General features: G+C 37.7%; 10 protein-coding genes and 1 non-coding gene across 19 annotated transcripts; 2 read left to right on the top strand and 9 right to left on the bottom strand.

Moving 5' to 3' along the window:
• Positions 1–2,198: 2,198 nt before the first annotated feature.
• LOC121236223 lies at positions 2,199–6,259 on the bottom strand. 2 transcript variants are annotated; one of them, XM_041132762.1, is made up of 2 exons: positions 6,115–6,259; positions 2,199–6,010 (listed from the first exon to the last, which is right to left on the bottom strand). In XM_041132762.1, the coding sequence occupies exon 2, from the start codon at positions 5,386–5,388 to the stop codon at positions 2,443–2,445; it is 2,946 nt and encodes a 981-aa protein (XP_040988696.1). In that variant the 5' UTR covers positions 5,389–6,010; positions 6,115–6,259; the 3' UTR covers positions 2,199–2,442. The 2 variants fall into 2 exon arrangements, with proteins under 2 accessions (XP_040988696.1, XP_040988697.1); XM_041132763.1 differs by having other exon boundaries at positions 2,199–5,942; positions 6,115–6,236.
• A 20,955-nt stretch (positions 6,260–27,214) lies between these two features.
• Positions 27,215–41,687, top strand: LOC121236055 (WPP domain-interacting protein 2). The gene is made up of 3 exons (XM_041132547.1): positions 27,215–27,373; positions 27,595–28,844; positions 40,784–41,687. The coding sequence occupies exons 2-3, from the start codon at positions 27,641–27,643 to the stop codon at positions 41,521–41,523; spliced, it is 1,944 nt and encodes a 647-aa protein (XP_040988481.1). The 5' UTR covers positions 27,215–27,373; positions 27,595–27,640; the 3' UTR covers positions 41,524–41,687.
• Positions 41,688–42,163: 476 nt separating this feature from the next.
• On the bottom strand, positions 42,164–45,130 carry LOC121236056. Its single transcript, XM_041132548.1, has one exon. The coding sequence runs from the start codon at positions 44,376–44,378 to the stop codon at positions 42,540–42,542; it is 1,839 nt and encodes a 612-aa protein (XP_040988482.1). The 5' UTR covers positions 44,379–45,130; the 3' UTR covers positions 42,164–42,539.
• Positions 45,131–47,649: 2,519 nt separating this feature from the next.
• LOC121235777 (high mobility group B protein 10) lies at positions 47,650–51,903 on the bottom strand. Of its 7 annotated transcripts, none has more exons than XR_005934599.1 (7): positions 51,577–51,903; positions 50,150–50,228; positions 49,561–49,726; positions 49,402–49,473; positions 48,291–48,681; positions 47,884–47,983; positions 47,650–47,767 (listed from the first exon to the last, which is right to left on the bottom strand). XR_005934599.1 is itself a non-coding variant. In XM_041132178.1 (7 exons), exons 1-6 carry the CDS (start codon positions 51,840–51,842, stop codon positions 47,894–47,896), a joined length of 1,032 nt encoding a protein of 343 aa, XP_040988112.1. In that variant the 5' UTR covers positions 51,843–51,903; the 3' UTR covers positions 47,650–47,767; positions 47,884–47,893. The 7 variants fall into 7 exon arrangements, 6 of the variants coding, with proteins under 6 accessions (XP_040988112.1, XP_040988114.1, XP_040988111.1 ...); XM_041132178.1 differs by having other exon boundaries at positions 48,323–48,681; XM_041132180.1 differs by having other exon boundaries at positions 47,650–47,983.
• Positions 51,904–56,872: 4,969 nt separating this feature from the next.
• Positions 56,873–57,689, bottom strand: LOC121268870 (photosystem I reaction center subunit V, chloroplastic). The gene has a single exon (XM_041173139.1). The coding sequence runs from the start codon at positions 57,616–57,618 to the stop codon at positions 57,127–57,129; it is 492 nt and encodes a 163-aa protein (XP_041029073.1). The 5' UTR covers positions 57,619–57,689; the 3' UTR covers positions 56,873–57,126.
• A 202-nt stretch (positions 57,690–57,891) lies between these two features.
• Positions 57,892–57,963, top strand: TRNAW-CCA. Its single transcript has one exon. It is a non-coding gene; the product is annotated as a tRNA-Trp (tRNA).
• Positions 57,964–58,738: 775 nt separating this feature from the next.
• On the bottom strand, positions 58,739–59,757 carry LOC121268871 (uncharacterized WD repeat-containing protein C2A9.03-like). Its single transcript, XM_041173140.1, has 2 exons — positions 59,636–59,757; positions 58,739–59,536 (listed from the first exon to the last, which is right to left on the bottom strand). The coding sequence occupies exons 1-2, from the start codon at positions 59,657–59,659 to the stop codon at positions 59,123–59,125; spliced, it is 438 nt and encodes a 145-aa protein (XP_041029074.1). The 5' UTR covers positions 59,660–59,757; the 3' UTR covers positions 58,739–59,122.
• A 540-nt stretch (positions 59,758–60,297) lies between these two features.
• On the bottom strand, positions 60,298–67,589 carry LOC121268869 (uncharacterized WD repeat-containing protein C2A9.03-like). Of its 2 annotated transcripts, none has more exons than XM_041173137.1 (10): positions 67,356–67,589; positions 64,063–64,232; positions 63,681–63,848; positions 63,469–63,555; positions 62,985–63,119; positions 62,742–62,852; positions 62,304–62,395; positions 62,115–62,220; positions 61,195–61,281; positions 60,298–61,095 (listed from the first exon to the last, which is right to left on the bottom strand). In XM_041173137.1, exons 2-10 carry the CDS (start codon positions 64,201–64,203, stop codon positions 60,682–60,684), a joined length of 1,341 nt encoding a protein of 446 aa, XP_041029071.1. In that variant the 5' UTR covers positions 64,204–64,232; positions 67,356–67,589; the 3' UTR covers positions 60,298–60,681. The 2 variants fall into 2 exon arrangements, with proteins under 2 accessions (XP_041029071.1, XP_041029072.1); XM_041173138.1 differs by having other exon boundaries at positions 64,063–64,227.
• A 12,031-nt stretch (positions 67,590–79,620) lies between these two features.
• Positions 79,621–81,686, bottom strand: LOC121234991 (pentatricopeptide repeat-containing protein At1g08070, chloroplastic). Its single transcript, XM_041131166.1, has one exon. It carries the CDS (start codon positions 81,539–81,541, stop codon positions 79,955–79,957), a length of 1,587 nt encoding a protein of 528 aa, XP_040987100.1. The 5' UTR covers positions 81,542–81,686; the 3' UTR covers positions 79,621–79,954.
• A 109-nt stretch (positions 81,687–81,795) lies between these two features.
• Positions 81,796–83,825, bottom strand: LOC121234992 (GPI-anchored protein LLG1). The gene is made up of 3 exons (XM_041131167.1): positions 83,461–83,825; positions 83,303–83,359; positions 81,796–82,496 (listed from the first exon to the last, which is right to left on the bottom strand). Exons 1-3 carry the CDS (start codon positions 83,561–83,563, stop codon positions 82,138–82,140), a joined length of 519 nt encoding a protein of 172 aa, XP_040987101.1. The 5' UTR covers positions 83,564–83,825; the 3' UTR covers positions 81,796–82,137.
• Positions 83,826–86,747: 2,922 nt separating this feature from the next.
• LOC121234786 (phosphatidylinositol/phosphatidylcholine transfer protein SFH13-like) lies at positions 86,748–93,215 on the bottom strand. The gene is given in 16 exon segments (XM_041130888.1): positions 86,748–86,944; positions 88,026–88,100; positions 88,187–88,572; positions 88,782–88,944; positions 89,040–89,153; positions 89,249–89,347; positions 89,584–89,683; positions 89,758–89,807; positions 89,894–89,998; positions 90,073–90,150; positions 90,575–90,789; positions 90,792–90,840; positions 91,099–91,198; positions 91,328–91,631; positions 91,843–91,948; positions 92,739–93,215. Coding segments are annotated over 15 exon segments (1,866 nt in total). The 5' UTR covers positions 91,850–91,948; positions 92,739–93,215; the 3' UTR covers positions 86,748–86,923.
• Positions 93,216–104,863: the final 11,648 nt, after the last annotated feature.

Here is a 104,863-nt window from a genome sequence, read left to right as displayed (position 1 = left end):
TGTGTTTTGAATTATCTGTATCATGATTTGATCATTAATGATACATATATAGAATTAAATATATTTAGTAATTCTTTTTTTTTTCTTTAAAAAAAGAGGAGGCGGGGGCAACCAGAGTAAAAACCCTTCTTGGGCTTGACCATTGGAGCCTCTCCTCGCTGCGGAATGTCCGGTTTGAGCCATAACTATTGCCCTAAAGGCGAGCCCGTTACCACAACACCCTTAAAGTATCCAGGTGGTCCAAAGCCCATCTCATGGCCCAAGGAACAGGCTTTACTATCACAAGTGATTTCAACTTATTTCCTGACTCGAACATTGACCTCGAAACCATGAAATAACACCTCGTACGAATTAAACTACCACCTTAGTGGTTAAATATATTTAATTATTCAATTGGACATGTTATATAGTATAAACACATCTTAGGAGTGGATGATGTTTTTTTTTTTTAGACTAGAAATTATTTAAATATTTACTATTAAGTAAAAAATAATATGAACCATTGTTATTGTTCAATATGTTGGTTTGGCTGTGCCCTTTAGTGAATTATAAACTTTGTATTTCTTTCTTTGGTCGTTGGTTATTTAATATTGGGTTTGATAATCTCCTTTTGTGTGCACCGACAAGAAGATTAACGGGAATCGACGTTGTTATATCTTAGGAGTAGACTGTCAAGAAACCTAACGCATGTTAAGATTTGGAGGTGGTGGAATCTACTCTAAGAATTGTGTCCATCACAACATGGCTCAACACTGAGTTTTCTCTTTCTAATTTATTCTTGTTATTTTTACATATTCTCTAGTTTACAAAACATTTACATATATATATATATACACACACATATATATTTTATTATCCAAGTTTTACCAACAGATGGTGTAGGTTTATAGCACTAATTACTATTTAATGTTGATATAGTGAGATAGTTGAATACGTTGCAAAAATCCATGCTTTGAATATTATTTATTGACATGGGTCATGGCTTTTTAAATTCTTTTAAATTTAAATGACAAAAACCATGATCTCCTAATGTAGGATTCGATGTGGGTCAATATGAATAACACTAAGCTTCGAAAATTATGCATGTTATAAATTAGCCTTGCGTTGTGCTCGATGCACAGAAGAAATTTTAGTTTTGTTTATAACTTGATTGTGAAGTTTTTTAAATGTAGTATTCTCCTAATGTAGTATTATCAAATGGAGTATTCTTTGAATTACTGACTATAGTAAATTAAATAGAGGGAAAATAAGATGCAGCGTTACAGAGAAGAACATGAAGTGTGATCTCAAACTTTTAAAATTTTAAATTGTTTAGCATTTATTAACACGTGCTTTCAAATTATTTGAAACTTAATTGAATAAATTCATGATCGTTTAATGCAAAACTCGGTAACGTTTTAAAAAAATTATATATGTTATAAACAATAATTTAGGATTAGTTTGTTTTTACAAACCATCTCATCTCATCTAATCTAATTATTACAATTTTCTTAAACTTCTATATAAAATACAATAAACAATTAAATTTTTTCAAATTCTAAAATAAAAATTATATTAAAAAATTATATTCTAACAATATTTTATTCAACTTTTAATTTTCATCTCATCTCATCTACATAAACAAACGAAGTCACATAGTAACTGAGTATTTTATTTATTTATTTATTAAACCACTAGCAAACCAAGATGAATTGACCCAAATTTTCCCCATCCGAGAATGTTAAAAAAAAGTTAGCTAGTACTCGTTTGTTTTCATAATTTTTTTCAACTCATCTCATCTAATTATTACAATTTTTTAAATTTTCACACAAAATAAAATAAACAATTTAACTTTTTCAAATCTTAAAACAAAAATAATATTAAAAATATATATTTTAATAATATTTTATTTAATTTTTAACTTTAATCTCAACTCATTTCATCCCATAACAAACTTTATTTTTTGTGATTCTAGATTTGGTGGGAATGTGTGGAATAGAACCGTGTAGGCAATTCCCAATTTACTTTTGTGCTTTACTTCTTTGCCAAGAATGGCTACCTGCTACGAAAATGTTATTCTCGACAAATTGACTTTCATCAACACGGGACCTGTGATCATTTGGAAAAGACGTAAAAGTAACCATTATCAACTCCCGTGCTCTTCGGTTGATCCGGATGAAATTTTTAGTTGAATTCGGTTGATAACATAGTCTGGTTGGTAAGTCATATGCAAGACCAGTCGTCTCTACATGGGAGTTTCTGCATGAAATTTAAGTCGATACATTCAGAGACATATGAGCATATTTTTGGTCTTTGATCAAACTATTTTAATAGGAAGTTTCATTTGAACGTGAAGTGCTAGTATTCTGAGAGACATTTATCAGCAAGTATGCTAATTATAACTGACACATGAGTTCTCCAAAACACGGGATGCATTGTTTTGATGTTAGGCAACTTCATAATTCATATCTTGCACCTCATCCTCACTAGCTTGGCCAATGTCTCTTGAGCAGCCAAGGTTTGGGCATGGTTATGTCCGAGCATCACCGTTCTGATACTAATACAAGTTCTGCAGAGGTCTTCTCCACTGTCAAAATGCCCACCTCTCAACAGCAACTTTGCTCTAGTCTCGAGTAACGTAGCTTTCAACAATGTCACATCCTGCCACACATACTCATCTACCCTTTGATTACCTTGAAATTTTTTCTTCCAACAAAGTGACCCATGACACCAATCTTGTATCTGAGAGACAAACGATTTCTCTACTTCTTCAAGTACATTTGTGCACACCTTTAATAGCTCCAATGCCGAGTTGCACCTTGAGAAGGTTTTGAAGGCTTGAATTGCAAGAGGGAGAGCTGTTCTTTTGATGTATAAAACCATCTCCATTGCCTTTAATTGGACGAGTGGGGGTTCGGATTTGAATCCAAAAACAAGGAAAGCGGAAGCCCATAGATGGTCTGAGTTGGCCAATGGATTTCCCGTTTTCCTCACACCTTGAACTGTGGCTTTGGCAGCTTGCAAACCTTCTTTTGTTCTTGCAAATACCTGCGTTATGGGATGCAACTGGATCCAACATCCTGTCTGTTTGTTGGCTCTTCGTGCTAGCCCCAATTTAACCAGAATTAGGGCCGAGTCTTCCTCGCTCTTGCAAGTTTGAGGTGCTAAACAACTAGCGCAGCACCCAAATGTGAGAGACAGGCATTTGGTCCACTTCTTGAAACGGTTTCCCATGGCAGGCATGTTCTTTGCTGCAGCGGCTAGCAAACTCGCTGAAATGGGTGTGGGGGCGAACCAACCACCAACTAGAAGCATTCTCGAGGCAAGAAGGTTCCTTCTGCCATTAGTTTGCTGTAAGACTGAGAAGCAAAATTGTAGCACTTTCATGAGGAAAGGATTGTTCTTCCAATACTGTTCTTCAGTGTTGCTCATAAGAGAACCTTCATTGAGTGGCACCTGGTTTATAGCTTCAAAGAGAGAAGCAGGGCCAATTGCAAGCTCAGACAGGAGTGATCCAATCAACCACAAACCATAGCTCAGCCTTCCCAGCTTCTCATCAAATTTCCCCAAAAATTCTAACTCACCAGCTGTATAGTCTTTCTTCCTTCTTCCTCTTATCAAAACCATTGCCTCAGACAATGGCAATGGAGGAAGCTGCACTGTATCAAAATTCATCACCTTGGATAGCCTAGTTGTAATAATCACATGAGACCCTCCAGTGTTCCTTGGGATCAAATCATGCAAATCCTTTCCTTCCCACCAGTCTTTCTCCGTCTCAAGATTATCAATAATCAGTAAGTGAGGCATGTCCCGGAATAGATCCCTTTTGATTCTCTTGAAAGCCTCAAATTCTTGTTCCTCAAAGCTCCGAATGCGCCCCCTTTCCTTTTCAGCATCAGCGGTTACATCCAATCCCAAATTGAGAGAGAGATTCAATATGTTTTGCCTTAAGTATCGAGCTTCCCCACCAACCCACAAAACCTTCTTATACCTCTGTGAAAACCTGTGAGCAAATTCCAGTGCAAGGTCCGTTTTACCAATGCCAGGAACCCCATTTATGCAAATCACACTGCTGCCCAAACTGTTGGGTTTCTTGTACTTGCACCTCTTAAATGAATTCCTTCCTAAAACTGGCTCTACCCAAGCCTCCAAAATTGGTTCTTTACTCTTACCCATCTCCAAACTGATGTATCTCCCCGCTCCTCTAGTCATAACGACGTCGTTTTCCTCATCTGCCAGGCCTTCGGATTGCCCAGTGGCTTCTCCCTTGATGGCATGCGCAGAACAAACTTGCTCTTGACAATCCCCACATCCAAATAAGAGAATTTCAACCTCCGAAATTTCCTTTTCTCTTCCAACAAAAAATCTGTTTCTCGGGAAGGGTATCCCCTCAAATCCTTCTACTACCCCATCTTTCTCGGCCACACTGTTTCGACCAAGCTTTGTTCGTAAAATACCAGCAGTTTTGGTTACACAGCTTCTCCAGTTACCCTCATTGGCTTCCAGCTTGAATTCATTGCACTTGATAAGTCCATCTATTGCCTCTTTACATTCTTTATCAATGGAATTACAGTTGAGAAGGCCCATGATCTGAGCCGGTCCCGTGTGGAAGAAGAGTGGGATCAGGTTCTTCTTCTGAGCAAAGAATCTTATCTCCTCTAAGCTGAGATGGTTCAGAAAACTGGAATTAGTCGCAACCACAACCCCATATGTGACGGAGCAGATAACCCGGTCAGCAATCTCGTGGCTCTGACTATCAGAGTACTTCGCTCTGTCCGCAACAAAACAAGCAATTCCCTGAAGCTCAAGCTCCGACTTAAGCCACTTACAAAAGCGCACCAGGTTGGGGTTTTGGCCATGGAAGCCAATGTAAACATCACAGTTCCTGAGTTTGGCACTGGAAGCAGGAGAGACGGGTCCTTTGGCGAAGGAGATTCGAGGGACTGGAAATGAGAAGGAGAGGCGAGGGGGAGCCGGGTCACAGGTGACAAATTTGAGCTTTGCATCAGCTGGGTCATCCGAATACTCATATTGGTCGGATGGGGGAGTGTACGAGCTGCTTGGGATGTCGTCGGACAGAGAGCCCCGGTATGAGACCGGCGGTGATGGAAGGGTAACGGGAGTCGGGTTTTCTTGTGCTTTTGGGGTCATGGCCCTCGGGGATATGTATGGTGACTGCAGGGCTGAAACAAATGCTGATGAAGGTGGCGACACAAGGGAGGGAGAGTTGTATGGGGATGATTCCATTGAGTTCTTTATGTTTGGAGATGGCAAATCTGAATTAGAACTACAGGGAACACCAGTCTCTACGCCTGCTCTTTTGCAACTGGGTGCTATCTTGATGGTGAGACCACTGGAAATCATGATTTGTTGAGGTAGTTCCGCAGATTTTGATGCTGCTTCTTCCATTGCCGCGGATGAGTCCCTGAGGCTGAAGCTTGACGGGTGCACTTGCGTTGTTGTGGTGGACGAGGATCTCGCTTTGGGAGCTAGGAAGTTTTGAACTGTTTACAATGTCTTTCACCACTACAAATTTCTACTGCTTGATTCCTGTACTTGAATATTGGCAGAGATTATTAAGCATCACTCTCCATTATGTGCATCGCCAGTTTTTTTATCACAAGATCCACTTTTGGCTTCCTGTGGATTCTTTTGCTCCAAATTATGCTGATTGATGCAATTATATGGGTCTCTGACGAACGACTACCAGAAGATGAATGCAACTGTACAAACTCAAACAGCAGAAACTTGCATGTGATGGAGTTCTCCTATATCACTGACTTCTTATTGTGGGCCTCTCTTTGTTCAGCACAAGAACCTATTATTATTTTCCCATCTGCGGCTGCAGTATATTTGACCAAGAGTAGCCATAACACAATAAGACGGGAGGGAAGTTGAAGTTCGTAATTTTCGATTCACATCTAATTACCAATGGTATAGACGGCAAAGCGTTCATGTTTGCCCTGATAAAATTGCGGCCGTAAACAGCATTAGACACCAAGAATACGGAAACCATATAACTGCTTTTTTTCTACCCATGATATTTATGACCAGAATACAAGTGTCAGAAAAATTTGGAAGAAAAAAACAACAAACGAAGAACATGAAGCTATATAGAATTGGCATTCAATTTACCTTTCTCAGTCTCATTTGAGGCTCAGAGGGAGGCCCAGTTCTCTGTCTCAACAACTGAGAACCCACGTCTCTCTCTCTCTCTCAAAAACAAGCTGTACTGAGGACAGGAATCTGATGAATGGGTTGGATCTGTGCGGTTTGAATATATAATATTGAAGGAGTGCTTAAAAAGAAGTCGCAAAGATGTAGTTTTTCAATAGTGATAATTAAATAATCTGCCTTGGGTTTGGGCAATTTCTTTTTGTTTTATGTGTTGTACTGATTAATCTCTCAATTCTACGTCTAACATGGGTTCTCACTTGACACAGAAGTCGAAGATTGGTCAGAAACGACTCAGAGAAAAGGCCATAGGGAGAGGAACCCATAACCGGATGCTTGTTGGTAGTGGGATGTAGTAGTCAGGCTTCAAATTTCACTAGGAATTTAAAAAGGGAGGATGTATTATATAATGTGCAAGTGAAGTTTTTTTTATCCCTTTCCTCTATGTGTAGTCAGTAATCATCTGACACGGTTTAAAACTATTTACACCGGAAATTGGACCAAAGACCAGTCCAACTGAAGACTGAACAATGGGCAGGCTAGTGATTTGATGATTAGTAAATAATAATATGTTTTTAATATAATTAATAATTTCTAAATTATTTCATTAAAAAAATGAAAAGAAAAAATAAAAAACTCTAAACTCAGGCATGAGTCGGGCCTGGCACATCCTACGTAGAAACAAACATTGTTTTGGAGTAAATAAAACAGTGCATTTAAAGTAGGGGTGGGCTTCGATTCCGACAGAGTCAGAGTTGTCATTTCTGACCTCCGACTCCGACAAAAGTCGGAGCCGAATTTCTCCTCCGACTCCGACTCCGACTCCGAACATAGTCGGAGTCCGATTCCGATCGGAGGTCCGATCGGAGCTCCGACCTCCGATCGGAACTCCGACTGAAGTTCGGAGGGAGTTCCGAACGGAGGTCGGAGCTCCGACTCCGAACAAAATTTCCAAACTCAATTTCGGAAATTTTGTTCTTTTTTTATTATTATTTAAATTTTATTGTTCAATTTCGATTTAGATAGTGAGCAACATATATATTTTTTTAAAAAATGAACGATCTACAAATATTTGGTTTATTCAAGAGTTTTCAATAATTTAAATATTCGTTCTAATTTTGTTACTGAATTTTGATTATATCTTTAATTTATTTTATGTCTGCCTGAAATTTAGCATTAAAAGTGCTCATGACTCATGAGTTGAAAATTACACAAATTTAAAATTTTATAAAAAAGAATGATGGTACGAATTTCTATAATTCGATTAATTTCAGTTGGATAATAAATTCTAAACGTTTGAGAGAGGATGAATAAATACTAATAGAAATTATAGAATAAAGAGTACTTATCTCACGTCTTTGCTCGGGATATAACTACATAAATATAACTATATAAATAGTTTAAAAAGTAAATAACATGTATGATGTAGCCATAAGTTATAACAGTCTCATTTATAACGTAATAACAATATGACTCAATCTTGAAATATAACTACATAAAAATTAAACACGGATTTCACTCAAATACTTTTTGTTCCATTGGTCATGCCTGAAATGAAGATAGAAAGTAGCAATCAATAGATGAAAAAAATTGATAATAAAAAATTGAATACGGTAAAAGAATAATTTGATTCTTACCAAGAAAGGAGGTTCTCTCAACTCCATCCCAACCCTCAAGTAGAGTCCGTTCCAGACTCTCAATCATCGATAATTATGTTAGGGTTCACAATTAGATCTATAAAATCATAAAAAGTAGAAGGTAGAAACATTAAAAATAATTAAATCATCATTTAAAAGCATATAAACTTACCCGATTCAAGCCTATAGCTCTCGGCATCAACACCAACGGTATCTAGTCCAATAGGCGTTTCACTTATCCAATTCTGTGTGCAAACGAGGGCCTCCACAGTTGACGGTGACAATGAACTCCGATAAGCATCCAACACGCGACCTCCAGTGCTAAATGCCGACTCTGAGGCAACCGTAGTGACAGGAATGGCTAGCACATCTCGGGCCACACGGGAAAGGACTGGATACTTGGTGGAATTAACTTTCCACCAAGTTAATAACTGAAATACATCACTAGGTGCCTCGACAACTTCCATAAAATATTGTTCAACCTCAGATATACAATGCATAATATTCCTTATTGACATGAGTTGATGATACTGCAGTATAATACGATTGCCTCTAACCCCTACAGATGGGTCAGTATCACCTGAGGAAACTGTCAATCCTGTCGGCCTCGAATGTGAGGAGCTACCAATTGCGGATGAAGGTTGAGCACTAGTATTGTAGTGATGATATAAGTCATCAACATCACTTTTTAGCAATCTAATAAACTCTGCAGCCTTCACTACCCCGAGGATGGAATTTACTCAAAATTCTAGAACGGCCAACTTAACTCGGGGGTCAAGGATCGCAGCCACAAATAGCAATCTATTTATCTTCTCAATATTCCCCTAATATTTATCATATTTGATCTTCATCCTCGTAGCCATAGCAGATAATAATCCAGCAGAGTTAGTACAACTATTTTCCAACTGGAAGTGAAGATCCGAGAGCTCGCTGAAAAATGAGTTCGCAATCGTATATTTGGATCCAGATAGCAGCATGGTTATCTCATAAAAAGTTCTTAAAAATTCAACAAAATAACTCACACTGGTCCAATCATGTGCGTCCGGCGCACCGAGTCCCTGTCCTGCTGGCTCCAACAAAGCATACCTCAGGCCCCCATCCTCGACCTCCATCCGCTCGAATGCTTTTTGGTACTTCTGTGCCACATCCAACATCATGTATGTAGAATTTCATCGAGTCGGAACGTCTAAGCACAGCATACTAGAACATTCAATCTTCAGATCTTCTGTTATTGCCTTAAACTTGGCAAGCCTTTGAGGAAAACCCCTCACATATCGTACAATATTGCGGACTCGGGTTATGGAATCATAAACCTCTTTTAATCCCTCAACAACTATGAGGTTAATGATATGAGCACAGCATCGAACGTGAATAAACTCGTGGGCCCGAATGACATCATCTCTCACCGTCGTGTTCCGCTTAAACCAATCAATTGCTGTTTCATTTGCACTGGCATTGTCAACTGTAATACACAGCACTTTTTGAATTCCCCAGTCCTTTAAACAATCATCCATCTTCGCCCCAACGGATGCACCTTTATGATCCACAATTTCTTTAAAACCAATAATTTTTTTATGCAAAATCCACTCACTGTCAATGTAGTGTGCTGTGATACACATGTAGCAGACGTTCTGTATGGAAGTCCATGTGTCAGTCGTAAAAGACACTCTCTGGCCAGTGGTAATAAACATCTTCCTCATCTCCTCATTGTCCTTCGCATGCCTCTTCATACAATCTCGCATCACTGTATACCGTGATGGAATGGGAAATCGTGGCTCAACAAAATTTAGAAACTTTCGAAAGCCTCTTTTCTCGACTGTGGTAAATGGCATCTCATCAGTAATTATCATCTCTGCAAGCATGTCCCTCAACATCTTCTCACTGTATTGAGGGATGACCAATTTCTTAATCTGTGTACCATCAGTGGCTGTAGAAGTTTGGTAACTGAGGTTGGTCTAATCAGTGGCTTGCAATACCTTCGCTATCTTATATCGTTGACAACCATTTAGATGTGCTATTAACACACTGGTACCTTGCTTCTTCGAATGGCATCCACAAAGTGATCCATAGTAATGGCATCTTGCTACTGGGTTCACAATTTCACCAGAAATTTTGGTGAAATGCTCCCATGTCCACGACCTCTTTTTAGAAGGTCGTGGTGGTTGATCTTGCTCAATGGGCATCTCCTCCTCTTCGTTGAACATATCCTCATCCTCTATATCAACTGGGAGTGGGAGTCGACTACTCGCACAAGATGTAGCTGCTTTAGATGTAGCTGCCCTAGATGTGGCTCTAGGGGTGGAAGTACCCACCGGTGTAGGAGTTATAGCATTGGCATCCGCCACATCCCCTTGTGGACGATCATCTCCACTATGTCTAGGATCCATTCACAATCAATGAAGCTGAAAAAATTAAATTAGAAGCAAAAAATTAGTTTAAAAATAAACTAGGCTATTGTATTATACAATAGGATATGTATTATTGTATCATAATATATTATTGTATCGATGTATTATTACATCGAAGTTCGGTTGACGTGCGCTCGACTCAGCGGAACCCATCCAGAAACGTTCGCTCGACTTGCGCTCGAAGTGGCGCTCAAGCAGAACCCATCCAGAGAGGTTCGCTCGACGTGCGCTCGACGTTCACTCGAGCAGAAACCATCCAGAGAGGTTCGCTCAACGTGCGCTCGACGTGCGCTCGAGCAGAAGCCATACAGAGAGGTTCACTCGACGTGCGCTCGACGTGGCGCTCGAGCAGAACTCATCCAGAAATGTTCGCTTGATGTGCGCTTGACGTGGCGCTCGAGCAGAATCCATCCAGAGAAGTTTGCTCGACGTGCGCTCGACGTGGCGCTCGAGCAGAATCCATCCAGAAAGGTTTGCTCGACCTGCGCTCGACGTGGCGCTCGAGCAGAACTCTTCCAGAGAGGTTCGCTCGACTTCCGCTCGACATATCGCTCGAGCCAATGTTCAATACAACGTGCGCTCGACTTGCGCTCGACACCTCGCTCGAGCGCAAGTCTGCAATACAATGTAAAATTCAGGATTTTGAGCATCGTGTTGGGACTATATTGAATATTCAATACAACCAATTCACAAGAATCACAACTGCTGGCTCCAATTCATAAGAGACATGCTTGAATTAAATTTAGGGCTCATAAATTTAGGGCTCACCGTAGGTGGAAGCTGAACAGAGGAGCAACGAGGAACGGCGGCACGGAGGAGCAACGACGAACGACGGCATGCTGGCAAGAAAGACACAAGACGTGAGGACGGCTTCACAGTTCACTGGTTCAGTCACTGGGACGGGAGACGCGAGAGAGAAGGGAGAAGGAAGAAGAACTGAAGAAGGAAGAAGAATGGGGGAACGTATGAAGAAGGAAGACATATGAAACGACGCCGTTCCATATTAAGTGGAACGGTGTCGTTCAATAATTTTTTTTTAAACCCAGCTGTAAAACGACGTCGTTTTACAGCTGGATTCAAAAAAAAAATTCGGAGTCGGAGTCGGAGCTACAAGGAGCTCCGACTCCGACTCCGACTCCGAATAACTATTCGGAGCTACTCCGAATTTCGACTCTGAATTCCAACAACTCCGACTCCGACTCCATAGGAGTCGGCGTCGGAGCGGAGGTCGGACGGAGTCGGAATTCTCGAAATTTTGCACACCCCTAATTTAAAATCCAGAGAAATGGGGTTTGGTGACACAAAGTGGTGCGTTTTACGCTTGTCACTGCTCGATCTCTCTCCCATGAACTCTCTCTGCTCTCTGTGCTACGATTGCTTCCTTCTTAACCTTTCTTCTTCTACGTTTCTCTCTCGTGCTCGATCTTCTTCGTTTCTTCTTCTTTGTTTCTCTTCGTTTTTGAATTGGTTTCTCTCAATCTCTCTCCCAACCCTAAACCTAATGTAGCTGTGTGACGCCGAGAATGTCATCGATTGGAGGCTGCTGCATCTGGTTTGGTGGGAGAGAATGACCTGCTAATTTTGGGATCGGGTGTTCTTGGTTGCTTAGTAGCAGAAAAATGGCGGGAGGTATTTCTCTAGTTCAATTTCAATTTTCATCGGCTTAAATCATTTTTTTTAATTTTTAAGAAAAATGAATATATCATTTCACAGTTCTCTTGTGCGAACCAAACCTCTGTGCAAGGGGCACCATGAGTACTAGAAGGACACTGCCATAGGATAAACTCTGAAGGACCAGTTAGTCTTGGCTCGATGTATCTCTACTTAGCCAAAGAGTTGATTCAATCATTATTTTCGTTTTGTAATTCTTTCCATACTCTTTTAAACTATGCGTGACTATCAAAAATTCTATTTGATTAGATGTTCATAGATCCTTCATATTGTGAATGGATTGGTTGTGTTTGTGCAATAGCTACTTTCATCTTCTACAATCAAAGGGAATCTTTGTACTAAGCCAACACTAGTGGACTATGGAAACCTTTTTTTTTTTTTTTGGGTGGGTTGTTGGGGGGTGAAAAACCGGGTCCATTTGGTTGCTGGAAAAATGTATAATTTTTAAGAAGTTAAAATTGATTTCTGTAATTTATCCTACCATGTACTCATCTAAGTTTTGCCTTGTTGGTTTGGGTCGTGTACTAAGCAGGCTGGCTGCATTAAACTGGAATGGTGAAGGTTCTTTCATATTTACATCAAGCTCTGCACCATATGATTGCAATGACAATGGACAGTGTGATGAGGTATTACATCTAACACAACACATTTTTCTGTTGTGATAATGAAGAAAGTTGTTTTTGTTATCTGCATCGACTTATGGGCTTGCCCTCTAAGAACCTATGGTCTGCCTTCTTATGCGATTTATTAAATGCATTGCCAGTGTTGCCTTCTGTGACCTTGGTGGTTTACAAACTTGTTGCATATAGAGTGTTGTCATGTTCTAATGGTCAATATTCTTCTTGTGCAGGACACCCAGTAGTACCTATTGGGAGGAGCCCTACGACAGATGTCCTTCTAAAAGCGGAAAAAATAGTGCTAGAATATGGTGGTTGTGTTCTTAGATTGGCAAGATTTGACATATCCTTTTTTATACTTGAATTGTGAGAATTTCACTTAGGTTTGTAGGAGAAACTCCAATGCTCTGTTCTACCCAGAATTAGACTTAACTATGAACACAAAGCAGATAGAGGTGCACATGCTTATTGGTTAGGGAAAGGAACTGTTGAAGCTCAACCATATCACATCCTGAATCTTATTCACTATGAGGTGACAAAGTCTTTATTCTATATCTTGGGTTCTTTGACTTCAATATATATATTTTTTTCTCAAATTATGATGAGTTTTTTTATTGCATCATAAACATTGCGATACTTCTCTAGTAGCTATTAACGTGCATGCATTTTATATCCTGGTAACTTTGCATACTCGGTGCTTGAAGATATTCTTTTTGTAGTCCAAGGTTTATTACTCTGACAAAACCTTGATACATACATTACAATTTTTTGGATGGCACGCTTTATGTATTTAATATCCCATGCAATAAAATACAATTACACATTAAGAAAAAGCTTTTTGATATTTCACAATCTTAAGCCAAGAGCCTGAGGTCATAAGCTTGTTTGTTTCTACATTCTAACAAGTTCAAACTCCCATCTGGTGCCAAGAAAATCATTCCGAGTGGCTGCAGAGCAATGATTGGTCAGGTTGTTGGAGGAGGGAGAACTGAGAAGCCACTTTTCAAGGTTGGCAATGCGTACCACAAATTCAGAGTGAAGAGAAACTACTGGCCCAAAGTACGTGGTGTGGCAATGAACCCAGTCGAGCATCCTCATGGAGGAGGTAACCACCAGCATATCGGCATGCGAGTACTGTCAGGCGTGATGCACATCCGCACTGAAGCTACTACAGTCTATCAGATTTGACTAGTTGATACGAGATTGTTGGAGGTGCTGTTGTATTTTGTTGACAGATTTAGAATGCCATTATCAGTTGCTTCAACTTCGTTGTTTAATCATACTATGACTAATATCCATAGTTATTTACTTGTATTTGATACGCTCAAAGTGATGACGACTTTGTATTTGTATTTTATACAAACTTAGCATTTGTAAGTTGAGAGTTTAAAATTACGGATTTGAGACTTTATTGTGATTTGTATTTGATCTTTAATCTCGAGACTTTATTGTGCTTTAACGTGTTGCTGCTTATTAACAAAGTATTTATCTGCATGAAAATAACTTATCAGCTTGATCATTTAGTCAGAATATTTGACAGGACTAAATTACAGGTTTATTGATTTACTTTTTTTCACTAGGACAGATGGAGCAGTATCAAATACAGTATCACATAAACTCATAAACTAATACTAATCACATTCAATCAAAACCACATAAAATGAGTACATGGATACAAAGTCAAATTTACATAAATAGAGTACTTGGATACAAAATGTGCAAAATATGGGCTCAAATACTAAGATACAAAACAACCCGCACAAAACGTACACTTTCACTATTAATACTAAACATACTTCAACATATTACCACCAACACGCAAATTCTTACAAATCACCCCTAACACAAATGCCAACAAACCACCTCCAACACAAATTTCAACAAATCACCACCATCAACACACAACATAATCCAATAATGGATCTCAAACACTTGCTACAAGAAGCTACTTGGCTGCGTTCCATCCATCCCTAGTTGCATCTATGAATATAATAGCAGACAAAGTAAGACTCACATAAAAAACAAACAAATGGAATAGAACGAATGAAAGTAGTAATTATACACTTTCTGGTGTCCCCATCACTGGGGTTTGCACACTTTCTGGTGTTCTCATCACTTTTTATTGTGCACTTTCTTGACCACCATTATGAGAGTTTGTACATTTTCTTGCGTCCTCATTCCCGATGGGCCAAGTTGGTTTCCACTATTTTCCAATAGTTCAGTGTCTAATTTACACCACTGACAATATAAAAAATAATTAGAGTTCACAAATAATTGGAAATATAGTATATTATCAAATACTCAAAAATGAACATCAGGTAATAATGACAATAACTATGCTTTCACCAGTCTGATTTTTCTCTTATATGTTTTTTTTTCGCAGCCTTAGTTTTAATTTTCTTCAATTGTTCCTTCATCATCGACATCCTCCATTACAGAAACAAACCAATAAACAAACTAGGAGAAAAAAATTTCAACTTTCTTTTCAATTTTTCATCTTAAGATTTTATGTCAAAATTTATAACCAAACCATGACACTTGAAAAAGTTATATTCTCATCCCATTTCACCAAAATGGACAAATTACACATGTATGACCATACAAATGCCACCCAACTGAAGAAAAATGGAACCAAATTTCGTTTTTCCTTTCAAGAAATTTCACAAACATCATGAGAGCACATTCATAGATCCCATAGTCCCAGTGTCATAGAAAAGTTAAACATAAATGGGGACCAACAAATGATGGGGGAGCTAATTTATGTATTCAACAACAACAAAAAATCCCATTTATCCTGGAAATCAGACAAAAAAAAAATTATGCATTACTCAAAAAAAAAAAATCTGACTCCAAACAATGAAACTCGGACAATGAGACACAGAGCTTTTTCAACCTTCACTAGCAACTAACAAGGAGCCAACATTAGGATAATCAAAATTTGACAACAAAACTACCCAACCAACCGTACCTTCTATTCTAGAACCAGACCTTGATCTGTTTTGGCTTGAATCACACCAGACCTTCACTAGCAACTAACAAAGAGCCTAACTGCAAATCGCACTTGCCGTTTTCTCCTTCCGCTTGAAAATGAACTAGGTTGCATTTTCACTCTTCCTGCTCAGTTCTTCATTCTTCTTCGATTTTTTTTTTTGTTTTTATTAAACATAATTGTGACATGGCAAATGGAGTTCGCAGATAGGCACAGATTTGTGCATGTCTGTAGCACTACTAGAAAAAAAAATATGGATGATGGGAGATTCAACAGTGGCATTTATGGGAGGCAGTCCAAATTTGGCCACCTGTAGCAGCCAGGCACTGGTTGCTATCAGCGGCCTGGCCAACCCTTGTTGATAGCAACCACTATATGATAGACCACGACGTTCGGAGAGGGGCCATAAACTGAATCCCAAATATTTGGAATAAGCGGGAACGTGAAGAGTTAATGCATGCAAACGTGACACGTGGGGAATAGAGAATCGCATGCAAACGTTACACGTAAGGAATAGAGAAGGGACTGAGTCTTCACAGATGAGAATCTTACATGAAAGTGGAGCTGCAGAAATTAAGGAGTTTTACCGAGTCTTACGTCTTTTTTCGTTAAGTTTGTTCTGTTTTACGAACGTGCTCTGTTTCTAAGGGCGTGCTCTGTTACATGCTTTGTTTTAGGTAAGTTGTTAGTAATTCAGTTTTTCTTCATATTTGTTTGTAAGGGCTTTTTTCCTATTTAAGCAGCAACGCGATTAATGAAACGGCAGAGAAAAGTTTTACGTTCAAAGGTGATATTATTCTCACTCGAAGAGAATTCAGTTTAATTCTTTAGTAATTTTTATTCTCTACATTTGTGACCTATCAATTGGCCTCAGAGCCAGGTTAATATGGGAACCAATAAAGAGAGAATTGAGCATCTGGAGGCTGGACTCGGTGAAGTTCAAGAGGGGCTACACCGGATGGAGCTGGGCATGGCAGATCGACTACGGCATGTTGAAGAGACTCTTAACCGTCTCTCTGATGTGCTCCTTGCAAACCAAGAACCTCCAAACCAAGGTATTCAATACCGTGAAGGTCACAATGGGGGACGACTTGTGGTATCCTCCAAAACGGCAAAGTTAGAATTTCCTCGATTTTCAGGAGATGATCCGACGGAGTGGTTCAACCGTGTGAACCAGTTTTTCGAGTTCCAAAACACTCCCGACAACCAAAAGGTTTCTTTAGCATCTTACCATTTGGAAGGAGAAGCCAACCAGTGGTGACAATGGATTCGCAGGACTTTTCAAGAGGAAGGTTGAGTTCTTTCATGGATCGATTTTGAAGAGGAACTATGGGCGCGCTTTGGGCCATCGGACTGCGAAGACTTTGACGAGGCTTTGTCCCGAATTCGACAGACGGGTTCCCTGCGGGATTACCAACGGGAATTCGAACAATTAGGTAATAGGGTCAAAGGTTGGACACAGAAGGCTCTGGTGGGCACCTTCATGGGTGGTTTGAAGACAGAAATTTCGGATGGAATCCGTATGTTTAAACCACAGACTTTGAAAGATGCTATACGTTTCGCAAGGATGAGAGATGACCAACTAACGAGACAAAGGAGGTTCTTACGACCTGCACCACCATTACGAGCTCCCCTAGCTCTTCCACCTGCAAATAAGACAGCACCTGTCGCTCCAGTTCGACGACTGAGTTGGGAGGAAATGCAGCGACGACGTCTCCAAGGCTTATGTTTCAATTGTAATGAACGTTTTACTGCAGGTCATAGATGTCAGGGGCCCCGGATACTCATGTTGAAGGGCTACGAGGACGATAACAACGTTATCTGTGATGACGTCAATGAAGAAAGAAATATGGGAAGACACCAGGAGGAGAATCTCGAACCAGAGATTACGTTGCATGCATTAACGGGTTGGTCAGCGCCCAAGACCATGCGAGTAGCGGCTAGAATCGGAGCCCACGACGTCATTATATTAATTGACAGCGGATCGACTCACAATTTCATTAGTGAGCGCTTAGCGAACTTGCTGCAATTACCGGTGGTACCAACAGAGACCTTCACCGTCCGAGTGGCCAATGGAGAAAAGCTTAAATGCCAAGGGAGGTTTGAGGAGGTACCAATCAATTTACATGACACCAAATTCTCATTAACACTTTATTCCTTACCACTCACAGGATTAGACATGGTTTTGGGAATTCAATGGCTTGAAACTCTTGGTTCTGTGGTGTGCGATTGGAGAAAATTAACTATGGAATTCACACGGAACAACCAGACCAAGAAGTTGGTAGGCATCGACGGGCAAAATATTCAAGTAGCATCCATTGAAGAGATAACTAAGGGAATTCGTCCTAGCCATGCTCTGTTCGCAGTGTGCCTCCAGGTTGCCCATAGGGAACTGCAACAGAACATTCATCCAAGTTTGCGTGAATTATTGCAGGAATTCTCAGACTTGTTCACTGAACCTTCAAGCTTACCACCAACAAGAGAGGTTGACCACATCATCACCCTCAAGGAAGGGGTCGAACCAATTAATGTGCGGCCTTACAGATATGCACATTATCAAAAAAAGGAGATTGAAAAACAGGTCCAAGACATGCTGCAAGTTGGGCTTGTGCGACCCAGCACTAGCCCCTTCTCCTCACCCGTATTACTGGTAAAGAAGAAAGACGGGAACTGGCAATTCTGCACAGATTATCGCGCGCTCAACGCCGCAACCATTAAAGACCGATTTCCGATTCCAACAGTGGACGATATGCTGGATGAACTCTACGGTGCTTCTTATTTTACCAAGCTTGATCTGCGGGCAGGATACCATCAAGTACGAGTTAAACCAGGTGATATACATAAAACTGCTTTCCGAACGCATAATGGACATTACGAATACTTGGTTTTGCCCTTTGGCTTATGTAATGCGCCTTCCACGTTTCAAGCTATCATGAATACCATCTTCCGAAAGCAACTCCGAAAATTCATATTAGTTTTCTTTGATGATATTCTGATATATAGTCCGGACTGGGATCAACATGTAGTGCATGTAAGGCAGGCCTTCGAAATACTGAGGCAGCACAAATTCTTTGTTAAAACAAGCAAATGTGCATTTGGGCAGCAAGAATTGGAGTACTTGGGTCATATCATCACTAACCAGGGAGTGAAAGTAGACAGACATAAAGTTTCTGCTATGGTAGATTGGCCTCGGCCTACTAACATTTCGGAATTACGTGGGTTTTTAGGCTTGACAGGTTATTACCGGAAGTTTGTCAAAGACTATGGCATTATAGCACAGCCTCTCACCAATCTTCTCAAAATAGGCCAGTTCGGATGGCATGCAGAAGCTGAAAACGCTTTCCGGGATCTCAAACAGGCCATGACAACCATGCCGATTTTAGCTATGCCAAACTTCAATGATGTTTTCACCATTGAAACAGATGCATCAGGAGAAGGGATTGGAGCGGTTCTATCTCAACAAGGCAAACCAATTGCTTACATGAGTCGAGCCCTCGGAATGACAAAAAAGTCCTGGTCGACGTACGCAAAAGAAATGTTGGCTATCGTCGAAGCCATACGCACCTGGCGGCCTTATCTTTTAGGCCATAAATTCTATATTCAGACAGACCAGCGCAGCCTCAAATATCTTCTGGAACAACGAATAGCAACACCGGAGCAACAAAAATGGGTTGCTAAGCTCTTGGGCTACGATTATGAAATTAAATACAAACCAGGCCGTGAGAATTCCGCAGCAGATGCCCTCTCCCGAAAACAGGGTAGTCCCACTCTTCTTAGAATTTTCTTTCCGCAGGTTAATTTATGGGAAGAGATTTAAAAAGCTGTAGAAAAAGACCAAGACATTCAGTCAAAGAATCGCGAGGTAACAGAGCAGCCAAAGGGATCATATATGTGGCGTCAGGGTCTATTACTATACAAAGGGAGGGTCATTGTTCCAAACAATGCGGCCTTAAGGGCAAACCTGTTACACGAAATGCACGACACAAAACAGGTGGTCATTCAGGCGTCCTACGAACATTCAAGAAGCTGGGACAACAATTTTATTGGCCAGGGATGCATAAGTCAGTGCAAGACTACATAAAAGGGTGCGAGGTATGCCAAAAAATAAAAACCGAGACATTAGCTCCAGCTGGTCTCCTTCAACCGCTGCCAATTCCGTGCCAAGTATGGGACGACATAACGTTGGACTTTATTGAAGACCTCCCAACGTCGCAAGGAAAGGACTCTATCATGGTAGTTGTCGATAGACTAAGTAAGTCCGCTCATTTCGTTACTTTGAGTCATCCCTTCACTGCAAAAATTGTAGCAGAAAAATTTGTGGAGGGCATCATCAAGCTTCACGGCATGCCCAAATCAATTGTTAGTGATCGGGACCCAATCTTCATCAGTAACTTCTGGAAAGAGTTTTTAAAACTATTAGGCACCAAATTACAACTCAGTTCCGCATACCACCCCCAGACGGATGGCCAAACGGAAGTCATCAACCGCTGCGTCGAACAATACCTTCGATGTTTTGTTCATCAATGGCCACGGAAGTGGAGCAGCTATTTATCTTGGGCAGAATACTGGTATAACACAACATATCATATTTCCACTGGGATGACCTCGTTTCAGGCACTGTATGGTAGATTGCCACCAACCATTCCAACGTATCAAGAAGGACTCTCATCGGTACAGGAAGTGGACCAGCAACTTATGACGCGAGATGAACTTCTACAGCAATTGAAAGCAAACTTAGCACGCTCAGTAAACAGAATGAAACAAATGGCGGATAAAAAAAGAATAGACATTTCGTTCAATATCGGAGAACGGGTTCTGTTGAAATTACACCCATACCGCCAGCAAACGGTCTTCAAGCGAGTTCATCAAAAAGTAACTAGCCGTTTTTATGGACCCTACCAGATTTTAGAGAAAATCGGGCCTGTCGCATACAAATTACAACTGCCGGAAGGGACTCGCATCCATCCAGTGTTTCATGTATCATTACTCAAACCGTATCAAGGCAATGGAAGGAACGCGGACCAGCCACAAATTGAGTTACCACCTTTCACAGATGAAGGAGTGGTTTTATTAGAGCCACAAGCTCTTTTAAACTTCCGTTGGGTCAAACAAGGAACTCAATTCATCGAAGAGAGCTTGGTGCACTGGAAACACCTTCCCCCAGAGGAAGCCACATGGGAGCCCATAACGAAGTTACGGCAAATGTTTCCGAATTTGGACCTTGAGGACAAGGATCCTCTTCCTGGGGGCGGTATTGATAGACCACGACGTTCGAAGAGGGGCCATAAACCGAATCCCAAATATTTGGAATAAGCGGGAACGTGAGGAGTTAATGCATGCAAACGTGACACGTGAGGAATAGAGAATCGCATGCAAACGTTACACGTAAGGAATAGAGAAGGGACTGAGTCTTCACAGATGAGAATCTTACATGAAAGTGCAGCTGCAGAAATTAAGGAGTTTTACCGAGTCTTACGTCTTTTTTCGTTAAGTTTGTTCTGTTTTACGAACGTGCTTTGTTTCTAAGGGCGTGCTCTGTTACATGCTTTGTTTTAGGTAAGTTGTTACTAATTCAGTTTTTCTTCATATTTGTTTGTAAGGGCTTTTTGCCTATTTAAGCAGCAACACGATTAATGAAAGGGCAGAGAAAAGTTTTACGTTCAAAGGTGGTATTATTCTCACTCGAAGAGAATTCAGTTTATTTCTTTAGTAATTTTTATTCTCTACATTTGGGACCTATCACTATATGGCTTCTCACTTATTTTTGTTTATCTTTTTTAAGATATTATTTTTGAAAAAAATATTTTTTAAATTTTTATATAAGAAATGCTATTTATTATTATTTTTTCATTATCTTTTGTTATAATATTAAATGATTGAAAAATTACTTATACATTAATTATCATTCAATCATTTTTTAAGCATTTATCATTTAATCATTAGATACCACGACAAAAAATGTATGATAATTAAGAGGATTATAAAAAGATGTATTTATATATATATAATTATGAAAATTTGAGTAAGATAGTCTTTATGTATGTATGTTTGGGAATAAGAATCTAAGATAGTATTTCAATGAGAAAAATCTTTAACTAAGATGACATCGTTGTTGTGATAAAACACACACACCACCGATGGCAACCAAAGTAAACAAGCACACGATCAAGCAAACACAATACATAATTTACGTGATTCAACAACTTGCCTACATCCACAATACTGTAGAAATTTTATTAATCAGAGGAGATTACAATCACTCAATCTCAACTCACTCTCTCTAGGGCTTTTACTCTCTCACACAATATGCATTCATTTGACTATTGTTCATTTAATAAATATGCTGGAAATCATCCACAATAAGTCAAATATTCCATATTTATAATAAACAACATTGGAAACCCTAATTGGTAAAATTTGGGTCATTCGCTCAAGCGGTATGTCAAGTGCGCCTTGAGCGAACAACCAATCAACATTGGCTCGAGTGGTGTGTCGAGCGCAGTTCGAGCGAATACTAGGGTCTGTGTCTCCCTCGAGACCACTATTGTGCGAGACTCGAGCAAACACACCGGTTGAGCTTCCCTTTAGCGACAATCAATTGAACTCTCTATCTCTCGATTTTGTTTTCACACACCAGGCTCCACATACAATCTAACAATCTCCCACTTGGAGATTAATTCTCCACACAAACATGTTCCACATACAACCCAACAATCTCACACTTGGAGACTAGTTCTCCACATGTTATCCACTGTTTCTAGCCCAAGCCCTACCACCTTTGCAACTCACAGATCCCGTCTTTAAGCCAGAAGACTCCTTGAAGTCGAGTCCGACTTCAATCTCTTACGTACATCGCCCTTAGTCAACATATCCACTAGGCGAATCACAACTCTCACTGCACTAGGAGTATCCAGTCTTTAACTGATCTTGGCAAACTCAGCCAACTTCCTTAAGTTTACATGAGGAACAACAAAACTGACTCCCTTTCGCTTCCTCATATGTTTTGCTCAATCAAGCCTGTCTTTTTGCACTGTTGTATTTCTCTGCACATCACTGGACCCTGATATTAAATACAAAGAATTCGATCTCTTACCATTTGCTAAGACTAGCGCACCCTTAGTGATCTTTCAAACTCCTCTAAAGAACGCTACTACATAATCGCTGTCATTAAGCTGTCCCACAAATATCAGGTTTTTCTTCAAGTTTGGAACGTATCTGACTTGTTATAAAGTCCACACGCCTCTATTTGGAAGTGTGATGTGCACATCATCCACTTTCACTACATCCAATGTCTATTCAGCAGCCGCTTACATCTTCCTAAGATCACCAACAACATAGTTTTGCATGATCTCTCGATGTGAGGTGCCTCTCCACCAACCGCGTATGTCGTCATAGTTTAGTTTCATCTTATTGGCTGAACTAGTCACGGACATCCTCATAGCCTCCCAACTATTTGGTAGCAATGCCAACAGAATCAACGTTCTAATCTCATCATCAATCTCAATCTCTATAGAAGACAGTTCATTTGTGATCGTATTGAATTCATTCAAGTGTTGGGCCACAAATATATCTTCTGGCATCCTTAGATTGAACAACTTCTTCATTAAGTGCACTTTGTTATTCGCCGACGGCTTTTTATGCATACTTGACAAAGCCACCATTAGATCCGTCGTGCTTCTCTCCTTATTGACATTGTGTGCCACTGTTCTGGACAAGGTCAACCGAACAATACTCAAAACTTGTCGATCTAACAGGGTTCACTCAACATCATCTATGCTCTCCGGCTTCTTTTCCAAAAGTGGAAGATAGAGTCTTTTCTCATAGAGATGGTCCCCGATCTACATCTTCTAATACTCAAAATCAGTGCCATCGAACTTCTCAATCCCGGGTGCTTTCACTTTATCTCCAGCCATCGTTCTTCTTCAGATCTGACATTGGCTCTTGATACCAATTGTTGTGATAAAATACGCACACCAACAATGATAATCAAAGTAAACAAGCACACGATCAAGCAAACACAACATACAATTTACGTAGTTCAACAACTTGTCTATATCCATAGAGCTGCATAAATCTTATTAATGAGAAGAGATTACAATCACTCAATCTTAACTCAGTCTCTCTAAGGCTTTTACTTTCACACAATATGCACTCACTTGACTATTGTTCTTTCTGATAAATATACTGAAAATCGTCCACAATAAGTCAAATATTACATATTTATAGTAAATGGCACTGGAAATGCTAATTGAAAAAAAAAAGCTTATTTGCTCGAGCGGCGTGACGAGCACGCCTTGAGTGAACATCCAGTTAACATTGGCTCGAGCGAACATTAGGGTTTGTGTCTCGCTTGAGCCCACTATTGCTTAAGACTTGAGCGAACTCACGGGTTAAGTTTCGCTCGAGCCCACTGTCAAGTGCACCTTGAGCAAACTCAAAAGCTCTGTTTCTCGATTTTTTTTACTCACAAATCAGACTCCACATACAACTCAACAATCGCTTCAATCACAAACATGGCCTTGTAACAAGGAGAATATCACAACTCTCTCTCTCTCTCTCTCTCTCCCTTTTCGATTTGGAATTCACTATGCTTGATCGTTGCAGTCATAGGAGCTAATTGACACTCCGACCTTTGTATCTTTCCATTGAAATACTTGATCAAAATTTATATTATCTAGATTTTAGTTAGTGATTTTTAAAACATTTACTGTGAGAAGCATCGGGAATACTCTAGGCTACATTTAGATGTTGAGATGAGATGAGTTAAGTTGTTAATAATAGTATTTTGTTAGTCCCATTGATATGAGTTTAATTTTTTAGGTTGAAATGTATGAAATAGGTTTAGATGAGTTTAACTTTTTTATAAGAAGTTGAAAAAGTTGTGGGAACCATCAATAATTGGTCTGAGATAAGTTGAGTTTGTTTCAACAACCAAACACAACCTGTTAAAAATTAGTGGAAGACCCGCGCAATGTGTGAGAGTAGTATGAGATATTTAAATACAAATTAAATTAGATTTTAGAATATTTTTTAAGATATTTTTAATATCTCAAGACTCAGAGAAATATTTAAATTTACACGTTTATATATCTTGATGTGATACATTATTATGTATAAAAATGTCATAGATTACTGTATGTTTATATTATATATCCCAAAGAAATTCAAGAAAATAGATTAAAAGTACATCTTTGTGATCCTATTTTTTCTACAATATCATCGGATAATTAAGTTGTGTTTCTATACTTTTTCTCAAATTTATTTTTCTCTTTACAACATGGCCAAGTTTAGCATTCAGATTATATCAAAATCACTAAAGGCTACTCTTCTTTGTGGGACATGGGTGGGACCAGATCATTCGTCCCAAATCTCTCTTTTTTTTTTTAATTGTATTTTATTGTTGTTGGCATCTTGCATTCATTTGGCTCTTATAACTGCTTTATATAACTATAATACGTTTGCTTAGAAAAATAAAGATACATTTTAATAGGGTGGGATTAGACGGCACGACACCCTCAATAACCTACCCATTTTATCATGGTAACACCTTGTATCATGGTGACACGCTGTATTTAGATATGAATCTTGATACAATCACGTGAAAATCATTGGAGAAATGCATCGGTAGATTTCCCCTTTTTTCTCTCTAGTTCAATCATTTTGTTTTGGATATAATGCATTTGTGGGCGTACTTAGTAGCAATTTGGTAAGTACTAAGCAAGCTTTCCATTTGCATTTGCTTATTGTATGATTATTAATTAATTAAGCACTAATTGTAAAATTAGTATTTAAACTTTCACATTTTATAAATTGAGGTCATAATTTTTAATTTTTGAGAAATTGATGTATGAATTTTAAGCCCCAAACATATTTATTGGAATGAATAATTAAGATGGGGTTGGCTTGGCTGTTTAATTTATTTCTAGAAAAAAATACACGTGCCCCTCAAACTATTAACAGATTTATAATCACCATAAACTATTAATTTTGATAATCACCTCTTAAACTGACAGAAAACTGTAATATAGATCTTTTCCCTTAGAAAGATAAAATTATCCTAAAACTATTTAGAAAATACCCCTATTATATTTTTTTTATTATTAATTGTATTTATGTCAGATTTTAATAGAAATACATATAGTAATTTTTTGATAAATTAAGAGGATGATTATAAAAATGAATAGTCTGAGAGAAGTGATTTTGATTCATATATATCTAATAAGGAAAATGCTAATTTGACACCTCTTATATTTTAATTTTTTTTTTACTTAATAGTTAAGAAAATAATTATTAGTGTATTGTTTTTTTTATATTTTTTTTAAAAATGTTTAAAAAGTAAAAAATTAAAAAAAATAAAAAGATGAATTTATAATAGCGGCACTTGAATTACCTGGCACTACTCTATCCAATAATGATATGTGTAAGGAAAAGTCTTTTTACAGGCGTTTTTGCGCACCGAAGTGCACAGATAAGCTGACATGGAGTTTTTCTTTCATAAAACGGTTCGTTTCATTTCACTTCTCCACGTTTCTTCTCCTCTCTCTCTCTCTCTCTCCATACTCTAATTTGAATGCCTTGATTAAAGAGCTGAGCTCGTATGCCATTGCTGGCGGTGAAGCTACCAAGAAGAACTAGTTTAGTTTTTCACTTTGTGCTTGTTGCAACTAAGACACTAACGAGAAGATCTAAGCGCCAGCTGATCTCCAATCCCAGCTCAAACTCCTTTCAGGCAGCCACTCAACCCAGTTGGTGTGAAGAAGACGAAAATGCTTTCCTTTCGCGAGACAGAGGTCCCTATCTTGCAAAAGTTCCTCATTTTTTGTCAAATCTTGACTCTTAAAGCCCAGAAATCAACCCCCAAGAGACCATCAAAGACCTTAGTATAATCCCCTTCCCAAGCTTACCAATCTGCTTGTCCTATTACAAATCCCTTCCCCAAGTAGACCATAAAAGACATGCATAATAATTCCTGGAAGCATTCCGATTTGAGAGAAAGAGTACGGCAGCGTTAACAGAACCTTGGGCCACTTGTAAAACCAAAACCAAAATCCAATATCAGTAAAATCTTTCCCAAATAAAATTGATTGAAAAAATATTTTTATGAATCCAACTTATGACTTGAATTTTTTTATTTTTTGCCTGGTTGGATGCAGTGTGGCTGAACCATGCATCATAGATAGACCCACCATGCTAGAGAAAAACCCCACTCATCTGCCTCATCTTCCTCTTTGTCATCACGTTAAGTCAAATTGAAGCTCAAGACCATAACCTCATCTGCTTGTTTATGAGGTAACATTTCTTACAGGTGAAAGTGGGAATCGATCACGCTTAGTCAACTTTTCATTTTTGTTTTCTTCGTTTTTCCAAGATAAGTGTGTCGGTAGCTTTTCTTTCGTGTATCGTGTATCGTGTATCGTGTGTTTTGCTTATTTTCTCTTTTTTTTTTTTTTTTTTATACAACTGATAACAGTTTTAAAATATTAATTGGTACGCGGGTTTGCGCTTGTTCCTAGCAGAATTGTGCATGTAATATATTATAAAAAATATTAATATATATTTTTGGCGCTTGAGAGTTTAATCAATTGCACGTGGTTTGTTCCAGATCGGATGGGCAGCCGGAGTCCTTTGCCCACCACTTTTTTTTTCCGTCTTTGCGTCCTTTGCCCACTAGGTAATCGGCGTGGCCCACTATCTCCATGTGGCCCTTCTTCTCTCCCCCACGTTTCTTTTCGCTCTCTTCTCTTTTTTTAGTTATAATTCCAATAAATATTATCGTTCTCAATATTTTCATGGCTATAAAAATGCAAATCCAACCAAACTTTAGGGTTTCCATGCCCTTCCGTTCATCTATCATCATCTTCAAAGCTTCATTTATTGTGGACAATCATAATATTAACGGTACATGCGCATAGGTCTCTCTCTATCTTTCACATACGCACGTTCTTTAATTCCACTATTTTCAATTCAGTTATCCATTTCCTTGATTTCAACTTTATTGCACTTTCGAATTCCGCCGTCTTTTTACCACAATTATTTGTGCTTGAATTAATAAATTCACAATACGAGATTGGTATTGGATTGGAATTTGATCCTTGTTCACCTTAAATTTGCTCAAACAGTGGTTGATCTTTCTGGGGCTTTGCTATATTGTGGCCATGAGCTGGAATGATACTTCTTGTTCTTGATCTTGATCTTGATCTGACTGAATTGTGGTGGGGGTGGGGTTGTGAGAGCCCCTGGGTGTTGCTTATGGATTCTAGGAGTGAATGTTCGGTTCTTGAATCGGTGGAAGACAATGAAGTAACCCAAGATAGAATGCCGCGTGATGATGACTGTGGTACAAATTCTAATGGGTCTTGTCCTAATGATATTGATAAATTGGTTTCTGTCCAAAATTCTAGTGCCAATACATCAGTGGTGGATACAAAAGGAGATGATCTTGAAAGTGCTCAAGAGTTGAATTCTCCACCACTGAATGCTGAATCTCCTGGTGGGAGTTCACCTGGGAGGACGAAGGGATATGGCTTGAAGAAATGGAAGAGAATTAAGAGAGAGTCTGTTAATTATGCTAGTGCAACTGTAGATACTAGTAAAATTTTGAAGCGGGGTTTGTCTGGTTCTGGGAATCCAACAAAAGCTCAGCATTTTCCTCTTGATATCAAGCAAAATAGTGAGGGTTCGGTAGGATCTGCAAATGTATTGACGACTCTGGAGATTGCTGATGGGTTTGCAATACGTGGTTCAAGTTCAGATTCTAGGTTCGCAGCTGGGTCTGCATTTGCTGCCGGTACAGATTCTGATAACAGTGAGGATCGGAGTAGCAAGTCTTCCACAGCAGCAAGTGCTCCAAAGGTGAGGTATGATCTGCCTGCAGTGTTGGGTCATTTGCGAGAGAAGAATAGGACAAAGAATTTTAGTGGGAAGAGTTCGGGTAATTCAGTGCAAAAGGGTCAGCAGGGAAAGGGACGGACTGAAGGCAGCAAGAAGCCTAGAGAAGAAAGGGTCAAAATTGAGAAGGAAAACTCTCATTCCAGCATGGAATCTGACTCAAGAAGCTCTGATTTTATCTTTGCGCAGGCTGGTTTTACTGCAAGTAATGGAAAGCAAACTGGGAGGCCAATGAATTATGATGGTGAGAATAATGATGAAGCTCATGCGAGTGAACAGCTGTTAAGTGATGAAGTTCAAACTGGTTACAGCAAAGAGAATGTGGTCGAGGTTGAAGATCTTTCACAAGATGATTCCGCTGCAGACTTGTCTTGGGAAGTCAAGGAAGAAAAAAGTGAGAACGATCAGCCCTCAACAGATCAGGATCCTTTGGTTGAGTCTATCTTTAGCCTCCAGTCTGTGCAAGAAGCACTGAAAAAAGGTTTGATTTAACCTCATCGGGACAACTCTGATAGTGTTATTATACTTTATATGCCTTGCTGATGCGCAGTCATTACTGTGCTGCTTTCTGGTCATATGCCGTTTCCTATAAATAAATGTTTTGTTTTTTCCTTATTTTGATGATCCCAGCTGAAAGAGCCCAAATATTGGTTGTATAAAAGTCTCTTTGTTTATTGATAAAAGGAAATATGAAAATCAGTGATGACAGTATAAAAAATTTTTAACAGATAATGCCAAGATATTTACTATATGTGATCGTGATTACACCTCTTACTACACCCGCAAAGAGTTACCCAATTGACCTTTCCTAACCTGTCAGATATCATGATTTGGTTTATAACTCATAGGTTTGGGAAATATTTGATTGAACGGATGCCCAAATTCTTTGTGTAGCATGAGAGAAGGGATTTAGTTTTTTTTAAATATGAGAGAGGCCCAGATTAGATGAACAATGGTAATCAGTTGGCTGGGAGGCAAAAATTTCTTTGGACTCCGTATATACTAGGCAGATCACATTAAGGCATTAGCACTAGAAAGTTAACTCAGATGGGTGGTAGACACTACGGTTGAATTATGACAAGTGAACTTCCATCATGCAATTTATAGTCACAATTTGACCTCCAATAGGGAACTTTGGTCTAGACCTCCTGGAAACTATCAAGAGGATTTTGATTTTTGACTGAGATTTATGAGTATTTGTAGTACGAAGTTGTGGCAGATGTTGGTTGGCATGGCTAGGTAGAGTGCTGTTGGTGTGCAATTCTAATTTCATTGATAAGGTGGGAACGACTTGTAGAACATTTATTGTATATAATCAAATTCAAATTCAGGTTACTAGGCGCTTGGTTCATGTATGGACCTATGAGGGCTATTCGATGTATATTGCTCAAATGATAAAAGGAATTAGACATCAAGTGGTGGTAAATTGTGTCAATTGTGGAATTTTGGCCAACACTTTGTTATGTGGAGAGAAATTGGGCAAGAAAATAAGAAAGACATCCCTGAGCATTTTTTTTTCATAGGTAAACGATTAAATTATTATTAATAAGAATAGGCATAACCCAAGTACAGAGGGGGTATACAAGAGATAACACCTATTTAGGAGGAAGAAAGAGAAACAAGAAACTCATGAATATCAAGACCATTAAAATTTACAGTTTTGGCCCAAAGAAAAAGTGTTCTAACAAATAATAATCTGATCTCCTCCATAGAACGCTCATTGTCTTCAAATGTCCTGTTATTTCGTTCCTTCCAAATGCACCACAGAAGACATATAGGAATCATTTTTCACATTGCTGAAATTTGTTAGATACTGCCAAGATTTATCCAACATGTCAAAAGCTCGACCACTATAGCAGGCATAACCTAGGCTAGTTCTACCCTATTGAATACATCGACCCAAAGTGTTCTAGCAATCTCGCAATGTAGTAGGAGATGGTCCATCGTCTCCCCACTTTGTTTACACATACAACATCATTCCACCACGATCACCCCACGTTTCCGTATCTGTTGTCAAAATCTTCCCCAAAGCCACTGTCCAGGCAAACTGAAAATGTACCTTTCCTAGTAGGTGTCCACCACAAAGTATCAGCTCCTTGAGTGCTCGGTCTCATGGAGTATAAAAGCTGGAAGAAATTCTCAAAGTTGCTAACTTCCCAATCTTAGGCTGCCCTAGTGAAGCTCACATTCCACTGGAATAAATCCCCAACCCTTTCCATGAGTTCGGCCACTGAAGCTTCTTTCTCTCGTGCAATCATGAACAGTTTATGGAATAAGTCCTTGAGAGCTCTGTCACCACACATATGTCGTGCCAGAACTTAATTCTTGAGCCATCTCCCATCACAATTCTAGTATGACGAGCAAAGGCCCCCCACCCTCGCCTGATATGCTTCCATAAACCCACACCATAAGTCCCGCTCACCTCCTTAGAACACCCCCCCCCCCCCCCCCCAAGAGGCCTTCGTATCTAGAATCAATCATCAACTTCCATAGAGCTTCAGGTTCGGTATTATAGCAGCAGAGCCCTTTCACAAGTAAAGCCTGGTTGAACAATCTCAGGTTTCTTACTCCCAAGCCACCATAAGAGATTGGGGAGCATATCGTGCCTCACTTTACCAAATGAAATTTAAATTCATCCCCAAGTCCGCTCTAAAGGAAGTCACGATACAATTTCTCAATGCGTGGTGCCACACTTGCAGGGATTGGGAACAATGATAAAAAATAGTTAGGTAGATTGGAGAGAGTGCTTTTGATTAGAGTAATCCTACTACCTTTTGACAAATACAATCGCTTGCAACCTGCCAGCCTTCGTTCAATCTTCTCAATCACTGCATCCCAAATAATTTTAGCTCGGGAGTTGGCCATCCCTGAGCATGAGGGATTCTTTTTATTTGTGAAGAGGTTATAAATAAGTGTGTTAAGTATGTTCGTATTCTATTTAGAGCTTTCTTTCCTATATATATATATATATTTAGAGCTTTCTTTACTAGGTTGATGTAACATCTGGTTCTAAAATTAATGTGATGTGCACTGTGATTCTTCAATCATATAGACAATTATCATTGCAGGAAGTTTGACGAAATATATTATACTGACCTTACACGAAATCTATAATACCCTTGATTGAGTATAGCTGGGAGGTGAATGTGATCCCATGTTGCATGGGAGGGAGTAGTTCTTGTGATTCATAATGATTTCAAGGGGGCTCTTAGTGTTAAATTGACTAGTCCTTTTGGAATATAAGACTAGATCTAGCTTAGGCTTTTTTTTGGTGTCTATTACAAATGGTATCAAAGTAAATTCTCAATCCTAACCATAAGTATAAACTTAGGGCATGTTTGGGTAATGAGATGAAAATTATATAAATAGTAATGAAATGGTTTGAGTTAAGATGTTTTATTGGGTTTTGAGAAAATGGTGAGAAAAAGTTGAATAAAAATATTATAAAGTTAAAATATTATTAGAATATAATCTTTTAAGATACTTATCAAAATTTTTAGTATAATTTTTGTTTTGAACTTTGAAATAGTATTATTTTTTGTGTTTTGTTTGGAAGTTTGAGAAAGTTGTAATGATTAGGTAATGACTAGATGAAAAAGTTAAAAATTTAAATTGAAAAGTGTTTGTGTTTGAATGATATCTGAGAGGGAAATTATGAGAAGTTTTGAGATAAGATCATCTCACTTCCCAAACAAGCCCTTAAGTCGTGCCACATTTAGAGAATGGCTTGGTGAGGACGTCAAGATTTTTAAGGGGAGATTGTAATGCTACAGATTGAGAATAAGAGAGTAGAGATAGGATCCCACATTGCTTGAGGGAAATTGTTTTACTGTTTATAGTGAATTTTAAGGAACTCCAATTATAAATTTAGTTAGTGCTTTTGGAGTATAAGTCAAGATGTGGTTTTGGTTTTCCTTTGGTCATTATGAATGGAATCCTACATTACAAATGTGAGTAGAGCAGATGGCAGTGGTCGAAGCTCAGCATCTTGCACTTCAGAATCACCACCTATAGCTATCATTTATTTTCACCATGGCTTATGGCTCATTAACCATGACCACTTGTTGCTTTGTTGAAGCCTCGCTTCTGGCTCTATAGTCACATTGATGAAGGAAGAGTGCCAAATGTCATGGAAGGATTAGAGGATTTTGACAAGGATTTTCTTTACAATGATATGGAGTCAAACAAATTGTTATCCACCATATAAAAGGATGGCTTTGGGCATAGGCCCATTCCAAGCTTAAAAGGCCTCCGTGAGAAAGTGGCAGCAAAGTGACTAGTGGTGCTAGGAAATGCTATACATTTGCTTGAAATTGTAGATTCACTTGGAGTAGAGGATCTGAGGAAGAGTAGACTAGAGGATGAAGTTTGCAGTTTATAATTACTCCAAGGATTCCAATTGCCGCATTGACTAGTCCTTTTGGGATATAAATCAAGATGTGGCTTATGCTTTCTTTGTGTTGTTAGGAATGGAATGCCTCATAATTTGGAGGTGGAAGTTCTTGTAGATTATATTTCTGAAGGGTTCTAATTGTGACATGGACTAGTCCTTTTGGAGCATAAACATAAATGTCGCTTGAACTTTGTTTGGGTTGTTATGAATGGCATCAAAGAAAGTCTCCAACCGATAGTGAGTGACTTAAGCCATGGCACCCATAGCAAAATGGTCTAACAAGGAAGATAGAGACTTAAGGGTGGTGAATGGAATTCAAAATTTCCTGGGAGGAAGAAGTTTTGCAGTTTACAATGATTCGAGGAGGCTCTAATTGTCACTTGCAATGCAGTGTATAAGCCTAGATGTGGCTTGGGCTTTTCTTGGATCGTTACAAAATCACTTGCTATGCAGCGTTTAATTGTAATATCCTGGATTTTGTATTAGAAGGTGGTGAATGGGGTCCCATATTGCCTGAAAATGAGACATTTAAGTCCTTTATGATGATTTCAATTGGCTCCAATTGTAAGTTTGACTATTCCTTTTGGAACATGGGCCCAAATGTGGCTTGTGCCCTCCTTGGGTCATTACATTAATGTACAAGGAGGTAGATACAAGAGGGAGAAGAAGCTTGGAGGAGAATATTTCTTAGTCTTTAATGTACAAGGAGGTAGATACAAGAGGAAGAAGATTGGAGGAGAATATCTATTTAGGAAAGAATGAAAGAAAGAGGAAGGGAATGATTAAAATAAGCAACTGAAGCTAGTCAAAGGTTGTATAAGCAAATAATGCACGTTTCTAAATAAGGAATGGTCATATCGTCTGGTCATAAGTTTGGTATATTAGCTTTTACTGCAGGTCTGACTCCATCTTAAGAGTTATCATGAATTTTATTTAGAGACACAGATAGTTTGTGTTCTATTATCACCCATCTTGTTGATTTTATGAAATAAGTTTTGAAGTGGGGAACCTAGATTATCAAGGTGTTGCTTATCCCCAAGGGTTTTTTAGGAGGGGAGTGGTGCCTCAAGAAGCACAGTTGAGGGAGTATCTAGGGCCCGTCTTCATTCCCTATGGGCTTCACCATTTTCTTTTTTCTGTGGAATCTAAGTCTTTAGCCCTTCATTATGTGATTTATATATGTTGTAATGCTGTCATAGTTTATTGTGGAATATAGAGGCCCTGACCTTGGAATAACTATATAAAGACTCTGTGCCTCTTTATTCTTTTGAAATATCATGTTTTATGCTGAAGTTTCTTGTGTCTTTTAATCTACAAAATGGTTGTTAATGAAAATTTAGGCTATGGTAGAGTTTGTGTCATTCTGATGCACATACCCCATCGTTGTGCTAATTGGTGCTGGCTTACTCTCACACATAAGAACAAGTGAAAAGGATCATGATAGTATTAAGGGCCCATTGGGGTACTATCGAAATCGGTTTTGACAATACGTACTCAATTCAATCTGTTGTAGAACTTCTCTCCTCTTAAGTGCTAAAAATAATGTTAAGATGAGATGAGATAAGATGGGTTGAGAAAATCTGTGAAACCAAATGGGACCAGTTCTATGAATTTGATTACTATTTTCTGATGAAGTCAATAAGGGGCAAGGTTTGAGGTGTCAAGCGTTCCAATGTGATGTTTCCACCTTTTTTGTTCAGGTTTAATAATAAATCTATGTTCTTGAATCACACAATTTAGTACAGCATGAAAAATTTGACAAAGACTAGATAGGTTTATATGTGTTCGTTTCATTTTATTCCAATTGCAATTGTATCAAACTGGTTTCTCTTCTTTTGATTCCGATGGTGGTTATAGGCATTTGACGGCATTCTCTCTGGCAACATTGGAAGGAAAATGCCTTCCACGAAATGTGTTATTATTGAATCTAATTTGTTTGAGGTGTTAAGGGATGGACGGTATGTGCATCTTATTGAGAAATGATGGAAAGTTGTAAAAAATATGAGCTTGGGGCTAGGGACACTACAATGGTTTTCTAAAGACTTGGAGGAGTGTCTGAAGGTTGAGGGAAAGGGTTTTTACACTACTCATCGGGATGGGGATAAGGCTTATATTGCACAACGCTGCACTAATTCCAGGGGAGTGTACATGGCTTTTGTGGAGTATGGTGGGGGGGAACGTTGGAGTTTCATATTTATACCAAGGGACAGGGATAGAATGGGCTGGAGAAAATTAGTGGTGGCGTTGAAGGAAGCTAGAAGTGTTGGAGGTTCTGAGCGGCTGTTACCACCAACGACGACATCGCAAACTTCAAATTTTCGATCATACAGGGAGGTTCTCCAAGGTAGCAAAGAGATGGAGAGGCCTTGAGACGTGAAGTGTGCAGCGACAATAGGTATGTCGAGGTCAAGTGGCGCCACTTTTATGGTTGGTGCTCAGTTAAGTGAAGGGGGTAGCAGAGAAGCTGCTGGCTTGAAAGAGGAAAATTTGTTGCAGATATTGTTTGAAATGGAGAGTCAACTGGGAGAGCTGACTAATAAAGTATCTTGGTTAAAACAGTGCGTTGAGGTGCAAGGAGAGGTGGGCTTGGGCCTGGGCCATGGAGTGAGTGCATAAGACTTAAGGGGCAGTGTTGTGGGCTTAAGAGACAGGGTGTTCTAGTCCAGTCCAACGAGCCCAATGGAAACACACAGCTGAAGGGCAAGGGCAAGGAACTGGGACAAGGAGATGGGCCTTAGCCCACGGGAAGGGTTTCTGCCCAAAAGAAATCAGGCCATGTCTGGAGGAGGACTCAGGTGGAAGCTGGCCCGTCGATGAGTGGGCCCAAGCCACCGTTCCCGGCGAGGACTTAGGCAACCTTGCCGAGGATTGTCGTACCACTAGCGGAGGCTACAAAGCTGGCGGTAACTTCAACAGTGCATGGCGCCATCAGTTTGTGCAACTACAACGTTCTATATTCCCCAAATGCATCGGAACCTGCACAGAAAGGTGCAACGGTGGTCGTTGGCACATCCATTACGTCAAAACAGTGGATTAGATCGCTGGGGATTGAAGATTCAGTAGAGGAGGTTGCGAACCCACTAGTTGGGTCCAATCCCCCGTGTGGGCAATTTCAAGATACAACATCGGTGGCTGCACAGACCTCTTTGCTTGTCGTCGGCTACCCCCCAGGCATGACTCAGGTAATGGTCCCAACGTTAGAGGTGGTAGATGGGGATATGGAGGCTCGGGAGGTTGAGAACGAGGTGTTTTTTGGGAAGGAACTAGAGGAAGAGGAGTTGGTAGAGAATCTATCAGGGGGGTGCCCCCGATGGAAATTTCTCCATTGTTAAGTGAGTTGACTACGCCAAAGGAGGGGATGTAGTTGCTGGAAATGGTTGGGGGGTTGATGGAAGTAGAGGAGTTTCAACAGAGGTATTGAAAGGTGCTGGGTAGATGGATTGTTCTTCAGAGATGGTGGTTAGCAAGGTAGAGGGTGACAAGGAAGCGATGGGCAGTCCCATCCCGTTATGCACTATCTCTTCAAAGCCTGCTTACAGATTCACGTCGGACTGGGTGCTAAAAAGTGGAGGAAGTTCAAGAGACTGTGGGGATATCTTGTGTTGGATTTGAAGAGCAGTTTAAGGCTTTTCTTATAGCGGTTGAAGCAGGAAGATTCACGGCACTGAAATCAGCAGTAAAATGGGACAGGGAGTTGAAACGTCTACAAAGTTCTATTAATTATGATAATAAGGAGGGAAGTGTGAGGAGGGACAGGTTGAAAGGGTGGGGGGCATGGTCATCTTATGAAGTCTAAAATCCTTTCTTGGAATGTAAGGGGGATCAACGACGTTAACAAACGTCTTCGCATTAGATCCCTTCTTCGTAGCTGGAAATTGACTTTGTGTGCCTTCAAGAGACTAAGTTGAGTTGTATTGATAGAAATATTATTCGTAGTTTGTGGGGTTGCTCTTTTGTGGTGTGGTGTTATCTAGCTCCATTAGGCGCTTCAGGAGGTGTGTTGTTGATGTGGGATAAGAGAGTGGTGGAGTTGGTAGAGGATTGTATTGGGTATTATTCAGTGGTTGTCTCTCTAAAAAAATTGAGGATGGGTGGAGGTGGGCTTTTGCGGGCGTGTATGGGCCTAATGTGGATAAAGATAGAAGTTTTTTGTGAGAGGAATTGGTGGGTTTATATTCTTTACGGGATTTACCTTGGTGTTTATGTGAAGATTTTAATATTGTTCGGTTCCCCAATGAGAGGGCGGGGGCATCTACGTTGACAGGGGCTATGGAAGATTTCTCGGAACTGATTTTTTATTTAAATCTTGTGGACCTCCCTTTGGTAGGGGGCTTATACTTGGTCCAATAGTATAGGGTGGTCAAGACTGGATAGATTTCTAGTCTCTTCTTCTTTGGAGACGCATTTCCTAATTTATGTCAGAAGAGGTTGCCGTGGAGAAGGTAAGGACTTGGTGGGCTGATTATTCTTTTGATGGTACCTCCAACTTTATTGTGGCGGGTAAACTTAAAACCCTTAAGACTGATTTAAAGAAATGGAATGATGAAGTTTTTAGACATACGGAAGTGCAGAAAAATCTTCTTTGGGACGAGTTGCATGCATTGGAGGAGGGGGAGGATAATGAGGAGTCTTTGTCAAGAAAGAATGTAGTTGTAGCTGAAATTGAGAAAGTTTTGTTGATGGAAGAAATATCTTGGAGGCAAAAATCTAGGACGCTTTGGTTGAAGGAGGGGGACAAATGCACTAAGTTTTTTCACTAGGTGGCTAATTCTCATAGGTGCAATAATGCCATTGAGGTTCTCCACTCTGGCTCAAATGTGTTTCATTCCCCTGAAGAGATTCAAGATCATATTGTGCAGTACTACGAAGACTTCCTTGCTGAAACTGCAGAATGGCGACCCAAACTTGATGGTTTGAACTTTGACCAGCTTGATTCGGGTGTAGCAAGCTGGTTGGAGAGGTTGTTTGATGAAGAGGAGGTGCATCTAGTGGTGAGAGGCATGTGCAAAGATAAAACCCCGGGCCCAGATGGGTTTTCTATGGTTTTCTTTCAAGAGTGTTGGGATATAGTGAAGGAAGAAGTGATGCAGGTTTTTCATGATTTCCATACTTTTCACAAGTCTGAGAAGTCACTAAATGCTACTTTCATTGCTCGTATCCCGAAGATAGCTGGAGCCTATGAATTGAAAGGCTTTCGTCCTATTAGTTTGGTAGGTGGGATCTATAAAATCATATCAAAGGTGTTAGCCAACCGAATGAGTATGGTGATGGATAGACTCATTTCTAAACCTCAAAATGCTTTTGTTCGGGGCCGGCAAATCTTGGATTTAGTTCTGATTGCTAATGAGAGTTTGGACAGCCGGATAGGGCTTACGACCACGTGTGTTGGGATTCTCTCTTTTATATGCTCAAGAGATGTGGCTTTGGGGACAGGTGGTTTGAATGGATCAAACATTGTGTTTCAACTGCTTCGTTTTTAGTATTAGTCAATGGTAAATCGTGTGGATTTTTTCAGACTTCGAGGGGTTTGAGACTAGGGGACCCGTTATCCCATTTTCTTTTTTCATTGTTATGGAGGCATTAAGTCTAATGGTGGAGGCTCCAGTAAGGGGGGCTTTATTGCTGGTTTTTCGGTGGGCAACAATAATAATGGTGTTAGTTCCATTTCCCACTTATTATTTGCGGACAATACTCTTATTTTTTGTGATGCAGATTGTGGTCAGATTCAAGCCTTAAGGGCTGTTTTGTTGTGTTTTGAAGTGGTTTCGGGACTCAAGGTGAATTTGGGGAAGTCAGAACTGGTACCGGTGGGGGACGTGAGGAATATTAACTTTCTTGCGGACTTGCTAGGCTGCAAAGTTGCCTCTCTTCATATGAAACATCTTGGGCTTCCTTTGGGGGCATCTTTCAAAGTAAAGAGTATTTGGGACGGTTTGGTAGAGAAGATTGAGAAAAGATTGTCGAGTTGGAAGCGGTTATATCTATCAAAATGGAGGAGATTAACACTTATCAAAAGCACCCTCTCCAATCTTCCTACTTACTATCTTTCTCTATTTCCATTGCTGGTGGGAGCAGCAAACTGGATGGAAAAATTGTTTAGAGCATTTTTGTGGGGTGGCATGGGGGAGGAGAACAAATTTCATCTTTTGAGTTGGCAAAGGGTGAGCTGTCCGCTTGTGAATGGTGGTTTGGGAATGCGAAATTTGAGTATTTTTAACAAGGCATTATTAGGAAAGTGGTTGTGGAGATATCAAATGGAAGGGAACTCGTTGTGGAGAGAGGTTATTGATGGGAAGTTTGAAAGTGAGTGGGGGGGATGGTGCTCTAAGGGGGGTAGGGGGCCGTACCTCAAGTTCAAGGTGGGTCAGGGAGCAAGAACCCGTTTTTGGTTCGATGTATGGTGTGGCAAGAGACCTCTTTACACTGTTTTTCCAGTCGTTTACAGCTTGGCTAGAAACTAGCAGGCAGCAGTTTCAGAGGTGTTGTCTCGTGTAAATGGAACTGTACTTTGGAATGTTACTTTCACTAGAAATGCTCAAGATTGGGAACTTGATGAGCTTGAAGGTTTTTTCAGCTACTTGTATTCAGTGAAGTTGGGAGGTAATAGGAGTGATCACATGCTGTGGAAACATACGGGGAGCAAGAAGTTTACTGTTATATCGTTTTACAAGGTTTTGACAATCCAACAGCCTAACTATTTTCCATGGAAGAGCATATGGAGGGTTTTTGTGCCGTCTAAAGTCGTTTTTTTTACATGGACAGCTGCGCTTGGGAAGATTTGACGGTGGACAATCTACGGAAGCGTGGTGTGGTTGTTTTGGAGTGGTGCTTCATGTGTAAGAGGAATGGGGAGTCGATTGATCATTTACTTTTACATTGCGACGTGGCTAGGGAGTTATGGGCTGGCATTCTTAGTAGAGCTGGGCTGTGTTGGGTTATGCCTAAGAGTGTGGCGGATCTACTAGCATGCTGAAATAGGCATCTTAATAGCTCTCAACTGGCAGCAGTGTGGCGGATGATACCTTTGTGCTTAATGTGGTGTTTATGGATGGAAATGAATGATAGGTGTTTCAACAACAAGGAGCGTACAGTGGGAGAAATCTGGAATTTATTTGTATTCTCTCTTTTATAGTGGTTTTTTGCTATTGTACTAAAGGGCAGGAATGTTCATGAGTTTTTGTCTACTTTTCAGCTTTCTAGAATGTAATTAGGTGCCTCATTTTGTATACTTCATGTGCACAGGCATTGCCAAGTTTCACTCGATTCAATAAAATTTCTTATAAAAAAAAAAAGAAAACTGCTGAAAATAAACCTGACAGTTATTGGCAAGGGGAATGAGGGTACAAGCTCAGAGTGTGCAAGCCTCATGTATGTACGTGTGTATGTGTATGTATGTGGGAATGCATGCTATCTAAATAAAGAATGTAAGTATACGTAGGAATGTATGCTATCTAAATAAAGAATGCTCAGATTGTCGTCATAGGTTCGGTGTATTAGTTTTTACTGCAGGCCTGATACCATCTTAAGAGGATTTTTTGGATTTTCTTTCTGGAGAATGTTTGTGTTCTATCATTGCCCATCTTGCTGATTTATTTAATAAGTTTGAAGTGGAGAATCCAAACTATCAGTGTGTTGCTTATCCCCAGGGAGTTTTGGAGAGGAGAGGGGAGGGGAGGGGAGTGGAGCAGAGCGGAGCCTCAAGAAGCACCGGTGAGAGGAGGATCCTGGGTCTCTCTTCATTCCCTATGGGGTTAACCATTTTCTTTTTTCTGTTGAGCCTAAATCTTTAACCCTTTGTTCTGTGCAATGATATTTGTTGTACTGTAGGCATAGTTATTTTGTATATAGATGACATGACCTTGGAATAACTCTATAAAACGTCCATGCCTCATTATTCGTTTGGAGCTGCATGTTTTATGCTCAAGTTGTGTCCTTCCACTTGAGAAAGGGTTCTTAATGAAATTTTAGGCTTTGGCCGTTTTTTGTTAACATTTCAAGGTATTAGAATTATTGCCACACTATTGCAGAAGTTCATAAACTAAGGGAGATCGGAAAGGAACCTACATCACTGCATGACAGTTCAACTACCGGTGGTGGTGTGCCAGCAGTTTTCACTACTACAGATCCAAAGAACCGCATGCCAAGCTCATCTGACCAACTGGGATTTGAAAAGATTAGACAAACTACTTTGTCATCCTTGGAAGTCGAAGTATTAAGCTTGACAAAGGTAAAATCTTTGGAGAGCAAATTGGAGGAGACAGGGGCTATACTTGAGGCGAAGGACTGCAGGATCGCTGAACTTGAAGCCACAATAAGCAGTAGCAAGTCTCCAAAGGAAGAATCCAGTAGCAACATAGGGTTACAGGAGGAAAAATATAGAGAGAGAGAGACTGAGCTTGAGGGTCTCGTCAAGCAAAAGATTGAAGCCGAGGTTAAGTACCTAGCATTGATGGGGACAATACAGATAATGAAGGCTGCTGCGGCTGATCAATTCTCAGAAGAACAAAATGCTCTGGCTGAGGGGCAAGCGCTGGTTGTGAACAAAAATGGAGACTTAGAAAGCAAGGCCAGGATGCTTAAAAAACAAGCAGAGGATTTAGATCAGTGTTGTGAAGATATAATAGAGGCTGGAGAGGTTTCGAAGATGCAGAAAGGGGTATGTAAGCTGACATTTCGCATTTCCATAAAGTTGATATTGCTTGTTATGGTGTTCCGGCTTTTCGTCTTGCAGTTATTGCCCCCACCTGGATCGGTGGTACCAACCTGAGTCTGAGAACAGTAGATCCTTTTTTGTGCAATGTCAAAGTATCTAGCCAAATACTTGAATGGTAAAGTTCAATGTTATTATGCAGAAGTTTTTCGTCTTCCTTGTCAGTTGGGGGTGATGGAGCTGTAATAACGGTTTTATTATGACAAATTGTGCATTTTTCATCTAGTGTTGCCACAAAGAAATTTGCGAACAAGAGTGTTTATTTTAAGGAAAATTTTATACATCACATTATTACAACTGACTATGAAACTTTTTACTATTATTCAATATTTTTTCATTATTTTTTCACAAAATATTTGAGATCACCTCAAATATTCTTGCAAGTTAAGTTATGGTTACATGAGGTTTTCTGGGTAGAGAATTGTCGAAAATGTCTCTCTCTCTCCATCCCAAAAAATTGGCTCCAGCTGTTCTGGACCTCCACTGCTTGGCGCTTTTTTCTTGGCCTCAAACGCACAAGCAAATATAATATTTCAGAGATCAAGTCAGAAGGCCTTTCGGCACTGATAAAAAATTTACACAACCAACTATTGAGACCCAGAAAGAGCATAACAAAATTAATAATCAACGAATTAAAAACAGTCCAAAATAATGAATACTAACTGATAATAACAACATTAATTAATGGAAAAAATGGAGTGTGAAATAAAAGAACCAAGAAGAACCGAACTAATGTAATGCGGATTTAAATTCCTTACAACTTCCTCATCCTAGAGGTCAAAGACACATGCAAAGCCCTTTCTGGATCTCTTCTTATCTCTTGAGAGCGAGCCTGCTGTCCATGACGAAAATAAGCAAAAAAGGAAAAGACTTCAAAGACCACTAGACAAAACATCGAAGAACCAAGAGGCCGGGTTCCACGGTAGCTGTTTTCATTACTGCTAATCAAATATCGTACAAAAAAAAAAAAAAAAAAATTGACTGAATATAAGAAGCCAAAATTATCAAAGACTGAACTTGAACTGACCGACTGAATTGTTAAGAGGAAGAATTATAAACTAGCTGCTGAAAGTTCAGTCAAACATATTAAAGATAGACTCAACGATACCTTCTTCAACCTCCATAGCAGGAAGGTCGTTAAGATCAAAACCCAAAATCCTTCGACCAGTCTGACTGGCTTCTCCAGGTGATGTTACTTGGCTAGATTGAGCTTTAGCTTCTCCAGTTGATGTTACTTGGCTAGATTGAGCTGTAGCTTCTTCAGGCGACGTTAATCGACTGGATATTTGAGCTTTAGCTTCTCCAGGCGACGTTAATTTACTGGAGTCAATTTCCACAGGGCCGGTCCAAGGACTTGATCCCTTGTGACCCCCGAGTGCCTGACCTGTTGGGAAGGCCTCGACGTTGCAAATCTTGCATTGGTGCGTGCTTCCTGCAAGCACAGTTTTTGTTCCATCCACTTGGGTAATTAGGTTGGCACAGTTTCCATAATATTCGGTAGCTGAGTCATTTGCAGATACATATTCATTCATATTCTGGATGTACTTCAATTTGTTATGGCTGGACATATGACCTCCCAAAGCTTGGTGTGTTGGGAATGATTTATTGCATAGACTGCACGTATATCTACTGGGTGCCAGCGGAAACTGATTGTGACTTCGATCGGCAGCATCTCCCAGTGCTTTCAAGCCTAACAGTTTAGTCTCTCTCTTCTTTCTATTTCTGATCATCATCTTCACCGAGATTTCGTCTTTGGGAAAGAGATCACCGTTACCAGAGTCGTTTCTATTCAAGTCTTTATGCGCAGTAGTTTCGTCCCTGTAATAGTAATTTCTAGGCCAGTCTTCATTAACCCATAATTTCGTTCTCATCTTCGGTGGAGCAGTTTCTAGCATAGCCTTTCCTTTCCCTTTGTCTTCATTAATACTTTTGTATAGAACTTCACGTCGGCTTCCAGCTTCATCAGTCCTAATTAGCTTATCGTTCCTCGATGGAAAATTCCATGCGTCGGTCAGGGCCGAATCGATGTTAGCGGCCTTAGGATCAAAGTTGTCCATTAATCTTTTCTCTGGATTAGCATTAGCCAGCATCATGAGATCATGGATAGCTTCTTCCATCCCCTCCTCCTCTAGACCCTGGGGAAGACCAGAAACGTAACCGCTGGTGGAGGCGGGGATGCTTTTCCGGCCTCTCTTGCCAGTGGACTTCCAGCAGAATAGAGAAGCTGACAAATCAACCAAGACGGGTGCCTCCGTAGTAGTAAAATTTGCAGCAGCAGTACCAATCTTATCATCCGATGGTGTTGAGGACGAAGAGCTTGCACTGTTTCTCTCCGTTGGAGGGGGTAGAACTCCCCTCCATTCCCTTCCAGGATGAGATCTCATGTGGCCAAACAAAGCTTTCATGGTCGGGAATTTTTTCCCGCAAACGTAGCATGTGGGTTCGCCCATGATCGCAACGCTAGCATTGGTTTTGGCTCTACTAGCGTTGGAAAGATCGCCAGCGGCGGTGGGGTGCTTCTTGAACTTTGGCTTCTGAATCTTGTCGAGAAGCTCCTTGTTTCTGGCTTGGACATGCATTCTTGTGTGACCGCCAAGGGCTTTACCAGAACCAAAAACTTTATTGCAAATGTTGCAGACGAGAGGGAATTCTTTTGCAAGTGCAAAAGCTTGTTCTTCTACTCGTTCATGATCGAAAGGGTCAGCCTTGATGCGAGGGAAACATTTTGCAGCTGCAGGAGGGTGTTGTTCACGTTCAAACTGGTCCGACTCGGCCTTGGAAATCTTCAGCTTGATGCAAAGCCTGCCATTCCCGCTGGTATTCTCGCCCAAAACCCTTGACCTTGAGTAGTCTGCGTTCTCCTCCTCGCATGGCATGTTAGGATGAATCTGACTCTCTTGATTTTCATCCATTACCTGAATATAATCATGTGAAGAAGAAGACCAGCAGATCTCTCGTGGGACGGTACGACAGAGCAGGAGACGAGGTATTAGTCCGAAAACAAACGACGACTAGAAGATTCAAATCAATAACGGTAGCTTAGCTAACAAGAAAACAGATCGACTTTGGTTTTTTTGGTTCCTCGAAGATTATGAGGAGTACGAAGATAAGAAAATACTGCTCCCGAATATACGAAGAAGATTGAGGTGAAAATGTTTAATTTTGGAAGCTAAAAGCAATCAAAGAGAAAAGAAGAATCAGGTAAATTAGTAAGGGAGAAGAAAAGGAAGGAAGGAGAAAAGAGAGGCGAAGAGAGAGTAGGAAGGGGTCGGGTCTCTCTGTATAGCTTGTTTGGAAAATTGAGAGAGAATGTCACGTTCGTAGTCCCTCTGCCTCTTCTTGGCCTGCTCCCACAAATATACCAACCCCTTTGGATTCTCCTTTGGATTATGGATGAGGCCATTTTAGAATTAATAGACGCAGGCGCGCCCACTGATATGGTACTACGTACTAGTACGCGCTATCTATCAGGCTCTATCTCACATTTTTATTCTCGATTTGTCTTTCGGAGCTCCGCGGAATTAGGAAACCCCGAGAATCTCTTCACTCTTGTTTGCAGTATATTGATGATTGCATTAATAGCTCCATGATTTTCCCAAAATCATAATTATATACATGTATATATATGCTTTTATTTCTTGGGATTTCTGCTTTACGCCCACCACAAATCTTCCGATTGGGAGATCATGCTTACACGCTTTCAATGAGATTTGCTTTTAAAACTCGAGCTTATTTCCATTCTAGCGTGCTTACACGCTTTCAATGAGATTTGCTTTTAAAACTCGAGCTTATTTCCATTCTAGCGTACGTCTGTCATCATCACTTTCCATCTTTAGTTAGCGTCTATTAACTGTTTTTTATATAAAAACAATTTATCTTTTCAACATTTTTTTGACCTATTATTAATTAATTGATACTCAGATAGAATATAATAAATAATCTAATAATTAAATCATAGGATCATGAAAATATGGTTAATAAAACAGATAAGATGATAGTATTACTATTTTATATATGCATATAAACTCCATGCACTAAAAAATGAGATAAGGGTATAGTATTCCGATATTGAATCCCCTTACCTCTAATTCCATTATTTTCTTTATGAAAAAAAAAAAAAGAAAAAAAAAAGAAATCTCGAATTTTCCTTATAATTTAGTTAACCATCACCATGACTATAATGCAAGATGCTAAAGGATTTAATTGTTAATCAGCTCATCGACTCAAGCTAGCGTTCTTGCTTGTATAGTTGTATTTATATCAGATATTGTATATCACCCTACGTTGAAAGTAGTTATGACATAATATTTAAATTACAAATGATATTCCTAGATTAGATGTGACTCATGCATGCTTATCATCTTTCACTCGAATTTCAGCTTGTTCCTTGGGATCAGGTACCAAGGCAGCTTCGCTAGCGCCACTACGCACGGCCCCTCCCACAATCCCGATGTTGAACGGACGTTGAGATTGGAAATAAGGTAGCGAAGTGAATGATGGTGCCATTGATCAACAGAAACGCGTTCCCCCAAGCAAAGCAGAAGGTGAATTGAGTGAAGAGGAAGATGAGGACAAGGATACTAGCGACTCTTAGTTGGGGTTGCAGCAGTAAAGGACAGATCCTTGACACATAAGAAGTAATATGGATGAAATTCAATAAAAACATTATTATCACCCATAAATTAATTGAAAGAGATTTAAGTTATTTTTTAAATTAAGGAACTTGATGTAAAAAACGAAAGAGAAAATGTTTATTGGTTATAGTTAAAAGAAGAGAGACAAGTGTGTAGAATTTGGAGACTTCGTCCATTTACAACATTACTTTGATCATTGCTTGTGTACTCCTCACCTCAGATGTTTAGGTTGGACAGACACAGGTTAAATGATATATAGATCTCGTAACAGGGTACCGACTCGGATGTGACAAGGAAAGTAGGAGGCAGAGAAGTTCCACCTTGATAGGAATCGTTGAGGAAATTGAGCTGATACAGTAAAATGACAATTAATGAGACTTTGAGGCATGTGGAAACACTATTTTTAAGGTGATAAATATCCTACGTTGGGGGCATGGTCCTCTTTGTAAAAAAAAATGTTGATTGATGACCCACCTTCAGAACATGTTCATTGAGTTAGTAGGTACTACAAAAGCCAATGCCCCCCAGCTCTCGTGTTAAGAATCAGAAAGACTTTATGGGGAGTGCAAGTGTCTATTGAAGGTTTACCTGCCCAATGATGCCGATAATGATCATGATGACCTACCCCACCACATAGATTTCAAGAGCAGTACAGTTAAAGGTCTCAGCTTAAATTGGAGAACTGATTTGGAAGAGAAGAGGAGGCTGCATAAAGAATGTGTAAAACTTAAGGGTTCAAATCGTGGTTCTGGTTGTACTGCCTCTTCCCTCAGCTCAGAGCCTTCATATTATTCTCTGTGGCTTGTTCACTTTGGACCTAGCTGGTTTACCGAACTTCAGGCATTTTAAATCGCACAACATTATTCTTAAGTTGCTTTTCCCCTGACTGGGTTTGGCTATACATTTTATTTGTAACTATCAAGGCATATTGATATTCTAACCCCAATTGCAAGTGTTCCTCCATCATAAATGGGGGTTTTTAATTGGGAAATGATTTATATAGTCTTATGGTATGCAAGCATCGTGCACTCCCCTTGTTTTCAAAGTGGCTAAATTAAAGACTCACATGAAAAAAACCTACCTTTTAATGGTAGTTTCCACTTTTTTCAAAAGGAGTACGTGAGACTTGCACACTCCATGACTATATTTGAGATATTATTCTCTTTCTAGAAAAAAATTGACGGGTTCAAGCTGGCTACTGTGGAAGTATTGATCCACCAGAGAGAGATTTATAGGATGTTAAACTATATAATCTCTCAATTATGTTGAAGTTTAGCAAAAGGAAAATTATTTATATAGTTATAGAGTGCGCAAATTCCGCGTACTCTTTTTGAAAAAAGTGAATAAACCTGGAACCCACATGAAAAATATTCTTTTTAATGGTGGGTCCCACTTTTTTTCAAGAGAGTACACAAAGTTTGCATACCTTAAAACTGTATCTAGTATTACTCTTAGCAAAAAGCTGTCCTAACATGGGCAACACCTACCAGTGCGAATTCCTTCTAAGATTCTAGTAGCAATTCCAAAACCATGTAAAGTGATGCAATTATGGTCTATCAATTCAAGATTTATAATTAAATATCACTAGATATGTTGCAGAGCTGCACCCCTCGACCTCTGACAATCTCGGCATGGATTGTACTATGGGGTATAGTCTATGGAGTTCTCTTTGTAAAGAAAATAGGGGGGAAAAGGAAAAAGGATTAGCAAACAACAACAACAACGATGACAAAAGTTGTGAGGAAGCTGGTGTCCTAAGAGACTGGGCGCGTTAATAACATACAAGATGGAGACTAATGAGTAGTTGAATCGTAGGAAGATTTATACTCCAACATTTCTGTTCTGTATCTCTCCTTGTCTCTCAATCCTTTCTCCTGATAAACCTGCAGAAGTAGTGACAAAAGTTTGTAATAGAAGTTTCTGATAGAGATAAAAATCCTCAAAATGGAAAACATATGTTAGCCAACCCGGTCCGTGCCTATTCAGTGTTTTGGCTATCACAGGACCATAATAAATTATCATGGAATGACATGCTGCAATAAGAGCATGCAACATACATGTAAAACTTAATGTTTTATGCAGACCAATAGACATGCCAGATACCATTAATAATCCATCCAGATAGTCAGAGTAGAAAAAAAAAATACATATATTTTTTTTATGGGTAGAGTAGAAAAAAAATATATTTATAGAGAAGGAAAAGGAATTATTGTATTGTGCACCTGTTTTTCAGCTTCTGTGAGATTGCTCCAAAGGAGCCCAATCTTCTTGCTAATGGCTTTCTCTTCTCCATAGTACAAAGGCTTTAGTCTGGCATAATGCTCAGCAAAGAAGAAATTGTAACCACTCCGGTTTGATTTGGGTCGAGATGGATCACGTAATGCCAACCTGGATCTCTTACGGTCCCGGCGAGTAGGGTTGGCTGAAGAATAAGAATTCTTAGAAACGTGTTGAGGAATGTGATACAAGACACCTTTCATCTGATCAGTACCCATGTTCACTGTAACCAGATATCCATTCTCAAATTTCCCATCAATAGTTCCAGTCACTGAACAGCCATGAGGCAGAATTGTAGCAGCGGCTGCATACAAGAGAGACGACAAAGAACTTCATTGCAGCTATATATGCTGACAATCATCCCAACCACTTGAGAAAATATATGACATACGTGAGAGTCACAAAAATTAGATGCTGTAGCACAATAAAGCACTGCTATTTCCTGACATCGACCTAACCAACAACGACTACCCTTAACTAAGTTACGAAAGGGATGCCTTCCCCCAGGGGAATGAATAGATGTACAAACTTGAGCAAGTTAGTTTGTAAGTTAATAAACTCCATGGATAGGTTCCCTATTTGTTTCCACACTTTTGTTCACCTTTCTCAAGTACAAGTTGAGGAAGTCACTGCATATTGGTAAAACATTTAGAAATACCATTGTAAAATCCTCTGTATAAAAATTAAATATCAAAGAATTTCAAGCAGATATATCTTAGTTGGGACCCATTTAAAGTAAGGTTGCAATTATTTGGTTGCCAGTCCAGTTTGAGAAGTACAGTGCTCATAGATGCCTGAATAAGAATGAATATAGCAATTTATCATAAAAGAAAAAAGGGGAAAAGATCGAATATAGCCACCAATAAATATGGGATGAAAAAGCTCCTTCCAGAGAAGGTACGAAAATCAAACCGTATTTATTTCTATCTCCACAACTAGTGTCTGAACCGAGAAACTAAGGATATTATCTGGGAACCTATCACAGTAATTCATCCAAACACCACAAATTGGTCGCTGAGCTGACCTGGAAGCTCATCCCTGGTGGCACCTTCTGCTAGTGCAGCTGACCCATTGACAAGGTTTCTGCTTACAGGATCTGCAAGAATATAACCATCAAAATAAATACCAAACTTGTAGTAAAATCTTGAAATAACATAATTGGACAACCCAGAGTTATACATACTACCAGGCATTGAGATTGAAGGGACTTGCTTGTGGAAGTAATAGACCTGCTCAAAGTGATAAAGCAATGATAGATAATATTTGCGCAAAACAAATGAAGCGCTGGTAATTGTCGTAGGGAAACTGAAGGCCAAAACTACTTCTTTCCATTTACGGTCTCTAATTACCTGTAACAAGTTTAAGATAACTTTCAATTAATTTAAAAAAATGGAAAGGAAGCTACCCTTAAGATCAATGGACTAGAGTATACATAAAATTGCAGCCGTTCTAAAACCTGTATGGTAATTTAAAACTTAAATGGGACAACCAAAAGTTCTAAGTCATCCCAGCATCACATTCAGCTGTAATTATAGCCCTTTCATCAGTGTTTTATTTTTTTCTACAAGAAAGGGTTAAAACAAAAAGGGAAACCAGGTAATCTCAGAAGAGAACTACAATCGATAGTATCCTTTAATCAAATTCACGGAATATAAGGTTGTGAACAGTGAACATTTTTGTGACACTATGTATTCTCTCAGACTTTAAAAATGCACACAGAATCTAACAACACATAGAAAATAAGGATAAATAAATAACTTAAGTAACCATACCTTTTCAAGGCCACCTTGAGATGTGACTTCAACAAAAAGGTGATGTAGATCTAAAGGCTTTCCTCCTACAGAAGGAACCCTACACAAACAAAAGCGTAAAAAGAACATCAATCACTTCCCCATCCATTTTTCTTTTCATAATTTTTCCATTATACATTCTATTTAATGAAGGTTAGGCAAGCATAGAGAAAGGAAACATTTTATGCAGCCAGAAGGAGGGGACAGGTTTATAATACATAATATCAAAAAACCACAGAGTATGATAAAACCAATAGATATACAGCATGTTATTAACTTATGTTAATCAACAGGCAAATCTATCTTGGAATAAGAGCTCACAAACTCAATCCACTTTATCTCTAATAGCCTGTTGGGTGAATTCCTTTACTTTCAGTTAAAGATATGATGATATAAGTCTCATTCAGCTAATTCGCTACTTAAAGAAGCAGAGACTTATTATCCCACTATTGTGGATACACATTCAACAAATCATGAAACCATTATTCTTTAATATTATTATTCAAGGGAAAATTACAAGACCCTTTTTCCACCATTTCACCAACAGTTGTACATAACTTTTCCTGGTTTACCCCCAACGAATAAGACCAAGAAGTGCAGTAAGATAAAACAAACCCTGGATTGGAGGTGGAGCAAAGACTAGATTTGCTCATCTACAATTATGGTGATAACTCAGAGCCAATGTAGAGGTTTGCACAATTTGGGCATGAACATAAGACCGCCATTTTGTATTCATTTTAATCAAGATTTCGCCTCATCCAAAGATAGAGAGAGAAAGTTAGCAAGCAATAGGAAACCACTATGTTTAATAACCCACCAACGACCTAATTTCCTTGGCAATGTCAAAAACTTCTGTACCAAGATGTTGGTATAATCTATAATTATTCTTACAAAGTTTCTGGTACGGTATATAAATTTTACAAAGTCCTTCATCGATTCCTTCAGTCAAATGCCCGTAATATGGGGAAAAAACTTCTAATTCGTGATGCTTGCCCAATCACAAAACTTGAATAGGAAACAGAGGGAAGGGCAACGTAATTTTGGCTACTGAAGAACTAGAAAGTTCTACAATGTCCAAATGAAATTGGTGCTTATTCTAACACAGATCACGACAATATCAAGTCAGGGAAGGGCTATAAACTTTTTGCAACTGAATCACTTCAAAAATTAAAAGGTTAGATTGTATGTATCATGTGCTCCAAAATATGCAAATAGATAATTGCAACGTGATAAGAAGGAAGATAAAATCAAACCCGGAGCATAAGAATTGCGTCATAAAATTGGAATTTACTCATCGAAAGCACAAGGACCCAGCTCATTAACTGGCTCCGATAAGAAGTAAGGTAATTGAAAAAGAAAACTCATATAAGAAGAAAAACAATCAAGCGTATATTGATAAAAACACTCACATAAATTTGGTTTCGAATAATTGGTGAAAAGCCTTGAGCTTTTCCCAGAAAAGGTCCGGACTTTGAGTGACTCCTTCATAGGACGCCGTGGCTGAAGGATAAGACTTTGCGGTGGTGATGGTGGTGACTGATAATTTCCCATTTGCGCTATCACTGCTAAGCTGCTGCTCTTTCTTTTGCTGTTGCTGAGCTGAAATTGCTGAAGCGTTGTCAGTAACTGTTGTTATTGTTGGGTACTGAGATAGATGGTGATAATGGGTCGACATTTTTTGTCACAGAGAGTTTTTCCAACCTATTCCTACCCGACGGTACGGGCGGTTATAACTTATAACAATAATAAAAGCGACAAAGACTACTTCAGTTAGATTATTCCCACGATCTGAATTTGATTGTATTAGGGTAGGTGAATTAAGCAAAATGGTGACTTTATATATATAAAAATTCTATTTATCATTTTCTAAACTATACATCAACATGTAATTTATCATTTTTATCATTCTATTTAAACACACACATATTAAATATTGATGTGTAAATATATATGTTTAACTGTGTAAATATATATGTTTAACTGGAAGAACAAAAATAAAAAATCATATATTGGTGTGTAGTGTGAGGATAATAAATAGTATTTATATATATATGAGAGAGAGAGTTTTTTTTTTTTTTTTTTTTATAGATATTTTCCAAAGAAAATAGAGTATTAATGTATGAATGATATGGATTCTGTTGATATCGTGTTTTGCATGCCTAGGCCACTCCACACTGATAGTGCCCGAGCTCTTCCCTGCAAGGAGGAGAACAGGGGAGTTCGGGGGCTGTGATACCTCCGACGCTCAAGTTAGTCTAAGGTTGTGGAATAGGAAGTAAGAACAAATACTAGAATGAGATAGCAATAATGTTCAAGTATGAGAGAGAGAGTGTAACCCCTCTCTTGGCAAAGTGAGGGATATTTATACCTGGTCTGGATGGGTCCCGAGGTGACGTTGACCCGTACGCAGATCTACATTGGAATCGCACATCCCATGAAGACACAAGGTTTGGAGCGATAATCCATTTTATGTTTGTTAAATGGGTGCGAGTTAGGCCAACAAGCTGACCCAAAAACTTTTAAAAAATGATTATCTGGAATTCTTCTCATTAGCACTTCATATGGAGATTTAGTTTGTCAAACAGGAGTAGGCATGCGATTTATGAGGTATGTAGCCACTTGAAAAGCTTCGGCCCAATATTTATAAGGGACCGAAGCATGAGATAAAAGTGAAAGGCCCGTCTTGACAATATGTCGATGACGTCGTTCAATCCTCCCCTATTGTTGATGAGAGTAAGGACACGTAATCCGGTGTGTAATTCCATGAGATTGAAAAATGGGGCGAAGGGGACGAAATTCCCCTCCCTAGTCGAATTGAACAGCAATGATATTTTTTGAAAAAGTATTTTGCCATAAACCACATAAACGCAAGCATGATAGATGTAACATTTGACTTAAACTGTATTGGAAATAACCAAAGATACTTTGAATAATCATCTAGGATAGAAAAATAAAACTGAGAACTATTGGTAGAGAGTAATGGAGCCGGTCCCCAAACATCTGAAAACAAGAGTTGAAAAGGACCTTGAGAGAGTGAGGGGGAAATGGGATGGGGTAATACATGAGTTTTTGATTGGGAGCAAGCCGAACACGGATGAAGAGACATCTTGGAAGATAACGGTAAATTAAACCAACGAAGCATTAAGGTGGTGGTACGGAAGGATGGGTGTCCCAACCGTGAATGTCATAGTTGAGGAGACGTGCGAGTGCCTATCAAAGCTTGAGGAGATTTGAGAGGAGATGGATGAGAAGCAATCGGCAAAGCAAACAGTCCGTCTTCAACAAGGCCCGAAGAAGAGTTTCTCGGGAACATGAATCCTTCACAAGAAAAAAAGTAGAGTAAAACTCAAAAAACACATTATTATCATGACAAAACTGACGGACAGACAGTAAATTGCGAGAAATAGGTAGAACATGAAGAATAGAATTTAAGAAGAAATTGCCATTGGGAGTCGTCATCTAAGAAGAGCCAATGTTGTGGATGGGCAGAGTGGAGCCGGCACCAATGCTTACTTGGTCGGGTCCCTAATATGACATAGAATCCATGATGGGATTATTGGAGTCTGCAGTGAAATGGTGTGTAGCTGTTGTGTCTGGAAACCAAGTATGATTCGATGGAGGTGGTGGGGGAAAAGAAGTGTAGTTGGCAGTAAAAAATGGTGGAGGGGAAGCTTGATATGAATGATCAAAACGACAGTAGCAGGTAGTGGCATAATGTCCAGGTTTGCGGCAGACTTGACAAATGGGGCGTGGGGAGGTAGGAGCTGAACCACGAGGACCTGAGAAGGCACCTCTGAAGCCATTGCGCCAACGACGTCCACCCCGAAAATTTCCACCCCCACGAGGAGCAGAGGAGTTAACAGGAGGACAAGGGGCAGTGGTGCTGTTGGCAGCGAAGGTAGTACCAGAAAGAAGAGAATTATTTTGACGAGTGAGCCTTGACTCATGATTAAGAAGAAAACTATATAGTTGATGAATGGAGATTGGATCTGGACGAGTGGTGAGAGAGGTAATTAGTAATTCATATTCAGTGCCTAGGCCAGCAAGGAGAAAAACAGAAAACTGAGAATCAGAGAGGGCATGACCACCGGCACCAAGAGAAGAGGCGAGAGCTTTGGCTTTGTTAAAATAGTCTGTGATGGATTCTGAGCCCTTTTTAAGAGTGGCCAACTGATATTGAGTATGGAAGACATGAGCAGTGGATTTGGCTGAAAATAAAGACTGGAGAGTGGACCAAAGCTCAGCCGAGGATGTGCAATCAAGCACCTGCACCGGCACAAATTCAGTGAGAGAGGAAGTTAAGGCTAAAATGATCAGGCTATCTTGTTGAAGCCAACGAGTATATGTAGGATTTGTCTTACCATCCAAGGTGGAAGGAGGTTTAGGAGAAGAACCATCGACAAACTCAAGAAGATGATGACCGCGTAGGAAGGACACAATCTGTGCCTTCCAAAGTAAATAATTATCAATGTTTAATTTTACAGTAATGAAGTGAGGAACAGAGGAAACAATGGAGGAAGGGGTGGAGACTGGAGTTTCTGTCATGGAGTAGAAGATGAGAACCTGCTTGTAAAAAAAAATTCAGATGTGAGTCCTTTTTAGGCTCTGGATACCATGACAAAGAAAGTAACAACCCAGGTGTATGAAGAAAGTTCTAAACGAAATATAGAAGGATCAAATATTCTGCTGTGTTTCTCATTGATCCTCAGTACAAATAATGACGTTATTTATAGGCGTATAGCCATAACAAACTATACCGAAAATACATGACAGCTCATATTTTCTTTTACACAAATATTCTTTTGAGTAGCGCTCACACATAGCAACAGCTAATGGTGCGCATGTTTTCCGTTACACAGATATTCTCTTAGGCATCTTTATTTGATTCTTCTAGAGTGTGTTGTTGTAGGCTCTTCTTTGAGTACTTCTCGCACATAGCAGCAGTAGATGGTGCTCCTGTCTTAACATCTTCCTACCATGTGCTTGCCCTGCCCTATTAAATGTGGCATGGCCCTGGACCACCATGTTAGGGACAGGAACGTGCTGTCCATCAGACCGCCCTGTCAATCTCCCTAGTATAGTGTCAGGTGGCGCAGGTCCCCTCGCTCTTACTTGGGCTCCCATCCTCACATCTCTGGCACTGGCCTCCTAGGCGAGCCAACCCATCCCACGCATGAGCAGGCCTGGGCCTAGCGTCCGTCTCAGCCTGGTCCTTAAGAGTTTCTCCCCTTGCAGATTTAGTGTCATGGCAGTCCAATTCCCTCTCAAAAAATGAAACTTATAGACCAAATTCATTGGTTGGCCTCCATACTTTAAATGTAACCGTAAAAGAACTATTTATCCTTAAATTTACGAGTGTCACGTTTATCGAATCTGACGCCACTTCTCTAGCTAAGTAGATACATATTATAAGTTCATCACTTGCACTTTTAAAGTATTTTTCTTTAAGATAATCGCATTTATTTTGAAAAATGGTATGCATAATTTTTTAAATTAGCAGTGCTTTTATAAAATAACTTATAAAAACAATTGTAAAAAGATATGATCCTCTAATGGAACAACTCTCTCTAAAACCGAGACTTTGGGGAGTTGGGAGTTTTATTATGACTTTTCTATTAAAAAAATAGTTATATTAGTATTTTTTACCATGCGTGTTTTAACATATATAAATACTTCCAAGGGGGAAAGACCTTTTTTTTCAAGGAAACTGCCAACACACATATGCACACGTACACTAAACCAATGTGGTGAGCTTGGTTGGATCATACTTTTCTACGGTTATGGTTTTGATCGATCGTTTCTCGACACGAGTTGAAAAAAATATGTTAACAGTATTTCTTAATAGAATTAACAGCATGTTCTAATAAAATTAACAGTATTATTTATCTTATTTTAAAAGAACTGTGTTCTAATAACGCGTAATTTGAGAGAACTTATAATAACATAGTTGGAAAGAAAACTTTGTCATTTTGAATATATTGCGTGTGATGTTATTACCAGAAATATATATATATATATATATATATATATATATATATATTGTCATAAAATCTTTGAAGAAATTTTAAATTTTACCTTCTTACCAGAAGTATTTGTTTTGATATATGTTATTTTTGAGTTCAAACACTATAAAAAGATTGTTTATTTATAACCAGTTATTTCTTGTGAAAATAATTATTTTTTATTAAAATAAATATATTTTCATCACAAATAATCATTTTTATCGTAATTAATTCGTTATAAATATTTATTTTTTTTAAAGTGAAATAATAGAAACTACGTCAAATATAATCCACTAATTTGAAACAACCAACTGGTCGATCCTGGTCCCACTTTGAATATTGATGGTGGGTTCCAAAACAAATATGGAAACCGAATGGTAATGTGATTAATTAATTAAAGAGAAATAATATTTATAATCGTAAAATATATAAATATTGTATAATTCTTTAAAAAAAATAAATATAAAATTTATATAAAAAAATTAATTTTTTAATAATTGGTCCAAAACAATTGCGTAACTTTTATTGCACTTCGACTGTACGTGATATTATTCTCAATTAAGAACCTCTCTCTTTGCGTCAAAAAGACAAAAGTACTGGGGAATGAATTATGTGTACGTGTTCACGGAATTAATTGATTAATTTATACACTATTCATCACATGGATCGAACCGAAAGCCGGCCAGAAGCCAAGATCAGGGCATTCAAGGACCAAAGCGAGGAGAGAATTTGATATAAGAACGAAGGAACAGTAAATCCATCCAAACCCAACATTAATAAAGGACCCATCAATACAAGGAAAGCACAGCCCGCTCCTCCCAATTAACTTTCCTGATCCATGCAATCAAAAGAAGTAAAGACGAAAATGAAACCAAAAACAGAAATAAAATATATAAATTTCAAAGAGAGATCATAGATATTTATGGAGAGAGAGAGAGAGTGATTTATTGAAATCACTCAAAAGAACTTGGGATCATAGCCGTTGCTGGAGGTGGCCAAGATATAGTAAGCAACGATGTGGCCAATGGAACCCCAAGCGAGGACGTCCACGATGTTGAAGCCAACGGGGTCATTAGATTTGAGGAGGCTAACGTATTCCTTGGCCCGAGTGTCGCCAGCCTCGAAGTGGGTCAGTCCATTCTGCTCAGGCACCTGCTTGGCCACGTTCTCCCTCTGAAAATTGAAGAAGACGAACCTCCCCAGGAATAGAGAGAGACCAGTGCTGAGGCTTATCACCAGTGATGGGTTCAGCTCTGCCTTCACAACGGCTCCAGTACTACTAGTACTTGTTTTGGGTGTGGTGGTGAACTTGGTTCTGGGCGCCAACTTGGTGAGGGGCCTGAGGCCTTGGAAGGAAATGTTGGATGGAATGAGGTGGGTCTGGTACTGGTGCCTTTGGATGGTGGGTGAGAAGCTTGGAGTGGAGAATAAGGAGGAGGACGCTGCCATTTTTCTTTCTTTTTTTGTTTCGAGAGGAATAGAATATGGGAATTAGCGAAACAATGTTGTTGGAGGACAGTGGTAAGAGTTCTAAGATCATATATTCCATGCAAGAGATTGTGAGGACGGGAATCATGGAAAGATGATTTTTGAAGATGAGTTGGCTTTCGTTGATTGGTCGCTTCTGGATTAGGGATTTTTGGGTTACAATCGTTCTGTTGTCGAACTATGGCGGATATAATATAATACAATAATTTAACTACAACAATCTAAACAAAAATGGGATCCGTGGCGCAATGGTAGCGCGTCTGACTCCAGATCAGAAGGTTGCGTGTTCGATTCACGTCGGGTTCAATTCTCTCTCTATTACTTTTTAAGACACTGGGCCCGGGGTTTAGCGAACTTCTGATCTACAAAGGAAAACTTCTGGGTGCACGAAAAGATGAGATGAAACGAATCTTTTCACTGCTAAACTTCCCCTTCCCCTCGCAGTCTTCGAAACCCTACCGTAAATCTTTGAAATCCTTTCGAAATCAGTTTTTTCTTTTTTTCAACACAGAAATTCTATCCTTTGTTGGCACAAATATGGGCTTTTACTCCTAAGATTAGCTACAAAATGCACAAAAGACCATATTTCCGAGACTGTCAATTTAGAGTGTTTGTATATTGAAATGAGTTAAATTGAGTTGATAAAATATTATTAAAATATTATTTTTTATTATTATTATTATTATTATTATTATTATTTTGAAATTTGAAAATATTGAATTGTTTATTATATTTTGTATTGAGATTTTAAAAAGTTGTAATGATGAATTAAGATGAATTGTGTTTCCAAACCAAGCCTTAATGATTCTCCATCCGCAGCTGTGGGCCACAGATTATAATCTCGGATGGTTGAGAGTTGAGACTCTTTTTGGAATGGCTTTCATAGTCCGGACTCCGTAGGTAACCAAGTCTTCCTGAGGATTTTCCAACATAGTTGCCATTAAAAATATAAAAGTTACGAACAATTTCTAAATTCCATTGCCTACAAAACAGCTAGGACTGGCATATGTGACTCTGACGGGGGAAACAAACAAGTATGACTTCGAATTCACGTTGGGCACAAGAAACAGCAACATTGACATGACAGAAAACACCCGTGATGATCATTGGTAAGTTCCACAGGACAGCCTCCCAGAAATGTTAGGGAAAAAAAAAAAAAAACATCCACGATACAAGAAGGATAGCAACCAGCCATCCACCCCCAAGACATACCGATTCTTTCTTTTCCCTTGTTGGCACAAGCATTGCCTTCTCTAGCCCTCTGTTATCTGTACATCCCCTCCCTTTGACACACTTTTGTGACCAATCCAGTCACAAGAAAATATTAAAAACAAAAACTAGCTACAATTGCACAACTTATCAAATGTACAACTACACCCTAACCAACTACATGATATGGTACTAGTAGTTTCAATTGAGGCAACTAATCAGCAACACCAACACACTTTCAGGTTTCTTGTCCAACTCAAATTAGAGAATCGAGGTATGCGAAATTTCGGCATCGACCATACTCAAGGAGGCTACCATAAGTACGATCCCACACTCCAATAAAAAGAGACTCTGTGTCCGGACTGAATGATATGCCAGAGACCTCACCAAAGAAATCAATCTCCTGCTCCTTCTCATACCCACTTTTCACATCATACACATGCACAAAGTCAGCAGGCTCGGCTATTGCCATAAACCGACCATCAGAAGTATAGCGGATTGAACGAATGGCTCCAAGGTTTCCTTTCAAAATAGCAACTGACTTGGATAGATTTCGGACATCCCAAACCCGGCAGGTTTTGTCCTGGTTTCCAGTAGCAAAAGTGACACCATTTGGGTGCCACGCTGAAGCAAATGAGAAATCCAAGTGACCACATAATGGCTTTACTTCCTGCAAGAATAAGATATTCAAATTAAACATGTTTCACTATTAAAGCATCAGAGAGATAATCACAAATTTAACCGACAAAGAATTGAAAAGAACAAGTACCTTTCCAGTTTGGGAGTCCACCATCGTCCCGTCTGGGTTGTCTCCCACAATTATAAGAAGTTTACCATCAGGACTCAGAGAAGTATGCTGCAAATAGCAGAGAAAAGCATATTATAGCAATCGCTTTTACTCCTAAGATTAGCTACAAAATGCACAAAAGACCATATTTCCGAGACTGTCAATTTAGAGTGTTTGTATATTGAAATGAGTTAAATTGAGTTGATAAAATATTATTAAAATATTATTTTTTATTATTATTATTATTATTATTATTATTATTTTGAAATTTGAAAATATTGAATTGTTTATTATATTTTGTATTGAGATTTTAAAAAGTTGTAATGATGAATTAAGATGAATTGTGTTTCCAAACCAAGCCTTAATGATTCTCCATCCGCAGCTGTGGGCCACAGATTATAATCTCGGATGGTTGAGAGTTGAGACTCTTTTTGGAATGGCTTTCATAGTCCGGACTCCGTAGGTAACCAAGTCTTCCTGAGGATTTTCCAACATAGTTGCCATTAAAAATATAAAAGTTACGAACAATTTCTAAATTCCATTGCCTACAAAACAGCTAGGACTGGCATATGTGACTCTGACGGGGGAAACAAACAAGTATGACTTCGAATTCACGTTGGGCACAAGAAACAGCAACATTGACATGACAGAAAACACCCGTGATGATCATTGGTAAGTTCCACAGGACAGCCTCCCAGAAATGTTAGGGAAAAAAAAAAAAAAACATCCACGATACAAGAAGGATAGCAACCAGCCATCCACCCCCAAGACATACCGATTCTTTCTTTTCCCTTGTTGGCACAAGCATTGCCTTCTCTAGCCCTCTGTTATCTGTACATCCCCTCCCTTTGACACACTTTTGTGACCAATCCAGTCACAAGAAAATATTAAAAACAAAAACTAGCTACAATTGCACAACTTATCAAATGTACAACTACACCCTAACCAACTACATGATATGGTACTAGTAGTTTCAATTGAGGCAACTAATCAGCAACACCAACACACTTTCAGGTTTCTTGTCCAACTCAAATTAGAGAATCGAGGTATGCGAAATTTCGGCATCGACCATACTCAAGGAGGCTACCATAAGTACGATCCCACACTCCAATAAAAAGAGACTCTGTGTCCGGACTGAATGATATGCCAGAGACCTCACCAAAGAAATCAATCTCCTGCTCCTTCTCATACCCACTTTTCACATCATACACATGCACAAAGTCAGCAGGCTCGGCTATTGCCATAAACCGACCATCAGAAGTATAGCGGATTGAACGAATGGCTCCAAGGTTTCCTTTCAAAATAGCAACTGACTTGGATAGATTTCGGACATCCCAAACCCGGCAGGTTTTGTCCTGGTTTCCAGTAGCAAAAGTGACACCATTTGGGTGCCACGCTGAAGCAAATGAGAAATCCAAGTGACCACATAATGGCTTTACTTCCTGCAAGAATAAGATATTCAAATTAAACATGTTTCACTATTAAAGCATCAGAGAGATAATCACAAATTTAACCGACAAAGAATTGAAAAGAACAAGTACCTTTCCAGTTTGGGAGTCCACCATCGTCCCGTCTGGGTTGTCTCCCACAATTATAAGAAGTTTACCATCAGGACTCAGAGAAGTATGCTGCAAATAGCAGAGAAAAGCATATTATAGCAATCTGGTGCATGCACTTGTTATTCGGTGATTAGAACTAACAATCTTTCAATTTAGCCAACATCATGGTGACTGAGTCTCACACATTAACCACGAATATTGATGAACAGGAAAGAAAATAGATATAGATGCATCCTAAACCACAACTGTCCCCAACCGCAGCCCACAGAGTCAATCATCATAGGAACATAGCCAAATAAATTACCAAGGGATTATATGTAACAAATAAATATATGAAATGGGCCTGCACAACAAAATAATGTGATATGATTCCATCAACTGACTCTTGGCAACATCTTCCCATTATCATACCACACCCCAGTTGGCAAGGCAGCCATCCAATATTGATGAATGGATCATTGGCCAAATACCTGTCTCTTTGATGCCGTATCATGTAGAAGGTAATAATTTGTGCAGCTAAAGGCTTCCATTACAGACCACATCAATCAACCCATTAATTCAACAAACCATGGCATAATAAAACTTCTTTTGAAAAAGTACATACTTTTATTAGTATAAATTTCAATCTATGACTTGAATGAAACACAACATAGTTTCAATACATGGCTCCTTTCTGCAGGCAAGCTTCAATCATCCGCATAGTTTGAGATGGAATTATGACTATAAAAACTGTCATCACCATGCATGTCAGATCTCATAACGTGAAGCACAAAACAACTTGGTAATGGTGTCATCTATGCACATATAACCAAGAATGAACAGTGCCCGACTATTAATCTCAAACAACCAGAAGATACAATCTAAAAGACTCAACTCATCAAAAAAAGATCTAAAAGACTCACATTCACTGGCCAAGGAAAACGGAAGTGTTTAGAAAGCTGAAATTTCTCCATATCAAAGTCTCTAACTCCACAGTCATTATTTGAAGCAGTGAAGTGAATTGCACCGCTGAGAATTGAATGAGAAAAGCTCAATTAGTTTCGTTTTAGGAAGTTCATGGTTCCACAGCCAATTCAAGGGCAAAAAAGTACCTGGAACTGGCATAGATCTCAACTGCATTCGTAATGGCATTATCATCATAAGTTGTTCTGGAACAAAAACTAACTCCAGGTCGATCTAGATGCTGCAAACAGAAAAAAGTATTTGAAAAGAAAGTTTTAGCCCTGAGTTGTATGACTTGTTCACAATGCAACTTAACAAATCTTATAAGGGTCATAGTGACTGGATGACAGTGATTATCAAACGTCTAACAAGAAGCTTGGTAAATTCTCAAATCTTTGATTTTTTTTTTTTTTAATAGGTAAATCTTAGAAGTTTTCTTCATCTCGTATTGATATTATATTAAAGAGCTTGATTGCTAAGACACTCTACTTGGGTGAACATGTAACTGCAGCACCAATGCTTCTTCAGTCTGCAATATCTCTAAATACCTTGTAAGGAAATGCTTATGGAAAGAGGATGCAACTTACCTTGCAAATAAGTTCTCCTTGGAACCCTCCAGCAACAAGCAACTTATCTTTTACAGCAAGAGTACTCACTTGAGTCTGACTAAATCCCTCCAACAGGCTTCCAGGATGCTTCTGTACAGGAAAATAGATCAATTGATTTCATGAAAGAGCATGATTAAAGATCTAACTAAAAACATTTAGTGCATCAAGGATATTAAAACAACGCTGTTTATCAAAACAGACCATCTTGCGCAAAACACCCACCTCTGATGGTGCAACATGCCCTGAGACATTGAGAACTTCAGAATTACTGCAAGTTAAGGAAGACCAATGGATAACAGAAAAATGAGACATAAGGTACACATCATGCTTTGAGGTAGCCCAAACCAAGTTCCTCAACTGCATCACCAAACAGCAAAAACGTGGGTTAGCCAATAATACCCATAACTATAAGTCCTCTAATTTAGGAAACCGTGCCCAAATGTCTGCCTTTGTGGTATCCATGTCAACAAATCCATTCAACCACCCTATTTTAAAAATTATATGTGCAGAGTTGTTACTCAAAGGGCTTCGATTAGATTGATTCATTTGAACCAATTACACCAATAAAAGGATCACCAAAGTGAAGCAGACCAGTCTTACGAAGAAATGTTGATTTCGCAGAGTTCACTGACTATAAAGAATGGGAAAGAAAATCAAAAAATTCAGGTGGGAAAACAAATAGGTTATTACAATAATTCCACCTAACCTGAAAATGAAGAATGGTTGATTTCACAGATCTTGAATTCCTTCTGAACTCATAATATGAACCCCCTTTCTTGGTAACTTTGCAATCCTGTTTGAAATGAATTTTAGAAAATAAAGGAAAATAAGGTAATTGTATCATTTTACTTAAATTTAACTTATCAACTTCAACTAATAGGTATGAAAATGGAAATGGCCAAAAATAATAAAATTTACCTTCCCTGATCCCTCTCCAGAATGAGGGATGTTTTCATAGTTCTTGTACTGTTCAAGCCTAGTTTGCCGGTATTTCTCCCTAGTGATGCTAAGTCTATCCCAAGGGATCCCCTGGATGTCTTTTCCACTTCTTGCTTGTGCGGCAGTGGTATCAACCACTTTACTATTCTGCAACAGAACCAAAAAGTTATTCATACTCATAGGCCTTATTAAAGGCTTTATCAAACATCTAAAATCTACTTTTCTCAAAAAAAAAAAAACTGTCTTCTACAAAAATAGACATGATATTCCACGGTAACATCAAGTAAAATAAAAGTTTCTTTCTCATTTCTAATCTATGCACAGATGTGAAATTCCAAAGCATATCTCCATAAACACAAACCGAGAGGTCATATTCATCGACATCGGACTCTGAGCCACCCATTTCTCTACCGCGAAACTCATCATCCATATCATCATCTACATCTTCCATTTCATACTCATCCGCCATGTATTCAGTATCATCCCCTTGGTACTCAGACATTTTTTGTCCAGCAATTCCCCGCCTATTCTGACACAAATTCAAGCCAAGTTGTAAAGCATCAGAAAATATAACGTCATCCTTTACAGAAAAAGTGTGACATGTATCACATTTTTCAACTACTATCTAAATATTTACTAAAAATTCATAAAACCATTGCCTATGATCCAGGATTACATGGATTATCACCGGTGCTTAAGTCAGCCTATCCATGAAATTGTGTTACCTAATTTTTGTATTGTAAACCTTATTCAGATTAGACCATCACAGCATACATTCATATAAAGTCAATTACTCCAATCAACCAATCACTCATGTCAATGCCAATAAAGATAGAAAATATATTTATAAAGTTATCCGCTAATAAAGATGGGTGCATATATATAAGATAGTAATAATATGACCTTGATTCCTATTACGAGAAGTTTGTTAGGGTTAGCAAACGGCGGCATCCTACAAAGTACTTGAAATTCGTTCCGTTCCCTTATTAATAAATCATTTAAAACATATGTTAGTATCATAATTTATTATGGGGGTAATTTGGTCATTTTATTGTGATTGCCGAAGAGCTCGAAGATCATGCTCCATAGGATGCTTGCAATATCATTGAGTAAGAGAAGATGATCCACTTTCCTCACTTTTCTTGCGCACACAATATCGATTAACCACTATGATGCCACGTCTCCTCACGTTGTCTAGTGTGAGGATTTTCCCTAGTGCCGTTGTCCACATGAAGATAGCCACTCTTGGAGGAGCCCCGTTTCTTCAAATGAGCTTTCATGGGGAAGGAGCCTTGACATGATTACAAAGTGCATTGTAGTATGACTTCACCTCGAAAACACATCTCCTGGATGGAATCCAAATCATTTTATCTTTCCCATCTCGTCCCCCTACAAGAGTCTTATCTGTCAAAGAAAGATGAAAAGAGATCCATATCCTAATCATTGCCTCCCTGGTGAAAACTCATGACGAGATGATAGTGATCCACAAGATAAGCTCCCTTCATGCTAGCAACTCTAAACAACACTAGTAATGCACTTCTAAAAGATTGCTCGCCACACCACACATTGTGTCAAAAGCACATCTTTGACCCATCACCCAATAGGATCTCACAGTGAGGGTTGATAGAATAGCAAGTAGGGTCAATTCTGCAAGCAAAGGAAAAGACCCTCCCGGTGAGATCTATAGCGCAGCAGCCAACCATCTATCTAGTAACGTAGTGTACTGGCATTCAAGCAAGCGCAAGCATGAGGCAGGGCCGCAAGGAACCCAGAGCCTGTGAGTGAAGTGCTAACCCCAAAACAAAAGTCAAAAACAGCAGAAGAGCCTGGCCCCAGAAAACCAAAAACACGGAGCAAGCAAAGCTCTTTCCTGTTCTAATAAAACATGCAGTTAGCAACAAAAAAAATAGCCAAGCCAAGCAAGCAAGTCATGCCCCTATGGTCAAGAAGATCCCCTTATGTTTATTCCTTCAAATGACCTCAACTTTTGCTTCGAACTGCTCTAGAGGGCTTTGAATTCGACCAAACAGTGCTTTCTGAGATTTTGTGTCAAGACCGACAAAAATCGCCTTTCTATTCTGGAGTTTGACAATAAAAAGTCTGAACCAGTTATGGAAGCAGCAGCACAACAACGGAATCGAAATGCATCAGTATAACCAAGACTACATTGAAGGACTGCAATCACAAGTGTCTATCAAAGGATATTGTATATTCTTAGGCTGATAACCTAGTTACTTTAAAAAAAAAAAGTAATACAAGGCAATGGCTCATGTTAATAGTTAGTTGATGTAGTCACAACAATTTCTCCAAGAAAGTTGGTTATCAACTCCAACTCCTATCCACAGTTTGTGATAACCAAGCTGCTGTACATATTAATATAAATATTATTTTCATTAAAGAATCAAGTTTATTGAAGTGGATTGTCATTTCACTCGAGATAAAATACTCACTGGAGATATATATCTATATATATAACTTATCAAAAAATATATCTATATATATACCATTCGTAAAGTATGGAGGCTAGTTTATTGAGATATTTACAAAGTTTGTGTTGTAATCAATTAGACTTTATTTGATCCAAGCTGGGCTTATGTGATACATATGGTCCAGATTGAGAGTAAGTGTTAGAAGTTTGTTAAGGTTAAAAGAATATGTTAGTAATAGAATTTGTTACAGGGGTAGTTTATTCATTTTATTGCATTTCTAACTTTTTTTACTCATCAAAATATTATATTGATATGGGTTTGAGAGAGGCATACAAGTTTATAGCCTCCTCCCTTTTTTCCCACGCAATTCTCACAACAACTGCAATGTAAGTCAACATGATTGGCAACATGGCATATAAAATCTACTTTACAAGGGATGTAATCGTGCAAACCATGGTCACAATTAAACAGAATCCTTGAAAGAGTAGAAACAATTGTTACGGAACATTTGGATAATACAAAAGACCATGATCTAAGCACACAAGCCATTCTTTTCTGTCCCCCACCCCAAAAAATACCTGCTTTGAATAGGCATGCTATCCATAACATATACAAGGATATCCTAATCAACTCTCATGCTATAGCCAATCCAATTATCATATCTTAATCGTTCAGCATATATACAAATTGGCTCCTCTCTCGTAGAAAATATATCTAAAAAAATAAAAACCCTGATTTTCTTTTTTCAATTTAGCAGACCCGACAGGGCATAATGGCCTTTTACCTTCAATAAAATAGCCAACACAAGCCCCTCTTGCATACGTCCCGTGTACTTGGGCTATGCCTAATTTCTATCGTCAATAAAATTATTATTTTCCGATCAAAAACATATAAACAACACAAGCCCCCCCCCCCCCCCCCCCCAAAAAAAAAAAAAAAAAAACTAATTTAATTAGAGAAGAGATAAAGAAACAAAATACAATCAAGCAAGAGAAAACGAGTAAAAATCAAAGTCAATAACTTGACAGATAAAAGAACACAAAACCTCGATCAAAAACGTTGCACAGGAAAAGCATCAATTTTTATCAACTGCTTCAAAGAAATCTAAACAGGCACACCCAAAGAGGCAGAGATCGAACAAACAAAACCCTAGGTCGTAAACAGGTCCTGCATATATTAGATTTCTAAGCAGAAGGAAAAAATATGTAGTAATTAAATTCACCTTTTTTTTATCAGCGATTTAGGATTGGACGGAACTGTTTCGATCTGGAAATCCCAAAATCAGGAAATCATACGCATCGTCGCCGATCTTAATTATATATATACACGATAACAAATAGAAGCCTAGTTTTATTTAGAATTCAAAGTCGAAAATAAAAACGAATTTCCTTCTGGGTTACTGGATCGTGAGGAGTCGAGACGAGAGGGGGGTGGAGGGGTGGGGGAGTGGGAATTGGCCAATTGGGTATATTTTTGATTTTTCGGTTTTAGATTTATCCACTGGTTTTGGTAACGTGGAAGGGAAGGAAAAGGACGGTCTGGCTATTTTAATTTTTAATTTTTATGGACGATACACTGCACAGATCACTCTTTAGAGTACTCTTATTGAATTAATTAAAATTAAAAGATATTTTTTATAAATATAAAAGAAATTTAATTTTTAACTATTTCATTCACATAAATCTCTATATTGAAATAAATATTTTTTTATTATATAATAATAATAAAATAATATAAAATAAATTTAATTTTAATTATTCACATTAAATCTTCACATTAAATTATACATTTATTTATTATATAATAATTAATAATTAATAATTTCAAAAATATTTCATTTTTTTAATTATTAATTTATTTTACTTTATCATATTTTACTATTCTACATATTATATATTAATTAATAATCATATTCTTATTAAATTAATATATTACTAACTCAAATTAATATATCAATTATGATAAAATATGTGATAAGAAGAAAGAGAGAGAAAGAATTAATAAAATATGTATTTAATGTATGTATAGTAACCTTTAAATTTGAAAAAAATTTTAAAAGTCACTGTAGTCAAATTCTAAATATTTGAAATTTGGCTAATTCATTGGGAGCATATTTTGCTCTCTAATAGTTAAATACTCATTAGATTTAACTTTTAGCTAATCTAATGAAAGTGCTCTTAAACATTCAAAGTTCTTTGGATCACGTTTAGTTATTAAATGAGATGAAATTAGATATTTTATTAAAAATTGAATAAAATGATTTTTATTTTAGAATTTGAAAAAAATAAATTATTTATTATATTCTGTATAAAAATTTAAAAAAATTATAATGATAAGTTGAAATAAGCTAATTTTATGTAAACAAACCAGCTCTAAATTATTAAAATTGACAGATTACATATTTAAATTATAAAAGAGTTAATAATTTACAGATTCTTGTTGATTTTCTATGGTTTTGAGAAGAATGTGATAATTTTAATAATCTAAAATATAAAATATATAATCTCAATAATTTAAAGATGCAACATCCACTTAATTACGCGATCTTCACTTCATAATCACTGTCATGTAATAATTATTATCATTACTCTCTCAAGTAACTCGACTCGTTTGTGTGTGTGTAGAAAGGTCTAAAAGATGGGAAGGAACTCTTTCCCTATCCTACGAGCTCAATCAAGCAATAGAATAGATGCATTCGAGAGCTGAGTATACGATCATAATCAAGATTTAAATTTATTTTGGTTAAAAAAGGTTAGTCTTTTGGACATGTTTCATATGTATCGTGAGGTCTCCTCGGACAGCTGGAGGGTGGATCACTAGTCTTACAAACATACAAATATAGAAAAGAGCTTGGGAGTGGTCAAGGGACCCTCCAATGTTTAAGTTAGTTTCCTTTTTAGGAAGTGTTTTCTTTGCCCTCAAATTTCGTAAGTTTGAATATACATTGAGTTGACTTTTATACAAAGTTCGGGGTGTCGTTGGCTTCCATTTCCGAGGAGCTGTCCCATCGTGCCCCATGCTTTGAGCACGTGAATCAGTTAGGAGGCGTGGTACCCTGAAGGAAATGATTAATGCGGCATTGAGCTCTGACTTACACTCGGCACCCTCTTAGCCAGGACCAACTAGTCCCATCTCTCTCTCTCTCTTCGTGGAGTGAACCATAGTTGCTCTTTCAGCACACATCCTCATAGCTACTGTTTCATGATCATCATGTCGGTTGCTTCTCAACCTGCTACAGCAGTGCCCACCTTTCTTTCCTCAGAGTATGAGTCATGATTGCCTCTCTTGCACACGTCCTAGCAGCCGTTTTCTAGGGACTTGAGGCGTTTGTGTCCACTCGGCCTGTCCTGTGGTGCCCACCTTCCCTTTCCTAGTGGATGGTGGTTATAGCTTCTCCTACACGCCTGATAGCCACGTTCTAATGATGATCTAAGACAACCAACAGGTCGGTGCACGTCACCCATGACCACTTCTGTCAGTGTCTCATTACTCTTGGACCGGGCTGAACAGGCTTCTTACTTGTGGGGCGGGCCTCTAACAAGCCATTATCTTTGCTTTGTCAGACCGATGGGCCTCTTATGGCCCATAAGGCTTTGGGCTCTTGGGGTGGGTCTTTTTATCCTCGCCAGTTAGAGTAGCTGCTAATCTTGTACCAATGTCTTTGATCAATAATCTGTATGCATGGACTTCCGCCTCCCCCCACCCCCCCTTAATTTTCAATGGAATCAGAATTAGTCTTCCCCCAAAATGGTTTGTGGGGAAGAAGCTTTATCAATAATGTAAGCCACCTATCTCATTATATAATAATATATATATATAAGTTATTTGCTTTGTGTCCCCTAATTCCATCATAGCATAGCATATGTCAACTCAAATATTCTGTGTCAAGGAATACTCCAATCTTGGTAGTTCAGTTCTGAAGTCAAAAGTTATATGATGCCACAACCATCTCTTTCGGTATATGTACTTTTTTTACCTTCAGATTAATATAGCTAAACAAGCAACTTTCCTGGTTCCTAGTGTATGGCTGTAAAGAAGCAGTTCCGGCATTTATACAATTCTAGACTCAAACTCCCGTGTATATATGGTGATACCATTTGTGCTAATTCAGTCGAGCACTAATCTACACTAAGGACCTTTCAATTCTATATTATTTTAGAATTCAGATAGCAATATTTGTTCTTGATACCTAATTGTTAGCAGCATCAATATGATCAATTCATTTGATGTAACTTTATCTATGCAAATTGAAATTTTACTGGAGATAAAGTTCAAAATGATCATAATCCTAACGACACACCATAAGCCAAGGGAACAAGTGTGCCGAGTCAAACCTGAGGATATTTGTTACTAATATTTTGGGCCAGCAGATTTGTTAACGTTGTGATATTATTTTTTATTTTTGAATAGCTTATGTACAGGAGGGGATTATGGATAGTTTTTATATAAATATTATATGCTATGTACACTTGATCTTAGCTTGAATGAAAACTTCTTATCCACGCAATCTCTCTTCTGGTGAATCTTGACATGGTATCATCTGCCAGTAAGACTCACGTCTAACCGATCCTCTTCAAGATGTTTGCCTCCCCAAATTCCTCAACTTCAAATATTTCCGAGACCAACCTTCCCACCTTCAACCCATCTTTCTCCATCAACCTCACTAAACTCACACGTCTGAACTACCAAACGTGGAAAGCCACCATGTTATGTGATAACCTGAACTCGACTAAGCATGACTCATAGATTTAATTCTTAGTTGCCATAGTATTTTAAGGGCCATACAATCTTTGATTTATCAACCTGCGCCCAAGTAAGGAGTAACCCTAGAATGTCTTGTATAATTTCGATCCTATTTAGAAACCTAAGCCCAAGACCCAAACATTAGTCACTAGTGTCATCTGTTAAACATGTGTTACACTATGAATCTAGTCTTGATAGTGGACTAAGGGGGAGAGAGAAGTGTAGGGAAAACAAGAGATGGCTTGCACGCCTACCCTAGAGGAATTGCCACTTGTCAAGCATGCTAAAAGTCTCCTAGAAGAATCAAGGGACAAAATAGACCTAAGGAGACTAAAGGGTTTGCCAACCCTTTCCTAAACGCCTAGACCCATTATTTTGGCCCAGTTTCGAGTTTCAATGTAGATATTTTTGAAAATGGAAGCCTAGGGAAGATAAATGTTGATTTTTTAGGAGATTTGCATGGGAAACCGAAGGGACACAAGGGATTTCAAAGTTTGTTAGATTTTGCCAAGTGTCAACCATGCAATAAGCTTCTAAAAGAATAGATGAAGAGACATTTGCATTAAAGGACTATTATACCCTTAGGATTTCAGCCACTACACTCCCAAGTACCTTTTCATTGGCCACTTGTCATTTAGTTTGCAATTTGAACTAATGGCACATGAAGAGTCACCTTGAGAATGAGTAAATAGAAGATGAAACGACAAATAGGGAAGGAGAAGAGTGGGCAACAATGAGCAAGGCAAATGTCTATGCCACTTGTCATTTATGCCAAAGGTTATTTGTTGGGAAAATGAAGAGGTATGAGATGTTATACAAAAGTACCATTGAGGAAATATTCACTTGCTTAAGAAAAATGAATGGCATAAAGGGAAAAATGACGGTTTTGGCCACGGGAGAGGAAGCCCTACACTCCGCCCATGCATGTCCCTTCCCAATGCAATCCGAAGTGTGATTCTAAGAGTATTTTCGAAAAAAGAGAAGGAGGAAGAAGAAACACTTGCTACTTGTCACTCATGTAAGAGTTTTGGAGGCAACCAAAGGGGGAAGTGAGGAGACCACTATAAAAAAGAGAGAGTACATGCCTATGGGCTTTTCCATTGCCATTTTTTGGAATCTGCATGAACTCTCACCCTCTCCACACAACTCTCACATACTCACTTGAAGATTTTCACACTTTCTCGCATTTTCTTTCCAACCAAACAAAGAAAACTTTTTTTCAATAGAAGATTTCACCACCTTCAAAGTGAGAGAAGGTAAGACTCTGTTTTCTCTTAGTTTCTACACAATATATCACTTCTCCAAAATGAGATTCAAATTTCAAAGGAATTTGAGAGTGGTGAAACACACACGTTTTCATAAAAAATGATTTAGGATTTTCAAGAAGCCATTGAGACGAATAGTGGGAGGTATTCATCCTCTATGTTTTCGACCACCACCATGTGTTCTTACCCTACTTTAAGTTTTGTATAAAAATTCGAGTGAAATGAAGGGGGTTTTGACCTAAAAACCTAAAGGCCAAACAGTTTAAAATCAAGTGATGCCCTAGAAACCCTCACACACTCAAGAAGATGAAATAAGGTTTTTAGACACTCTTTCTAATGTAATACATTTCGGATTACAGTTTGCTAATATTTTATTTTATGAATTTTTGTAAGTACACACTCAACTTGTTCTCTGTTAATACTTGTATATATTTGTGCAAATCATTTTATTGTTATGGTTGTTTTTATTATTATTTTTTGTTTATCTGCTTGAATATGCTTATATGATTTTGGAATATGAATATGATATGAATGGTATGGTTCGGTTTAAGATGAAAATGGCAAGAATGTCCTTTGCATGTTTCGGTTTTAAGGAAAACAATATTGTTAATTTGTGATACTTGATGATTCGGCTATACCATGCCTTAGAGATTTCGGATCTTAGCCAAACACCATATTTTATGTTTTGTTTTGTTGCGCTTTGATTTCTAAACAATACGTTCGAAGTTTGAAGCATGTTTAAATGATGATTTTTCATATTTTTGCACTTACATGTTTCGGCAAAGGCCCTTTTTCATAGTTCCATGTATGTATTTTGATAGTTCATGTGATTTATGTTATCATGTCATGAATCGAACATGTTATACTCGGTTATTTCATGCACAAAATTTCATATGCCATATGTCAAGTATAAGAAGGTATGTCTTAAGTCTCCTGTAACATGCATTTGGGAGAAGTGTTTTCAAAAAGTGTTTTCAAATAAAAGAATCTAAAATTTTTATCACGATCTCAAGTGCTAGGGCGGGGTAATGTCCTAGTAAAATTCCTCTATCTACTCTGAAATGTTTAAGAATGGAAGGGTAACCCTGAGTCGACAAAGAACCGTCGATGAGCCTTAAATGGATTCTTTTTAAAGAATTTTAGAGCAAAGAAGCTCCTAACACTAGTGGGTGCATAAAGCATATAACCCGACAAAGTACTGCCGAGGTAATATGAAATGACTTTGTTTATAACGTATTCATCACGATGTACGGACCGTTGATGGTGCAGTAACTAACATGAACACGCGGTGCAAAGGAGAATTGTGATGTGTCCAGTCTCTTAACAAGAATAAGAGCTCATATGTTATGGATCACTTGATGAAAACCTCGTGATATGATAAGGATCACTTGATGAAAATCTTGTAATATATTCTAATAAAGTAAGTTCTGATTAAGTTCAACGTAAAAATGAAAGTTAAAGATGTTTTCTAAAAATGTCAATGTCTCTGTTACAAGTCCTTTGAAAAATGGTTAAATGCATAAGTCAAGTTCTGGTCAAGTCATATGTCAAGTACATGTCCATGCACTCATTTCATGATTTACCTTTTGTATGTATGTGTTAACTATTGTATGTTGCGTGTTTATTTGTTGAGATTTATCGAAATGTCATTGTGGTAGTTTCCCCGGGAATAGTAGAAGATGTGACAAGTACTCCGGATTCCCTAGAACTAGAATTTAGACAGTTCCATGATAGAGGATAGGGGTGTATCCGATTCGGTCTGGTCCTGTTTTGGACAAAATTTAAGATCGACTGATATGTATCGGTTTTACATTTTTTAAAATCAATTACACCCCGGTTACCTTTCTAAACCGGTACCTCCTATTTTATCAGTTTCCAGTCTGGTCCGGTTCGATTTTCTGATTTTTTTAAAATTGTAAAAAAACATATAATAAAGTGTTACTTCTTGTGATAAAATGTTATTAATAATTTAATATATATATTATGTTTAAAGCATATGATCAATTATATTTTCATCTTTAAGATTAAACTTTTATTTTATAAATTATAATAACATTATCTTATATATAATTATATTAATAACATATGATCAAACAAATTACAAATGTTCATATTTAAGATTAACATTTTATGTTATAATTTATAAATTATAATATGAAATTATTTCATATATGATATATAATTATATATTATATATAAAAATTTAATATATAATTATGTATTATATATAAAACATATATATAATATTTTGTATAATATATAAAGTTAATTTTTTTTTTCCAACCGGTCCGGTCCGGTCCCGAAAACTACGAAATCGAAACTAGATCAGGTCCGCCTAGTTTTCATAATATAGGAACCGGTTCGAACCTGACCAGTTCAAAACCGGACCAACCGGTTCGGTTTTCCAATTTTTTGTTTTAAATTTACACCCCAGATAGAGGACGAGTTTACTGTATAGACTCGTTATGACTATACTACAGATGCATTAAAACACATGGCCACCCTTCTCATGAAAATTCTGGTTAGTATTAGTGAGACTGAAGTTAATGTTATGATCTGCCAACCATCCAAGAATTTGAAATTTTGGTGGAATATGGACCAGTTGTCTACTTTTCTTGAGCGAGTCTCGAAAACCTTGCCTGGCGCAAAGACAATAACAAAAGACTTATAACCGTTACCACCCGAGCCTCAGTAATGCCATGGGGTCTTCTAGTGTATGACTCCTGATGGGACATTAGTGATGAAGAAAACAGGAACCTAAGATATTTTGTATGAAAACTTATGACTTAAGTCTCAACTTTTGAGGAACAATGTTTTGATAAGGTCCCGTGTTTTGAGAGTTTAAAATCACTCTATGCATTTGGGATACTATATTTTTATATTATGCATGTTTATGAGAAATTGACAATGTTGTAGTATTTTGTTAGTAACAGTGTCATGTGCTTTGCAATTGCTTAGATTATCCGACTTTTATTATTTTTTGCTACAATTTTTATTGCATACTGCTAGTGTACTTAGGTGCATTGCATTTGATCTGTCATGTAAGAGAGGTGTGTAGCCATGCGTTACATGTCCCGGTGTTTCAGTCACCATCCAATCCCAAGCGGGGGCTAGGGTGCCACATGTTACCTTAACTCAAAGGCCAGAAGGTTTTCGACTATATAGATGGCACCATTCAGCAACCTGCTAAAACCATCACTGCCTCTGATGGCTCTACAACCCAACCCGTCCTATGATGTTTGGGAAACCTAGGATAATTTTATCCTTAACTTCATCAATTCTTCTCTTTTTAATGAGGTACTAGCCCAAGTCGCTCATTGCAGCACCTCTGCTGAAGTTTGGACGGCCTTAAGTTCTCCCTTTACATCACATTCTCGTGCTAAAGCAGTACACGTTCGCTCTCAACTCTCTACTCTATAGAAAGGAAGTCAACATGCGACTAATTGCTTCATGATGATAAAACGTCTCACAGACGAATTGACCATTGCTGGTCAAGCTCTAAAGTGTGAAGATATTATCATGTATTTGCTTGATGGGCTCGTTCCATAATATGACTCTTGTTTCCATGGTGTCTCACCGTGATAATTCAATTTATTCCATGCTCCTAACGTGTCAGACTCGCATTCAGCATAATAATCAACTTATGTCCTTGCCTACGGCTTCGACCAATGTTGCCACCCAACAACAACCCTTTTTAGGAGGACGAGATCATGGCAACTCATCAGCTTCTCGAGGCAGGGGGTGTGGTCAATTCAATGGCAACCGTGGAGGTGGTCGCAGCAACAACAGTGTGTGGTGTCAACTGTGTGAGAAGCCTGGCCACATAGCTTCCTGTTGTTGGAAGCGTTTTGATCGAAATTTCCAGACCTCACCAACTCGCCCAAATCCTCAAGCAAACCTAGCCTCCAACCAAACTCAGCAACAGTCAACTGAACAAAAGTGGTATCCCGACACTGATGCAATGTATCATCTGACCAAAAACATGAGTAATCTAAATATCTGAAGTGATGATTTTTCTGGCAATGATCAAATTCAAATTGTTACAAGTTTGAAAATAACTCATATTGGAACTGCCTCTTTATCTAATTTGTCTTCATCCTTTATTCTTGATAAAATTATTGTCATACCTTAAATTACAAAAAATCTTCTCTCTGTTAAAAAATTTGCTCAAGATAACCATGCTTATTTTGAGTTTCACAGTTCTTTTTTCTGCTTAAGGATTACTCGAGGAACGTCCTACATAAAGGATATGTGTCTAATGGCCTTTATTGCTTCTTTCCATCTCTTCAATGTTGTTTTCCATCTGCCTTTGTTAGTGCTAAGGTCTCTGTTACAGAGTAGCATCGTCATCATGGTCATGCATCCTATGTTTTTGTTCAACATGTGCTTGGCAATAATAATTTACCAATTGGTTCCAATAAGAGACAAAATGTTTGTCCTGAGTGTGAGATGGTTAAAAGTCATAATTTACCTTTTTCTACTTCAATTCATTTTGTTTTAAGACCTCTTGAGTTAATTTATTTGGATGTCTGGGGGCCCAGCTCTGTTGTTTCTAGTTATAGATCTCGTTATTATATTTGTTTTTTGGATGCCTTTACTAAATTCATTGGATGTTTCCTTTGAAATTGAAATCTGACGTTGAAACTATTTTTTATTCAATTTCAAAAATATGTTGAACGGCATTTTGATTCAAAAATTAAGGTCATTCAAACCGATTGGGGGGGTGAGTATAGATGTTTAAATAATTATTTCAAAATATGTGGAATTCAACATCGTTTGGCTTGCCCTTACACGCATGAACAATTGGGTTCTGTTGAACGTCAACATCGTCAAATTGTTGAAATGGGCTTAGTTTTGCTGAATCATTCAAATTTTCCAAAACCTTATTAGGAAGACACCTTTCTAATTACAACTTATATTATTAATTATCTCCCTTCCAAAGACCTAAACAACAAATCACCTTTTGGAATGGCTTATAATTAGAAACCTAACTACTTGTTCATGCATATTTTTGGATGTCTGTTGGTCAAACTTGTATGATTATAACAAACATAAAATTGATTTTTGTTCCAAAACTTGTATTTTTCTAGGTTCCAGTCTATCACACCAGGACTACAAATGTCTTGATTTGGCCACAGGGAAAATATATCTCGCGCCATGTCATTTTTTATGAATCTTTGTTTCCATACCAAAAAGAGTCCTCAGAACCCAATCCTCCCGAACCAAAAATCTTTTCGTTACCACCCTCTTTATGTCACCTGAATACTCATACTAACCATGCAGGTCCACTCATATTTTCAACTGACCAGCTGCCAAGTGACCAGGTCAATCCGCAAAATCAGGCGCATTTGGATATTAAGTCTACTTTGTTACGCTCAGGTGATGCTCAAGTACAAGTAAGGAATCTCACTCAAACTTCAAATGATGTTGTTGGAACTTCTCGCCAACCTAATCCTCCAAATTCAAATGATATGCCGAATATCTCTCAAGATATAACCCAATCAGTTGACCAAATGCCACGCCAACAGAATCGCATGCTTACTTGATCTCAGACAAAATCCCTCAAGTCAAAAGCTCTTTATGTTGGTATAGCCCGATACCCACTACCTCAATGTTTGCTTACTAATTATATCTCTTCTCTTACAGAACCTACTTGTTTCTCTAAGGCATCTAAACATCACCACTGGCATGAATCCATGGACATTGAGTTTAATGCTCTTGTAAGAAATGATACTTGGGATCTTGTCCCATCCAAGTCCAGTAATAATCTTGTCGGAAATAAGTGGGTGTTCCGAATTAAAAGACATGCAAATGGCAATGTTGAGCACTTTAAAGCACGACTAGTGGTGAAAGGCTATCATGAGCAACCCGGTATGGACTTCACGGAGACCTTTAGTCCCATGGTTAAGCCAGGGACTATACGGATGTTATTATCTTTAGTTGTTACACGACAATGGAGTATTTGGCATATTGATATCCAGAATGCATTTCTACATAGCCAACTGAAGGAAGAAGTACTTTATATGCAACAACCTCAAGGGTATGTTCACCCTGATTTTCCTAATCATGTGTGCTGCTTAAAGAAGAGCTTATATGGCCTTAAACAGGCTCCAAGAGCCTAGTTCTCTAGGTTGACAAAAAAATTACAGCAAATGAGATTTGTTGGTTCAAGGGCATATACCTTTTTATTCACGCTTCATAACAATGGCTTTTCTATTTCCATCCTTATATATATTGATGATATAATCATCACCGGGACCTCTTCATATGAAATTGATAAGTTTATTCGGCAACTTAGAGCTATTTTTCCCGTGAAAGATTTAGGAAATCTATCATATTTTCTCGGTGTAATGGCTTTGTTCGATGGCCATGATCTTTATTTGACGTAGAGAAAATATGTAGCCGACCTGTTACAATGGGTTAACATGCATGAAGCGAAGCCCTATTTGACACCCGTAGGGCTTATCTAAGTTCCACTTGTAGTTTATCTAAGTTCGACGGTCATGATTTTTCTGACCCTCAACTTTATAGTTGGTGTATTACATTACTTGGGATTCACTCGTTCATATATTGCTTTCGCGGTCCACCGTGTTAGTAGTTCATGCATCAACCCAAGGACACTCATTGACAAGCTGTCAAACGAATCCTTCGGTATCTAATGTTCACAGTGGGCTATGGACTTTGTTTACATAGTACATCAGATCATTCTCTTCGAGGGTTTAATGATGTTGACTGGGCTGGCGACAGAGATGATAGATGTGGTGTTGGGGCATACTGCATTTTTCATGGATCCAATCTGATCAGTTAGAGCTGCAAACAATAACAAGGTGTGGCTAGTAGCAGCACTGAATCAGAATATAAATCCCCCTCCAACACAGCAGCTAAGTTACATTGAATCTTGCATGATCTACGGTTTCCCCTAGTGACAAGTCCAAAATTGTGGCATGATAATATTGGAGCTTCTTGTTTGTCCTGTAATCCAGTTTTCCATTTCAGAACTAAACATATTGAAATTGATTTTCACTATGTTCGGGATCAAGTTTTAGCTAAAAAGCTTCAGGTCTCCTTTTTGCCCACTAAGGATTAGCTCGCGGATTTATTAACAAAGCCACTGTCATCTGTTCGTTTTCAGCTTCTGCGAGACAACCTTCATGTTCAAGACCTGCCCATTCGGTTGAGGGGGCGTATTGGAGATAAAGTTCAAAATGATCATGATCCTAACGGCACACCACATGCCAAGGGAACAAGTGTGTCGAGTCAAATCTGAGAATATTTGTTACTGATATTTCGAGCCAGCAAATTTGTTAACGTTGTGATATTATTTTTTATTTTTGAATAACTTATGTAGAGGAGGAGGTTATGGATAATTTGAATATAGATATTATACGCTATGTACACTTGATCTTATCTTGAATGAAAACTTCTTATCCATGCAATCTCTCTTCTAGTGAATCTTTATAAATTTGAATAGTCGATATATACCACATTTTTTATATTTGACTTGAAATGAATACACTCGTGACTTTGCTTTTGCAATCTTCTCATCACAAGATTGAAAAGGCAACACTCCTGCTTAGCCCTCCACGAGCACATGCGCACGCCCGTGCGCATAGAGTGAGAGACCAGAGAGAGATAAGAGGGAGGCCATTGCCATGCATGCTGGTCAATCCACGATGAGTAATTTTATTTCTGGTTTTGTTTCGTGTTTCGATTTCTTAAACGAGTTGTTCCTTAGTTTTCCTACAATTCACTGTTTGATGGGGTACCGGTTTGACCTCCGAGTCCCTTATGTGTATATTATATATGTATGTCATCCTCAAAAGCCATTCCATAATCCATAGATCTCTCTGAGCTTTCTACGATCTACATCCCCTACAGTGAACTCATGGACGACACCATCTATTTCAACAAGGCTAGTTCCACATGTTGTTTCCAAGTCATTTTGCTTGATGAATCCCCTAATTTTAGTTGCATCAGCTTTTTCACCGGCGCTGGCCAACATGAGCCCTGCAAGTTTATACCCGTCTCCTGACATTGGCTCAAGATCAGTAAGGCATCTGAATGCATAACTTCCTCTCCTCACGTCAGCATAGGTCCTACAACCGCTGAGAAACGCTCCCCATATAATCGAATTAGGCGCTTCTGGCATTGACGCAATCAACTCTTCTACCTCTGACAACTGCCCTGCACGGCCAAGCAAGTCCACCATGCATCCGTAATGCTCAATTGTTGGTCTGATCCCAAAATCATGAATCATTTTATAGAAATAATGATGTCCAAGTTCAACATATCCCGCATGGGAGCAAGCAGATAATATAGCCACAAATATCACTTCGTTTGGATATGTTCCGCTAGCAACCATCTCATCAAATAGTTGAAAACATATTTTAGCTTCACCATGCATGGCGAATCCAGATATAATTACTCCCCATGTTACTATATCTCTCTGAGGCATACTTCGGAAGATATCATAGCCACATTTTATGCTGCCACACTTGGCATACATGTCGATAAGAGCAGTACCTAGAGTAACACTAATCTTAATCCCTGCTTTATCAAGATATGCATGGATCCATCTTCCCTGGTCCAATGCCCCCGAATAAGCACAGGCACACAACGAGCTCACGAATGTTGATTCATTTGGATGGACTTGGGAAACCATCATGTCCCGAAAGACAACTAATGCCTCCGAATACATGCCGTTCTTCGTGTATCCTGTGACCATAGCACTCCAAGATGCTACATCTTTTGTCTCTATGGTTTCAAACAGTATTCTAGCCTTTTCTACATGGCCTTGACTTAGATACCCAGAGACTAAAGAATTCTTAGCATGTGTGTTCTCTTCTGAGAATTGTGCAAGAACTCGTTCTGCACAAACAATGCTATCTGAAATCATGTACATATGTATCAGAATGCTATGAACGTGCGTATTGGGCGCTATTCCAGATTTAATTATCTGGCCGTGCACTTGTTTACCTTCAGAGAGCGCTTCCAAATGGGAACATGCTTTGAGGACAAAGGTGTAAGTGTAATTGTCCGGGGCTATGCCATGTAGCAACAGCTCATTATACAGTAAGATGGAATCATGTGGAGACTTACCCAGTGTTAGGCCTCTGATCATGGTGTTGTATGCAAATACATCAGGAGAAGGTAGTCTCTGAAAGAGTGAAATGGCAAATTTGAGCTGTGACACTGTAACATATGACTCGAGTAGCCTCCCAGCACTCGAAGGGAGTTCAAGGAATCCGGACACAACCAACCGGGCATGTATTTGTTTTACTTCCTGTAAGTTGCGGCACAACTTAAGTAAGTGGATAGCCGCAGGAATTCTAATTGGAGTCCTCGCTAATGCGATAGATAACTTCTGCCTGGGAGAGGATGGAGATGAGAGAGAAGCCATCATCTGATTTTAAAAGCTCGATGGTAGCAAATGGCCTTTCCAGCCAATTAGGGAAACGCCTGTACTCTATAATTCGAACAAGCTCTGAAAGTGGACGCAAGATAATTTGATTTTGGTCTTTTCTTATCAGCTCTGAGCTATCCACAGCCACTCAAACTAAATCCAGCAACAGATATGTCGCCATAACTGCATCTTGGGCCCACATCTTCCTCACTTGCTTCATACAATAGATTTACAAGTGCAAAATGATCACTCAATGAATATAATCGGTACTTTAATCAACTTTCGTAGCACATTAGGCGTACCAACGCACAAAGCGACATCCAGGATAGAACAAACTCCAACTTATAAAAATAAAATAAAAAAGGATAGAACAAACTCCTAACCCCAGGTCCCCAACCATTCGGGGCCAACAAAGTACAAATTGATACATAAATGAATTTTGGGAATGCCAAACTGAAAATTATCAGCTCCAGCTGCTGATATACAAAGGAAAGCGTGGGCAAGAACCTGATAGTATGAAAAAAATTTGTCTTCACAAGGTCATAAAAATATAGAGGGAGAGAAAAAAAAAGGAAGGATATTTGACTTTGGGGCTTTTATAAAGTCAGTAACCCCAGCAAGAAACCAGCTGTGAGCATCAATAGTGACGATGGGTAGCACACGGTCTCACTTTCACTTTCATTGGCCGACTCTGATGGTGTTGGTGCAGGGCATGCAAGACCCTCCTTCCCTTCTCTGCACTCACTGGCAAAAAGGCCAGGTGGGTATTTTCCATAGAGGTTAATGTAGCTGAACATGGTTGTAGCGCAGTCATTTGTTAAATCATTCAACACGTCCGCGTAAGGGCAAGCAAATTCCTTGAATGACGCACAACAAAGATCAGCTGGGTACCGAGGCCCTTTGCATTTGCTTGTGATGATTGTGTAGTTCAAGAATTCGAAGTTCACCGGGCAAGCTGCACATATCATAAGTAACGCATCATTAGACCACTATCACCTCTTGAATACAGGATAGACCAAAGGAAATTAAGTAAAACTGTAATAATGCTCAAGAAATTAACCTAATTTCCATAGTGGGTAATTGATTTTCCTAGTTTTTTTCCCAAGCCACAACAAACAAAGCCTAATTGTGGAACGATATAGCCTTTAAAAGATTGCAACAAATATCTTGCAATGTAACCTAAGTTGAGATCAATCACTTTATCCTTTGCCATGTTCTCTACCAAATATGCCTCCTCTGAGGTAAAAGAAAAAAATAGGATCTTTGCAAATTCAAACACAACATAAAACATAGAAATGCCCATAAAAAACTAGCCAGATATTCAATCATCACAGGGTATATACAGAATCCATAGCCTGAAGAATAATCAAGCAAAAAATCATACACCTTAATCGTTTGGCTTTAATTCAGTTAATTCCTCAATGTCTTTTTTGTAATCCCGTCAACTAAAAACCAGAACGGAATAACAGAAAAGAAAATCCTAAAAAGGAAATAACAGAAAGGAATCTGAAAGGCAAAAAGCCATAAACGAACACAGGCCTAAAAAATTGAGATTTGTTAGCCTATTGAATTGAATCGGCTAGCGAGTCAAACAAACATGCTGCACAACATAATGGATCTGATGTGTCTTCATTATCCAGCATGATCTAATTGAAGAAAATTGAAAGAACGGGCATAAACCGAAGCTAGAAATATCGACCCATCAGATCTCACTGCCATGAATATAATATTAAGCCCAGAAAATTTTGTGAAGATTAACACCTTTTCTAGCTTGAAGAAGGTTCCGGCCAGTAGATGAGTAAGATTCAAAGATACTATCTGCAATGAAACCCACATGGAAAAAAAAAGGTTAAAAAACAAAGAAATAGGAAGAGTGAAGTGTTTCAGAAAGACATAAGTATTCGAGAGACTAAAAGCACCTGAAATGAAAGTGGAAGGAGAAGAAGAAGAAACCAAGAGACCCATCAAAAGGAAGGAGAAGAAAATTGCAGAGCAGAAGCACAAGAAGCATTTCGACGCCATACTTTCTTGGGTTTTCTTTGCGCGTGAGAGAAAGACCGGTTCTCTCTCTCTCTCTCTATTAACTTTAGATTAAAGAGGTTCAGATAGTAGTTGACAAAAACAAAAATCACAGACAGACAGAGAGACGATAGTGGGAGTCGGGACATTCATCACATACACACCAAACGGAACAGCTGGGCTTTCTTTGGTATTCTTAAGTAAAAACAACGAAAAAGCGCGGACAGGCGTATAAAATTCGAAGTGGGTGACAGCAGGAAACGCGAAAACTGGTTGCCATCGCGATCTCTCTCTTAATATCTTAATATCATTTAAATATAAATATTTTTTAATTTTTAATTTTTAATTTTTAATTTTCAAATCTTAATTTTTTTTCAATTAATCATTATAATTTTTTCAAATTTTCAAACAAAATATAAATAACAATTCAAATTTTTTAAATACCAAAATAAAAATTATATATTTATAATTATATTATTACAAAATTTTAATTTTATAAATTTTTTATTCAATTTTTTCTTTCTCATTTTTTAAAATCTCACAAAACATCTTAATTTAAATTATTTAACTATATTTTTAAATTTTTCATCTCATCTCAATATCTAAACGATATCAAATCACTCTATTAGATTTGACAGCTGATTTAGACGAATCATAAGTTAGCATATGATATTTATGAAGCAAATCCATCATTCAGCAATACATTTATAAGTTACAAGTTTGAGTGACAAAATTGCAATATCAATCACAATTGGAAGTAATATCTAAGAAGCTTTGTTGATGTCGGTCATGCCATCTTGTTCATGATCGGTCATGCCATCACTAGCTCGGTCATATAATACTCAACCTCCTTTTTTTCTGGTATTCGACTTCTCCTCTTTTCAATAGAGTAATACTAGGTACTAATGACAAATGTATAAATTTTGTACAAATTTTTTATAAAAATATAGATCACATTAAGAAAAATTGATAAATGGTAAGATCTGTTTTTTTATAAATAACTTGCATGAAATTTGTGCATTTAAAATTTGTATGTATCGCATATTCTCAATTTGATAAATTTAGCTCTCATATGCATAGCAAAAAGGGTACGCAACTATTTATTTATTTATTTTAACAATTCAAGGAAAACGCGACTCAGGTCTGGAAATAAACAATAAAAACAACTAGTTGAGATTAAAGTATAGCTCATTGGGATTATTATAAACCATAAGAATTTCTCTCTTCCAATCGAGTTAGGATCTTATTTACCTTCTTGCAATTTGTAACTTAGATTGCGTTTGAATAGTGAGGTGATCTCAAATATTTTGTGAATAATAGTAAAAAAATAATAATAGAATATTAAATAGTATTGAATAGTAATAAAAAATAATAATAAAATAATAAATAGTAGAATACTTCACTACTCAAACTAGCCCTTAATCTTTGATATTACACTCTCTTCCCTTAAATCTTTAGTTTTTTTTTTCCATATCATTTTGTAATATGGTGCACAATTCATGCCTTACACTTCAAAAATGGTTTTGATACCACTTGTAACGATTAAGTAACGTTCAAGTCATTTATATACTTATACTCTAAAATGGCTTTTTATTTTTTGTTGTGGGCCTCCAAAATGATAGAGTAAAGTTACAATTATGCCATGTTTGGATTCAGAGAGCATCTCAACTCATCTTATATCATCTCATCTAATCATTACAATTTTTTTAAATTCTCAAATAAAATATTATAAACAATTCAACTTTTTTAAATTCAAAAAATAAAAATATTATTCTAACAATATTTTATTCAACTTTCATTTCATCTCAACTCACTATCCAAACCTCTCCTTATAATTATTTGAATAATTATAAACCCCAACAAATTCTTCTTCCCATGTAATATGGGGTCTTATTCACCACCAGTTTATACTCAATTTGAAGTATCGTATGTCCTTACATTAGATCCCTAACATCTTTGTCGGATCATTCTTTTGTAGGTATAGTAACTAGCATTCCATACTTCATAATTTGGATTATGATTGGCTGTAATATATTTTATAACAAATACAAAGAAATTACAAAATAAATATAGACTTAAACTAAAAAAGACTAGTCAATATTAAAATCTGAGTTATTTAGAATCATTATAAACCACGAACTTTCCATTCTCAAGTAAACGTGTCATCCTATTCACTATCATCCTCTAAAAAAAAATAAAAAATCACTGCACTTCTACCGTGTCGGTCCCTCATTTTAGGTTGGAAAATGCTATATACGACGCTCATTTGATTCAGTACATTTCTCACAATCTTTAAATCAGGATTTCGATTCCCAACCCACTGCATTATGATTATATCTGCGTGTGAGTTAACATTACACATGCGTCTGTCTGTCTGTCTCTCACTCCGACCACATATTCTTTTACACTTCAGAGAATGTAAAAGGTGTTCCAAACTTCACAGCATCCATTTTATAATCTGAAGTGGCTGGTCATGAATCTTTGGAGATCGAGATTACAATCACGGGTCTCCCTCTAGTTGAGGAAATCCGTAGTAGCAGATCCGTCCCGTAGTACTTATGGATACCTACAGCCACAAATATCTTCTCTCTTTCTCCTTATGTGAAGACCCACACAATCATGGGCTTTCGGCCGTTGAGATCCACGATCATATTGCGAGTTTTTGGTTTAGTTGTTAGTCCATAGAAACCACGGCTAGCATGGAGTGGAACTTGGGGCGGCGATGCAAGGCAAAGACAAGCAACAGAGGAGACGGGATGAGACAAAGATGTGAAAAAAGGGTTTGGGTTCATGAAGCTATATCAACTGCCACAGACTGTCGCATCAATTTATTAAAAAAAAAAAAAATGTAAGTGTAATAAAATTTGCACTACCAAGTACTCGTTTTGGAACTATAAAACTGTCTCATATTTCATTGTCTTTCTATCTCCCACAGGCCGCGTCAACTCAATGATTTTAGTTTTGTGTTTAACAATTCATCAATAAGTTTATTTACAGTGCCTCAAATCTCAAAGTTGATCAGAATTATGGCCAGTGGGAGCCTGAAGAGGGGGAAGAATGGAAACAGGAAAACAAAAAATTTTGCTGCAAGGTTGTGTAGCATTTCATTAACTTCTTTCCTTTCTCTACATTGTTCCAAAGCTGAGAGGAGCCCCGAACAGCCCGTACAGCTCAACCGTAAATTTTGTCAAGAACTGTCTACTTACTTGAGGATGGTATAGGTGATGAAAGAGAGGATTTGTCTTCCCAACGGCTGATCCAAGTATGTCCCACAACGGAGGTTGCCCACGGATTCTGGCATGCTTGTCTGCATCAAACTCCTCTCTGCAACTGTAGCTTTGTTCTTCGACTATCTTCAAATATTCAGCAGAACAATTTTCTCCGCTGCATCGAGTATATTCCAAAGTTTCAAAATAACCTCAATAATATATATACATATATATAATTTGAATATCATGTTTGAACCACACTATAAGAATTTGTTTGCAAGCTCCACATTGTGACTTCAACGTGATCAAACCTACGTAAATTGATCATAGTTCAAGACGATATACATTCAGGATACACATGCAATATCTTAATTTCAAGACCAGCAAGTTTTCCACTGAAGTTTTGAGTGCAGGATATTAGGGGTACCATCCACGACCCCCCCCCCCCCCCCCCCACCCAAAAAACAAAGGTCCAACCCCCACCTGGCTGGGGCGGGGGCCACCATCCATAAACGGACAGCGTGCAGGCGGGGATGCCTGCACCCAGCAGCTGCTGGGGAATGGGGGATGGGGCCCAGGCTGGGCCCAAGCCTGCTCGGGGTTTACCCCGTCTGCCCAGCCCAGGCCCAGATTTTACATACATACAAACAAATTGTTTAATAAAACGATGTCGTTTTGGAGACAAGTCTCCAAAACATCGTCGTTTTACATTAGGTTTTTGTTTAAAACGCCTCCTCCTTATCCTCCTCCCACGGTGTCTCTCTCTTTCCCCTCTCTCTGGGTTGGTTTTGGATTTTGTTTTTGTTTTTCGGTTGGTTTTGAGTGGTGGGGGTTTTGTTTCGCCGTGGGTGGGGGGAGGGACGGACAGCCGTGGGGGTCAATCCGCCCCTCAAGTGGTGGGGCTGGGCCCTAGGGGCCCAACTCTCTCTCTCTTTCTCCCCCCTGGCCCAGGGTGGCCCCCGTCCGAGGGGGAGCAGGTAACACCCTTACAGGATATCGTGACAGATACTGCACTGTTGCAAAGTGTTTTAATAATTTTGTTTATACAACAAACTGGAGAACATGGTGGTACTCTACAAATTAGCAGAAATCCTGTCAGATAAGATGAGAAGATAGGAGGAGGAAAGTGAATGAAGTGGCATGGCCTCAGTTCTTTTCAATACTTCAAAGCATAGGGACTCCCAATAGGTTCAAGCCTCAAAAGTCCCTATCGGACAGCTTAATGATCTTTACCATACAGGAAACACAATACTTACATGACATTTAGACTCCTGTAATTTTTCTAGCAACTCAGCAATCTCTAGTTGCTTCACCACTGCCACATGTAGTGCCTGTAACAAGAAGATGAATCCACATCATTATCATTGCAATCAAAAGTTCTATTTCATGTGACTAAACCACTTAGAACGAAGCCTACTTTCTTTGTTTGTTCAAGGTCGGCCTCAACAGACTTGATCCTGTCGAAAGAGTCCATAAGCATTTGCTCCTTTTCCAAAGGAATTCCAGCAGGCTTGCTGCTAAGTTCCTCATATACCTTTTCCAGTCTCTGAAGACGCTGTATGCAAGTAATGACACGGTCTTCTTCATTCGCAGTTTCAACAGCTGGTGAATGGCGATTAATGTCATTATCCATCAAATTTGATGGGTAAACATTAGTCTGCCTTCTCCATAGCTCAAATCGTAGACTTCGGAAAAATGCAACAAGTCCAACTGCAAAAGATAACAGTGCTCTTGCAACACATAGAAAATCACCATTTTCAACTTTTTCCTTAACAGATTTGAACCAATGGTTGACTCCAGTACCTGACAAGAGATCAATCTAAGAAATAAGTCCAACAAAAAGGATAATAATGATCGGCAGCTATATGGTAACAACCTATATAAGCAATATTCATGCTTATTAATGAACTTTTTAAAAATGTTCACAGAGCCAAATGAGTCACTAACAATGTGTTTATATAACATATCCTACAAAAAAAATGACAGTCAAAATAGATTATATTAGCAAGTACCTTCCAAACTTGATGTTCCCACATCAAGAGCATTATCCATTTCATCAGCTTTATGTGGTCGATCCTCAGAACGTCCCTCTCCTTCATGGCTTCTCACGGCTTTATCAGCCAGAGAAAAATTATCATCACAACTATAGTAGGCAATTGGATCTGCTGCCTTAACCTGCATACCAATAGTAGAAAACAAACACAATACATTCTCCCACGTACAAATTATAATCATCACAATCAATATGAGCCACAGGTTTTACAACTCACTTCTTCAGGAACTGGAGCCAAATCAGGAAATGTGGAGCTCTTTCGTACTACTTGAGAACAAGGATCATCAACATCTGACCCTGACTCTGCTGTTGATGTATCACTGCATCTTCCCTGAATTTAGATGGGGAAAAAAAAAAGGAATGAGGCATCTAGGAAAAGATATACCACTAACACATCATACTTGTGCCAATGAAACTAAGGCTTGCCTTAAGCGGCTGTATCTTAGTGTAAGTGTCAACTTTCTGCAGGTCAATAGGAACTCTGGTGATTTGCCCCATAAATGTTGCTTCCGCATTATGTACAAGCTAAACATGGGTTAAGGTTAATCTTCCGACAGCAGTTCAATAGAAATTTCTTTTTTTGATCGGTAACGGTTTGAAGAATTCACAGGTGCAAAGAGAATGCATGACTGCCCAAGCAGTTCAATAGAAATTTCAAGCCTAAACATGCTCGAAATATGGAGTATGAAGTCCACATATAACAGGCGCAAAAAGATTAACATACCATGTAAATAAAAATCATTGTTACAAGCAAAGCTTACCTTCATTATGTCAGGATTATTCCATGGGCCTTTATTAGATCTAAGGCACCCTCCTTCTGCATAACAGGTACATGAACCACCCAAGAAGTCTGGCAACTGACTGAAAGGAAAAGTTTCTGAGTCAATACAGATAATGACACTTAAACAAGAGAGAATGAACAGTTGACAGATTACCTGGAATCTATGAGTTCCAGTAGTTTAGGCAGTGATTTTGGTTCCAAAACCTGAAATATTAAAAGACAAATACAAAGTCAGGTGAGGGCATGGGAAAAACATAGTGGGATATTATAGGCCTAAACATATCCCATACCTGTATCTTTGCTATGGTCTTTGCATCAAGAAACTTCTGTGCAGCAGGCCAAAGCATCTTTTTGAAGCCAGGACCAGCATTGACAATGTACATTCGATGCAATGTCTGTGGATTTATTGAAACAGTTATATAGCAATAAAATATTGGAAAACCAAATATCATTTGGAAAACTCCAATACCTCAGGATAGTAACTGTTGTCAATTTTTGTCATGGCAGCCAAGAGATTTGCAGCAGCCCGGGTGAAATTCTTAATGCCCTGTGTAAAACATAGTTTTATTCAGAAGTAAAAGGCAGGTAAATTGAAGCATGTAGTAAACATAATTATCAATTGCCAGCTAAAGTCCGGGAAAGAAGTACTTGCAAGTTACACAAAAAACCAACCATTAGTTGAACAAAAAGATTTTTAAGTTCTATCCATAAACATAACTAGTATTTTATTCTTGTCCAGGCCTATTAACAGTGTGATCTAGAGTATCCCAGCATGATGGCAGTGTCTAGAGCACCAACGCTGAATGCCAGATCCGATTGAACTCTGAAACGTATTGAACAACACAAACCAGTGGTAATTCCAACCCCCCCTCCCACCCCACAAAACAAAGTCAGCAAAACTTTGCTGAGATTCTCCCATGATAGACCCAATTCAGTTTGACAAAGACTTTCCAGCAGAAAATTCAACTTACCAAGCCCTGCACATCCAATATTGTTGTTGTTGAACAGATGCGCCTCTTTGCTGCAATAGAACAAGCAGGAAACTTCTCACATAGAGCCCTTTCAAACTCCTGGATATGGTACTTCAAGTATCGATCTATTGTGGTGATGCGCATAAGTCTACTTGGATGAGCTTTCCCGAGCCTCTCAATGTAAACTGGCCTGCCTTCCTTGTCAACTCCATGGTACCCTTGGGGTAATACTGCATGACTTCTTCCAGCTCTTCAAATTCAAAATCCTTCATATTTATTAGTTCAATATGGAATTAGCATCATGCCTAACATAGTGAGATCAATATCGCTCTGACATGGTATGCATTCTGATCATTAGAGGAATGGTAAAACTAATATCCCACTACATTACTTTCCAATGCCACTCAACGTATTCGGTTGAAGCATAGATTGAGATAATGACGGTAAAAGTTCCTCTTGTTTTAACAGTGTGTATACAAAATGAACTGACTTAAAATGCTGGTTTCATGATTTAATATCATTACCTCCAAAATGGTGTCTGTTCCGAATTCTTTTCTCCAATTAATCATTTCTTCCCACATCTGGATTGTTTTTTCAATGTGAAAATCTCTAGCTTTCAAAAATCTGCACAAAAAAGAAACATAAAAATGGGATTACCACTGAGAATGATATTTGTCCCTGTAAAAGGTGAATCCAGTCAATCAAAGCAGCCAGTTTATTCATGCACACTAAAAAATAAAAGATACAACTGACCTCAACAAAGTATGATAGTCATCATGCCTAGGAGGCAACAAATCCCTGTGAAGAAGCTTTAGACGCAATTCATAGACAGCACGCTCCTCTTTTGCATCCCGTACATCCTCTATTGAAATTGGTGGAACCTTGTAATCGACTTTCCTTTTCCCTCTTTTCTTAAGAGAATGGGTGAATTTATTTGAAGCAGTTATTGCCTTCTGCTTGAGGTTTCCAATCTTGGATCGTCGTTTCTCATCTTCAGAATTCTCAAAATCTAATTTTCTCTCTCTAATTTCGTCATGAAACCCAAGTCCTTCTTGGCCTTCAATAGGATCATTAAAGATTAGTAGTCAAAACATCACGTATATAAAAGCTGATCCCACCACCAACATGGCACTATGCTAAAGATTCAAACAATCTTTACTCTGTATTTTCATTCTTCCAATTAATCAAGCATCATAAGCCATAAATTTAGCAAGTGAACGCAAATGGCACATGGTAAATGCATCCCAGAAACTAACTAGCAAGCATACCTGACATTTTCAGACCACAGCAAAAGGAAGTGTCTTGACGATAATATTCAGGGGATTAAGACAAATCCACAGCAAGCTAACTGGCATGAATACAAGATCCTCAGCACTGCCAAGAACAGAAAGCAGGAACTAAGCATCTAAATTTTCAATCTAAGACATCAAGTTTGTTGTATGTATATGGTAAAGCGTCAAACGTTTTCGTAAAACTTCCATTTCAGTGGGAGAAAGAAAACAATTAGTGACAAACTTATATTTGAATAATAGACAGAACCAACATTCTTGTGATGTGTGGCACTTTCCATGTGCATCTGAATACATCAAAACCTGCACTTTCGGGGTTACATTTATTTTTCCCTCAAATTCTAGGGAAAATCAAAGAAACAGAATTTCACTCTTTCCCATCACTTCCAAGGTAACCAACCAAATCCTTTCGATTTTACAATAGAAATTCTGAAAATACAATAGATCTGCATCGCTTAGACTCCAAAAAATAAAAAATAAAAAAAAAAAGAACTCAATCCGATGCTCAGTTCACCACCTTTCACGGTTTTTCACTTATTCAGAGAGCTATTATGAGTTATGATATTGCAGAAGAACAACGTAAATGGGTAAGAAAACAAAAAACAAAAGGAACCTCAAAAAACAACTCGAAGCCTCAAATTTTAGCAAAACAGAAAGAAAGAAGAAAGTCGCTGACAATAGCTCCGAAATCAATGCAACATAATGAAGTCGTATCACATTTACAGCAGTCACAAAACGCTCTCCAAAAAAAAAAACTTCAAATAGCATTAAACCTCAACAATGGAAAGTCAAGACAACGGTTAGTCGGTTAGATCTCGCATTAAACGCATCGAAGAAACAGAGTAAACAATAGAATAAGAAAGTTAAAAACGCACCGTAAATAAGAAGTGTAATTTGAGAGCTGGATGAAAATCTCTTGGAGGAGCGACAAGATGAGTTTTCACGAGCCGAAGAGTCTGTCAGGAGACGGAGCCGAAGCCAAAAATGAGAGTCACACGGGCAAGAGGTGAAAGATTTTCATCGATAAAACAAAAGGATGGCGGAGTAGAGTAAGCTCGAAGACGAAGGAATGGAGAAGCACCAGAAAGATCCGATTTTCGCTATGTTGGTAAGTATTCGCCCCTCCCCTTCTCTACCTCTCTGTCAACTTTTTTTGTTTTCTCCTTAATTTCCAAGTTTGAGAGTTTTTTAAAAAATAAATAAAAATAAAATAAAATCAGATTTCTGCCTTCGCTCTCTCTTTTTCTCTCTTTTCCGCTGCCTGTCTCTCTCAAAATTGATGCTGGAGTGGAGAAGAAGGTTCCAGCGCAGCAGCGACACCACCCTCACGCCACTTTGCTTCGCTTCCCTTCTGCCTTACGTGTGTTTTTTCTTATCTTTTCCTTCGAATTTCGACGATTCCTTTTTGTATTTTCAGAATTAGATCTGTAAAAATATATCATAAAAACAAATTTATAAGCTGACTTTAAGATGGTATGCTACAACAAAAACTACTTTTATAATATAATGTAACATATCAAAATATATTAATTAATAATCTTCTTTATAGAGTTTTTTTTAAAATGGATAGTTAATTTTTAAAAACAAATATAATGTAATTTAGGTCTCGTTTGATTATACAAATGAAATGAGAAATACGATATAATATGAGAAATATGTAAATAATAGTGAGATAGTTTGTAAATAATAGAAAAAGATAATGGTAGGTTTACTACCTCCTAACATCCATATACTACTCTCTTTATTTTTTTTTAATTTTTCTTTTATTATTTTTTTACTTAATAATTAAGGAAGTGACTATTAGTGAAGTTGTATATTTTCTTAATTTTTTTAAGAAAATTAAAGATGTTAAAAAAATACTTAAAAGAAAATAATAAAAAAATAGAAGTTTCAAATACACTATGGAGTAGAAAATGAGTGGTAAGAACTAAGAAGTAGTAAGCATGTTATTATCCAATAGTTAAGTAATTTGAGTTTAGATATTTTATGAGGTTTTGGGAAATAAAAGATAAAAAGTTGAATAAAAATATTCTAAAGTTAAAATATTGCTAGAATATATATTTTTTTTTTTAAATTTGAAAAAGTTTAATTATTTTTTATGTTTTATTTTGAAGTTTTGAAAAATTGTAATGGTTATGTAATGATTAGATAACAAATTTGAAATTGATAAATATTTATGTTTGAATGGTATTTAGGTGTTGAGATGATTAAAATCATCTATAAAACCAAACGGAATATTAAACATTGCAAATAAACAAATTTCTAGTTCCAATTTGAGTGGAAACGCTAGCTCAATCTCTTTGTAAAAACGGTAATTAAAGTTGAGAATAGATGGGATAATTTGAATTTTAACTTGAATTTCAAATCTAAAATTTCGAAAGCTTAAAAAGTAATTATTTGATTTGGTACAAATCCAAATCCAGATTCCCATATATCCCTCAATCTATCCAAACACAGTGAAATGTCTCACACACACACATATATACACCAGTAAGAGCAACATGCACTGCATGTTTGCCTAGTTGACAATTTTTGTAATGCTTCAAATTTTAAATTATAAACAGACACGGTTATGTCGATAATTTTAAAATGTTATCCCTATTTACAACATATATTATACACACCACCTGTGAAGTATCTACAACTACAATACAAGGATTAATAAAAACCTATTTACAATTATATACAGATATTTTTTAAGTATATATTACAATAACGATAAGTTTTAAATGAGACATTTGAAACATTTATATTTCTGCTTGAGGTACAACATTGACAGAGAGTACTGCATTAAATTTGTTTTGGCGCAACTATCCATATTCATTTATTTGCGCCCCTAAAATGATCATCCATTCTTTTTTTGAAATTTGAGTTGCATTATTTTCGAAATATGGGAGGTGATCCTGTAACGATGGAAACATATAAACAAGTAATGCATCCACTTTTTTAAACAAATTGATGAATAAACATTTTACCTCGCCTCTATGTTCTAGAAGATCTATGGTTGTGCAATTCATGATTTGTTCTGCTATTGAGCCAAAACTAACAATTTTTATAGATGCACTATCGTTATATATTTCCAGATATGCTCGACATATAAAAACAAAAAACAAAAATGATAATAAATGGGAAATCAGAAGCCGAGTAAAAAAATTCAAAAAAACTTAAATAATCAATTTACAGAAATTAAAGTAAATCTAATTAGAAGTTATAGATTTATAGAAGTTTATGTTTTAATTATAGATATAATTACAATACTGTAAAGTTTGATAACAACAGATTTCAAAATTTTATGTCGTTGTTTTACTGACAGGGCTGATGGAGAGAATGTTCTATTTCTTTTGATGAAGTTGTCCAAGTTGATTTATTTCTATGCCAAGATAGATGATCCATTCATTTTCTAGAACTTTTATTGCAATATTTTGGACATATAGTAGATGATCATGTATGAAATAATGAGAAGATAAAAATATATAAATATCAAGATTTTTTAATTTTACATTTTTGTTATTTTTTTAAGTGTTTAGATACTTTATATAGTATAGTTCAAATATTAAATATAGTTTGTAGTTTCTTTGAATTGTGTATTTTATTATAAATTTAAATATATTTTCTTCTGATGAAAATAATAATTCATTCATAACATTTATTATTTAATGAATATTGTTGTATGGAATGAATTTTTTTATTATACTTAACTAATTATTTTTCTCTTTTTTCCCTCTCTCTCTCCATCCTCTTATTCCCTTATGCATCAACACTTTTTTCATTTCTCTCAAAACCATTTCTCTCTTCTCTCTCCTCTCTCTCTCTCTCTCTCTCTCACACACACACACACACACACACTCACAGTCGACAACCCTATCTTTTTCATTTATCTTCCATCGATCAAAACTATCGCTCTTTTTCTCTCTCCATCTATCTCAGTCGCTGTCATTTCCAGTAACCCTTGGTTTCTCTCCTCTCTGTTCTGTCAGTATTTTATCCACAGTCGCCGTCATCCTCCACAAGATCTGTGAAGACTGATGTGAAGATTTGTTTGAAGCCGTAAATACATGGGTGCGAGAATAAGAGAGCCAACATATTCACGGCTTTGGGTGAACATCATTCGTGCATGGTGGGTCTCATTACCAGATTTGGGTCGTTTTGGTGGTTGTCGTTGTAGATCTAGGCAAATCTGGTGGTTTGTAATTCCAGATCTAGAAACCAGATCTTGTGGGTCTCTGGACCGGATTTGGGTGGTTTGTAGATCTGAATAATTTTTTTTTACATGTAGACATTTATTGGAGATTGTATTTAGATTTAGTTTAGTTTCATGTATATAGGTATGATTTTGTTAGTGAAGTTGTATAAATTGGAACAGATTTTGTTTGGGTTTGATTTTGTCTCATGCATATGCGTATGATCTATTTTGTTGAGAAAAACATGGGCAAAACAATCGGTGAGAGGAAGAGAAAATACAAAACAATGGAAATTTCATGAGAAAATAAAGGGTAAAATTGGAAAGAAAATAAGAACATAAATGGAACAATTAAAGAAAGAATACTTGATAAATAAAGCAGTAAAATAAGGACATAAATGGAATAAAAAGTGTCAACAAAAACATTGTTCAAGGTCGATTGGCACTTATTATATATAATAGATATATATGGTACTGCTATTTTTTTCCTTATTTTGTAAATGATTTTTCTTAAAGCTGGACGTGGTGCTCTTCGTTCTTTCACACCCACCAATAGGCATAGGTCACATCAACAGTCCTTATTTTTTAAAGATAGGCCTTGCCGCGTGGGATTGAAGCCCGACTTCAACCATGTTCTTTCTTCTCCCACTTCATGTCTCTCGAACTCTCTCCGCTCTTCTTTACTCTATCTAGTCTTTATTTCTATTGCCTTCATGACTGTTGTCGTAACCACCTAACACCGATAAACTCTCTTTCTATTCCCCTGCTCTCTCTCTGTCTGTCTCTCACATATTTTGGTCTTCTAAGATGTTCTCCTCAGCCTTGTCCATCTCTTTGCTGCCGGTTAGATTTCTTCTCTTTCACATATTGGGCATAAGTTTGTGTCAATAATCTTCTTCTTAAATAAGTTACTTCTAAATGGGAGAAATGAGCAACCTTCCATATAAAATACTTAACAGAACCAAGCACCCTTAAACCCATATAAACGGCCACTCTAATTGTGCTTCATAGTAGCTTGAAGATTCCCTTCTAACATTCTCACTCTATTTTGCTCAAAATGACAAGCATTTTTATAGTAAAAATTCCTTTAGTACTGGGGCCCCATATTATTTTATGCTTAACACCAATTATGCTCAATGGTATATTCATTATAACTTCAGCCACTTCCTTCTGAAAATTTCATTCACTAGGCTATCCTTCAACTGTCTGGTCCCTTCCTCAATCAATTCACATACTTTTGCTTCACTATTTAATACTTTAATGGGTGATTGGACTCTGCTAGAAGATTTTACTAACAACAATTTATCATCCCATATCTTAATTCTGCTACCATTCTCTACCCTCCATACCAGTCTTGTCTTGATCAGATCAAGTGATGAAAACATACTTCTCCATATCAAGGATGGTATGGGCCCCAACTTAGCTTCTGTTAAAACCTCATTCTTATAATACTTCTCCTTCATTATTATTGCAACCAGAGCTGAAGGATTTTGGATTAGCATCCAACACTGTTTTGCCGGTAAAGCCTTGTTGAAACTTTCAAAATCTCTAAAACCTAATCCTCTATTTTTCTTTGAGTCTTCCATCTTATTCCAACTTCTCTATTGAATTTTAGATACATTATTTTTGAAACTCCACCAGAATCTGGACATCATGGTAGTTATTTCTTTACAAAGTTATTCGGGCAGCTTAAAGCAATTGTAGAGAAACGTAAGCAAGACTTGGAGTACAACTTTGATTATAATTTTCTTCCCTGCTTGGAAGCGGAAGGTATTCTTCCAATTGTTAATTTTTGTCCACACCCTTTTCCTTTAAGTGTCTAAAAGTATTATACTTAGATTTTCCCACAAAGATGGTAAATCCAAGTATCTTTCATAATTTTCACATGTTGATACCCCAACAGTTTGCAAAATTTAGTAGCAGCTTCAGTGTTAAAACTAAAGAATATTGTGATTTTTTGTTTATTCATAAACTAACCTGATGCCAATTCATATTTGTTTGATACATCTTGGATCTTCACCTATTCTAAAAGCAATGCTCTCCCAAAAATAACACAGTCATTAGCAAATAATAAGTGGTTGATTCTTATGTCATTCCTTGTAACAACAACAACAACAACTCCTTTGGTTTCTCCATATTTTTTTTATGCTTCAATCAGTGAAGTTAGCCCTTTCACACACAAAATAAAAAGGTAAAGGGAGATGGGGTCCCCTTGCCTTAATCCCATTGATGGTTTGATGAGCTCTCCAGGCTGTCCATTCACCAACACAAAATATGATACAGAAGTAGCACACTCCATGATCAATGATATACATCTATCTCCAAAATCATGCTTCTTCATCATTGACTCCAAGAGTTTCCACTCTATTCTGTCATATGCCTTTGATATGTTAAGTTTGAATGCCATGCTGCCTTTTTAGCCGTTCTGTCTGCTCTTCATTGTGTGCAAAGTTTCATATGCAACTATAATGTTATTTATGATTAGTCTTCTTGGGATATTGAATGCACTATGGCAGCTTGATATGATAGAAGGTAGCATCTCTTTTAACCTGTTTACTAACACTTTTGATACAAGTTTGTAAAGACATTACATATGACTCGTTTGGATGTTGGAAACATTTGAGTGTAGTTCACTTTTAGACTTCGTTCAACATCCAAACACACATTTTGCTTTCACTGAGTGCAGTTCAATTTTAAACTTCATGGGACCCACAACTAGCAAACATAACTTTCCCTTTCTATTATGTGTTTCCATCTCTCTCTATTTCTCTTTCCCCTCAACAACTCAACTCCTTCCCCAATCTCAAAACCCATAGAACAAGACCCCAAAATATCGAGAAAAATAATGGAATGAAACTGAAGCCAAGCTTGGGTTATTGTGTACGCCGGACCTATCTCTCATTTTTTGACCAGTTTTGGACCACCGCTAGCAAACTCCCATTAATATTAATAATAATAATAATAATAAATGGAAATCAATTCAAGCAAGCCCCCATTAATAAAAAGAAAAAAGAAAGAAACGGAAATCAATTGTAAACATAGATGTGGGCACCGACTTTCATTTTTTCTTTTTTATTGTTAAAAGGGTTGTGCCGGCTTTCTCATGTCTGGTGAACAGTGCAATGAAATGGTGGGACTCATATATTTTACAACTTATCATAAATATATCTAAACTTATCTTAACATTCAAACATATATAAACTCATTTTAGGTGGTCTCCACAAAATCTACTTTACCATCTTAACTCACTACTATTCATAAAGAATTCAGTTGAGTTCGATTCAGCTCAACATTCAAACGCATCCATAAACTTATAGACTTGAACTCACCAACTACAACAAGACTTTTAAGTTTAGGAATTAAAGTTAAATAGGTAAAGTTTATGCCCATATCTAACTTCCCCCATTTAAAAAACTTGAATAATGCTTAATATGTGTGTGTATTTTTTTTCTCTGAACAAACGTGTTATAAGGCTGTTGAGTATAATAATTCTTTCTATAATAGTTACGTGAACATTTTATGTTAAAAATAAATAAATAAATTATCACAAGCTTCTTTCACTTTCGTTCCATTATTCCCTCCTCCCTCAATTTCTCCATTTCTCTCGCGACAAGGCTTAAAACTTAAGCTTGTTTTGGTTCAGATCGTGACAGAATTTGAAGTTTCTGTGGAGTGTCAATGGACAAGATGAAGGGTTTTGAATGTTTTAGGGCTTGTTATTTAAGATGAAGCACTCTGTATTATCCACAGATAACAAAAATTTATTTATGGAAAGGAAGAATAAAAATAATAATATTTAAGTGATATAAAATTGAATAAATAAATAATCGGATGTGGGATATATAAATATTTTTATCCTAAATTAAAAAAGTTAGCCGAAGTACTATAAATTCTAAAACAGCAAGAGAGATTTTATCTTGATAACAATAGGAGTACTCCGAAAAGAAAAAGAAAAGCCCTCACAAATCTAAGTTCAATAAATACTAAACATAGATCGATATTTTTTAATATTATTATAAATATATATTAATGCATGCATGGTCCCTTAGATGCATGCATCACTCAAAGTGACGAAATCTAAGAGCACTAGTAGTAGACTCAACGTAGCCAAATTTTAACTAAAGTTTAGTTAAGTTACACAAAAATCCACTACAATATACTCAATAAATCTACAATAATTTTAGCCCAAAATTTGTTTGCTGGTCAAATAATACTTTCATTAGGGGTGGTAATATGTGACATGACCCGTTAACCCAACACAAATACGACACGATAAAAGCGGGTTAGGGTTTAGCTTTAACGGGTTCGGATCAAAACGGGTTGACCCATTTTGACCCGTTATGACCCGTTAAGAAAATTTAAGTTACAATTATACCTTTATACCTAAAAAATAAAATTGTTGGGATTTTAATTTCGATATTTTTATTGTTTGGATTGTAATTAGTTTTATATTTTTTATAAATATTGTAATTTTAACATTTATATAAAATTATGCTAAACTTAACTAGATTAAACGAGTTAATTTTGCGCTTATTCAACCCATTGACATAAAGGGGTCAAAACGGATTGACACGACACGATCCGTTATGTTAATGGGTCGTGTTAGGATTTGAAATTTTGACACGATAAGCTTAACGGGTCAGGTTAGGATTGACCTATATAATATAATATACATGTCTTGACACGATACGAATACGACCCGTTAATACGATTTGACATCTCTAATTTTCATCGTAAAAAATTCCTTTTTTCTGCTGCCTGTTATTCCTTTTTGTTTTTGTTTTTTCTTTTTGTCGGGATTGCATTTTATTCTGTTTGGTCGCCAACCTAAGCCACGCCGAACTGCTCCTGGATTGTTGGGATTGCATTTTATTCTGTCCGAGTATTTTCTAACAGAGGAAAAAAGAAAATTGAAGGAAGTTTTGGTCGCCATAGCCATTACGTGTATTTTTTGCTTATATCGACTGGGTTCCTCTGTTGGGTCTTCGAGTGTTTGTTTTCTTTTTCTTTTTTGCTTCCAAGTCTTCGAGTGTTAGGTCTTCGAGTGTTTATCAGTTTCTTTTTTGCTTCGATTGGGTTCCTCTGTTAGAAAAACATTCTTCCGCTTCTTCTAGTAGCACAACTTTTACAACAAAAGAATTTTTCGGGTTGTAAATGATAAACCGGATAATTATAGCTAGTTTGTATGATTCCTCCTATGTTGGTGTCCCTTTTTTGTGAATATATTCGTTAGAAAAATATGACTGTGAATATATGATTGTTAGAAAAATATAAGTGTTGAAAAAATATATCTATTGAAAAGATATGATTGTTATAAAAAAAAACCGTTAAAAAATTATATTCGTTAAGAATAATATGAACATTATAAAATTAATGTGTACTTTTTTAATAAAGAATAAATATTCATTACAATTAAAATTAAAATAAATGAAAAGGTTAAAATCAATATTCTAATATAATAATAATAGATTTGAAAAGTGTTATTTGGTGTTATTGGAATTTTCGTCATTCTCTATGGTCATCATAATAAATTTAGTTTGGATATTGAAAATATTTGAGTTATTTTAAAATAACTCATTATTATTTATTGTTACTTTTAACTTATTTGTTATTATTATATTATTAATTTATTATTATTATTTACAGAATAATTGAAAAAATTTCATTATCCAAACGCAATTTTAAATTTACCCGTATGATCGAGTGCGAGGTTGACACGTTTCAGCTGGGAAATATGATAACGCTATCATTATTTTCTCAAGTAAATGCTCTGCCACAAGAACCGTTGTTACATCAGAAGAATGATGTAAATCATGGGGTCAATTCGATGGTTCAGACTTTTGGTTAGAAAATACACAGTACACTGTATCTCTCTCTCTCTCTGGTGGCCAACTCTACTGCAAGCAGATCCACCATGCTGTCAAGGATAATATTGAAAACTGCAGATATTACTTTTACGCAGGCATTTATACTAATTGACTGCGTATTTTTTAATATAAAATAATTATTTTAATTAATCACATTAAAATATACAAATATATATATATATAAATAACAGTATAAAACATAACTCTATAATATTACCAGCTACAGACCATGTCCATCATATTGCTCAGCATCTCTAAAATATAAGGACGATTAGTTGGAGATCAAGGAGTCTATACTAGGAGTCACTGGTCCAGTAATTCACATTTATTGTTTGATTTCATCATGGAATGGTATTAACTGCATATTTTGTGGTTAATTTAGAAGTAGTAGTGTCTCTTCTAATTTGAAAGATTGATGATATTCAAGCAAGGGAGACGGTACTAGCTAGTGTACATGGTCTGATCTGTGTGCGTACACACACCGAGTAGCTAGGAACGAGTACGGAGTAACCAGCTGGTCGCTGGAGCGAACAAAAAGCACAGGCCAAAGAAATTAAGCTAATAAGCTGATTGCGTTTGGGTATTGATGTATTATAATATTTCATAAAACAAATGTACGTACAATTAATATGTATGTAAGGAGAGTGAGGAGAGATCAAGATGATCAGAAGGAAAGAAGAATAGATGAAGCTTTGTAGAAAAGTCGCTATCAAAAGGACAAGAGAACGACACACCGTCCAAATTAAAGATGGAAGAATTTCTGTAGATGCAGTTTCTAGTCACTTTCATTTCCCATATTTAGCCACTCCCTCTATACGGTACGATGTCCCTTCTAATTAGATTGTAGAAGGATTTGGGGCGTACTGTCTCTTTGGTTTTCTCGGTGCATTGCTTAATATAATATTCATATGTATGCATATGCTGTCGGTGCTGTCTTGGAGAGTGTCGGCAATAGCCTGGAGACATTCCCACGTCAAAGAAAGCGACAACGAGATACTGTTCTCTGAGGAGGATTTACAGACTTCGTTTTTCAAACTCAGACCTCTCTGTCTCCCCGTGCATAGTAACATATATCCATGACCTTTCGTTGTCTACACTGTCTCTTCTCTGATCAGAATGACTATTTTTTTTAAAGAAAATATCTATATTTTATACAATATATTATATAATAATATATTATATAAAATATTAAGAATATACCATCAACTTTTTTTTAAAACGAATCTTTGGATAACGGAAATCGGGATTCAGACATAGGACAAAGTTATTACTAAAGAATTCAATAGGAAGCCCGTGTTTCTGTCGCTGACAAACGATATTTCGAGTTTTTATAATCACATTCCTTAACGTCTTAGAGCATTGCCAACGCCGTGCAAATTTTTCTTCTTCCTCTTCTTCTTCTTTTTTTCACAAAATTCCTATATTGAATTAGCTAAAGCCATATTTTTTAAGAGAAAGTCTATTATATCGTCCCACTATGATCGCTCAATTTGACTGCTGGTCAAATTTTTATTTTTTATTTTTTTTACTTAGTAGTTAATGAAGTGATTTTAAATATATTAGTATATTTTTTTATTTTTTAAAAATATTTAAATATATTAAAAAATATAAAAAAAAAAGAAAAAAAAAACCACTGGGCGGCACACCCAGCGGTAAGAGTGGGGCGGCATAGTAGCCCCACTCCTTTTTAATTTTAAGCTACAGTAAATTTTTACTCTAGCTATGTTTGGCGACACATTGTTGAAGGAACAAATGAGTTTTTTATTATTTTCCCTCCCTCTCCCTCCCTTTCCCTCCCTCTTTCCTCCCTTTTCTCTCATATTTTATCTTTTGTTTCAGAAGAACACCATCGCTCGTGTCCCTCTTCTCTCACCCTTCTCTCTTCCTCTTCTCTCTTCCTCAATCTTCTTCGATCAATTGTCTCTCCGTTCTTGGATCCAAAAATTCTTGAGTCCCTTTCTTTGCTGGTTCCCGTCGGCTGTGCGATTTCTTCTCTCTCTCGACTTGGCTCAAGAACAGTCAGATAACCCCCCACAGTATGAACTTTGTGCGATTGATTTAGGGAATCTGACTCTACAAACCCTGAGAATCTTTTGTTTCTTTCATTTCTTTCGTCTCACATTTGGTGTTCTTTTCTTCTCTTTTTCTTCTCCGTGCTCCATGTCCAGACTTGGCTTAAATATCTAAGTTTATGAAATTGTCTTGTCATGGTTCTTATTTGATACTTATACAGGTCATACAAGCAAGCCCTATAGGTATGTCCCACGGTTCCCTTGTTCACTCTTTTATCTATTCTATTTTCACCTTTTTTTTTTTTTAATGTTTGTTAGGTATAGGAACTCTTTTGGTCTGTAAATTGGGTAGATGCTTGTTGTTTCATCTTCATAATTGTTTCTTTTGTTTTTGATATATTTTTTTGCACATCCTAATCTCTATACTAAAGTTTTTCATTTCTGTTTTTTGGTTTAATATTCAAAAATATTATGAACATTTTTCAGGCTTCAATGAAAGATAGTTAAGTTTAACTCATTGTTTTTCCATGATGCATGAAAAAAAAACTTTGGCTTGTTCTGCTTGTTACTTGAATCTGCAAATTTTTTTATAAAGGTAGAAATCCCTGTAGCCCCTGATTTGGTGAAATCATATGCTACAAGATTACCTTCCCTGTATGTATGTTGAATAGAAAATAGCAACACTTGTTGAAATGAAAGAATATCATCCCATAAGCTATAATACTGCCATGGAGGGGAAGCTGAATGCAGGAACCAATGGACTATTACACATCTAGAAGCTTTCGACTTTCAAGGGCTTACCTGTAGTAATTAGGCAACAACATCATAATATCCATCTTATATAATATGATTCGTACCTACCTAGCTATATATAACTCAAACATACGTATGTGTCAACCTAAGTTTCAGTTATACTACTCTCTTTTAAATATATTAGCTAG

This window comes from Juglans microcarpa x Juglans regia, chromosome 6D, assembly GCF_004785595.1.
Source record: "Juglans microcarpa x Juglans regia isolate MS1-56 chromosome 6D, Jm3101_v1.0, whole genome shotgun sequence".
Taxonomy (NCBI): domain Eukaryota; kingdom Viridiplantae; phylum Streptophyta; class Magnoliopsida; order Fagales; family Juglandaceae; genus Juglans; species Juglans microcarpa x Juglans regia.
This window is presented reverse-complemented; position numbering and strand designations above follow the sequence as displayed.

Coding starts and splice junctions, on each gene's coding strand:
- LOC121236223 (XM_041132762.1), bottom strand. CDS start 5,388: ATGGAAGAAGCAGCATCAAAATCTGCGGAACTACCTCAACAAATCATG.
- LOC121236055 (XM_041132547.1), top strand. CDS start 27,641: ATGATACTTCTTGTTCTTGATCTTGATCTTGATCTGACTGAATTGTGG. Junction 28,845..40,783: donor GCAAGAAGCACTGAAAAAAG/GTTTGATTTAAC, acceptor ACACTATTGCAG/AAGTTCATAAACTAAGGGAG.
- LOC121236056 (XM_041132548.1), bottom strand. CDS start 44,378: ATGGATGAAAATCAAGAGAGTCAGATTCATCCTAACATGCCATGCGAG.
- LOC121235777 (XM_041132177.1), bottom strand. CDS start 51,842: ATGTCGACCCATTATCACCATCTATCTCAGTACCCAACAATAACAACA. Junction 50,229..51,576: donor TTATTCGAAACCAAATTTAT/GTGAGTGTTTTT, acceptor TTGTTTGTGTAG/GGTTCCTTCTGTAGGAGGAA. Junction 49,474..49,560: donor TTCAATCTCAATGCCTGGTA/GTATGTATAACT, acceptor ATATTCTTGCAG/ATCCTGTAAGCAGAAACCTT.
- LOC121268870 (XM_041173139.1), bottom strand. CDS start 57,618: ATGGCAGCGTCCTCCTCCTTATTCTCCACTCCAAGCTTCTCACCCACC.
- LOC121268871 (XM_041173140.1), bottom strand. CDS start 59,659: ATGGTGGACTCCCAAACTGGAAAG. Junction 59,537..59,635: donor TGGACTCCCAAACTGGAAAG/GTACTTGTTCTT, acceptor TTATTCTTGCAG/GAAGTAAAGCCATTATGTGG.
- LOC121268869 (XM_041173137.1), bottom strand. CDS start 64,203: ATGTCTGAGTACCAAGGGGATGATACTGAATACATGGCGGATGAGTAT. Junction 62,853..62,984: donor GGCATGTTGCACCATCAGAG/GTGGGTGTTTTG, acceptor TTTCCTGTACAG/AAGCATCCTGGAAGCCTGTT. Junction 61,282..62,114: donor GTTTTCCTTGGCCAGTGAAT/GTGAGTCTTTTA, acceptor TGCTATTTGCAG/CATACTTCTCTGAGTCCTGA.
- LOC121234991 (XM_041131166.1), bottom strand. CDS start 81,541: ATGATGGCTTCTCTCTCATCTCCATCCTCTCCCAGGCAGAAGTTATCT.
- LOC121234992 (XM_041131167.1), bottom strand. CDS start 83,563: ATGGCGTCGAAATGCTTCTTGTGCTTCTGCTCTGCAATTTTCTTCTCC. Junction 83,360..83,460: donor TCCTTCCACTTTCATTTCAG/GTGCTTTTAGTC, acceptor GTTTCATTGCAG/ATAGTATCTTTGAATCTTAC. Junction 82,497..83,302: donor CCTTCTTCAAGCTAGAAAAG/GTGTTAATCTTC, acceptor TGATATGTGCAG/CTTGCCCGGTGAACTTCGAA.